General features: G+C 46.6%; 1 protein-coding gene across 1 annotated transcript; it reads right to left on the bottom strand.

Moving 5' to 3' along the window:
• Positions 1-31,910: 31,910 nt before the first annotated feature.
• Positions 31,911-116,066, bottom strand: LOC128843886 (scavenger receptor cysteine-rich type 1 protein M130-like). The gene is made up of 17 exons (XM_054041009.1): positions 115,997-116,066; positions 94,771-95,076; positions 81,386-81,706; positions 72,116-72,430; positions 70,527-70,841; positions 60,008-60,325; positions 54,727-55,041; positions 53,932-54,249; positions 44,661-44,723; positions 44,260-44,574; positions 43,877-43,912; positions 43,402-43,539; positions 42,450-42,530; positions 39,516-39,587; positions 35,702-35,791; positions 33,881-34,033; positions 31,911-32,219 (listed from the first exon to the last, which is right to left on the bottom strand). The coding sequence occupies exons 1-17, from the start codon at positions 116,064-116,066 to the stop codon at positions 32,095-32,097; spliced, it is 3,351 nt and encodes a 1,116-aa protein (XP_053896984.1). The 3' UTR covers positions 31,911-32,094.
• Positions 116,067-144,179: the final 28,113 nt, after the last annotated feature.

Consider the following 144,179-nt stretch of genomic DNA (forward strand, 5'->3'; position numbering starts at 1 on the left):
GGACCTTGAAAGATCATTGAGTCCAGTCCCCTGCTGTCACTAACTGACCCCCTGAAGGATTGAACTCATAACCTTGGGTTTATCAGGCCAATGCTCAAACCACTGAGCTATCCCTCCCCCACTGGAGTAGTGTGTCCAGTTTTGGTCCTCCCACTACTGAAGCGATGTGGACAAATTGGAGAGAGTCCAGCAAAGAGCAACAAAAATGAATAGTGGGCTGGGGTACATGACTTACAAGGAGAGGCTGAGGGACCTGTGGGGAGGGATAGCTCAGTGGTTTGAGCATTAGCCTATGAAACCTCAGGTTGTGAGTTCAGTCCTTGAGGGGGCCACTTAGGGATCTGGGGCAAAAATCAGTACTTAGTCCTGCTAGTGAAGGCAGGGGGCTAGACTCAACTCAATGATCCAAGGTCCCTTCCAGTTCTAGGCAATATGATATTTCCATTAATTTAATAATTTTAATTAAAAAAAAAATTAGTCTGCAGAAGAGACGAGTGAGGGGGGATTTGATAGCAGCCTTCAACTACCTGAAGGGGGGTTCCAAAGAGGATGGACCTAGGCTGTTCTCAGTGGTGGCAGATGACAGAACAAGGAGCAATGATCTCAAGTTGCAGTGCGGGAGGTTTAGGTTGGATATTAGGAAACTCTATTTCACTAGGAGGGTGGTGAAGCACTGGAATGGGTTACCTAGGGAGGTGGTGAGATCTCCCTCCTTCGAGGTTTTTAATGCCCAGCTTGACAAAGCCCTGGCTGCTATAATTTAGTTGGTGTTGGTCCTGCTTTGAGCAGGGGAATGGACTAGATGACCTCCTGAGGTCTCTTCCGACCCTAATATTCTATGATTCTATGATTAGCAAAGCTGATCAAATTACTCCTTACAACTGTGAAAGTCTGATTTCCAAATGGTATGGAAAGCAGATTTCTCTCCATCATACTCTGACTCATCAAGTTTGGCTTCCTGGCCCCTTTCACTGCTGCTCTTTCCCACACAACAGGGAGTGAAGAGGATGGATGCTGCTCCAATGGGACTCCAGGCCAGGGGCTCTCAGAGCTGCTCCTGCCCCCAGAATGTCCAGCAGAAGCTCTTGCTGCCCTTTACATACTGCCCAAGGTATGACAAATGGACTGGGTTTATTTGTAGACCTGTCTATGTATGACAGGGAGGGTGCAGGTCACATAGGAAACAGATCACACATTATGTTCATACTTATCTATAAAGACAGTGGGCCAGATCCTGACCCTCACTTCAGCTCCTTTGCACTGTTGCAAAGCAGCCACTGGCAAGTATGGGAATAGGAGGTTTATGATGTTGAAGTAAGGCTACCTTTGCCCAATTCTGCATTCCATGGGTACTGCATCCAGTGCTGCTTCATTGGACCCAAGGCTCGGGCCCTATATTTTATCTAACAGCCTCAGATGATGGGGTTCTATAGTAGAGTTTTCATTATGCATTAGCTATTTAGCAAATTGTAATGGTTTTATTAGCCATTAAAGCTGGCAGGTACTGTAGTGTGTGGAGTGGCTGGGCTGTGATTTCTTAGCCAGATGTTGAGAATTCATTGTATGAGTGAGTTATGGAAATGGTAAATGAATAATTAGGGTGCTTGCATCATTCCAGAAGAAAAAAAAATTTCTGACAAAAATAAAGATCCATCTCCAAGCAATTCTAGCCTCCAGTTGTAAGATACAGCCTGCCCTGATCTCCCCTTCTTCAGTACAGCATCTGTCAGTTTACATGGGCAACATAATCAGCGTACTCCAGAGAACTATGTGGAGGAGAAGCCAGTAACTAGGGAAGGGCAAATATGCCATCCCTGTTTATCATTTTTCCTAACATATAGGCATTCTCATATAGGTATTTCTCACCTATGAGCATTATCATTTATAGTGACTGTGAATGTCACTGAGCTAAAGGCATCGACCTGTCTGCAAATGATCAAATCTTGGTCTCTCTCTGGGACTGTTTAATATTTGTGTGCAGTGGCCAGCCACAGCAGCTGCCTTCTGCTTTTTCTTCTGAATAGAACCGTTCTCTTTGCGGTTCAACACTCATGTTTTCTACTTTTTCCTGATTTTTGGCGATGTCTGCAGCTTCTGGTTTACCAGTTGCTGAAGCACCTCCTATTATGTGAAGACAATTAATGGCACCCATCGCGTTTTCCTCAGGATGAAGATGAGAAACTCCAGGCAGACATCCTGGATACTCCTGTGTGAAATGGTGAAAGCCTTCAGATTCAGTCTTGCTGCAGCCTGGGATGTCTGTAAAGAAGCCTCTCCAGGCATGATGACCAATTTCAGCCTCAGTTACAACAAGCCATCACTTCTTTTTAACAGCTACATTTCCTTCTGTCTCATCCTCTTTCCCCTGGCCTGTCCTTGGCCCTTAATAGTAGCATCACTTTTTTAATAAAGCTCATCAAGACCATCTGCCAGCACAACAGGTATCTGGAGTAGACCATGGTCTCTGGAAAATCTAACCACAATCATGCCATCCGAACCTTGACTTCTCTCCTCATTCTCTATATTTTCTATTACGTGCCTGAGAGTTTAATCCTTCTGGATATTTTTTCATATGACCGCACCTGGTTCTTAATTTGCATTACCTCATTTCCCATACTCATGTTTGCACAGGCCATCACCCTGATGCCCAGTAACTCCGGTCTGAAACAGGAAGACTTGGATACCCTCTGAGGCATCAAGCAATCTCCCAGCAAAGAGACAGACCATAAGCCAGCCCCGTCTTTAGAGAGTAATATTTCTTATATGACTTTGGTCATGTAAAATGTTTTATAAAAGCAACTGTTCTACCTATCTAACTTCTCTCTCTCTCTCCCTAATCTATACTAATCTGTTTTAATATTTTGTAAATTCCAAGGCCAGAAGGGACCATTAGACCAACTAGTCTGACTTCCTGCATAACACCAACCAGATAATTTCATCCAGTTGCCCCTGCATTTATCCCAATGATTTGTGTCTGACTGAAGCACTTCTTCCAAAAAGACACCCAGTCTTGATTTCAATACTCCAAGATATGGAGAATCCGAAGGCTCCTCATGATATCTCAGCCCTTGTATGTAAAACCATTTTCTATCAACATTTCTGCTTCTGTTGTTTAATATCATGTGTTAGGATATAGATATTCAGGTCTGTCTGCAAAGACCTGTACTTTAAGATTTTAGGTATATGTTTATCATTTGGCTAGTTGTAGAGGTATAAAAGAGAGAATCAAAATCACTGTCTGCCTGTTTATAGGCCTTCTCTCACTATGATAGTCTAAGGCCGTGTCCTTAGGCTGAGGTCTTTGGCAGCAGAGGCAGCCATAAGCTGGGAAGTGAACGGTCACATCCTCACATTCCAAACTAGTCACATGGAAATAAGGCAATCTGGGGCTGTTAGAAAGGTGATCCGATCTATCACCTCCAGAGAAAGGGAAGAGCCTAAAAATTTTAAAGAAAACTTAGTTTAATAGCATCTTGTCTGGCAAGAACTCACTTATCAATAGCTGGGGTGTAAAATTCTCATTTCTGTGTTGTTCTATCATTGTAGTCTCCACTTCCCTATTGTTTGTCTGTATAATCTCTGTCTGGTTCTGTGATTGTTTCTGTCTGCTGTATAATTAATTTTGTTGGGTGTAAACCAATTAAGGTGGAGGGATATAATTGGTTAGATAATCATGTTACAATATGTTAGGATTGGTTGGTTAAATTTCAGTAAAATGATTGGTTAAGGTGTAGCTAAGCAAAACTCAAGTTTTACTATATAGTCTGCAGTCAATCAGGAAGTATGCGGGGTGGGGGAGCAGAATTGGAATCATGTTTTGGTAAGGGGTGGGGGGGAATAGGAACAGGGACACAGGCCAGGCTCTGTAGCATCAGAGCTGGGAAGGGGTACACTGAAGAAGGAAATTGGAATCGTTGCTTGCTGGAAGTTCACCCCAATAAACATTGAATTGTTTACACCTTCGGACTTTGGGTATTGTTGTGCTCTGTTCATGCGAGAAGGACCAGGGAAGTGAGAGGGTGAAGGAATAAGCCCTTTAACAGCATGGGGCTCCCTCTTTTTCTCAAGAAGGAGGGGGTGGGCAGCTATAGGGACTCAACACCTCCTTCGAACCCTTCTCAGGTTGGGTGATGCAGGGGGCAGTGGGCAGTAGTGTAGGAACCAACCTGACCCCATTGAAAATACCAGACTCTGTAACTTTCTATTTCCAACTGGAATATCCTCAGGTCCCTGAAATTTGCCTAGCCATTCAAGTCAAAAAGGGGCAACACTGGTATCAGGAATAGGATTCAGTTTCCAAGAAGAGAAATTGTGAGCTGGTATTCCAGCTGAACCAAAATGATGGCAATACTTGCAGAAATCAAAGATAATAAAAGGGAATTGAAACAAGACTAAAAACAGGAACTGGATGCTTTACAAAAGAATTTAAAACAAGACCTGGAGGTTTCACAAAAGGAACTAAAGCAGCATCTGGAGGATTCCCAGAAAGGGCTGAAGTTTGACTGTAAATGGAGGAAGTTGTTGGAGCAACAACTACAAAGTGTCCAGACAGGTTGGGAAGCTCAGTTGCAAAGCTCCCAGGCTGGAATGGCAAGACAGATTAAAGAGGTGACCAGCAACCTGACTGCCATAAACCAGGAGTTTTCCATGAAATAGTGGAGACCAGGCAGCCTTTAGTCAACTTGGAACTTGTTAACAGAGATGAGCTGCAGCAAGGACATAAGGAGCTGACAGTTCAGCTCCAGAAGGAAATCAAAGGATCACAGATCACAGTGGAAAGCAGCCCTCTGGATGAGGACTTGGGTAAGACTGGACAGTTACAATAGTTTTCTACCCTATTTGTAACACAGAGGCCCAGAGGGGAGAGTTTGGGCTGTCCCAGCTCAAATAATGCAAACTCCCACTATCTTTGAGAGAGAAACTCCCTGGGAGACTTATTTGGTTCAATTCAACTTTATAGCTCCAATGAATGTATGGGAAGATGGACATAAAAGGGCATTTCTAGTGGTCAGCTTGAGAGGCCCAGTTCTACGGTGCTGCAGAATCTATCCCCAGAAAAGACATGGAGTTACCCAGACCAGCCACAAGCCCTACATGCAGTTTGGAGCTAGCCATCAACCTGAGCTGGCCGGGGTACAGCTAAGAGCTAGGAGGAGAGGGAAAGAAGAAACCCCTCCTGAATTGGCTGTGGATACTTGTGTTCCTGGCATTCCGAGATACCACCACAACCTACCAAGATAGACTGGTGATGGACCAATTTATAGATCCTTAGCTACACTTGGACTTGCAGAACAAGATCAGTGAAAGGAGGCCAAAGAAACTGAGAGAGGCAGTGGAAGGTGATGCAAATTTAAACATCTGAAATCCAGAAAATGAAAAGATACACATAATACCTATGTGGGGTATGGGGTGGGATAGCCAATGTGTCAGAGAGGGAGCTGGTTTGGAGGAGGGGTAAACTGGGTGGACCTGGAACATGGCTGGGGAAACCTGGTTGAAGCGGGACAGGAGTCCAAGCTGGGAGTGGGTAGTGGGAGTGAGCGGCCCAGCTCAGTGTGCATCTTGGATAACATAACCAAAGTAGTGTACAGAACTCCAGTAAGCCATTGCCTATGATGTGTGTACACAGCAGCATGGGTCAGGAGACAGCAAAGAGCAACTTCTTGCATATTAATGGTTGCTACAGTGCTAACTAATGGCTTAATGGGATGGGAAAAGGAGGGGGAGCCGGAAATATTGAGGGATCTACATATTTTGGGTAATGGTGGGGCAGGGATGCAGAAGGAGAGAGACACACACCAGTCTTCTCTCAGACACTTAAAGTAACTGTAATAATTAAATAATAAAACTGTGACTCTGGGATCCTCTCAGTGCAAACTTGGAGAGGGCCTACCCTCCTGTAACCCAGATCCGGCCTGACACACTCACTACCTCCACCAAATGTCATAATATTTATCTAAAAGGTGTCATGTAAGGTATCATATGTGAACTGGGGACACCCTGATCCTGAAAATAAAGTATGGGTTGTGTATGAAGAGTTATATATATGTGCTGGAAATAGGTTCTTAAATTGTGTTTGTGAGGCAGCGTATAAACCCAGCCTGCCCTAGACAAAGGAATGTGGATTCGCCTGTCTGACTGTCTTGGTGACAGGCAGAGGACAATGAACGTACATTTACATATAAGGTAAAAAAGCTAACAAGTCAACAAGCGGTACCTTAGTGAGCACACCAGTGGACGGAGTCTGCACCCCATGAATCCTTCCTGGCTCTTGAGGCAGAGAAAATGGTAATATAAAGGGAGCAAAAATTATGTTTTCCATTTAGTTATCCATCACTTACGGGACATAAGGTATAGTTCCCTCTGAGTCTGTGAAGGTTGAATCCCCCAGCCTGGAGGGCCAGGGATACTGGTAACTTGATGTGAGTAAAAAAACTACTTGGGCAAAGATTGTAACTTGCTAAAATTAAGTTTTAGTCACTATAAAGTAGTTTTATTTTGTTTTGTTTGTATCCATCCCTGTCTCTTTTTCTCTTGCTTGTAATCCCTTAAACCTCTGTTCTTGGTTAATAAACTTACTCTTATTTTATTACAAAACCATCTCAGTGCTGTGTATTAAAGTGAAGGGTGAATCCATAGCTAACCTAGCAGACTGATGTGTGCACTGTCTCTTTGGAAGCAGCAAACTCAATCATTTCTGTGAGTGTCACAGTGTGAGGGGGGAGATGCCTTTGGGGAACTTGGGAACTGGGGTCACTGATTTACCTGCAAGACAAGGTTTACATTGGCAGAGTTTTGAAAAGTTTGCTGGCAAGGCAGTCAGGTTGGTGTGGCAGGGAGCTGTCACACAGCTTAGCAGCAACAAAGCTCTCACTTGCTTAAGTAGAGGGATATCACAGTGATTTACAGTTCTGGATGTCCTGAACAGAATGTCACAGGGACATACACCATGGATGAGATTTCTCTCAGTGGCCCTGTTAGCAACTAAACATTGGACACATTTCAAAGCACTACCATCATCCCCATTCCATTATAACAAAATGTACAGGAGGGGAAGAGAACTGAGGAATCACATAGTAACCATACAGCCTGGTGAAAAGACCACTGGACAGGGACTATTCCTAGCTCAGCCACTGGCCTGCTGCGTGAAACTTTACCTTTCTCTGCCTCACTTTCCCATCTGTAAAATGGGAATAATAGAATCATAGAATATCAGGGTTGGAAGGGACCTCAGGAGGTCATCTAGTCCAACCCCCTGCTCAAAGCAGGACCAATTCCCAACTAAATCATCCCAGCCAGGGCTTTGTCAAGCCTGACCTGAAAAACCTCTAACAAAGAAGATTCCACCACCTCCCTAGGCAACCCATTCCAGTGCTTCACCACCCTCCTAGTGAAAAAGTTTTTCCTAATATCCAACCTAGACCTCCCCCACTGCAACTTGAGACCATTACTCCTTGTTCTGTCATCTGGTACCACTGAGAACAGTCTAGATCCATCCTCTTTGGAACCCCCTTTCAGGTAGTTGAAAACAGCTATCAAATCCCCGCTCATTCTTCTCTTCTGCAGACTAAACAATCCCAGTTCTTTGAGATCTACTGATGAAAAGCACTATATAAAAACTAGGTCTTTTGATTATTACCTAGCTATAGTAGCATATCAGCTGGAAACCTAGTTAATGACAACAGCTGTCTAAATGACCATTGACTCCTACCAACAAACATTTCTGAATCAGATTTAAAAATTAGAAAATTAAATGGCAAAAACGTAACACACAGTTAAGGTTGCCCAGTGATCGCTTGTGCCCTTCCAGAACACCAAGTTCAGCAAAACTTCTGAAAACTTCTGATTTAATTTCAATCAGTTTTGAAAGTCAAACATTGCGCAGCGGCTATGTGAGACATACGCTGACAAATACAAAAGATTAAGGGTTTAATGCTGCAAACGATAAACATCTGTTGGTCCTTTAGCGATCATAATTCATTAGGGCTCACCTATGAAAGAGATGGTCTCGGGAAAGAACTGAGACAAGTTTTGACTCCAGTGATTAGAGATGGGAATCTGCTTGTATTTAAACTCTTTGTATTTAAACTCAAAGAGATTAGGCAGATCGGGGGTCACATTCAAGATGTATTTAATGCCAAACTCCTCTAAAACGTCCAGATTGGTGGAGTCCTTAGCATGAAACACAGCATTAAGGTAAATGCCCATGCAACCTTAATTCGCTTCTCTTTGAGCAATACCCCAATACACCCATAAGACACACACTCAAATTCTGCCCTTTCACTGTAATAGATGAGCACTATCTCCACTTACCCTGCACTGCACTGAGCCTACTCCACTGCGAGAATACCACACTGATAAAATTTAACCACCACTTCATACCCTTTTAAACCTCTTCAAATCTGCACACAGGAAACATGTAATTTCCCCTCTCCATCATTAAATCCACAGACTGCTCTCATATCCCACATCACTAATACCTATGGCAAGAAGATGTCAGTGCCCTGCTACCAGAGGTGAAAGTAAGCTGGTTTGCCGTACCGAGGTGGCCTGGCTTCCCCAGGGAGCAATTTAAAGGCCCTGGGGCTCCCAGCAGGGGCTGGAGCCCCAGGCCCTTTAAATTGCCACCAGAGCCCCACTGCTGGAGCCCTGGGGTAGGGCTGCAGGGCTCTGGGGGCTATTTAAAAAGTCCGGGGCTCCCGCTGCTTCTACTGCCCCAGCCCTTTAAAGAGCCATCGGAGCCCCAGCTCCACTACTCCAGGGCTCCAGCGGCTATTTAAAGGGCTGGGCCGGTAGAAGCAGGGGAGTCCCAGGCCCTTTAAATAGCCCCCAGAGCCCAGGGGTAGCAGGGGGATCCAGGGGCTATTTAAAGGACCCGGGGCTCCAGCTGCCTCTGCCACCCCAGTCCTTTAAATAGCCACGGGAGCCCCGCTGCTTCTCCAGGGCTCCCGCGGCTATTTACAGGGCCAGGGTGGTAGAAGCAGGGGAGCTGCGGGCCCTTTAAATAGCCCCCGGAGCCCCAGGCTGCTGCTGCTACCCTGGTGGGGGGGGGGGGCAACTTACCTTACAGGGCGGGCTGGGGCTGGCTCTGACTCCCTCAGCCACGCCCCTTCTTCCCTAGACCCCGCCCCTACCAGGGGCCAGAGCTGGCCCCAGCGTACCGTAAGTCACTGGACTTACTTTCACCCCTGCCTGCTACTGAATTCAGTATAATTCTATACTGAAATAATGTAGATTGGAACCTCACGGTATACATGCACCTCTTTCCTTTGATAACACTGCTCTACAGCCAAAATGCTTCTGAAATAAATGTAGTCAAACTTTACTAATTCTGGGTCACTGAGAACGAAAATGATGCTTAAAATTCTTGATTGGCTCTAGTTTTCAAGATATGCTATTGGGTCAGTATATACGACCCTTGACTTGGGAATGGCAGAGGATAAGTGAGTTATAAAGGGAAGGGATCTCAATTTAAACCAGAAATGACTAAAATACATCTTTGACTGGATCTATGAATAAATCTATGACTGGGTTTGGACAGTACTTGCTTTTTAGGCAAAACAATGAATGATGCAATCTGAAGCTGGTATTGCGTCATACATGATATGAATTGCATCATGGTATTCCTAGAAGTCATGGATGATGCAATCATAACGAAGCTTACATCGCTCTGCTGAACAAATTGCCCTATATCGGCTCTAGAAAGCATACACTGTCGTGCTCTCTTATTTGTCAGTGTTTGATTTTGCAAAGGGACACATTTCTGTTTAGCCAAAGTGAGCAGAGATGCCTTGTACTTGTGTGAACAGTGCAGATAACTTCTGCTATGTTTGTGGTGAAGTGACTTTTGCATCACAAAAGCGCAGTATAACCACTATGGTTAAGAAAGCCTATCACCTTTATTTTGGCTGCAAAATTGGAGATCAGGACAAGAGGTGGGCCCCACACATATGCTGCAACACTTGTGCAACAAATCTTCACCAGTGGTTGAACAGGAAAAGGAAATCTATGCCTTTTGCAGTGCCAATGATTTGGAGAGAGCCAACAGATCATACCAGCAATTGTTACTTCTGCATGGTGCCTCCAGTTGGGAAAGGTGTGTCAAAGAAGAAAAAGTGTACTGTGCATTATCCAAACTTTCCATCAGCTATATGCCCAGTACCCCACGGAGAAGGACTGCCGGTTCCTGATGCACCAGAATCATTCTCACTTGAGTCATATGAGGAAGAGGAAGAGGATGAAACTTCTGGTCCTGAACCATCAATGTCACAGGACCCACATTTTCTCCCATCCTCCTCCTCTGAACCACACCTCATAACACAAGGTGAACTGAATGACCTTGTCAGGGATTTGGAACTACCCAAGAGTAAGGCAGAGCTGTTGGGCTCCAGACTACAGCAGTGGAATCTCCTGGCAGGTGATGTTAGGGTTTCCATGTTCCGTGACCGTCAAAAGGATCTTGTCCCATTCTTCTTCATGGAAGGTGATCTTGTAGCCTGCAACAACATCGATGGTGTGATGGCAGCCCTCAACATCGTTCACGATCCAGATGAGTCTTAAAGCTGTTTTACTGCATAATGGCAATGTTTTGCCATCAATTCCAGTTGGTCATGCAGTCCATATGAAGGAAACCTATAACAACATGAAACAACTTTTGAGGTGCATAAACTATGACCAACATCAGTGGCAGCTTTGTGGCGATTTGAAGGTTGTTGCTCTCTTGCTTGGTCTGCAGACTGGATACACAAAGTACTGCTGTTTTCTCTGCGAATGGGATAGTCGTGCAAGAGATTCCCACTACATCAAGAAAGATTGGCCACTCTGACAGTCATTGGAGCCTGGGAGGAAAAGTGTTCAGGATCCACCACTTGTTGAATCAAGGAAGCTTTTGTTACTGCCCTTACACATCAAGCTGGGTCTGATGAAGAACTTTGTCAAGGCCATTGACAAAACACAAGCAGCTTTCAAGTACCTCCGTGGAAAATTTCCAAGGTTAAGTGAAGCTAAGATAAAGGAAGGTGTCTTTGTTGGTCCTCAGATTCGTGAACTTCTTCGAGATGATGCATTTGACCATGCACTGCGTGGCAAGGAAAAGACGGCATGGAAAGCCTTCCAGTAAGTGGCAATAAATTTTCTCGGAAACAACAAGGCAGACAACTACAGGTTGTTGGTGGAAAACCTCCTCAAGGTATACAAAGCCTTGGTTGCAACATGTCACTAAAGATATATTTTTTGCACTCTCATCTAGATTTTTTTCCACCGAACTGCGGAGCAGTGAGCGACGAGCATGGCGAGCGATTTCACCAGGACATTGCAACAATGGAGAAACGCTATCAGGGCAAATGCTTGCAGACTATTGCTGGACAGTGACAAGAGAAGCTCCATTTAATGAATACAAGAGACAAGAATACAAGAAGCGCCGAGTAGACACTGAATAGGACTAAACGATGTACATAATAGTTTTTTGCCTTTTGTTTCATAATCAATTTGATTTATATAACCCTTTTGCTGATTTTTAAAGTGTTACATAAACAGGACAGGTGAAATATTATCATGTAAAGCAACCATAAACACATGAAAAGACCTAGGTTTACAATTTATGATTAAAACTCTACTATCTACACAATATACATAGACATAAAATGTAAAAACTTAAATATCTTAGAAACAGTAGCCAATCAGTTTGTTTTAATTGTCATATTTGAATTCAGCACATCAAAATACATAATAAATAGCACATTTTATCGCTGAAGCAGACAACTTCTCAAAAATTGTAGACCAGTGTAACAAACATGGGGGGACTCAGACCCAGATCTACTCATATCACAATCACAGCTGCTCTGACTTATTCCTCCACCATTCAATACAGCTACTCCTAACACAGTTAACACAACTAGTATGAATGTGGATAATTCCCAGTGACAATTGTCAGCTCCAGCTTCTTGACTTTCAGACGTTTACATTTTGCTGAACTCAACTTTCTGGAAAAACATGAGCTATCACTGGCCAGCCGTAACTCTGTGTTAATGAACTTTTTGCCATTTAGTGAATTATTTGCTTTGCCTTAAAAGACAATAGGTAGAAGGTTGCACAGTTCATGACTGACGCAGGCCAAGCTGCCATGTGGTGGGAGGGGCTGAAAAACAATCACTATCCCCGACCCTATTGCAATTTTGCAAGATAATGTCACTAAACCTACATTTCCCTGTTAAGGCATCCAAAGTGCTCCTCTTTTTCTCTTTGTTGCTTTATCAGTTTCATTTCTAGACAAATTAGAGGATTGGGCCAAAAGAAACCTGATGAGGTTCAACAAGGACAAGTGCAGAGTCCTGCACTTAGGACGGAAGAATCCCATTCACTGTTACAGACTAGGGACCGAGTGGTTAGGCAGCAGTTCTGCAGAAAAGGACCTATGGGTTACAGTGGACGAGAAGCTGGATATGAGTCAACAGTGTGCCCTGGTTGCCAAGAAGGCTAACAGCATTTTGGGCTGTATAAGTAGGGGCATTGCCAGCAGATCGAGGGACATGATCGTTCCCCTCTATTTGACATTGGTGAGGCCTCACCTGGAGTACTGTGTCCAGTTTTGGGCCCCACACTACAAGAAGGATGTGGAAAAATTGGAAAGAGTCCAGCGGAGGGCAACAAAAATGATTAGGGGGTTGGAGCACATGACTTATGAGGAGAGGCTGAGGGAACTGGGATTGTTTAGTCTACAGAAGAGAAGAATGAGCGGGGATTTGATAGCTGCTTTCAACTACCTGAAAGGGGGTTCCAAAGAGGATGGATCTAGACTGCTCTCAGTGGTACCAGATGACAGAACAAGGAGTAATGGTCTCAAGTTGCAGTTGGGGCGGTTTAGGTTGGATATTAGGAAAAACTTTTTCACTAGGAGGGTGGTGAAGAACTGGAATGGGTTACCTAGGGAGGTCGTGGAATCTCCTTCCTTAGAGGTTTTTCAGGTCAGGCTTGACAAAGCCCTGGCTGGGATGATTTAGTTGGGAATTGGTCCTGCTTTGAGCAGGGGGTTGGACTAGATGACCTCCTGAGGTCCCTTCCAACCCTGATATTCTATGATTCTATGATTCTAAGAATGTCCCCTTGACACGGCCCATTGGCACTGCAGACAAAGGAGCCTGTAGCAGGAGTATTGTGACATCAGAGGGAAATCAGCAAGTCATCAGCCTCTCCCTTCATTAACCCTAGCACTACTGTCTGCCCTGGACACCTCTCCCTTTGATAATCCCCATCTGATGCTGCAGACAGAGTATCTCACTGTTTAAATGCAATAATTAAGGATACGTTTTAGTCACAGGTATATTTAATAAAGGTCATGGACAGGTCACGGGCAGTAAACAAATATTCACGGCCCATGACCTGTCCATGACTTATACTATATACCCCTGACTAAAATTTGTGGGGGTAGGGTGGCTTAGGGAGGCAGCCCTGGGGGTGCTGTGGGTACTTGGGGGACATGGCTGGGGGGGTGCCCCAGGTGCTGGGAGGGCGGGTGCTCAGGGGGGTTGCGGGTGCTCGGGGGGCATGGGTGCTGGGGGGCATGGCTCGGGGGGGGAGGGTACTGAGGGGGGGATTGGTGGGGCTGGGGAAGGTTCCCTACCCAGCTCCTGGGAAGTGACCTCCAGCTCCTAGCTCCACGTGCTGCCTCTGCTCCTCCCCAAGCCCTGCTTCTGCAGTTTGGCTGGGAACAGCACCCAATGGGAGCTGCAGGGATGGTGCCTCTGGATGGAGGCAGCACGTGGAGCTAGGAGCTGAGGGAGGGGAGTTCCTGTCGCCCTTCTGGAGAACCGCCCCAGTAAGCACTGCCCCACACCTCAATTCCCAGCCCCGAGCCCCCCCCACACACACACACGAACTCCTGCTGCTGGGGAGTGGGGGTCCTGAGTCTGTCCCAGCAGCAGCCAGTGTGACTGGCCCAGGGGCTGCCCGAGCTGCTCAGGCGACTCCCAGGCCAGCCGCACAGGCTGCTGCAGAAGTCATGGAGGTCACGGAAAGTCACGGAATCCATGACTTCCGTGACCCTCGTGACAAACATGGAGCCTTAGCAATAACAGTTTTCACTGACCAAAGCCACAGTGCAAATCTCCAGCCTCACTCCTGCTCAGCTAATAGAGCCCCTGATTTGAAGTAGCCCCTGATATATCAGTGCTGATTTTCTGCCCCCACAACACTGTCAAAGCACCTCAGTCCTGACCTGCAATTTCATTTGCTGCCTCATTTCAACCAAGGGGATTGAAGTATGCAAATGAACTGGTGGGAGTGTGTGATGATTGGCTGAATTACCTCTGATGTCACAGTGCTCCTCTCTCTGCAGCACCAACTGGGCACAGTGTGGAAATCAGGCTTTTATTGTGTTCCTGTTTTCCAGTTATCACCAAAATCATTTAGGGCTCTTTCCACTGATGCCTAGAATGTCCCCATAAATATTGGAATTGATTGGACATGGACTTCACAGATTATTGCATTACGACCAGACAAACAGAGAAATGCCATTGAGTTCTGTGTTGGGCCTCACTTTCCTCAACCAACAAGGAGCCAAGTCTCCTCCCTGTTTCTTCAATAATAATCTGCTTATCTATTCAAGGGACACCATCATAGGACCTAACCACATCAGCCACGCCATCAGGGGCTCGTTCACCTGCACATCTACCAATGTGATATATGCCATCATGTGCCAGCAATGCCCCTCTGCCATGTATATTGGCTAAACTGGACAATCTCTACACAAACAAATAAATGGACACAAATCAGACATCAAGAATTGTAACATTCAAAAACCAGTAGGAGAACACTTCAGTCTCCCTGGACACTCAATAACAGACTTAAAAGTGGCAATTCTTCAACAACAAAAATTCAAAAACAGACTTCAATGAGAAACTGCAGAACTGGAATTAATTTGCAAACTTGACACTATCAAATTAGGTCTGAATAAAGACTGGGAGTGGCTGGGTCATTACAAAAAGTAATTTCCTCTCTGTTGATATTCACCCCTTCTTGTCAACTGTTGGAAATGGGCCACATCCACCCTAATTGAATTGGCCTCATTGGCACTGACCCCTCCCCCCAACTCAGTAAGGCAACTCCCATCTTTTCATGTGCTGTGTATTTATATCTGCCTACTGTATTTTCCACTCCATGCATCTGATGAAATGGGTTATAGCTCACGAAAGCTTATGCCCAAATAAATTTGTTAGTCTCTAAGGTGCCACAAGGACTCCTCGTTGTTGTTTTTTAAAAAAATATATTGTAACTTTAGCGCCCTCGTGGCCAAGATGGAGTCTGCTCTGCAGGCGGCTCTGGCCAAGAGAAGGCGTGCGCAGGAATGCAGCAGGAGAAATCCCTTCCACCCCAGGGGCACCTGTTCCAAACCCTCCAGAGTGAACACACACCCCCACAGGAAAAGTACAGTGGATATAACAAGGGAAATATTTATTTACAGAGGGATGAGAGGAGAAAAACAACAAGGGGAAATATAGGAGGAGCAGTAAGACAGGGTTGCATCCAAGCCAAGCCCCCACAGGCCCAATGGTAGCACAGTCTGGAAGGGGAGACACTGAGCAATGTGTCTGCACACAGAGTTGAGGAGTCCTGAGCAAAGTTCCAGTCCAGTGGTGAGTCTTGGGTGCTCCTGGTCGTCTTTGGCGCCAGTGAACTTTCCCCCATCAAACCCCTCCGGTGCCCTCTTCTGCTGCTCTCTGCAAAGCTACACAGAGCGACCACCTCCCCACTTAAGTAGCTACAGCCTCCCTCCTTGTTTCCAATGCAGAGTCCCAAGCTTCAGTACTCACAGCCCCATGCAGCTCTTGGCAGTCGTGATACTGGGTCCAGTTCCGGCCTGTCCTTCTTGGCAATTCCTCCCTGGCACAGTGCTCCTCCTGGCTCCTGTCCTGGGGTGCCCCGATCAGCCCTGTCCTTCACAGGCTTCAGGCAGGTTCTCTGCTGCTTCACTTTTCCAGAGCCTGCAGGCTACCTCTCCCTTTCCTTGGAGCTCCAGCGCTGCCCCCTGGCATTTCCCTCCTTTTTTTTTTCTCCCCCCCTCCCCCTTAGGAAAAAGATTTAAAGGGCCATGTTTTCTAAACCCCAAAGGGGTTACAATATGTTTCCAAAGATTTTAGGCATAACAAAGGATTTTATATCTTACTAAGGTACTGATTTTGCTGGAGCGTTCTCTTAAAACTAGTTCATCAAATGATCAGAAGTAAAGAAAGGGAAATTCATTTGTCCAGCTATCTGGAAGGAAAGGGGTGTTGTCTTTTTAAGGGCTCTCTTCAACACGGGGGGTGAAGGGAGAAAGGGATGGACAGAAAGGACAGGAAGACTTTGGAAGCAAGTTTTTTGTACTATAGTAATTAAAATTAAAATGTGTATTTTAGATAAGGGTGGTCTTTTGAAGGATTTATTTAAAAAACTATATTTCTGAAGATCCAAGCATTTAAGGCTAACGATGAATACTCAGATTGTGCATCTAAAACTTTATGGAAGGATTTTTTAGAGATGTGATTTTATCATCTTCAGCAACACACTAATGAAATATTTTTAAAGCAAATTTTAAACTAAGGTCCTGTAGACTAACATGTTCTGAGTAAATATTACAGTAATACACAACTGTTTTTGTCAGTAAATTCAGAAACTGACAATATATACCGGAGGTTGGCAAATGCCTGTTAAAAGGCTTCATTACCACTTGGATGACGCTTTAACAGTCTAAATCTGCAGGCTGGAAGGCTTTTTCACTTTTAAGTTACTAGATCCCCTTTGGAGAAAGCCTCACCAGGCTGCAGTAGTGGACCTGTTATTCCTTGACTTTAGCAAAGCTTTTGATAGGCTCTCCCACAGCATTCTTGCCAGCAAATTAAAGAAGTATGGGCTGGACGAATGGACTATGAGGTAGATAGAAAGTTGGCTAGATTGTCGGGCTCAGCAGGTAGTGATCAATGGCTCCATGTCTAGTTGGCAGCCAGTATCAAGCAGAGTTCCCCAAGGGTAGGTCCTGGGGTTGGTTTTGTTCAATATCTTCATTAATGATCTGGAGGATGGGGTGGACTGCACCTCAGCAAGTTTGCAGATGACACTAAACTGGGAGGAGTGGTAGATACGCTGGAGGGTAGGGAAAGGATACAGAGGGACCTAGAGAAATGAGAGGATTGGGCCAAAAGAAATCTGATGAGGTTCAACAAGGACAAATGCAGAGTCCTGCACTTAGGATGGAAGAATCCCATTCACTGTTTCAGACTAGGGACCGAATGGCTAGGAAGCAGTTCTGCAGAAAAGGACCTAGGGGTTACAGTGGACGAGAACCTGGATATGAGTCGACAGTGTGCCCTTGTTGCAAAGAAGGCTAATGGCATTTTGGACTGTATAAGTAGGGGCATTGTCAGCAGATCAAGGGATGTGATCATTCCCCTCTATTCGACATTGGTGAGGCCTCATCTGGAGTACTGTGTCCAGTTTTGGGCCCCACACTACAAGAAGGATGTGGAAAAATTGGAAAGAGTCCAGCGGAGGGCAACGAAAATGATTAGGGGGCTGGAGCACATGACTTATGAGGAGAGGCTGAGGGAACTGGGATTGTTTAGTCTGCAGAAGAGAAGAATGAGGCGGGATTTGATAGCTGCTTTCAACTACCTGAAAGGGGGTTCCAAAGAAGATGGATCTAGACTGTTCTCAGTGGTACCTGATGACAGAACAAGGAATAATGGTCTCAAGTTGCAGTTGGGGAGGTTTAGGTTGGATATTAGGAAAAACTTTTTCACTAGGAGGGTGGTGAAGCACTGGAATGGGTTGCCTAGGGAGGTGGTGGAATCTTCTTCCTTAGAGGTTTGTAAGGTCAGGCTTGGCAAAGCCCTGGCTGGGATGATTTAGTTGGGAATTGGTCCTGCTTTGAGCAAGGGGTTGGACTAGATGACCTCCTGAGGTCCCTTCCAACCCTGATATTCTATGATTCTATGAAAGTGAAAACAAAGAGCAGAACTTCTGAGGAGATTAACATAACATTGCTTTTGTTTTGTCAGAGAACAGGTAAATGGAATGAACATCTCTATGCGTATACGTTTATGGTGTTAAGAAATAGGACTGATGTTTTGCTCAAGTGCCATTTGACTCCGACAGGCTTGGTAGTAACGGCTGCTAAACCCCAGAACCCTCCCACTGTTGTAATGCCAGAATCGGTGTCCCCTTCGGTTCCTCCACCCCCACAGGCTTCAGAGAGAACCCCCCAGTGGGATTGTATCCGTTGATTACTGAGAGTGTGGTAGCCCGTCCAGGAACTCAGGAATGGCCAGCTCAGATAGTGTCTGTATATTCGCATGTACCTTTTAATCCAGTCCATCTAGCTGCTTTTAAGGCAGCGGCAGGAAAATTTTCAACAAATCCAAGCAAGTTCATTTCCATCTTTGAAGGGTGTCTAGCTAGCCATAAGCCTGACTGGGATGATTGTAATATACTTATGAGAACCCTGTTGTCTGAAGTGGAGCGGAATCAGGTCATAGCCAAAGCCAGGGAGGAGGCACAGAAAAGGCATGATGAGGAGAGAGAAGGCAAGCCCTTGCCGGATGTCGCTGTCCCCCTAGGGGACCCCCAGTAGAATCCGAATGAGGAGGGGGATTTGAGGCTGCTTAACTCCTATAAGGAACTGCTTATGCATGGTCTCCGACACTCAGCTGTCAGGCATAACAATTGGGCTAAGCCTTATGAACTAATCCAGGACTCGAAAGAAAGTCCAGGGGCTTTCCTGCAGCGTATTCGGGATACCATCAGGCAAACTACTAGTGCAAACCCAGATGATCAGGCAACTGAGGCAATTATAAAGGGTATCTTCACTAGCCATGCAGCCCCTGATATTAAAAGGAAATTGCAGAAGAAGGAGGATTTAATGGGAATGTCTATGGCTCAGATTTTGGAGACTGCAAACAGGGCTTATAGCCTTAGAGAGGGAGAGAAGGAAAAAAGGCAAGTGAAAATGATGGTAGCGGCGGTGCAGGCCGGCGGCAAAGAAAGGCCACAGAAAGGTGGAATGGGCCGGGGAATGAGAGGCCATGGATGTGGACGCCCTGGTCCCCGGGAAAGGCGCCTGGGTCGCAACCAGTGTGCCATATGCCGTAAGGAGGGACACTGGAAAAATGAATGCCCTGAAAGGGAAGGTACCCCTATGATGGCAGCGGAGGATCAAGATTAGGGGTGTCAGGGGAGACGGACCATCCTACCCCCGGAACCCCAAGTAAATGTGCGGGTGGGAGATGCGGATATAGACTTTTTAATAGACTCTGGAGCAGCAAGGACCGCTGTAAACAACCCCCTACAGTTGCCAGTGGCAGGCTCCCTCACTGTGGTGGGTGCCACAGGGAAAGGAACCAAGTGCCCAGTATATGCCCCAGCGGAATGTGCCTTGGGAAACAGAACTGTATCTCACAAGCTGGTTTACCTCCCTGATTGTCCAACACCACTACTAGGACGGGACCTGCTTTGTCACTTAGGTGCCACCCTGCATTTCACTCAAGATGATATAACCCTCACCTTACCCCCCTGAGAATGCTTGGATAATGACCCTTGCAGTCGAACCCTCAGCTATCCAAGCCCCAGAGTGGAGTGAGTGGGAAAAGCAGGTTTTTCCTCTAGTCTGGGCATCAGGGTGTCCCAGGGAAAGCAAACCGTCAAACCCCTGTGCATATTCAGCTCCTCCCAGGAAAAAGCCCAGTGCGGATCAAACAGTATCCGATTAAAAGGGAAGCCAGAGAGGGACTACAAGAGACTATAGATCGGTTCCTAGAGTGCGGTGTATTACGAGAATGCCAGTCAGCTTGGAACACCCCCATTCTGCCCATACAGAAGCCCAATGGCACGTATCGGCTGGTACAGGACCTCAGGGCAGTTAATGAGCGGGTTAAGACTCTGCACCCCCTGGTTCCAAATCTGTATACACTGTTGGCCTCTATAGGGGGGCAATATACCCATTTCTCAGTCCTAGATTTAAAAGATGCTTTCTTCACGATTCCAGTTGACACCCAGTCTCAGGAGATATTCTCCTTCGAATGGGAAGACAAACGAAGGGTTAAAAAGCAGCTTTGCTGGACAGTATTGGCTCAAGGATTTAAAAATTCCCCCACTCTGTTCGGCCAGGCTTTGGCCAGAGACTTGGAGGAGTGGGATAATTCAGTCAGAGCCCTCCTGCTGCAATAAGTAGATGACTTATTAATTGCTGCTGTGGGTCTAATCCCCTGTCTCAGAGCTACTGTGAGTCTCCTAAACTTTATTGGACTGCGAGGATACAGGGTATCTCAAAGCAAAGCCCAAATTGCTCTTTCAGAGGTTCAATATCTGGGATTTCACATCAGGCAGGGAGAGAGACAGCTTTCAAACAAAAGGAAGGAGGCTATCTGCCAAGTTCCCATCCCCAGCAACCGTAAACGGCTTAGGGCATTCCTGGGCATGGCAGGTTTTTGCAGAATATGGATTCCAGAGTTTGGACTGTGGGCTAAACCTCTGTATGAATGTGTCAAGGGAGCGGAACATGACCCCTTTCACTGGTCCCCAGAAGCAGACAGGGCATTTAGAATCTTGAAAAGGAAGCTAATGGAAGCTCCAACCCTGGGTTTGCCCGATATATCTAAGCCGTTCCAACTGTATGTGCATGAACGAAAAGGGGTAGCTTTGGGAATGCTTACCCAGCTATTAGGTGCCTGGAAATGTCCTGTGGTATACTTTTCTAAACAACTGGATCAAGTTTCAAAGGGATGGCCAGCCTGTTTGAGGGCGGTCGCAGCTACTGCTCTAGTGCTTGGGGAAGCTGAAAAACTGACACTGGGAGGAACTGTGCAAGTGTATGTTCCCCATATGGTCCGAGCCTTGCTGGACACTAAGGGTGGTCTTTGGCTCACACAGGCTCGGGTTGCTTGGTACCAGGCGAAGCTATTAGAGAATCCTGAAGTCACCCTGCAGATCTGTCCCTCCCTTAATCCAGCTACCCTGCTACAAGAGACAGAAAAGCAGAAACGTGACTGTCGGGAAATCATAGATGTTCAGTATTCTAGCCGTCCAGATTTAAAAGATCAGCCACTCCCAAATGCTGACTTGGAATGGTATACAGATGGAAGTAGTACTGTTGTGGATGGGCCAAGGAGGGCTGGTTATGCTATTGTGTCTCTTCATGATACCATGGAAGCTGAGAGTTTACCTGCTGGGACATCTGCCCAACTTGCTGAACTAGTGGCCCTGACTCGTGCACTTGAGCTGGCAAAAGACAAATGGGTTAATATCTTTACTGACTCAAAGTATGCTTTTGGGGTATTGCATGCTCACGCTGGTTTGTGGAAGCAAAGGGGAATGCTAACAGCCCAAGGCTCTCCGGTCAAGCATGGGTCTCAAATTCTCCGGCTTTTAGAAGCAGTACAACTCCCCTCAGCAGTAGCAGTGGTGCATTGCAAAGCCCATCAAAGGGAAGATCAAGATGTAACCAAGGGCAATGCCAGAGCAGACAGGGAAGCTAAGCGAGCTGCTACCCTGAAATCACCAACAGAGGAGAATGCCCAAATGCATGCCCTTATCCCATCAGTGGGTGAGCTTGCAGCCCCTCAGTACTCCCAAGAGGACAGAAACCTGGCTGACAGTCTCGGTCTCCAGGAAAAGGAGGGATGGCTTTATACCACAGAGGGAAAAATCCTCCTGCCCAACGGCTTGATTCGACCAGTGTTGCAGAAACTGCATCAAACCACACACGCAGGCAGAGAGGCTCTTACCCAGCTTATGAATAAATATTTTCTAACCTCTGGACTTAAACCCCTAGCATCACAGGTACAAGCTGAATGTTTAATCTGTCAAAAGAATAACCCTCGACCAGGAGTAGCAGTGCCACCAGCCACCCTGGAACCTACCCCAGGCCCAGGATTAGTGTGGCAAATAGACTTTACTGAGTTTCCCAGAACCCAAGGGTACAGGTACCTTCTCGTCTTAGTGGATCGATTCAGCAGATGGCCTGAAGCCTTCCCATGTCGCAACAACACTGCCAAGACAGTGGCTCTTAAGTTTGTCAAGGAAATCATTCCTCGCTTCGGCCTTCCTCAGTGGATGGAATCTGACAATGGAACACACTTCACATCTCAAATTGTTCAAAAGATATCAAGTGCTCTGCAAATCCCCTGGAAACTCCACACACCCTGGCGACCACAAGCCAGTGGAGTAGTGGAACGCACAAATCAGATACTCAAGCGACACCTCTCAAAGGTCTGTCAGGAGGCTTCTCTTAAGTGGCCTGATGCTTTGCCCCTTGTGTTACTTCGCATTTGTGCTCTCCCTAAGGGTAGGATAGGGCTTAGTCCCTTCGAGATTATGTTTGGAAGAGCATGGCCTATGAATGGTACCCCAGTTCTGGCAGGGGAATGGGAAGTGGGGTGTGGTTTCTTGTCTCAGTACATGTGCTCTCTGTCTGCTGTTCTTTCTTCTCTTCACAGGTACACCAAAGATTCACAGCCTCTTCTGCTGGATACTTCGGTCCACTCCCTGCAGCCTGGTGACTCCGTTCTCGTGCGAACCTGGAAGGACGAGCCTCTCCAAGAAAAGTGGAAGGGACCCCACATTGTCCTGCTTGTCACCCATACAGCGGCAAAGGTCGAAGGACACAAGAACTGGATTCATCACTCTCGACTGAAAGCAGTGCCCATTCCTAAACAGTGGACTGTCCAGCCTGCGGAGAAGACTGCTAACGACGATTTGGGACTTAAGCTGTTATTCAAAAGACAGTAAGGGTCACTGGGAATGCGTTTTGATCTTTCTGAACAGTCACAGCATACTCTCCGCGAGATCCCTGAGCATTGGTTTTATTTTCTCACAGAAGGCCAACCTGGCCTATATATTTGGTCTTGTTATTTTTTTACTTGTTTAGTGTCAACAATTCTTCTTATCTTCTGGGCATTTGGGTTGTTGTAATTGTTTGTGCCCTTATAGGAGAAGAGTGTTGTACCTATGTCCCAGAGTTTTCACAGGACATTAACAAGCACATCTTGTCAGCTGAACGGGCCTTTAACCAGTGGAAGGCCCAGGAAAGAGAACCCACTATTTTGGATTCCCTTTGGGGTTGGATACCTGGTTTAGGGGAACTAGGAGGTATAGGGGGAAGCATTGTTCGCATCTTGCTCACAGGTGTGGTGATATGTTTTGTTCTTGTTCTTTTGCTCATTTGCTGTAAAGTGCTCATACGTAAGATTTGTACCTCCCATACCCCAGAAATTCCCTTATACCCTCTCATTGATAATCCTGATTGCATGGAGCTTAATCGCATTTTGTCTTTAGAGTATGAGAAAATTCTAACAAAGGTTTGTTGAGTGTTCTCAAAGGAGGGATTGTTGGGGTCCACTAGGTATAGCTACCAGGTAACTCGGGAGAGTGGAAGGCCAAAAGTGCCGATGAAGCTCTTTTGCTCTGGGTCCATGAACCACAGTGACTCCATCTTGAGAACTCTCACCTACTTCTGTGCTAACTGCTTACATGCTCTGAAGTAGGCTGAAGCAGAAATGTAATGTCAGCTTTTTAGCAGATGGCTGCAGTTTCACTCACACTAGCAGAAATAATAGAGATAAGAAGCGAGGGAAAGGAGGGGTAGTTAGTTTGCAGGCGTCTAATCCAAGGTCGCAAAGACTGGGAAAGTTTTCTCACAAGCTTATGTAGAGTTTATTGTAACAGTTGTCTGGAAGGGAGGGGTAAGGAGGAACAGCCAGACAAAGAAATGTATGTAAACAGTTTGGAGTATAAAAGGTAAAAGTTGTTTGTATTTGTTGCACTGGATTTGAGATATGCTGGTCTCCTAGTGCCATTTCAGAGTTCTGAAATAAGCTTGGCTTGCTTTCTCCCCTCGGTGTCTTTATTGGTGCCAAACACACCGGGCGACGAACCCCCTGTTTGCCATCTCGGGCCCAGTTCTGGGCAGGCAACAAGTACATTAGCTTTTTCCACATCCTCTGTCACTAGGTTGCCTCCCTCATTCAGTAAGGGGCCCACACTTTCCTTGACTTTCTTCTTGTTGCTAACATACCTGAAGAAACCCTTCTTGTTACTCTTAACATCTCTTGCTAGCTGCAACTCCAAGTGTGATTTGGCCTTCCTGATTTCACTCCTGCATGCCTGAGCAAGATTTTTTCTGCTCCTCCTTGGTCATTTGTCCAAGCTTCCACTTCTTGTAAGCTTCTTTTTTGCGTTTAAGATCAGCAAGGATTTCACTGTTAAGCCAAGCTGGTGGCCTGCCATATTTACTGTTCTTTCTACACATCGAGATGTTTTTTTCCTGCAACCTCAATAAGGATTCTTTAAAATACAGCCAGCTCTCCTGGACTCCTTTCCCCGTCATGTTATTCTCCCAGGGGATCCTGCCCATGAGTTACCTGAGGGAGTCAAAGTCTGCTTTTCTGAAGTCCAGGGTCCGTATTCTGCTGCTCTCCTTTCTTCCTTGTGTCAGGATCCTGAACTCGACCATCTCATGGTCACTGCCACTCCTCATAAGTCATGTGCTCCAACCCCCTAATCATTTTTGTTGCCCTCCGCTGGATTCTTTCCAGGTTTCCATCCACTTTTGCTTCCCCTACTAATTCTTCCCAGTTTGTGAGCAGCAGGTCTAGAAGAGCTCTGCCCCTAGTTGGTTCCTCCAGCACTTGCACCAGGAAATTGTCCCCTATACTTTCCAAAAACTTCCTGGATTGTCTGTGCACCGCTGTATTGCTCTCCCAGCAGATATCAGGGTGATTAAAGTCTCCCATGAGAACCAGGGCTTGCGATCTAGTAACTTCTGCTAGTTGCCGGAAGAAAGCCTCGTCCACCTCACCCCCCTGGTCTGGTGGTGTATAGCAGACTCCCACCACGACATCACCCTTGTTGCTCACACTTCTAAACTTAATCCAGAGACACTCAGGTTTTCTGCAGTTTCATACCGGAGCTCTGAGCAGTCATACTCCTCTCTTACATATAATGCAACTCCCCCACCTTTTCTGCCCTGCCTGTCCTTCCTGAACAGTTTATATCCATCCATGACAGTACTCCAGTCATGTGAGTTATCCCACCAAGTCTCTGTTACTCCAATCACATCATAGTTCCTGCCTTTGGAGATTTCCATTACTTGCATCTGAAGAAGTGAGGTTCTTACCCACGAAAGCTTATGCTCCCAATACTTCTGGTAGTCTCAAAGGTGCCACAGAACCTTTTTGCTTTTTATCATAGTTCCTTGACTGTGCCAGGACTTCCAGTTCTCCCTGCTTGTTTTCCAGGCTTCTTGCATTTGTGTATAGGCACTTCAGATACCTCGCTTATTGTCCCGCTTTCTCAGTCTGAGACAAGAGTCCTCCCTTCTTGCACTCTCCTGCTCGTGCTTCCTCCCGGTATCCCATTTCCTCACTTACTTCAGGGCTTTGGTCTCCTTCCCCCGGTGAACCTAGTTTAAAGCCCTCCTCACTAAGTTAGCCAGTCTGCTTGCGAAGATGTTCTTCCCTCTCTTCGTTAGGTGGAGCCTAACCCAGGCCTTTTCCCTGCACAGGGAGGACACCACTTGCGTTTCAAACTCCTTTATCCTTCTTCCCAGAGCCACGTAGTCTGCAGTGATCCGCTCAAGGTCATTCTTGGCAGTATCATTGGTGCCCATGTGGACAAGCAGGAAGGGGTAGCGATCTGAGGGCTTGATGAGTCTCGGCAGTCTCTCCGTCACATCGTGAATCCTAGCTCCTTGCAAGCAGCAGACCTCTCGGTTTTCTCGGTCAGGGCAGCAGATAGATGACTCAGTCCCCCTGAGGAGGGAGTCCCCAACCACCACAACCCTCCTCCTTCTCTTGTGAGCGGTGGTCGTGGAACCCCCATCCCTAGGACAGTGCATCTCATGCCTTCCAATCGGTGGAGTCTCCTTCTGCTCCCTTCCCTCAGATGTGATTCATTATTGATATTAGGACAATTGTCTGAATATCTTAGGCTGTGTATGTGTGTGTGTGTGTGTGTGTGTGTGTGCGCGCGCACATGTGTGCGTGTTGCACCCCATGTTGTTGTGAGTGCTGGCTTTTGTTGTCATATCTCAGAACATAGATTCACATTCTTAGATTTTAGGGCCAGAAAGGACTATTGTGATCATTTAGTCTGACCTTCTGCATAATATAGACCACAGAATTTCACCAAGTGATTCCTGCATTAAATCCATGTCGTTTGGTTGAGCTACAGTGTGTCTTTTAGAAAGATGGCAAGAGAGATAGTCAAAAATTTTCCTGCTGAACCTTTTCTGTCAGAAAATGTTGATTGACAAAACAAATATTTCACAGGAAGTATTGATTTCAGCAAAATTTTGGACAGGAAATTACTGAGGCCTTGGCTACACTTGAGAGTTAAAGTGCAATAAAGCCGCCCACAGCGCTTTACCTCACTCCCCATCCACACTGGCAAGGCACGTACAGCGCTGTGTCTCAGTGGCTACAGCGCTGCAGGTACTCCACCTCCCCGAGAGGATTAACAGCTGCTGCGGAGTGGTCGAGACGATGCTGCTCCAGTGTAAACGGGGAGTAACCTTATTACGCAGTGATTGACCTGCGGGAACTTCCCATAATCCTTTTAGCTGAAGCTTCCTCTCTTTGTTTTGTTGTGATTCCTCTCTTTGTTTTGTTGTGAACTCCGGATGTTCCGCTTCGGAGCTGCTTATCAAAAAAACAAACACAGCTACTGTTAGAGTAGAGGCAGGCAGGGGGACTCCCTTTGGAACACCCACAGCTAATGTTTGCTTGAAGAGAGAGGCGGCACGGGGGGAGGGGGATTGGAGTCCGTTTCGGCGAGCGGCTGCTTATCTGGTCTATGAGAAAAAAACAAACAGCCACTGTTTGCTTTCAGTGAGTGAGAGAGGGGTGGAGGAGGGAGGGGGGTCAGAATTTACAAGGCAGCATGCTGACACAATCTCAGCATTCCAAAAACCCACTCTCTCTCCCCCCGCGCTCCTTGTCACACTCCCACCCCCCCCTTTTGAAAAGCATATTGCAGCCACTTGAACGCTGGGATAGCTGCCCATAATGCACCGCTCCCAATGCCGCTGCAAATGCTGCAAATGTGGCCATGACAGTGCGCTGGCAGCTGGCAGTGTAGACAGACTGCAGCAGTTTCCCTACTCAGCTGTACGAAGGCAGGTTTAACTCACAGCGCTGTAGAGCTGCAAGTGTAGCCATACCCTGAATTGTATTATTTCAACTTATATATTGTATTATAACACCACACAATATCCACACACACACACTCCCACCACAACACATTGCACCAACGTCCCACCCTATCACACACAAAACCAACACATGCTCAATACCCTCCACACATATCACACTCAATTCACACCCCTCAGACATCACCCAAGCTACACCCAACACATAGACAAGATACACTATACCACCATCACACACTTCATAAAACACCCCACACCCAACACTCATCTAGTACCCACACACCCACTGTCAGACACACACAACACATATACACCGTCACACGCACCGGGGCAACACACATGTAACTTTAGCACCCTCATGGCCAAGATGGAGTTCGCTCTGCAGGCAGCTCTGACCAAGAAAAAGCATGTGCAGGAACACAGCAGGGAAATCCCCTTCCTTCCCAGGGCCATCTGTTCCACACCCCGTGGAGTGAACACACAGACACGCTGGAATAATACAATGAATATAGGAAAGGGAAATATTTATTCACAGAGGGATGAATGGCGAAAACAACAGTTGAGAAGATGGGGGAGTAGTAAGACAGGGTTACATCCAACTAGGGTTGCCAACTTTCTAATTGCACAAAACCGAACACCCTAGCCCCGCCCCTTCCTCGAGGCCCACCCTTGCCATGCCCCTTCCCTGAGACTCTGCCCCCCCCACTACATTCCCCCTCCCTTGGTGGCTTGCTGTCCCTCACCCTCACTCACTTTCACTGGGCTAGGGCAGGGAGTTGGGGTGCGGGAGGGGGTGAGGGCTCTAACTGGGGATACGGGCTCAGGGGTGGGGCCAGAAATGAGGGGTTTAGAGTGCGGGAGGGGGCTCTGGGCTGGGGCAGGGGGTTGGGGTGCGGGAGGGCTCCCACTGGGGGTGCGGACTCTGAGGTAGGGCCCGGGGATGAGGGGTTTGGGATGCAGGAGGGGGCTCCAGGCTGGGGGGTAGGGCAGAGGGGTTCAGAGTGTGGGAGGGAGCTCCCATTGGCCGCAGTTCCAATTGGAGTGCGGAGCCAGTGCTCAGGGCAGAAGCAGCGCGCAGAGCCCCATGGCCCCCCTGCCTAGGAGCCAGACCTGATGATGGCCGCTTCCGAGGTGCAGTGCAGAGCCAGGATAGGTAGGGACTAGCCTGCCTTAGAGCTGCAGCACCGGCGACCAGACTTTTAACGGCCCGGGCAGCGGTGTTGACCAGAGCTGCTAGGGTCCCTTTTCGACTGAGTGTTCTGGTCAAAAACTGGACACCTGGTCACCCTACATCCCACGCAAGGCCTCACAGACCCAGTGGTACCACAACATGACAGGGCAGACACCTAGCACTGCATCTACACTCAGAGTTCAGGAATACTGGGCAGAGTTCCAGTCTGGCAATGAGTCTTGAGTGCTCCTGGTCATCTTTGGTGCCAGTGACCTTTCCCCAACAAACTCCTCTGGTGCCCTCTTCTGCTGCTCTCTGCAAAGTCACACACAGCAACAACTTTCCCACTTAGCTAAATACAGCCTCTTTCCTTATTCCCAATGCAAGGTCACACAGCCCCGTATAGCTCTGGGCAACAGTGATAGTGGGTCCAGCTCTGGTTTGTCCTTCTCAGATGATTGCTCCCTGGCAGGGTGCTCCTCCTGGCTCCTGTTCTGGGGTTTCCCCAGTCAGTCACTCTGTCCCTCCCAGGCTTAAGGCAGGTTCTTGGCCGCTTCACTATGTGATGGCCTGCTCACTGTAGTCCTCTTGTCTGGAGCTACAGACACACACACCCTGGTTTTAAAAGGGCCACACACAAGGTTTTAAAGGGACCACACTCTCTAAACCCCAAGGCAGTTACACATACAACACAGCCATATCCCATATACAGAGGCATTTTAACCTTCTCTTAGATATTCCCATAGAATATCATCTCTAATTCAAGGTCTCAGTTCATATATTCAACCAAGAGCCTAAGAGGTATTTAGGCCCCATTGAAATCAATGAAAATTAGGAGCCTAAATACATCTGAAAATCTGGGCCTTAACGATTTGGGCCTTGGACATCTCAGGGATTCCCTCATATTCCATGACTGCACTCATCAGCTTTGTCCCTCAGACACAATGGAGCTGTCTCAGGCAAGGGGAAAGCTCATATGTGCAACAGACAGTTTTCAGGGGTGGGTGGGCTGATCAAAGACTCTAGAACAAACTTCCACAGGATCTAAAAAAAATCACCTGAAAACTCTTTCCGTTCCACTTGCCAGGGGGCTACTTCAATCTGTCTTCACTAACAGAAGCTTGTAGCACATCATGAAACAAAACCACCAATAACTGCCTGTAACCCTCCATAAAAATCCATATGTGCTTTTGCCCCTAGGGGAAGAGGGAGAATGAATCACACATGATGACAGAAAATAATGTCACTTGACTAACACTTTTCACTTGTCACTTTTCTGACATTTTGGGGTTTCACTCAGACCAGTAAGGGGTCTGTCCTGTAACCCTGGGTGTCTCTGTCCTGTGCAGTTTTGGCTCAGGGCCCTGACACCAGCAGCCTGATTACAGCACAGTGGCCTCACCCTGGCTTCCACCACCCTGTTTACTCCTTGGAGGGTGACACCAACGTCACCCTTCCAGTCCCAAGACTCCCCAAATCGTCTCCTCTGCAGTGCCCAGTCCCTCTCACTGTACCCTCACATAAATTATTGCATTCCCTGCCTCCAAAGAGACAGAGTACACACAGCAGCCCGATAGTTTGGCTGAAAACCCGCGCTTCAACTTAAGGCACAACTCTGAGATGTTTCTGTAATCAAACAAAAAAAATGTTTATTAATAAGGGCATAGGTTGGAGTGATTACAAGTAACAGATAGGAAAGGTTACAAATAAAACAAACAAAACATACTTTCAAGTAACTGAAATTTAATTCTAGCAAGTTACAATCTTTGCCTGATCAGTTTCCTAACTTATATCAAGTCATCAGCATCCCTGGTCCCCCACACCACAGGACGCAACTGTCATAGGCTTGAAGGTGCTGTGACCTGTTGCCTGGGATGGATGACAAAACAACTTTTTGCCTCTGTTTATATCTTCTCAAAGTCCACTGACCCTGTTTCAAGAGGTAGGGAGGTTTTCTGGGAGTGTATCCCTCCATCCCCCATCAAGATGGTTAATTGGTCAATTCCCCCCATGATGGCTTTGTCTACCTTGCTTGTAAATGTCCTTTTCATTGTCTTAAGTCACACCTTGCTTAATTTACACTGGAGACACAGTCAAGCTGCAAAAACACATTCCTTTATTTGAGAAAGGCAGCGCTTAGGCACGGTCTGCCAAACACATTTTAGAAATATACTTCCAGCACACATCTCTAGTTCTTTATACAGCACCCGTACATACATCAATGCATTATATTAATGAGCAGCATGTTAGCAGTTTGCATAGAACATCTTACACAACACCTTTTAGATACAGATTAGATGAGTGAATTGGGGCAATGAGAGTGTCAGGCCTCGAGAGTTCTGGTATGGTGTTCCCTCTGCCCATTGGCTCCCTGGATCACAGGATGGAGGCAGAATGAACACACATGATGAAAGACAATAATGTCACTTAATTAAGGACCTTGTTTTTAGGTTTTTATTTTGTTTGAAGTTTCTGGGGAATATCTCAGTGTTTATTTCAAAAATTAAAAAATGGTGGAAAATCAGTAGAAAAAATTAACTTGGCAGTTTTCTGGGGAAATATCAGGGAAATATGACTCTCTTCTCCTAGGATTTTTTTTTTGTCTATTTGTTTTTTAACTTTCAAGCCTCCTTCACCCTCTGTTCTGAAATGTAAGCAGATACAGTTTTTTGTTATCAACCCATTTTATCATAAAAAGTAGTTAAATACCTTTATTTTGCTTTCACTGCTGATGACAATCTGCACTATCTGTAAAGTTGGTATTATATATGTGGTGTGTGGTGGTTGTGGGATTGACACCAGTACATACACTACCACTCAAGTTGTTCCAGTGCTTTTGGCTTCCCACTCTGGAAGGAGAGATGGTGGCTTGGTAACCTGGGTCACCCATTTCTCCTGGAGCAGGGAGATGGAGTTGCAGCACATCTAAATTTGGGTAAAAATTGTTAAAAATGGAATAACGATTTTTGTAAAACTCAGCAAATGTTCATTAAAAAATCAGTATAAACCAAAGATGAAGGTCCTTACACTTAATGCACCACTGAAAGATGCTCCAATGCTACAGTAATGGGCATAGTATATGAATTTGTATAGAGGAGACGAGGAGAGGATGGGACGGGGGGTATCTTTTAACTGCTATCTAATTGTGTGTGTGCATTAAGGTTCCTATAAATAATGTCCATTTATCCTCCTGGATTTTAAAGGAAAGTCTGGAGTTTGGATGGCGGTTAGGGCCATCTCTGGAGTTAGAATTATTCTGTTGCTGGGTTTTTAACCATTACCACACAACGGACAGAACGTTCATTCTCCATCCAGTACCCTATTGAACAACCTGCAATACCGAGAGGTGATATTTTGCAATTATTATTTTTTGGTGGTTCAGACTCCATCTCACTCTCTTATGATCTCTTATGCACCTTGTGAAAGAAGCATCGTTCCTGGAATAAACTTTTAAAAAGGATTCAATATGAAAAAGGAAAAATTCACGATGAAGAAAATATTAGGAATAAAAAAGCAGGACAAGTTCCAGGCAATCTGATCAATGAGAAATTACAGGGAAAATCACAGACCCTGTCTCAGTCACACTTATATTTCTTGCAACTACATAAAACCCCAATATAAAAGGTATCTGAACTAGATCCATGGCAGGGACTATCTCTGATGCCTCCATGCCCAGTTAGTATTTAGGAGAGAAAGAGTTTAATCATACAGCATTTACATCCTCACAGGATATTTGATCGGAACTCAGTCATTCTTATATTGATGTCTCAGGGACGCCAGCTTCAACGTCATCATAACCCGGGTCTCCAGGAGGCGGGAATGGGCCGTCTCTCTCAGTCCCTGAGGCCCCTTCACTTCTTAGGGAGTGCAGATTCCAATCTGAAAATATCAAAAGAGGCACATTACAGCCAATATATCTATTCTACACCTGTGTGCACTCACCTAACATGGGTGAGCAGCCTATAGTACGGGCTGTGAATTATTCCCTCTGTTCCTCTGATTGGGATTCTGACAAGTTTAATCCATTATGTCATTCTGTTCCATAAAGAAAACATCTGGGAGTAGATTCTCTCCATGCTGAGATCTGCCGGGTGCAGAAGTGTGGGAATGTCAGTGGCTTGGTGACACCTCCCTAATGCTTCAGTCGGGGCTGCTTAACTCCCGATGGCTGGCATAGTCCCTAAGGGGACATCTGCCAGGTGAGACCTGGTGGGGAGGAGCAGGGCAGGGCCCCTACCCCAGGGGACATGCAATGGCAAAGAACCCAAAAGGGGAGGATGTCATACAGTTCATCCTGCCCACACAATACACATTTGCATGTTATTCTCATCAAGTACAATGAAATGCACATTTCATCCCAACCCACTTTCCTCTGAGGTGCAAAGTGGGAGCTCAGCCCTCAGCATCAGACTGTGAGGTGCTCTGGTACAATTGGGTCCATTTGCATATTGAAGAGAGTGATTTCAAACCTGAAGCCAGGCCACTAACTAACCCCATCGCAGGGCCCTGCTCTTCCCATTACCATCCAGGGCACTGCCACCTTTTTTGGACCCTGATCCTGCAAATCCACTCATATAACTTTGCTGATCTGGACAGTCCCACTGAAGTTGGCACTAGGGTGGAGCTTGCAGGGGCTATAGCCACTCCAAAATTTGTCTTAGCATCCCCATAGCCACCCAGTAGCAGCTGCCACTCTCCAGTTGACTAGGCAGAGCGGAGAGAGTGGCGGCTGCTGGCTGGGTGCCCAGCTCCAGCATCAGCAGAGAAGTAAGCCTGGGCCGGGTGCCGGGGTGCCCAACAGCAGCCCCCAGCCCATGTCCCTGCCTGCCGAGATGCGTCATCCAGGGCAGGTGGATGGTCCAGGGCTCCTCATAGTGGCCTAGACTGACCTGCTCTGGCTCAGGCTCCTGGGCCCCACCCTCCAAGGCCTCTGTTAGCCCAGAGCCAGGTCCCCCTGCCTGGACAGCTTTTAACGGCTGCAATCAGCCAGTGCCTGTCACTGCCTGGCTCTGGCTTCCAGCCTGCAACCTGGCCAGGGGGCAGGGCCACAGAGGGGGCAGGGCCACAGAGAGGGGTGATACCTCATGGTGAGGAGGAGCACAGCCCCCCCAGGTTTCTGTCTGGCCCACCTCAGTCCTCCCACCAGGAAGAGGCTGGTGTCACCCTTGAGTCAGTGAGAATATTCATGTGATGAGAGTGACAAGTGGGCTCCACTGTTTGTAGGATTAGGGCCTTATCTAGGAATCATCATGTATTTCAGTCCATTTAACCAGGGCCGGTGCAGGAGGCAGCAAACAGGGCTGCTAACAGGGGAGTTTGAGTGGGAGTAGCAGAAGTCAGGGTGGGAATACAGCTGAGAAGGTTAGTTTAACAATACAGGCAAGTCTCATCTTACGTGGGGGTTCCATTCCGCGGTTAGCGCATAAAGCGAAAACCGCGTATAACTGCCTTACATTGACCTAAGTCTGTAGTGTAGACCAAGCCATAATGAGACTAGCAATCAAACTGCAAGAATTACAACAGGGCTTTTCCCCACTTACCTCTCTGTGAATCCCTGTTCCTGTCATTCACCCGAGGGGCCCAAGTAACTTCCCGGGCACACTGCCCTGAACCAGGATCATGTTCAGGGTCAGAAACTTCTCTGACATCGTCATAACCATCCCCTGGGACATCTCCAGGCAAGGCATCGCCCTCTGAAAAAGAGACAGGAATTAATGGTAATCAGGGCCAGTGCAAGGAAGTTTCGCGCCCTAGGCGAAACTTCCACCTTGCGCCACCACCCCACCCAGCTAACCCCGCCCCCCTCCTCCTCGTGGCAGCTAACCACGCCCACTCCCCCCACCAGAGGAGCCCCCCCCCATGGCAGCTAACCCCACCCATCATCGGCCCCACCCGGGGAGCCCGCCGCCACCCCTGCCCAGGGAGCCCCTCCGACCCACAGCAGCTACCCCCCTCAGCAGCTAACCCCGCCCAGGGAGCCTCACCTCCGCTCTGCCTCCTCCACTGAGCATGCCAGCGCCGCTCTAATTCTCCTCCCTGCCCAGGCTTGTGGTGCCGATTGGAGGAGAATTAGAGCGGGGGCTGTGTGCTCAGCGGAGGAGGCAGAGTGGAGGTGATCTGGGGCAGGGAGCGGTTCCCCTGTGCACCCCCCCCCGTTACTGCGGGTGGCCCTCCCCGCGCCACCCCGCCCCAGCTCACCTCCACTCGACCTCGCCTGAGCGGGCTTTTAGGCACCCTCAACCACTAGGCGCTCTAGGCAGCCGCCTAGTTCGCCTAGTGGTTGCACCGGCCCTGATGGTGATGGTAATGAGAAGAGACCTTCCACTGAATAGAGAAATAAATTATACACCAGGTAGGAAGGGCCCTGAGGTACTAACACTCCCACAATGATAAGAGATCAAAAGTCCCCTTCTCCCCCCACAACTTCAGTGTCAGAGGAATTTTATACAGGTCACATTTATCTGACACATTTTAAGACTTGATGTGTCTGTAAATTGCTGGACGGAACCTAAAGCAGACCCAGGTGGGGATGTGGGAGATCTGGAAAGAGATGGCTGGGGGTAGGGTCTATGTCACAGGAAGATTTCTTCACTGTAATTTGTTGTTATACTAATTATATATCAATTAGTAATTAGTAACAGATAAATGACACTTTAATTTGTTCTGTTTATCACCCACTTCCTAAATTTTCAATTATGGTTAAAAGCTTGTTTTGTTCCATTTCCCTGAACTAGTCTGGCCCATAAACCATCCTCAATCTGCAGTCTCTGGAAGCTGCACCACCAGTTCAGGACAAGATATGGGTCTGTGTGTGAAATCTGTACATCCCTTCACCTATCACAGTGCATGTGAAACTCACGTCTAGATCAGTGAACTCAGCACAGGCAGGAATGGTGGAAAGGGACCGTTACTGCAGATCAGAGGGCTGTGCTCAGAGAGATTGTCCCCTAATATTGTGAGTAATGCTAGTGCATATGAAAGTGAGGGCCAGGGATCAGTGACTAGAATCAAGCAGCATGGGCAGGGGGAGAACAAGCTTCTTCTAGAGTCACACTGGTTGGCTAATGTGCCTCTATTCCACATGCTTTGCTATTTCTTGGTCCTCTCAGTGCATCTCTGGACTAAACCAGTGCACACAGCCATGTTTTATGGGAGAAGAGTTTGTCAAACAGTTGCTTGCAGAAGGCTTGATCCTGTGAAGTGCTGAGCACTCTGAGCTCCCATTGATCGCAGCAGGACGGAAGATGCTCAGCACCTTACAAGAGCAAACCCATAAGACGCAATTTTTGTCTCCACAAAGACAATATTATTAGCTTTTTCCTGGGCTAACACTGGTCCCAGAAGGCAGATTCACTCCTCACCTTGGTCGTCCGGAGTCTGGGGATCATCATTCAATGCAGGCTCCTCCACGTTATCGTAATCCAACTGAGACGCCCCAGGGGAAGCTCCCTCTGGAACAGCGAACACAACACTCAGCTCCCTCTGAACACACCCAGTTCCTGAGCAGGTTTCTAGTTCCCCATTAAGTGCCTGTTGCATTGGAGTCCAGGCTATTTATCCTGGCGTTTGTAGGAGAAGTCACAGGGTGATCAAGGAGAAAAGGGAAAGTCAGGGACATTCTGTAAATTAGGAGTGGTGTCACTGTGACAGGTTCCCCCCAGGGTGCTACCTGGAACTGGGGTACCACTGAGCCCTCTGACTCACCTGCCTGGGCTCCATCTCACACTGTTGCTGTAACAAGCTACAGACCCACTCCCAGTCCTACACTTCCACCAGCATTCACACAGGTAGGGACACACCCAGCTGCAGTTACATGCAGGCTCTCTGACCAGCCACTGTATGAACCAACTGTGACGGTACCTCCCATAAGGCTTTATGGAAATAAGCTTAGAATGTGTTTTATGCTACATATGCCATAAAGGTTATGATCTACTGAATGTATTAATCCTATTTGTATTCATGTATCATTTTTGTATTCGATGTTATGAATGTTGGCTGTGAACTGGCTTCATTTCTAAATAACCTTAGTAGAGCATTTGGTCAGTTCCTGGAGAAAGGAATGTTGAAATGAATTACCTAATCCAGAAACACTTAAAGGACAATGGATCTTGGAATGCTCCAATCCAATAAGAAGTCTACTTGAGGACAATAGATGCTACCTGTAAAAACTATGAATCATGCATGGACATGTGACTTGCACATGTGACTTGCCCAGGTGACTCCTAAACTCCATCTTGGAGCTGGACTTTGCATAGGATTGAGGAGGGGGTCTCCACCCACAAGAGAAAGTCTATTTAAACCCTGGGGAGACCCCTCCATTTTGTCTTCAGCTGGCTAAAGAGAGGAGCCATCATGAAGAAGCCCCTAGCTCCCACCTGAGCTGGAACAAGAGCTGTACCAGGGGAAAGAATTGTGCCCAGGCCTGGAAGGGGTCCAGTCTGAGAAAAAACTTACTGAAGCATCTCTGAGGGTGAGATTATCTATATTCAGTTTGATTAGACATAGATTTGCACATTTTATTTTATTTTGCTTGGTGATTTACTTAGTTCTGTCTGTTACTACTTGGAACCACTTAAATCCTACTTTCTGTATTTAATAAAATCACTTTTTACTTATTAATTAACTCAGAGTATGTAATAATACCTGGGGGAGCAAACAACTCTGCATATCTCTCTAGCAGTGTTATAGAGGGTGAACAATTTATGAGTTTACCCTGCATAAGCTTTATACAGGGTAAAATGGATTTATTTGGGTTTAGACCCCATTGGGAGTTGGGCATCTGGGTGTTAAAGACAAGAACACTTCTGTGAGCTGCTTTCAGGTAAACCTGCAGCTTTTGGGGCAAGTAATTCAGACCTTGGGTCTTTGTTGGAGCAAACAGGAGTGTGTGGTTCAGCAAGACAGGGTGCTGGAGTCCCGAGCTGGCAGGGAAGGCAGGCGTAGAAGTAGTCTTGGCACATCGGGTGGCAGCTCCCAAGGGGGATTCTGTGATCCAACCCGTCACACCAACAATAGAGAGGCTACAGCCAAAACAACTGACAACATTCCAGTCTATGACCCCAGAGCTGTATCGTCCTGCCCTGGTCAAAATCCCGACCAGTATGAATTTATTATCCAGTTTGCCTCCCCCTCAATATGCAGAGGAAATGCAACAGCCTTTTCTCCTTGAGCTAAGATTTCCAAGCACTTCATTCCAACTCACTCATTTAGATAAAGAAAAAACAAGTTTACTAACTAGAAAAGATAGATTTTAAGTGATTATACGTGATAACAAACAGATCAAATCAGATTACCTAGCAAATAAACAAAAATGCAAACTAAGCTTAACATACTAGAACAGGGGTAGGCAATCTATGGCATGCGTGCCAAAGGCGGCATGCGAGCTGATTTTCAGTCGCACTCACACTGCCGGGTCCTGGCCACCGGTCTGGGGGGCTCTGCATTTTAATTTAATTTTAAATGAAGCTTCTTAAACATTTTAAAAACCTTACATACAATAGTTTAGTTATATATTATAGACTTATAGAAAGAGACCTTCTAAAAATGTTAAAATGTATTACTGGCACGCGAAACCTTAAATTAGAGTGAATAAATGAAGACTCGCCACACTGCTTCTGAAAGGGTTGCCGACCCCTGTACTAGAAGGATAGGATTTGACTTAACAATCTCTCATCCTGACTGATGATAAAGGCAGGCTTACAGACTCTCAAGGTACAAGCTGCACTTGCTTTACAGCTAGGAATCCTCAGATTTTCATACACAGGCTAGAAATCCCTTTAGTCTGGGTCCAGTTCTTCCTCCAGTTCAGTCTTTTGTTCCTTTAGGAGTCTTCTTGTGTTGGGAGTGAAGAACCATGGATGATGTCACTTCTTGCCTTCTATAGATTTAGCATATGGCAGGAGCTATATGTTTTAATCTTGGTTCCCAGGCCAGTTTTTGGAAAAATACTGACATCCCAAAATGGAGTCCAGTGTCATATGGCTTAGTCACATGCCTTTGCATATCTTTCTGAGTCACAGCAGCCATTACTAACAGGCTGTCTGGAGCATTCTCAGGAAGTTTAAGCCATTCCACAGCCTATTGTCTTTGTTGATGAGCCATTGGCACTGTCTGTCTTCTTCACTGTAATACCTGAAAGGCTGGCTGTAGGTGTGTTCCAGAGTAAGCCCAATACAGATCCATAGTCAATATTTATAACTTCAGATACAAAAATGATACATGTATACAAATAGGATAATCATATCCTTACAATGACACCTTACATGACCTGTCTTGTACAAAATTCATCATAATTATGCCATTATCATATTATAATAATATCACTATGAAGAATATGGGGTGCAATGTCACAGCAACCTTTAATTTCTCACAAATATTTTGGGGCCCATCCCCACTGAATCCAATAGCAATATTGTCAAGTCCTTCCATGAGATCTGGATCTGTGTTGGTGCTGAGCTAACACTGGACATACTGACAGTAGCTGCTGCACCAGAACTGACCTTTGTGAATCCAACTGAACTATAATAATAATAATAATTAATGGAGATATCCCATCTCCTAGAACTGGAAGGGACCTTGAAAGGTTATCGAGTCCAGCCCCCTGCCTTCACTAGCAGGACCAAGTACTGATTTTGCCCTAGATCCCCAAGTGGCCCCTTCAAGGATTGAACTCACAACCCTGGGTTTAGCGGGCCAATGCTCAAACCACTGAGCTATCCCTCTCCCAAATAAACTCTATAAACATGGTGTAAAGTCTCTTAGTTTATATAGGCTAGACTGTGATTTGGGCTTGTGTTCATGCCATGGCAGCAGGTGGGTAAGACCATGGGCACAGATTAGGGTTTTGTCTAATGCTCAGTGTCAGATATGAAATTCAGATTCTTCTATTGCAAGCAAATATTCCTGGGCCCCATTTCTTGCAGGTCCTCCCGCGGGGGAGGGTACCATGAACTGCACACAGGAAGGGCCAGAATTTGATTACATATTTCCATCACAGGATTCATCAGAAATATTTGAAAGTCTGGTTAAATCCGATCCCATCAGAAGGGATACAATCAGTGCTGGGCCATGAAATCGAGTAAAGGGAAATGATGGCCTTTACAGAAAGTGACGTGGAAATTAAATTCTCCACCCAGATTTGAGTATTTTTCTTTGTATGCCACCTTACCCCATTACCTCGTTCTGATCCAGAATCGCTTCCCCCCTCACTGTCCCCGGTGTAATACTGCAGCTTCGTCACTGAATCCTCTGCATAAGAGACTGGAGAGACAACAAATGAGATGTTATCACAGTGAGAGCAGCTAAACTGACTGCTGGCTGACGCACCCGGGTCCTAGAGCAGGATTTACAGCATCCATATATTCCAGGCATAGCCAAACCATGGCTCTTCTACAGTTAAAGTGCAGCTCGTGGAGAAACTACGGTCTAACACAAGTTGTGGCTAAAATTAATATTAACACCAATTTTTTAAAAAGGCTATACAAATTGGTGAAAGAATTTCAAAATTGGTTTTCACTCCTACTGAGTAAACCCGATAGTGAGAGTGAGATTGATAGAAAGAGAAGCTCTCACTCATATGTGCATTATATCAGGAAATTGCATCATTCTGTATTCAAAAGTTGTGCTGTGTGGACCTCGAGTGCTCGTGATCTCCCTGCATTCCACAGAATACAGGCAGTGTTTACTGTTCATATGTCACATTTGAATAGTTTTAGATTTAAGTTTTAACCCTACATTAATTTCGTGGATAACAATGATATCTTCAGATTGTAAGAAACACAAGTATGAAGAAGAAAACCAAAGTTTTAAGTCAGAATGGGAGGAAGATTCTGATTCACTGTTAAAGGTGGGAAACCCCTGGGCCTTATCTGCAATGCATCGAAGCGAGCAACTTGAAAAGTCATTCTGAAACGAATCACAATAAATTTTCATCTAAATACCCTTCTGAATCAGAATTAAGGAAAAACAAGATAGCCACATTAAAAATACACCTAAACAGTCAACAGACACTACTTTCAGCGTTCAGTAAAGAAACTGACACAACGACCAAAGCTAGTTTTGTTATAGCATGGAATAGCACACATGCTCACTTCTGTGAACCCCGTATAGTGCAAATGATTGGTTAGTGTTTTTGCGTAGCTATGTTTTAAGTAAAATAATTAGTTAAGGCATAGATAAGAGAAATCCTTATTTTAACTACATAATGAGGGTCAAAAGACAAGCTTGTTGGAACTTAACTCTAGAATACAATAAGGATTTGTCTGTTGTTCTGTATGTTGTTCCCTCTCCAGATGGAGGGAGAAGACAAGCAGGTACAATACCTCCTGAAATATATACCTGGAATAATCCATCTAAAACCACAGAAACTGTGAGTAGGGCAAGGAGATGTGTTAGGTTATTTCTTGTTTCGGCTTGTGAATTTCACTGTGCTACAGAGGTAGTTTCATTCCTGTTTTTGTAACTGTGAAGTTGAGCCCAGAGGGGAATCCTCTGTGTTTTCAATTTTTTTATTACCCTGTAAAGTTACCTTCCATCCTGATTTTACAGGTGCGATTCTTTTTCTTTTTTCTTTATAATAAAGTTCTTTTTTTAAGAACCTGATTGATTTCAAGGTCCTAAAATAAAGAGTCTGGTTGAGCTCATGTTGCTAAGGCAACTGGTTGGTATTTTAGTCTCAAGCCTCCCCAGGAAAGGGGGTGAAGGGGCTTGGGGGGATATATGGCGGCGGGATAGGGACTCCAAGTGACCCTTCCCTGAATTTTTGTGTAAATCACTTGGTGGTGGCAGCAATATACCGTCCAAGGACAAGGAAAGAAATGTGTGCCTTGGAGAAGTTTTAACCTAAGCTGGTAGAATATAAGCTTAGGGAGTCTTTCATGCAGGTCCCCACATCTGTACCCCAGAGTTCAGAGTGAGGGGGGAACCCTGACACTCCCACATTGTTGAAAGATTAGGCCCCTCCCCGCCCAGAATCACAGCCTGTGACCAACTGGATGCACTTACCATGCTCAAGAGAGCCTCACAATGTCCTAAACTGAAAGTAGCATGTTCCCAACTGATTGATATTGAGTCAAAATGGCACAAAGGTTGAAAGGGCCATGACTCAAAGTTACCCACATCTCCTGGGCTGATCTCTCTGATCCCAGGGCAGGAGGGAGCCAATCCAGCAGACCAGAGGCTGTGGTGGGAGGGGGGCACAGAACATCCCCTGCTCCAGCAGTTTTCAAATGATGCTATAGCCTGGGCCCAGAGACAGTCACGTTGCTGACTCACAATTAGTTACACTGCAAGGCTACAAGATGGGCAGATGGGACTAGCTGGGGAGGGGGCTCACCTGACCAGATGCGGATTACTGTTTTGTGGGGCCCTGGGACAGAGCTACTTCTATCAGTAGTCCCCTGCCCCTGGCGCTCCTGCCGAGAAGCAGGGTCAGTTTGTGGGGGCTTCCCCCTCTCCCTGGCAGGAGTGCCAGGCAGGCATACGGGGTGAGGCACGCCCTGCACCCTGATCCCGCTCCCTGGCAGGAGAGGCAGGCGGAGCAGGTGTGGGACCAATTGTCCGGGGACCCTGGGCACAGGCCCCGTTGGTAAGGGCCGGCTTTAAGCCGATTCGGCCGATTCCCCGGAATGGGGCCCCGCGTCTAAGAGGGCCCCGCAACGTTCGGGGCTGCCAGCGGAGCAGGGAAAAAAAAAAAAAGCCGCGTCCTGCTTCTCCCCCCTCCCTCCAGCGCTTGCGCCGCCATACAGCTCATCAGCACAAGCCTGGGAGGGAGGGGTGAGGAGGAGGAATGCAGGTGTGCTTGAGGAAGACACGGGGCCAGGGCGGATATTTGGGGAGGGATCCAATGGGACAGGAAGGGGGCGGAGTCAGAGCGGGGCTGGGTCGGAGTTGGGGTGGGGGGGCGCGAGACAATTCGCGTCCCGGCATGGGACCCCGCATCTGCTAAAGCCAGCCCTGCCGTTGGTCCAGTGGCTAATCCATCGCTGTATCTACGTGAGTTCAGTAACTGGCCCACAGCAGTCCAGGGTTCACAGAGCTGGTGGCTGAGGATATCTAGCTGTGGGTCATGGCCTCAAGATGGAAAGTTCAGTAGGAATGAGACACACATACCTGAGTGACCCAATATCTGCTTCTCTCCCATCAGGTTATAATCAATCTCCTCATACACGGGATCTGAGGGTCTTGTGGCACCTGAAAAAAAAGGACAATGTTTGCAGAAGGTCATAGAAACTATAGATAGGAAACCCTATTAGATCATCCAGCCCTGCGCCCTGGGGCCAGTCCAGGACCGATCTGTACAGCACATTCCCAATGCTCTGTCCAGTCTACATTTGAATGTGCCAGGTAACAGAGACCATGTCCCTTTCCACAACAACCCTTTGATGATGGTTCCCATGGGCTAGTTTCCTGTCACAAGTCTCTCCTCATATTTAGCCTAAAATTTCCCATTGTACATTAATCTCATTAATCTTTGTTATTCTCCCTGGTATCAACTGAAATAATTCCTCTCCCAATCTGATATTTACAGCTATGAGCAAAATAGCACTTACATACATATATACTTAGTACTACACATGCTGCCTAGGGACTGTGTGGGCATTAACTAGTGAATGTTTTTGCGCTTTTTAAAAATGAAAAGTGCCAAATATTGGAATTGTCTTTGATTTTTTGGCAATTATCACCCAAGCTCTTTTCCAGCATTTCTTCTTCCTCGAACTCTCCCTCCTACTGATTCTCTCTGTTCAGTGTCCTCCCTCACATGCACTTTCTTGTACTTTCCCAAATGTGATCTCTATTTTTTGCCAATATTTACCGTCTCTCTAATCCCCTATTTATTATTTCTTTGTCACCACTGCTCTCAAATGCACCCAGGTTAGTGTTATCTGAAAGTGTTTTTGCTCTCCTGGTTATTTCTACAGCCAGATCATCAATGACCATATTAAATAAGACAAGACTTAGCATAGACCTGAGGTCCCCTCACAGCTCTGCCAATGCCCACAGCTCTTTACAGTTGCAGCTCTCCCTGCTATTGCAGAGAACAGTGACACTAATCAGGACCTACCTCTGTGCTGTGCCCTGGCCCTTTGCACCTGCACACCCAGAATGATTAACAGCAGGCAGAGAAGGACCCCCAGGATAATGCAGATGACAACAGGCACCGTGACTCTCCCACTGTCGGTCAGAGGGCGGCGTGGGGGAGCTGGATGGAAATGAACATGCAACAGGGAGAGATTATTTTGTGAGAGTCAGGGGCTCACCAGTGTCTGATTGCACCACCTAGGAAGCAGGGTAATGGGCTGGGACACCATGGGGGCAGCTCACAGGCTGCTGTTTAAATCATGGCCCTGGTGGCTAGAACCAATAGACAGGAATTGTCCTCCTCAGCACGGCCTGCAGCTCCCACCCGGGTGTCATTCACCCTTAGATTTCACACTCTGTGTAAAGAAGCTCATTTTCTCAGGCTGGAGGTTCCAGCTCACCCCCTGTGAGCCTGGCACTAGATAAATTTAACCCTTGATTGGAAGAGAATGTGTTACCTGTTGTAGCAGGTGAAGCTGTTGTTTCTGTCACACCTGCAAGGGGAAAAGGAAGGAGAGTAGGAGTGTGGAGTGAGGGGGTAGTGACATGCTGTTACATGATTGTTCCTCTGAGTCCCCATGTGCCTCTGCACATCACCTACATTTCACCCATGATATCTTCCTCAGAGCAGCCCAGGCTTAGTGGCTTAGCCTGTGCTGGATAAAGGAAGTGACATGGTCTGATGCCTTAGCACATTAGAATAAAAAAAAGTCCCAACACATCCCATCCATTAAGGAAAAAGGAGGCCTGGTCTGTGGGCAGGAATGGGGACCCAGCTGCTATGATGCTTGCTCTCTCTTAAAAATTATATAACAAAGCAGAAACATCTCCTGTCACTCACCCGAGCAATTCACAGCAGTATCTTCCTTATGATCACAGTTACTCTCACCCCATGGCATGGCAGGACAGTCCCAGAGAGATGACTCTGTCCCTCTGCAGTTCACCTTCTCCACCCAGATGGGACCAGTCCCCTCGCCAAATGCAGCCTCGCCCGGGGCAGATACAGCAGATCCACAGCCCAGTTGTTTACACACAACGTTAGCATCCGCCATGTCCCAGGAGTCATCACAAACTGTTCCCCAGGCGCCACGGTACCAAACCTCCACTCTCCCCGAGCATCTGTCCTCTCCTCCCACGACACGTAACTTCTCCTGGCCTGAAAATGCAGAAACGTCACATGTTACTGGGACAGCTGGGAATGTCATTAGAGACTGAGAAGGAGACACAGAGAGGCAGAGATACCTGTGCAACTCGCAGAGTTCAGGCATTCAGCAAATGGATTCTGAGATGGTTTCCCTTTCCTACCTGTGGAGATAAAACACTGAGGTGAATGGACTGGGTGCATGTGTGCTGCAGCACTTTATAAATTGGTCAAAAGCTAAAATCTGGTAATTTAGATAATTAGCTCTTATGGTGTTTCTCTGGATTTTGAAGTCTTTGATCAGTTCCCAGCTGGCATGCATGTGTCTTTATGTAACTGGCAGGACAGTATATCTAAGCGTTTGTTTACACTTGAAATGCTACAATGGCACAGCTGCACCACTTCAGGTAATAACAAAATGTTTTTTAAGTACATCAGAAGCAGGAAGCCTGCTAAACAACCACTGGGGCCCCTTGATGATCGAGATACAAAAGGAGCACTTAAAGACGATAAAGTCATTGTGGAGAAACTAAATGAATTCTTTGCTTCAGTCTTCACGGCTGAGGATGTTAGGGAGATTTCCCAACCTGAGCCGTCCTTTGTGGGTGACAAATCTGAGGAATTGTCACAGATTGAAATTTCACTAGAGGAGGTTTTGGAATTAATTGATAAACTTAACAGTAACAAGTCACCGGGACCAGATGGCATTCACCCAAGAGTTCTGAAAGAACTCAAATGTGAAATTGAGAAACTATTAACTAACTATGGTTTGTAACCTGTCCTTTAAATCAGCTTCTGTACCCAATGACTGGAAGATAGCTAATGTAACGCCAATATTTAAAAAGGGCTATAGAGGTGATCCCGGGAATTCCAGACCAGTAAGTCTAACATCAGTACCGGGCAAATTAGTTGAAACAATAGTAAAGAATAAAATTGTCAGACACATAAAAGAACATAAATTGTTGGGAAAAGTCAACATGGTTTCTGTAAAGGGAAATCATGTTTTACTAATCTATTAGAGTTCTTTGAAGGGGTCAACAAACATGTGGAAAAGGGGGATCCAGTGGACACAGTGTACTAAGATGTCCAGAAAGCCTTTGACAACGTCCCTCACCAAAGGCTCTTACGTAAATTAAGTTGTCATGGGATAAGTGGGAAGATCCTTTCATGGATTGAGAACTGATTAAAAGACAGGGAACAAAGGGTAGGAATAAATGGTAAATTTTCAGAATGGAGAGGGGTAACTACTGGTGTTCCCCAAAGGTCAGTCCTAGTGTAAGCGGGGGAATGGTCCCGCTATTGTGGGGAACTTTTCTGGCTTCTGCACTACCCCGGTGAAGTGGGCTAGCGAAAGGATCCGCGTCCTCGCTCCCACTTCCTTTACCCAGAGGCCTCCCTGCCCTTGAGGACTCCCCTTCCGCTCTCCTTTCTGGCAGAGTCCTCGTAACCCCGACAAGGCTGGGCCCAGGATTCCTGGAGGGCTCGACCCCCAACCCTGCTGTGGTCACCCAGGACAGGGGCTAGGGTATCCCCACTCCGGGGTACTCTCTCTGCACTGGGCACCTCCCTGACCCACTGATCATTTCATACAATTTAAAGCAAATACAAGTTGTTTAATTAACAATTAATTTTAAAAAAGAATAAGGAAAAATGGGAAAGGTTAAAGGAAAACACATCACCCCGCTCTGTGGCAGGGAACATTACAATCAGTGTCTCTGGAACGTCAGGGCAATTCACAGTCTGTTCCTCGTAGGTCCCAGGCCTCCTTCTCAGGCCCAGGCTGTGCTGCAGAGACACTGTGGGTCGGACACTTGCTCTTGCGGTGGCCACATGCTCTCAGGCTCTAGGTGGCAGTGTTGACGTCACTAGGCCTCACCCTAGGTAACTCGGGAGGGTGGAAGGCCACAAAGTGTCAATGAAGCCTTCCTGCACTAGGCCTAAGTGAACCAAACTCTATCCTTCCATGTTTAAACTCTAATCAACCTCAAAAGCCAGGTGCAATTGGAATATGTAAGCAACCAGGTATCTGTGTGCAACCCCCTGCTCAAGCGGTAATAATGAGGCCTGCATGTTTCTGGCTGAAGGGAAAAAGGACAAGTTAACAGTTTAAAGAAGTTACTAACAAGCTAGGCTTATAGCTGCCAAGAATGACTTAACTATTACCAGGGACGGGAGGGGTAGAGAGAGGAATAGGGGGGAGAAAGGGAGGGCTGGGGGGGGGGGAGGCTTAACTGCAAAATGTATAAAAGAAGAAAAACTGTTCCTGTTAATGTGCTTGATTTGAGACTTGCCAGTCTCCTAGCACCGCTTTGGGATCCCAAATAAACTTTGTTTGCTTCTCCCCCTGGTGTCTTTATTGGCACGAAGCACACCGGGCAACGAGCCCACTGTTGCTGTCCTCGAGCACACCTGTGCTGGCAACAGTTTTGGCGCCCAACGTGGGGCTCGAGGCTAAAATTTAGCCTTGCCCGGACCCCTCTCGGAGGTCGACAGATTGCAGCGACGACCGACGCCCAGCGCGCACCGGTGACTTTACCGGGGGCCTCGGTGGAGACGTGGTTTGGTCGACCCCGGAGGGCACAACGGTGCAACGCGCTCGAGTAGTGGAGAAGCAGCTGCGGGCGACGGTGGGGAACCGGACCCATGGATAGGGCGACGGTGCAGAACCGGACCCTTGGATAAGGTAGGAACAGTCCAGTGGGGACTTTATCTGTCTTGACCTGGGGACGCCCAGTGTCTACCTGTCTTGACCTGGGGACGCCCAGTGTCTACCTGTTATGACCTGGGGACGCCCAGTGTCTCCCTACGGGGCAGGGACAGAGTACTGCAGGCAGGGCAAGGTGTACACCCTTGGAATGCATTCTGGTGAATTGGAAAGTGTTTGGATCGAATCCGTTGATTAAAAGTAAACCGAAAAGATTCTGTACAGTAGACTGGCCTCAATATCAGCTAGAGGTCCAGGAAAGGTGGCCACCGGAAGGATCACTTAATTATAACACGATCCTTCAATTACTTCTGTTTTGTCAGCAAACGGGTAAATGGAATGAACATATGTATGTACAGTTGTTTATGTTGTTAAGAGATAGGTTAGATATTTTGCAAAAGTGTAATTTGACTCCGACAGGTTCGGTAGTAGCTACTGTTAGTCCCCAGAACCCCCCCACAGCTGTAATGGCAGGTCCGGTGTCCCCTTCGGCTATCACACCCCCACCATATAAAGACAAGGTGTCTCAGCTCCCAGAGATTGCCCCCTCGGTGGAATTTTATCCGTTGATCACTGAGACCATGGTGTCCAGACATGGCTCAGATAGGAATCAGGCCACTACTATGCAGGTTTACACCCATGTGCCTTTTAACCCGGTGGACCTAGCAGCCTTTAAGGCACAGGCAGGGGAATTCTCTACGAACCCAAGCAAGTTTATCTCGGTCTTTGAAGGGTGCCTGGCTAGCTGTAAGCCTGACTGGGATGATTGTAATGTCCTTATGCAGACCCTGCTGTCTGAGGCAGAGAGTAATCACGTTGTGTCTAAAGAAAAGGAAAAGAGGCAAGCGAAAATGATGGTCGCAGCAGTACAGGCCGGTGGCAGGGGAAAATTCCAGAAAGGTGGAAGGGGCCGGGGAATAAGAGGACGTGGGCGCCCTGGCTCACAGGAAAGGCGTCTGGGTCGCAACCAGTGTGCCAGATGCCGAAAGGAGGGACATTGGAAAAATGAGTGCCCCGAAAGAGAAGGTACCCCTATGATGGCAGCGGAGGATCAAGAATAGGGGCGTCAGGGGAGACGGACTATCCTGCCCCCGGAACCCTGAGTAAAAATGCGGGTGGGAAATTCGGACATAGACTTTTTAATAGACTCTGGAGCTGCACGAGCCGCCGTAAACCAACCCCTGCAGCTGCCTGTGTCAGAGTCCCTCACTGTGGTGGGTGCCACAGGGAAAGGAACCAAATGCCCAGTATATGCCCCAGCGGAATGTGCTTTGGGAAACAGAACTCTATCTCACAAACTGGTTTACCTCCCCGATTGTCCAACACTTCTACTAGGATGGGACCTACTTTGTCGCTTAGGAGCCACCCTGCATTTCACCCAAGATGAAATAACCCTCACCTTACCCCCAGAGAATGCCTGGATAATGACCCTTGCAACTGAGCCCTCAGCTTTGCAAGCCCCAGAGTGGAGCCAGTGGAAAGAAAAAAGGAGCGTTAAAAAGCAGCTTTGCTGGACAGTGCTGGCCCAGGGATTTAAAAATTGCCCCACTCTGTTCGGCCAGGCCCTGGCCAGAGACTTGGAGGAGTGGGACAATGAGGACAGAGTCCTCCTACTTCAATATGTGGATGACTTGTTGATTGCTGCTGTGGGTTTCACCCCTTGCCTTAAAGCCACTGTGAGCCTCCTGAACTTTGTTGGACTCCTCAAAAGTGGGTGTGCTCGTCCTGGTTTGTTGCTCCAAAGCTCTGTATAGAAGTTATTTTGCTGGAAGGGTGTATAATGGCAATGTGTATGTGTTCATTGTTGGGAAAAGGTGTATGAGTGAAGAGTGGAAGTTTCCTTTGTAAGTTAAAAGAAGCCAAGAAGGAGAGAAGGAAAAAGAACAGAACGAGTTAACTGAGGGAAAAAATATAGCTAGCAAGCTCAGTCCAAAGATAAGATGCTGGCCCATCCAAGGACACTGCCCAGAGCTAAGACTTGGCCGACAGCCAAGAAAAGGGGGGGCCTGAATGTGCCCAAGCAACTCTGAGATCTGCAAAACACTGTCAGGCATTAATGAAATGTGTTAGGTTTCTGTTCTCACAGATAAAAGAAGTGCTACCCAAAGACCCTAGCAGCCCTGCCATTCATTGAAACAAGGAGACTGAGTCTACGTAAAGTCCATCAACGAAAAACTGCTTTGGCTCCACACTGGAAAGGCCCTTTCCAAGTCCTGTTAACCACTAACACCGCTGTGAAGTACCAAGGACTGCCCACCTGGACCCAGGCTTCTCACTGTAAAAAGACCCCTCCACCTCGAGAGGACTCTCCGACGGATTATAAGCCTATTTAAAGACAGGGTGACGTGCTAGTAACCTCTCCCCTGTATGATGCTGAACCACACTGTTTCAGGAAAAGAGAAGAAGGAACACTTGCTTCATTGAAACCACAAAGTCCAGGAATTCCTGACTACAAAAGAAATTAAGAACTGACCCTGGTGAAGAAACAAAGAATTATACGCTGGCAGGGAGGCTCTTACACCCCTGGCCTCCCAGGTACAGGCTGAATGTCTAGTCTGCCAAAAGAACAACCCTTGACCAGGAGTGTCAGTACCACCAGCCACTCTGGAACCTACCCCAGGCCTGGGGCTGGTTTGGCAAATAGACTTTACTGAGTTCTCCCTGACCCAAGGATTCAAATACCTTTTCGTTTTGGTGGATCGATTCAGCGGATGGCCTGATGCCTTACCCCTTGTTTTGCTCCACATTCGCGCTCTCCCAAAGGGCAGGTTAGGGCTCAGTCCCTTTGAGATTATGTTTGGAAGGGCATGGCCTATGAATGGTACACCGGTTCTGGCAGGGGAGTGGGAGGTAGGCTGTGGTTTCTTATCTCAGTATATGTGCTCTCTGTCTGCTGTTCTCTGTTCTCTCCACAGGTATACCAGAGATTTGCAGTCTCTCCTGCTGGATGCCCCTGTCCACTCCTTGCAGCCAGGCGATTCCGTTCTCGTTTGGACCTGGAAGGACAAGCCTCTCCAAGAGAAGTGGAAGGGATCCCACACCGTCCTGCTGGTCTCCCACACAGCAGCAAAGGTCAAGGGACACAAAAACTGGATTCATCACTCCTGTCTGAAGGCAGTGCCCGCTCCTGAACGGTGGACCGTCCAGCCTACGGAAAAGGACTACCAGCGATGACCTGGGACTTAAACTGTTATTCAAAAAAACAATAAGATCTGCTCGGAATGTCCTGTGGTCTCTTTGGACAGTCGCAGCGCACTCCCCGCGAGAACTCTGAGCGTTGGTTGTGTTTATTTTCACAGGGCCGGCCTAACCTGGTGGCCTGGTCCTTTTTGTTTTTAATCTGCCTACTATTGGTAATTGATATTTTGTGGGTATTTGGGGAATTGTAATTGTTAGGCCCTAGGGTCACCTGCCCAGCATGAGTTCAGGGCCAGGGTCTGCCACTGTGGTACTCTTTGCCATAGGGACACTCCTTTCGTTACCTCCCGTTTCCCCCCAGGCACATGTGGGATGGAAAGGGATCCCTACTAACTTGGAAACAAACACATATGAGTCCTTGAAGGTTTGCTTTGCCCAAGAATTTAACCTCTCTAACTGCTAAGTATGCCACCTCCCAAATCCCACACCACGCAGCAGGGTTACCCTGGAGGGTGGTCCCCCAAAATTGGTCAGATATCTGTTGGGGATGGTTCAGTAGGGGAAGAAATACCTCGGGTACCCCCTTGTCACAAAACTGTACCATTGAATCCCAGTATGCATTAAGGGACAACCCCTGGCCGTCCCAGGCAGCGTAAATCTTTGTATGCCACCTCAGAGCCCATTAAGGAAGAAGACAGGTTGGGTATAATCCTCCTCCCATCCTATGGGGTGGAACGGCTAACCCAATTTTATCATAGGCTCTCTGTGTTTCTCACCAAGTTCACCAATGAAACCTTGGCCATAGAGAAAAGCCTTAACTCAGAGCTATACCAGCTCCGGTTGCTGTCCCTGCAAAACAGACAGGCCTTAGATTATGTTTTAGCCTCCCAGGGCGGGGTGTGTGCCCTTATTGGGAATGAATGTTGTACTTATGTCCCGGAAAACTCACAGGACATTAACAAGCACGTCCTGTCAGCCAAACAGGCTTTCAAGCAGTGGAAGGCCCAGGAAAGGAAACCCACAGTTTTCAATTCCCTTTGAAGTTGGTTGCCCGACCTAGGAGGACTAGGGGGTGGCCTTGTGCGTCTCCTCCTCACCGGTGTGGTATTGTGCCTGGTCACCCTCCTCCTAATTGCTTGTTTTAAAATGCTCCTCTGTAAGCTTTGTGCCCCCCGTTCCTCAAAAATCCCGGCATACCCTCTCATTGAAAACCCCAGCTTCATAGCACTTAATCATAGCTTGTCCACAGAATATGAGAAAACTCAGCCAAAAGCTTGTTGAGTATTCTCAAAGGAGGGAGTTGTTGACGTCACTAGGCCTCACCCTAGGTAACTCGGGAGGGTGGAAGGCCACAAAGTGTCAATGAAGCCTTCCTGCACTAGGCCTAAGTGAACCAAACTCTATCCTTCCATGTTTAAACTCTAATCAACCTCAAAAGCCAGGTGCAATTGGAATATGTAAGCAACCAGTTATCTGTGTGCAACCCCCTGCTCAAGCGGTAATAATGAGGCCTGCATGTTTCTGGCTGAAGGGAAAAAGGACAAGTTAACAGTTTAAAGAAGTTACTAACAAGCTAGGCTTATAGCTGCCAAGAATGACTTAACTATTACCAGGGACAGGAGGGGTAGAGAGAGGAATAGGGGGGAGAAAGGGAGGGCTGGGGGGGGGGGAGGCTTAACTGCAAAATGTATAAAAGAAGAAAAACTGTTCCTGTTAATGTGCTTGATTTGAGACTTGCCAGTCTCCTAGCACCGCTTTGGGATCCCAAATAAACTTTGTTTGCTTCTCCCCCTGGTGTGTTTACTGGCGCGAAGCACACCGGGCAACGAACCCACTGTTGCTGTCCTCGAGCACGCCTGTGCTGGCAACAGCAGGACCCTTTTTCCCAGTGTCGCCCCCGCCCGGTCAGGGTTATGATCCCCCTCCAAGTCTGGCCTGCAAGGCCTCTTGGCTGAGGCGTCTCCCTGTGCAGGGCCCACTGCCCAGGGTCCCCCTCACTCTCCCCAGCTGCTCACCGCACCCAGCTCCGGACTGCTCCAGTCCCGGCTCCAGCTCCACTCTGCCTCACCACGGCTGCTGCTGCTGCTCTGCCTCCAGCTCCCTGGGCTGCGTCTCTGGCCTCTCTGGCTCTGGTTGCTGCAGCTCTGCCCCCAGGACAGGTCTGCTCTGCAGGCTGCTTCTGTGACTCTGCTCCCAGCTCTGACCTGCTTCCTGGCTGCTTGTCTGGCCCCTCTGGCTCTGGTGGCTGCAGCTCTCCTCCCAGGGCAGCTCTGCTCTCTCTGGGCTGTGCTCTGGCTTTGGGGCTGCAGCTCTGCTTCCAGCAGCTTAGCTCGGGCCCCTGTTCTCTCCTTAGCTCGGCCCCACTCTGTCTGACCCAGGCAGTTCCAGCTCACAGGGAGGACGGGACCCACCCTGGCCTCCTGTCATGCTGATTAGCCTGCCCGCCCTGTCAATCAGGCTTACCTGGAGCATTGGCCTCTCGCCATTGTTCCTGGGGACTGTCAGTCTCAGGGTCCTGATTTCCCATCGACCCCTCCCCTTTTAGTGCTGGGAGCTAGCCAACCAAAACACCCCCACTGAATGTTAGTAAGGGGGCAACAGTCCCCTTACACTAGGACCAATCCTATTCAACTTATTCATAAATGATCTGGAGAAAGGGATAAACAGTGATGTGGCAAAGTCTGCAGATGATACTAAACTGCTCAAGATAGTTAAGACCAAAACAAACTGTGAAGTACTTCAAAAAGATCTCACAAAACTAAGTGATTGGGCAACAAAATGGCAAATGAAATTTAATGTGGATAAATGTAAAGTAATGCACATTGGAAAAAAATAACCCCAACTATACATACGGTATGAGGGGGCTAATTTAGCTACAACTAATCAGGAAAGAGATCTTGGAGTCATCGTGGATAGTTCTCTGAAGATGTCCACAAAATGTGCAGCGGCAGTCAAAAACGTAAACAGGATGTTAGGAATCATTTTAAAAGGGATAGAGAATAAGACAGAGAATATCCTATTGCCCTTATATATATCCATGGTACGCCCACATCTTGAATACTGTGTACAGATGTGGTCTCCTTATCTCAGAAAAGATATACTGGCATTAGAAAAGATTCAGGTTTTTCTAAAAGACATGCTGTAGCTAAACCAAAATGTATAAACTAGATGCAGAAATTACTGGTTAATATGCTATGGCCTGCCAGATTCGATTATTTTAACAGGCTCTTCAGACCTTAAAATCTACAATTTGATTACTTCACTGGATTAGGTCATAACTGATCATGCTGTGTAATATGTATTTTTTAATAATTGATTTCCATGTTTGTTATTAACGGACTACATTCCTATCTCTATAACCTCAGAAATTGAAAATAAGTTTATGCCATTGCTGAGTATGTTAAAAGAATATAGCTATGTATTTCATAAAATATAGTGAAAATATAAAATACCATAATTATATCAAAACCTGTCAGCAAGTTAGACTTGTGGTTTGAGTGTTTATATAGTACAAATAGTTTACTATTTACCTTCACAAGAGATGTGGGTTTCTTCTCCTCTGTTATTACTACATGACTGCTGATTCCATGGGTCTGACGGGCATTCCCACAGAGAACCGTGCTGCTTATTGCACCGAATACCATCCACCCAGGTGGGGCCAGAGCCTATTCCGTATGTAAATTCTTTTAAAAGAATCCCACTGTCTCCGCAGTCCAAATGTTTGCATATAAGTGCCCTGGTGACTGCATCCATAGGACTGTTGCAAACACTGCCCCATGTCCCATTGTAGAAAACTTCCAGCCGCCCAGCACAGGCACTGCCACTCACCAGTCTCAGATCCATGAGCCCTAGAAAAAAATGCAGAAGTTGGCTGTGACATTTTCTGATTCTGAAACACAATGTGGTTTGAAGGCTGAATCCCTGAGATTGCTAACAAACCTGCACATTCTTCTACAGAAGCAACATTCATTTAACAAGTCAGAGAGACTTTTCTGGAGACCAGTGACAGACATATTAACAATGGAACTGTTATTTAAAATACACCGTTCACCAACAGTTACACACAGTGTTACCCAAGATTCAGAATTTAATACATGTTCTAAAGCTAAGATAATAATACAATATTTCCAGTACCCATTAATATTAACTGTTGTCAGTGTAGACTTTTTAATGGTGACATTGCAGGTGGGTAGGTTAGGAAGAAAGACAGACAGAGAAAGGGAAAGGGAGATAAGCTTTCTATTATCCTCATCTCTCTTCAAACACCCATATACTTCACTAAATCCCCTGGTAACCAAACTCATGAGATCATTCACAGAACATACCTGAGCAGAGAACTCCTGCGTCCTCTTTGTGTCTGCAGTTGTGCTGGCCCCAGCCCCCGGAAGGACACTCCCAGAGATCAGATTCGTTCCCAGAGCAGTTCACATCATCCAGCCAGATCTGCCCGGATCCTTGCCCATAATGAGCAGAGAGAGTTGCATTGATGGCGTGTCCACATCCCAGTTGATTGCAAACAACATTGGAGTCTGGAAGGTCCCAAGAATCATCACAGACTGTTCCCCAAGTGCCATTGTAATAAATCTCCACTCTCCCGGCACAGCGACCAGGCCCATCCACCAGCCTGATCCGCCTGCTCTCTACAAGGATGAAACCCAGTGGGTAATATGTAATATAATGATAACTGAACAGCTTCCACACAAATCAATGACACTGCTCCAATGGCTGAAATATTGAAATGCTTTTAAAAGTCTGTCTTTAACAAGAAACATAAAGAGAAGTCTGCAGAGTTAGAAAGTGATTAATGCATGGTAAAGAGATCTTAAAAGTGCGTAAGGAAATAAGGCCTAATCCCGAATGCTTGACTTACCTCGGAGAAAGAACTAGCTGAGAGTTTGTGGATTTGCAGAACCAGTTGTGCCTTCAAAACTCAAATCTTTTCAGACGTATTTGAAAATAAGTTTAGAGGGCATTCAAGGAATTATTAGCTCACACGTTTGCTTAAGTACTAATAATTATGTTTGTAAGTGCTGAAGAATTGGGAGGTACTAGAAGATTAGAGGAAAGCAAATATGGCACCAATTTATTTTAACAATTATGTAAGAAAGACAAGTGATCCTGATTACTACTGTCCTGTAATTTATATTCCTATCCTGAATCCAATGTAACCATAAGCCATTAGCAGCTGAAATTTACAAAGAAACTGGTCATGCTAAGTACTTTATACTGCTTTTTAATAGCTATCACATCAATGGATGATAAGAATACAATAAATGCAATAACTCTTCATTTTAGTAAAGCATTTGATAAAGTTTCTCACAAAATCAAGCTTTCAGCATTCAGCATTCTGACTTAGATATGATTTTGGCTAGGATGTGATCAGCTGCAGGGCTGAATACACAATGTAATGATAAAATGGCAATGGGTTATGTATAGTGAAAGTCTCAGATTACACAAAACTGGGAGAGACTGTGAACACTGAAAAGTGGGAAATCATAAGCAAAAATATAAAGCCCCATTATATACTATTAACTTTTAAGTATAAATCCACACTAAAGTCAAAGGGGAATTGTGCTTACATCCTGATGACACTATATGACACCAAACTGTGGCTCGCAAGCCACATGCAGTGCCTTTACCATTAAATTATGGCTCGCAAGCCCCCTCCACCCTCCCTTCTCTGCCTACCAGGCCCGGGGAAGGCGGGGAGGGGAGCTCGGGACCTCTGCCTTGCAGTGCGGTGGTGGGGTAGGAGCTTCTGTCCAGCAGGGTGGCGGGTCTCGGGACTTCAGCCCTGTGGGGTGCACTTGCCGAGGCTCGGGGCTTCTGCAGGAGTGGGACTGAAGCCCCAAGCCCTGGCTCCCGGCAGGTGTGCTCTGGCTCTCGAACTTCTGAAGACCATCATACATGTGGCTCAGCGGGCCAGTACTTTTAGCCACCCCTGCTATATGGCCCTTGGATAAGGAAATCAAAATGAGATTCAGTTCAGAAAAATGGAAGTGAATATGTCTGGGGAAAAATAATATGAAGCACATATAATCATTGGGATCAGCTGAGAAGGAGCAAAAGTGAAAGAGACCTAGTGGCAAGAAAGGAAAATAGAATAGATATGAGTCTGCAATCATGGGCAGCAAGTATCAAAGGCAGGGGGAGGCTGTTCCTCCCCAAACAGTCTAGCGTGGTTCTGCCCATGCTCCGCCTCCAGGCCAGGCCCCCTCCTGCTGTTCACAATGATCTGCCCTGGCTGTCCCAGGCTGGAACTCAGAGTAGCTGGCACTGGGGCCACGCTGCCCAGTGCACTGGGGCTGGGGGCGCTGCAGCCACACAGCCTGGCACTCTGGGGCTGGCTGCCCGGCGCACAGGGGCTGGAGGTGCTGCGGCCACACCACCCGACTACCTGGAGCACTGGGGCTGGGGCCTTGCCCTTCGGCTCCCTGGCGCTAGGGCCAGGAGCCACGGTGGGGTGCTGTGAGCTCCTGGGAGGGGGGGCAGAACAGGAGGGAGGCACAGAACAGGAGGGAGGTCCTTAGGCACAAGGGGAGGGAGAAAGGGGGGTCACAAGGGGAGGGGCAGGGCCTTGGGCACAAGGGGAGAGGCTGGGGGCTAACCTCCCCAAAGGCCAGATCACCGGCCACCCATGTCTGCAATGTGATACAACTGCAAGAAACTAAGCTGTCTACTCTAGGCTGCCTGCATAGAGGCATCATATCGGAGAGCCGGGAGAGGAGAGTGGTTCCCAGTATGGTTCTGAGAAGAACTAGTTGAATTTTTCAGACAGAAACATTTTCCATTGGAAAATGATGATTTGACAAAATTGCAACAATTGTATTAATTTTTTCAGTTTTAGATCAAAATTATCAAAATGTATTGTTTCGGTAATGCTGAAATGATTAATTTCTGCTTTATCATTTCTACTTTTATGTTACATTATGTCATATTACAATTATAATAAACATAAAAGTCAAGGCAATGGGGTCAAAACAAAATGTTGTTTCAATTTTTCTGAAACAAAATTTTTGAATTTTTGCTTGTGTGAAATTTCAAATTTTAATTTTAATTTGGAGGGAAAAAAATCAAAATTTCCCAGTTTCCTGTGGAATGGGAATTCTGGTTTCTGACCCTTTCGAATTCTGAGGAGCACACCCGTGAACACCCCTGCCTGATCCTACTCCCTTGACATCATGAGGGGAAAATATGAAACAATCTAATGTGTCTTTAGAAATCTATTTATTGTACATTGGGACAGCAAATACCATTATGCATTAACCATAAATGTAAGTTATTGTGTGGTGTCATTACAGGGCAGAGTTAAGGTTGTCTATTTCCAGGAATCTACTACCACTCAGGACAGGGCTCTCATCACTGGGCTATGAGATGACATCCTGATGTGGGTCTCTCTCCCATTGACATTGTTCCACTTTAATTAAATAAATATAATTGGGCAGAGAAAGAATCATGCTATTGCCTAGAGTGCTCATCCTAGAGGCAGGAGATCTCTGTTCAAATCCCTCTCCTCATCAGGGAAAGAGGGGACTTGAACTGGGGATTTCCCACATCCTAGGTAAGTGTGTTAACCACTGGGATAAAAGCGGCACTCCTCCTTTCTGTTTCCTCCCTCCCCACACGCCTTTTTGCTGTTCATGGAGTTTGGTGTCCTCTGAGCATGTCTACCAGATAGGACTCCTCTTCGGCTCTGTGTAACTGACACAGTGTAAGTTACGCAGAGCCGCCGCGGCTGGAGGCTCTGCTCCTCTTCGGCCCTGTTTAAGAGCCGGGCTGCCCGAGCGCTACCGGCTTCGGGCAGCCCCCGTGCCTCCGGACCCTGCACTGCCGGAGGCCGGGAGGGGAAGTGCCCGGCTGGGGGCGCAGGGTCCGGAGGCATAGGGGCTGCCCAAAGCCCAAGCACTACCGGCTTCAGGGTTTGCCGGGCAGCCTCCAGACCCTGCGCCCCCGGCTGGGCGCTTCCCCTCCCGGGCTCCAGCTGCACTGAGGAAGCGCCGGCTGGGGGCGCAGGGTCTGGGGGCTGCCCGGCAAACCCTGAAGCCGGTAGCACTGGGGCAGCCCTTTCCCCCTGGCTGGGAGTGGAAGGGAGGAGGGGGCAGAGTTAGGGTGGGAAAGGGGCAGAGGTGGGGCGGGGCTAGGGGTGGGGAAATGGGCGGGGCCAGGTCCCGTGGAGGGTCCTCTTTTTTTATTTATGAGATATGGTAACCCTATCCTATCTCATTCCCACTCATTGTATAGGGTGCCTAACTCAGGTGTTGTAAATCACATCATTCTTGTGATTTTCTAAGCTCTTAAAAGATAAGTTTTGCAATGCCTACTTCCCTTTGTGGGTCCAGGCTTTAGTGATCTTTCTTTGAGCTCTCACATCTCTATTGTTTGCAACAGGTCTTTGCTATTCAGCAGAATCTCCTGTGGCTACAGCACTGCCTTTTCCTTGTCCCATGAAATTCTATTTAGATTTGGCTAAGATATACAGTGTTCAAATTGCCATTTCCCTTCTCTCATTTGAGTTCCTCAGGAAAATGTTGGCAGCCTGTCAAAATCACTGACCCTTCTTCCCATGCCAGGCTAACACTATCATCAAAGCAACAGCAGCAGCATTTGCTGTTCTGTGACCAGCATGGAGTTACCAGAGCAGCTGTAGAGGGGGAAGAGAGCAGGGCTGGATTCCTGCCCACTCCTCTGTAAATCCCCAAACCCAGCACTTGGCCTCAGTGGCCCATTTACCACTACACCCCACACTCTTGGGGCAGAGCATGGGACTAGAACCCCAAGAACCTGGCTATGGAGTAAAAGAGACACAGAGTGGATTTCCCCCAGCCATCCTGCTGGTGCAGCACACGGTCCAACAGAAAATCACACAATCTGGGGTAATACATGGAGTGGGAGTTCCCCCAATTTTGAAGGTGAGGGAGAGAGAGCCAGACCCGGCTGGATTTCCCCACAACCACCATGCAGATCCAGCAACCCATCCCCATTCTTGGATAACAGCCTTCTCCTGCTGCTAGCTAATATTGTTAGTTCTGCAGGTTAATAGTAGCAGCAATCTGGGCTCTAGTGCCAAAGATATGAAGTAGGGGTCAAATCCCACTGAGGAGTCACAGGGGGAGGTGAGTGGTAGGGGTGCATATAATAGAATTTGGTTTTACCTTTCTCTTTTTCATAGGAAATTTCACATAAAACTACATTTAAAAAATATTATTTGGGTTGCAGATTCAAGCTGTCAAAAGTTATGAAATAGATTTATGTTTGCTAGTGCAACCTTAATATGGGCTCTTTGTGCATGTGCATTATGATACAGACTTGGAGTATGTGATCACATACTATTTTTTTCACAGACCCCCTGCCTCATTCAGTGCACAGGCTGGATTGTGCAGAATTGCTGAATTGCTGCTTTGCATCGGCACTTAATTGCTAATTAAGTTATGCTGTTGTTTCTGCATATAACACACATACTTTTACTGGAGACAGTCCATAATGTGAAACTCAAATCCATATCTGTTTGAGATCTTAGCACAAGGTGGGGTGGAGGCAGGCCCCAGGGTGGGTCATGTACCTATTGGACAAGGACAGACTGTTTGTAAAATGTTTACAGTAAGTCACCTGAGCAAACGACACCGGCATCCTCAGTAATTCCTGCCTGGGCTGTCTCAAACGCGGAGATGTTGCAGAGAGTCAGACGAGTCTCATTTCCTGCACACTGGACACTTCTCAGCCCCACAGGGCCCGTTCCGCGCCCAGACTTAGGGGGGTTATAAGCTTTCTCAGTAACTCCGCACTGGAGCTGCCTGCACACCACGCTGGCATCGTTCGTGTCCCACTGGTCATCCAACACTCTGCTCCACACACCATGGAGGGAAATCTCGACTCTCCCATCACAGCGGCTCTCTCCATTCAACAGTCTGAGTGATTCTGAATGACCTGGGCCCAGGAGAGATGGGAAATCGACTGTGCACATTAGGAACAATACAAGCTATAGTAGTTCAGTGAATTAAATGACCCATATTCAAATCATTGCATTGATACAGGCATCTGCATGTGTCATAGTGATCATGTATGGCAGTGGCATGTGTGACACAGAGATCCCTTAGCAAAGGCTCCCCAGTCCTTTGAAATTCTGTTCTCAGACCTGACAAACTCACTACACCAAACACACATCTTGTAGGGAATTTATCCATAAGGGGTAACAGGTAAGTATCTACAGAAAGCTCGTAACTTTATCACGACTCAGAACCATTATGAGATGTATGTGCAGGTAACATTTAAGGAATCATGGAAGTATATTGAATGTAGACTTTACAGACTGGCAGTAAAAGTTAGTCACCAGGGATAACAGGTCTCAGTGACGGCCCATTCAAGCAGGCAGGAGCTGTCGCCCCTCCCTGGTTAGCTGGTGAGGTAATGCAAGGCTCAATTGCTCCATTCCCAGACTATCAACGGAAAACCATCAGAGACAACTGCAAACAATCAAAACCAATACAGAGGTAAAAAAGGTAAAAAAAGGAACAATACAACAACAGGGAATCATCCTGCCTATGAATATAGACAAAAGACTGGTTCAGTATAACACAGAGTGGGAGAGGCATTCTGGATCCTGTCACTGAGGAGACAATTGTTTGTACAAGTTTGGATCCTGATTCCTGTGAAGCCAGACAGCACTGTAACAGACTTAACTTTTCCAGGAAACCTATTTTTTAGATAGGAAAGATAACTGTTGATAAGTGTAGGCCTTAGGTTGTGTTTTATGATTTTGTTTTATATTGTAACCATTTGTTTTCACCACTCTCTCTTGTTTCTAGTGAACTTTCTTTCTTAATTAAATTTTCTCCTGTTTTATTATAAGTGCTTACAAATGCTGTGTGTTATACAGGAGTTTACATTAAAACCAGTAAACTGGGGCACATTGCACTTTTGGAGAATCTGGGACTTCTGTGAGTAGCCAGTGTCAGGGGCTGGATATCACAGGGGAATGATTCAAAGGGACTTGGAGACTAGGATGCATCTCTTGTTAACCTGCAAGGCAAAGACATGGCTGACATAGCCCAGAGGAGAGTGTTTGAGTGACTAACAGGCTGGTGGTGTTAGGGATCTAACACCCATCCACTATGGACAAGGCAACCTCTTGCTAGAGGCAAGAGGCCACTAGGTGCCCTGGGTTCCTCAAGAACCCTCACAGTTTGATCAGAGTGTGCCCACAGTGCACAACAATACAGCTATTCTCTGCTGTAGACTATGGGGAGAAAAGTACAACTTAGAACAGCCCTGAATCTGCTCTTAGTTACACCAGGGTCTGGGCAAGGCCCTACATGGCACCAGAATAAAGAATGTAAATGCGGCTTAAAGCTGCCTTCCTTGCCACCCAAGTGCAGGAATGGAGTGACTGAGAATCAGGTCTATGGTCTCAGTGAGACTTAAATACCTTGAAGACAGAGAATGGTACTGTAGTGAGTCGGTGTGGCTCCCCTCCTGCCCAGAAGAGGGAGCCCACGTGCCGGCTCCAGAGTGGGTGGGACCACCACCGCCTGTCCCCGCCCCCCGGAAGTCAAGGGGCGGGACAGGAAGTATAAAGGCCGGCCGCCAGAGCTCAGTGGGCGGCCAGCCACCACAGGGAGCAGATGTGCGACCGGGAGCTCCCGGCCAGGAGACCGTCGAAGACCCTAGCTGGCCTGAGCTACCCCGGGCCCGCTACGAGGAGGAGCCGCCGGAGCCCGTTCACGCCCGCCACTGGGAGAACCCCTGGGAACCGAACCCCGCTAACCCTGAGGGTGAGACTGGACCCGAACCCCTCAGCCCCTGCTGCTATCCAGAGGAGCCGCCTGAGGACCATTGGCCGGACTTCCCGGCAGAGCTACCAGACTTGCCGCCGAGCCCGGGCAGAGAGGAGCCCATGCAGGTGGACTGGCCCGATCCCGGCGCAACGACCGAGGTAGGCTGTGAGGGGGATCACGGAAGTAGCCCGGGGGTAGCCGACCCCGGTCCGGCTGCAACTGAGTGTGAGCCTATGTCAGTGTGTTGCGGCCTGGATACCCCACTGACCAGCAGCGGCAGCAACCGCTGTTAGGGCCCCGGGCTGGAACGCAGTGGAGTGGGTGGGCCTGCGTTCCCCCCTGCCACCCTCCGTACGGGTGGCAGGCTTCCCCCTCACCCAACGCTCGGCTACAGAAGCCTGGGCTTTGAACTATTTGCCTGCTCAGCCCCTGCAACAAGGGCCTGAGCTTAACTGTGTTTGCCCCGCCCTGATCCAGGGCCTGGGCTTTGAACTGCTTGCTCGCTCAGCCCCTGCAACAAGGGCCTGAGTTAACTGTGTTTGCCCCGCCCTGATCCAGGGCCTGGGCTCTGAACTATTTGCTCGCTCAGCCCCTGCAACAAGGGCCTGAGCTTAACTGTGTTTGCCCCGCCCTGATCCAGGGCCTGGGCTCTGAACTATTTGCTCGCTCAGCCCCTGCAACAAGGGCCTGAGCTAACTGTGTTTGCCCCGCCCTGATCCAGGGCCTGGGCTCTGAACTATTTGCTCGCTCAGCCCCTGCAACAAGGGCCTGAGCTTAACTGTGTTTGCCCCGCCCTGATCCAGGGCCTGGCCTCTGAACTATTTGCTCGCTCAGCCCCTGCAAACAAGGGCCTGAGCTTAACTGTGTTTGCCCCGCCCTGATCCAGGGCCTGGGCTTTGAACTATTTGCTCGCTCAGCCCCTGCAACAAGGGCCTGAGCCTAACTGTGTTTGCCCCGCCCTGATCCAGGGCCTGGGCTTTGAACTATTTACCCGCTCAGCCCCTGCCATAAGGACCTGAGCTTAACTGTGTTTGCCCCGCCCTGATCCAGGGCCTGGGCTCCTGAGCTTTAACTGTGGTTGCTCCGACTCTGCACCAAAGAGCCGGAGTTTCAGGACTAACTGACTGCTTATTCCCAGAGTAGTGAGTCGGTGTGGCTCCCCTCCTGCCCGGAAGGGTCGAGCCCCGGCTAGGACCTACTACATTTGGCGCCCAACGTGGGGCACGAGCCCCTGCCCCTGTGAGAAGGGGCTAGAGGGGGAGTGGCAGTTGCCCCCCCCCCGTTCTAAGGAATGGATATGGAGCGGCTGTTTCAGCTGCTCACGGAGAGCCAGGAGCGGCAGCAGACGGCCCAGCTGCAGCAGCAACAGCAACAGCAGGCCGCTCAGCTCGCACAGCAACAGCAGCAAGATGCCGCCCAACTCCAGTTGCAGCAGGAGCAGCACACAGCCCAGCTCGAGCAACAGCAACAGCTGGTGCGGCAGTTGGGAGTCCAGCTGCAGCAGCTGCTGGTCACGCTCCCTCGCCCCGCACCGGGGCCGGCAGGGGAGGCTGCGGAGATGCCGCGGTTAGCTGCCCCCCTTCGCTTGACTAAGATGAGCCCAGACGACGACCCGGAGGCATTCCTGGTCACGTTCGAGCGGGTAGCCCTCGTCGCCGGGTGGCCCAGGGACCAGTGGGCTACCCTCTTAGCCCCCTACCTGACGGGGGCGGCCCAGGTGGCCTATCGGGGATTGGCGGCTGAGGAAGCACGGGACTACGACCTGGTGAAGGCCGCGATATTGGACGCCCTCGACGTCAGTCCCGAGACTTTCCGACAAAGGTTTCGGGGCCAGACTTACCCCACCGGGGCCCGACCGCGGGTAGTGGCCCAAACCTTAAAAGAGGCTTGCCGACGGTGGCTACAGCCCGGCACCCGGACGGCGGAGGAGGTAACCGAGCAGGTGGTGTTGGAACAGTTCGTGCACACCCTACCCTCCCGAGGGCGCGCCTGGGTGCTTCGCCACCGGCCGACGACACTGGCCCAGGCCGTGTCGCTAATGGAGGACTTCCTAGCCGCCGAAGATGCGGTAGGACCCACCTTCCGCCGCCCCGGGCCCGAACCAGTCCGCGGCGAAAAGAAAGGGGAACCCCTGAGCGGACCACGACCCCCCGCACCGAGGCCCGAACCCCGCCGCGAGACCCGGACCCGGCACGCGGACCCGGCTCCTCGGACCGGACCAGTGGCCCCGGGCCAGGGGCCCCCAAGGGCTCGACGAAGCCCCCCCCGGAGCCCAAGCCGGGAAGGCCCCCGGAGCAGACGACCTGAACTTGGACCCTGCTTCAGTTGTGGGAAGATGGGACACCTCCGGCGAGACTGTCCGGAGATGGATTGCAGCTATGGGCAAGTGTGGGCGGGCCACACTCGAGCCAGGCCAGCCATGAACCCCAAGCTGACCGTCCCGGCAGCCGTCGGAGGACGGACTACGCGGGCCTTGATCGATTCGGGTTGTGGCCAGACGTTGGTCCGTAAGGACCTGGTACCGCCGGGTGATAACCGCCTCGGATGTATTCATCTACAATGCATCCATGGGGATGTCCGACCATACCCCAGCGCCCGGGTCCCCCTAACCATCGCGGGGATCACCCGACACCTGGTGGTTGGGGTAGCTCCCCATCTTGCATACCCTGTGATCCTCGGTCGGGACTGGCCGGCCTTTGAGGAAGTCCTACGGTCCACGCCGGCCCTGGAGGCTGATCGGTTGGGCTCCTCCTCCGAGACCCCCGAGCAGGGTCCAGCGACCGAGATAGACAACACGGACGCAGCGGGACCGCCGCCGGAGCCGGCCCCTCAGCCCCGCTTCGATACCGATTTCTGTCGGGACCAGCGAGAGGATCCCACCCTTAGCCGCTTCTACGAGCAGCTCGCGGCAGTAGACGGGAAGGTTGTGGACCCCCAGCGGGCCACCCTGTGGCCCCATTTTGAGCTACGCCGGGACCGGCTCTACCGCCTGGACCGTGACCCCCGCACCCAGGAACCACAAACCCAACTGTTAGTGCCCCTGTGTCACCGGCGGGCGGTAATGAAGTTGGCCCACGATGTGCCAGCCGCCGGGCACCTGGGGCGAGAGAAGACCCTCGCTCGAATCCTGGCGCGCTTCTTTTGGCCAGGAATCTCTCAGGAGGTGAAAGAATATTGCGCCTCCTGCCCAGAGTGTCAGAGGGTCGCCCCGCCCGGGATCCCCAAGGCACCCCTGGTCCCCATGCCAGTGATGGAGACGCCCTTTGAACGGGTCGCCATGGACCTCGTGGGCCCCCTCCCGAAAAGTGCCGCGGGGTTTCAATACATCCTGGTCTTGGTGGACTATGCCTCTCGGTTCCCCGAAGCCATCCCCCTGCGAAGTATTACCGCCCGGTCTATCGCGGGGGAATTGCTGAAAATCTTCGCCCGAGTAGGACTGCCTAGAGAGATACTGACCGACCAAGGAACGAACTTCACGTCCCAATTGTTGCGACAGGTCTGTGCCCTCTTAGGCATCAAACAACTCCGGACGTCCGTGTACCACCCGCAGACGGACGGGTTGGTGGAGCGGTTTAACCGCACTTTGAAAAGCATGTTGCGGAAATTCCCCGCAGAGGACCTCCGCCACTGGGACCAATTCCTTCCACCCTTGCTGCTAGCCATCCGAGAAGTCCCGCAGACCTCAACAAAATTTTCCCCTTTCGAGCTGCTGTACGGACGCAGACCGCGGGGCCTCTTAGACCTGATGAGAGAGACCTGGGAACAGTCAGCGTCCCCAGCCCAGGGCCTCCTGAAATATGTCATCCAGTTACAGGAGTACCTTGCCCAGGCCGGAGCCCTGGCCCGCGAAAATTTAAAGACGGCGCAGGAACGGCAGAAACGGACCTACGATCAGGGAGCCCAAGTCCGGGAGTTCCAACCAGGAGACCGTGTCCTACTCCTCCTCCCGTCTAGTGAGTCAAAATTGTTAGCCCGGTGGCAGGGACCTTACGAAGTCGTGCGTAAGGTCGGTCCCGTCACCTACGAGGTGCGGCAACCGGGCAAGCGGAAGGAAACCCAGCGGTATCACGTCAACCTGCTGAAACGGTGGCAGGACCGGGAGGGCCTCTTAATCAACCCATGCCCGCCCGAGCCGGAATTGGGACCCCAGGTACCCTCGACGGATGACCCCCCGGCACCCCAATTAGGACAATCGCTCACGGAAGAGCAATGTAAACAGACTAACTGCCTGCTGCAAACCTTCAAGCGAACCTTCACGGCCGTACCGGGCCACACGTCCCTGGTCAAACACTCCATTCAGACCGAGCCGGGAAAGGTGGTTCGAGAGACGACCCGGCCCCTGCCCTATCGGATGCGGGGTGCGGTCGAGGAGGAAGTAAGAGCCATGCTGGCTCTGGGCGTCATCGAACCGTCCCAGAGCGAGTGGCGTAGTCCGGTGGTCCTGGTGCCCAAGCCGGACGGTACCCGCCGCTTCTGCATCGACTTTCGGAGGGTAAACGCCATCTCGCGCTTCGATGCCTACCCGATGCCCCGTGTAGACGAGTTACTGGGCCGCCTGGGGGAGGCCCAGTATATTACCACCTTAGATCTTAGCAAAGGCTACTGGCAGATCCCCCTCGAGGAGACCTCAAAAGAGAAGACCGCCTTTGCCACTCCAACGGGGCTGTACCAATTCACACGGATGCCATTCGGTCTCCATGGAGCCCCAGCCACCTTCCAGCGGCTGATGGACCAACTTCTGCAGCCCCATCAGGACTATGCGGCGGCGTACATAGACGACGTGGTCATCTATAGCCGCAGCTGGGAGGATCATCTGCCCCGGGTTGCGGCGGTCCTAAGGTCCCTACGACAGGCGGGCCTGACCGCCAACCCCAAAAAGTGCCGGATTGCCTGGCAAGAGACCAACTATCTCGGCTATACCGTCGGGGGCGGGCAGGTCAAGCCCCTCGTCGGGAAAGTCCAGGCCCTCCTGGACTGTCCCACCCCATCAACCAAACGGCACGTTCGGCAGTTCCTGGGCCTCGTTGGGTATTACAGACGGTTCATCCCCCAGTTCGCGACCATCGCAGCACCCTTAACTGGGCTTCTGACGAAGGACAGCCCCCGGCAGGTACGATGGTCCCCCGAATGTGAAGCGGCCTTCCGGACACTGCAGAAGTGCCTCTGCCAGGAGCCGGTTCTCTATAGCCCAGACTTTAAACGCCCATTCATCCTGCAGACCGACGCCTCCGGCGTAGGATTAGGGGCAGTCCTGTCCCAAGAAGTGGAGGGAAAGGACCACCCCGTAGTATATCTCAGCCGGAAGCTGTTCCCCCGGGAGAGGAATTACGCCGTGGTGGAAAAAGAGGCCCTCGCGGTGAAGTGGGCCTGCGATGCCCTGCGCTTCTACCTCCTCGGGGCCCCGTTCACCCTCGTCACAGACCACGCCCCCCTCCGGTGGCTAATGCGGATGAAAGTTAATAATGCCCGCATTATGCGGTGGTACCTCGCCTTACAACCCTACGCATTTACGGTCCAGCATCGAGCAGGTAAGGACCATACGAATGCGGACTTCCTATCCCGCATGGGGGAGATGGCAGGACCTGGCCCCGACAGGCGGGAGCCAGTCTTAAGGGGGGGGGTGTGTAGTGAGTCGGTGTGGCTCCCCTCCTGCCCAGAAGAGGGAGCCCACGTGCCGGCTCCAGAGTGGGTGGGACCACCACCGCCTGTCCCCGCCCCCTGGAAGTCAAGGGGCGGGACAGGAAGTATAAAGGCCGGCCGCCAGAGCTCAGTGGGCGGCCAGCCACCACAGGGAGCAGACGTGCGACCGGGAGCTCCCGGCCAGGAGACCGTCGAAGACCCTAGCTGGCCTGAGCTACCCCGGGCCCGCTACGAGGAGGAGCCGCCGGAGCCCGTTCACGCCCGCCACTGGGAGAACCCCTGGGAACCGAACCCCGCTAACCCTGAGGGTGAGACTGGACCCGAACCCCTCAGCCCCTGCTGCTATCCAGAGGAGCCGCCTGAGGACCATTGGCCGGACTTCCCGGCAGAGCTACCAGACTTGCCGCCGAGCCCGGGCAGAGAGGAGCCCATGCAGGTGGACTGGCCCGATCCCGGCGCAACGACCGAGGTAGGCTGTGAGGGGGATCACGGAAGTAGCCCGGGGGTAGCCGACCCCGGTCCGGCTGCAACTGAGTGTGAGCCTATGTCAGTGTGTTGCGGCCTGGATACCCCACTGACCAGCAGCGGCAGCAACCGCTGTTAGGGCCCCGGGCTGGAACGCAGTGGAGTGGGTGGGCCTGCGTTCCCCCCTGCCACCCTCCGTACGGGTGGCAGGCTTCCCCCTCACCCAACGCTCGGCTACAGAAGCCTGGGCTTTGAACTATTTGCCTGCTCAGCCCCTGCAACAAGGGCCTGAGCTTAACTGTGTTTGCCCCGCCCTGATCCAGGGCCTGGGCTTTGAACTGCTTGCTCGCTCAGCCCCTGCAACAAGGGCCTGAGTTAACTGTGTATGCCCCGCCCTGATCCAGGGCCTGGGCTCTGAACTATTTGCTCGCTCAGCCCCTGCAACAAGGGCCTGAGCTTAACTGTGTTTGCCCCGCCCTGATCCAGGGCCTGGGCTCTGAACTATTTGCTCGCTCAGCCCCTGCAACAAGGGCCTGAGCTAACTGTGGTTGCCCCGCCCTGATCCAGGGCCTGGGCTCTGAACTATTTGCTCGCTCAGCCCCTGCAACAAGGGCCTGAGCTTAACTGTGTTTGCCCCGCCCTGATCCAGGGCCTGGCCTCTGAACTATTTGCTCGCTCAGCCCCTGCAAACAAGGGCCTGAGCTTAACTGTGTTTGCCCCGCCCTGATCCAGGGCCTGGGCTTTGAACTATTTGCTCGCTCAGCCCCTGCAACAAGGGCCTGAGCCTAACTGTGTTTGCCCCGCCCTGATCCAGGGCCTGGGCTTTGAACTATTTACCCGCTCAGCCCCTGCCATAAGGACCTGAGCTTAACTGTGTTTGCCCCGCCCTGATCCAGGGCCTGGGCTCCTGAGCTTTAACTGTGGTTGCTCCGACTCTGCACCAAAGAGCCGGAGTTTCAGGACTAACTGACTGCTTATTCCCAGAGTAGTGAGTCGGTGTGGCTCCCCTCCTGCCCGGAAGGGTCGAGCCCCGGCTAGGACCTACTACAGGTACCCTGAGTAGGCAAATGGGTGTTGTGACTTATCTAAGGGAGTTTGACCAAGGGATATTAATGGCTTGTGGTGATTAAGGAAACAATCCAAGGTGCTCTGGAGAACAGTGACCAGTGAGTCTTTATGCCAAAATCTCTAGAAAGAACAGAAGAGAGAGAGAGAGAGAGAGAGAGAGACCCTCTTTACAATGGGGAAACTCTAGTACATGGTCCCACATAGTTTGTTTTGTTTGTTAGTCTTGATTTTAACACAAAGAAATGAACTAATAGATCCAAAATATGGTGCGGTGGCAGCCACTGCATACTTATGGTTGGGACTGAGTTTCTTTTATAATTTTGGCCACCCTCCTAACTTATCCTAATAAAGGAGTATTGGCATCTATATTTCCCATTCAAATCTGTGGTAAAGGACCATTTTCACTGTCTAATTTAAAGTAAACCAGTTGAGGGTGTACCTTAAAGTACAAAGGGGTTCACCAGTCTAAAAATCATTTAATGTTTCATAGCTTTGTTTCTTGACAGAACAAGAAGCAATGGTCTCAATTTGCAGTGGGGGTAGTCTAGGTTGGATATTAGGAAACACTATTTTACTAGGAGGTTGGTGAAGCACTGGAATGGGTTACCTAGGGAGGTGGTGGAATCTCCATCCTTAGAGGTTTTTAAGGCCCGGCTTGACAAAGCCCTAGCTGGGATTATTTAGTTGGTGTTGGTCCTGCTTTTAGGACTAGATGATTCACTCTGCATCATGAAGAGGAGCAGAGTTGAGGCTCGGGGGCTGACCTGAGGGGTGGCACCTGGGAGGGAACAGAACTGATGGGTGGCTGGGTAGGGACAGAACTATTTGCTGGGCAAGGAACAGGCAGATGTCAGGGTGAGAGCTCCTGCAGCCGGGGCCAAAATCATCTTACCCAGTGCAGTGGGGCAGCCACTGGGGCACTCTCTGTACCAGTCTGATGAATTGTATCTCTGTCCTAGCTGCTCCTTTCTGTTGGAGGCTAATGTTCCTATTCTTCAGTCTTAGTACCTTCCATGATAAATGGTCTGGTAGGCAACGTTGCTGAAGTTGGGAATACAGGGATTTCTATTTTATTGCATAATCCTTGATCCTAGATCATTCTTCTTCTCCCTGTGCTCTGGAGAGCAGTGTTGGACACTGAGAGGCAGGTGTCATTAATCCAGCATTTCTGCTGCACTTACCTGAGCAAATCACACTGGCATCATTGTCATGTGGGCACGAAGATGCACCCAGGGCAGTCACAGGGCAATGGCCCAAATGGGGTTCAGTCCCTTTACAGTGAAATGTGTCTGTCCAGACAGAGCCTGTTCCTTTCCCAAAATGCCCTCCTCCTGGAGTTGATACAGCAAACCCACAGTTGAGCTGATGACAGAGAACGTTGGCATCTGATAGATCCCAGTGTGAGTCACAGACAGTTCCCCAGTCACCACGAACCTGGATCTCTACCCTCCCTGAGCACGCTGTGCTGCCGTTCACCAGCTGGAACCCTGAGTGCCCTGGGGAGAAGGGAGAAGGGGTTTAGAGAGGGAGCCTTGGAGCAATTTTATACTAAATCACTAAGTATCATAGAACCATAGAATATCAGGGTTGGAAGGGACCTCAGGAGGTCATCTAGTGCAACCCCCTGCTCAAAGCAAGACCAATCCCCAACTAAATCATCCTACCCAAGGCTTTGTCAACCTGACCTTAAAAACCTCTAAGGAAGGAGATTCCACCACCTCCCTAGGTAACCCATTCCAATGCTTCACCACCGTCATAGTGAAAAAGTTTTTCCTAATATCCAACCTAAACCTCCCCCATTGCAACTTGTTCTGTCATCTGCTACCACTGAGAACAGTCTAGATCCATTCTCTTTGGAACCCCCTTTCAGGTAGTTGAAAGCAGCTATCAAATCCCCCCCGCCCCCTCTTCTCTTCTGCAGACTAAACAATCCCAGTTCCCTTAGCCTCTCCTCATAACTCATGTGCTCCAGCCCCCTAATCATTTTTGTTGCCCTCCGCTGGACTCTCTCCAATTTTTCCACATCCTTCTTGTAGTGTGGAGCCCAAAACTGGACACAGTACTCCAGATGAGGCCTCACCAATGTCGAATAGAGGGGAACGATCATGTCCCTCGATTTGCTGGCAATGCCCCTACTTATACAGCCCAAAACGCTGTTAGCCTTCTTGACAAGGGCACACTGTTGACTCATATCCAGCTTCTCATCCACTGTAACCCCTAGGTCCTTTTCTGCAGAACTGCTGCCTAGCCGCTCGGTCCCTAGTCTGTAGAAGTGCATGGGATTCTTCTGTCCTAAGTGCAGGACTCTGCACTTGTCCTTGTTGAACCTCATCACATTTCTTTTGACCCAATCCTCTAATTTGTCTAGGTCCCTCTGTATCCTATCCCTACCCTCCAGCATATCTACCACTCCTCCCAGTTTAGTGTTATCTGCAAACTTGCTGAGGGTGCAGTCCACACCATCCTCTAGATCATTAATGAAGAAATTGAAGAAAACTGGCCCCAGAACTGACCCTGGGGCACTCCGCTTGATACCGGCTGCCAACTAGACATGGAGCCATTGATCACTACCCGTTGAGCCCGACGATCTAGCCAGCTTTCTGTACGGGAAGTCAGGGGTGATTGATCCCTTTTTTATTGTTTGAGTTTTACCAGAAGCTAATGGCACCCTATTTTCCCAGCTCCCTACAGAGTGAGATTGTTTTATTGTTGCACCGTACTCTAGAATACACAACACTGGGATTTTAAAAAAATCATGCTGAATTCTTACGTGAGCATACGGCACTCGCATCATTTGCATGTGAGCATGTCTGATTCATATGTGATCTCCTGGGACAGTACGCAAGGTGTGACTCATTCCCAAAACACTGCAACTGTTCAGTCCAGATCAGCCCGTGTCCTTCTCCAAAGTGAGCTCCTCCTGGGGTAGATAAAGCTCTTCCACACTCTAATTCATTACAGATAACACTGGCAGCTTTGATATCAAAGTATGCATCACAGAGTGTAGCCCATGTTTCACCATGTCTTATTTCCACACGTCCTGAGCAGGGATTGTCTCCTCCCACCAGCCGAGGCTGTGAGTGGCCTAGAGGGTCAATCAATCCATCAAGGAATGTTACACTTACACTCCATACTCTCCACTACACCTTTCAATAGATAGACATGTTTTTCAAACTTTTCATAACAATGTTTAGAAATTATGGATTATAGCTATGAATACATTAAAAAAATACAGTACCTGTACTTAAATATCTGTTCTTGAAATATGGACCTTTGTGTCACTATTTAGAAACGAACGCTACTGTCAGTGGTTTTTAACTAATTGTGAAGGATGTGAGATGTATTATTTTATGAAGCTTTGCTTGTTTGCCTGCCCAAAATGAAATCAGGTCCAGGGTCTGCCACTGTGTTACTCTTTGCCATAGGGGCACTCCTCTCATTGACTCCCATTTCCCCCCAGGCACATGCGGGATGGAGAGGAATCCCTAAAATCTTAGAAACAAATACATATGAGGCCTTGAAGGTTTGCTTTGCCCAAGAGTTTAACCTCTCTAACTGCTGGGTATGCTCTCAAATCCCGCACCACGCGGCAGGGTTACCTTGGAGGGTAGTCCCCCAAAATTGGTCAGATATCTGTTGGGGATGGTTCAGTAGGGGAAGAAATACCTCGGGTACCCCCTTGTCGCAAAACTGCACCATAGAAGCCCCCTTTAGCCTACTAGGAAATGACACCTGGAGGCCATTTAGTAATGCTACCACCATTCCCCAAGCACATCCTGTCCTCTGAACAGGCCTTCAATCAGTGGAAGGCCCGGGAACAGGAACCCACTCTATTTGATACCCTCTAGAGCTGGCTCCCTAGCCTAGGGGGCTTGGGAGGTGGTATTGTCCGCCTCCTGCTTACTGGTCTCGTACTTTGTTTCCTCACCCTAGTTCTCTTCTCATGCCTAAAATGTTTAATGGTTAAAGTATGTACCACCTCTAGAAGTCAAGACACCTCCTTTTTCCCTTTAATCAATGATCCTAAGACCATGGCCTTAAATCATATCTTGTCCACAGAATGTGAGAAAACTCAGCCAAAAGCTTGTTGAGTATTCTCAAAGGAGGGAGTTGTTGGTGTCACTAGGCATCACCCTAGGTAACTCGGGGGGTTGGAAGACCTGAGAGTCGATGAAGCCCCCCCTGCTCTAGGCCACTAGGTAACCCGGGGGGTTGGAAGACCCGAGAGTTGATGAAGCCCCCCCCCGCTCTAGGCCAAAGTGAATCAAAGCCCCTGCATGTTGAACTTTACTAACCTCACAGGCCAGCAGCTGGGAAGCAGTAGTGATAAGGGAAACCTACATGCTTCTAGCTGAAGGACAAGATTACTTGCAGAAAGAAACAGTGAGAACAAGCTGCACAGCCAAGGTCGTGTAATGTAGCCAGAGGGAGAAAGGGGGAGAGGTGAGAATGGAGGAGGTGGGGGGTGAGAAAGGACGGGGGAAGAAGGGAAAGGCTTAGTTACAAACTGTATAAAAGACAAAGGCCACTTATGTTGGTGTGCTTGATTTGAGACATGCCTGTCTCCTTGCACCACTTTGAGATCTCAAATAAACTTTGTTTGCTTCTCCACCCTGGTGTGTTTATTGGCATGACGCACACCGGGCAATGGACCCCGCTGTTGCTGTCCTTGGGCACTCTCTGCCGGCAACACTACCAACACCTTCATAGTATCAGAGGGGTAGCCGTGTTAGTCTGGATCTGTAAAAAGCAACAGAGTCCTGTGGCTCCTTTAAGACTAACAGATGTATTGGAGCATAAGCTTTTGTGGGTGAATACCTACTTTGGACGCGTCTGACGAAGTGGGTATTCACCCACGAAAGCTTATGCTCCAATACATCTGTTAGTCTTAAAGGTGCCACAGGACTCCCCAACACCTTCATAATTATGCTTTGGCTGTCAATTTGCCGTCTTTCACCATGAGCTACAACCTAAACTCCTGACTTTGTTCTTACTCAGTCCTTACTGAAAACAAAGGCAAATTTGTATTAAAGCCAAAAGAAATTTTACCAGAGTAAAGACTGAGAAGAAAAAATGTGTAAGGGCCTCAGGATTTACCAATATGAATGGGTCTGAGCCTAACATCAGGGGAGGCAAACTTTAATTGCAAGAATGGGCATGATTTTAGGAGACAGAGAAGAACATTCTTCTTCCCAAATGTGAATTGAGGGTGCAAATGTATTTATTTATTATTATTAATTAATTATTATCATTATTATTAGGTTATGGTAGCATGTACGGTGTGCTAGATGCTTTCCAGACATTCTAGAAGGGAAGGTTCCTGCTATAGGGAGTACATCTTCCAAGGACAGAGAGACAGGTACAGAAAGTTTAGGGGAAGGGGGAAGAAATAGGGCAATGTTATACAAATTAAACAGATTCACTGTAGACAGCATGGTATGTGAGATAATTAATGTTGCCCACTCTCCCCACTGTACTGGTTAAGATGATTTCGGCCCCGACTGCAGGAGCTCTCACCCCCGCATCTGCCTATTCCCTGCCCAGCAAATACTTCTGTCCCTACCCAGCCACCCATCAGTTCTGTTGCCTCCCAGGTGCCACCCCTCAGTTCAGCTCCCTAGCCTCAACTCTGCTCCTCCAGGGAGCTCTGCCCCTTCCCAGGCCAGTGCTGCCAGGGGGGAGCCTGTTGCTCACAGGAATGGAGGGAAACAGGAGGAAAGAGCTGCCCTGAGCTGATGGCTCTTTGCTCCCCCCCCCCCTCCAATGAAAATGGCTTCAGATTGGTGAAGGGAAAGGGGGAGGAAGAGAGCTCTGATGGAAACAGTTATGATTGGTTGTTTTACCCCAGGAGGCGGGCAAGTGGGGGCAGCCAGCCAATCAGAGGACTCAAGATGGAGCTTCTTGCCTCATTGTAGGACTGGGCCCCAGTCCTACAATGAGTTGTGTCACTTGTGGAAAAAATAGCAAGAGTGGGCAACTCTGGGCTCTAAGAGGGACTAAATGTGGAGGGGGCAGGACCCTTGCAGATGAGAACCCAGCGGCCATAGCATGTGCAGAGGGACATGTAGTGAAAGGCACAGAGATTTTAGAAAATGGAACATGGGGGGGGGGTTCTGCTTTGCCTTCTTGTTTCTGAGCCTTTAGGGGTCACTTGTTTAAACTTTTCAACCCACCCACAAAGGCTAGAAACTTCCTTTTAAAACTATGACACAAAACAAAATGGAAAGAGTTGGTACCACTGCAGCTGCGAGGAGAGAATGATATTTTTGGTCCCACCCCTCGCCTACAGCTCTAGCAGGCACAGAGGTTATGTTTTAGAATCCGAGCCTGTCCTACCAGAGCTGCTGGAGCCTGAATCGCCTCTTGCATCCATCTCACCTGTTTCCCTTTCTGGGATCTGTACCAGCTCATACTTTGCCCATGTCTGGCTTTAGAGCATGAGCTGTGCAAAGGGTCCAGCCAGGCCAGGAGAGCACTCAGCTGCCAGCCTCCTGCTCACCTAGCAGCAGCACTAGCAGCTCACATGTTCCACAGAGTCCTGCAGGCTTTTATTTGTGTGTAACCCCCACTTACCGTTGCCAGCTCCTGGAGTTCAGGATTCAGCCTCTGGAGGGCCTTATCCTAAAGGACTACAGCTATAATGGCTACTAGAGCCCCCTGACTCCATTCCCAGCCTGCTTGGAGTTAGGGGTGGGGACAGAAGGAACTAAAAACCTTCGCCAAGGCCAACAGGGAGACTTCTGCATGGGGGATTTGGATGAGCAGTCCACTGAACCTATGACAAGCCACAGCTGCACAGCTCCCAGTGACGGGGCAGACTGATTTTACACAGAGAGTTTTAATTTGGAAGCTGAAAGAGAGGCAGCACCAGCATCTGGAGAGAGAGATCCAGTCTGGGACTGGCTACTGATAGCCAACTGAGACTTTAGGAGGATTCCAGACCAGGGAATAGCAAGCCTGGTTGGATCCAGGACACGATCCTGCCCCATTTAGGGATGAAGAAAAGTTAAGGGGACCTTTGTGTAAGCTGGCCAGTGTTGCAGTGGTGAACACACTATACCAGGATACACAAACTCAGCCATACTGTCTGCCTTGGGAAGGTGCCAGGCAGACAGCTGGGGTTTGGAGGAACTTATGAGTTTTAAATTCTGGAGAATAGGCTTACTTATTACTAGAGATGACCAGCAATTTTGCCACTCAAGTTACTGGTTTTATGAATGAGGGTGGGTGAGTATGAATGTTGTGCTGGGAGATTTGTACTGATTTGTGCGGGTGGTGAATGAGGGGTGTGTGCTAAGGTGAGGAGTTGTGTGTGTTTGATGTTATTGTGTGTTCTGTGGGTGGTTGTGTTGATTTGTGCGTGGGTTGTGTTGTGCTGGGAAATTTGTGTTTATTTGTTTGGGTGTGTCAGTTTCCTTGGGTAGTTTGTGGTGAGTTGTCTGGGTGGCAAATCAACCTTTGAAGAACAGTGGCATTTGGGCCAATGAACCCACCATCTGTGCTGTCCCTCTTGTATCACTGACTCATTACAACCAATTAAATTGTTGCATGAAAATTAGCTGCAGGGTAGGGGTGGCAATTGGTTGAGTTAATGTTATAATCACAATGGTGTAGGACTCTTGGCATGGCATAGATGGGTACGTTACTGTTATATTATATATAGATTAGTTAACTTAACCTATATATTAACTTCCCTTGATCCTAGTTTCCTGTTCACAATAAAGTTACCATCACCGCTATGCTGTTATTATTTATGTGTCCTTCCTTTGCTGGGATTTGTTTTATTTACTTGATTGTCTCCTGTGCATTGTGCTTTATACTCCTTTCCAGATAGTGGTATTAGTGCTGATTTTCTCAAAGGACAGCACGCCTGTGTACCTGGTACAGTGAGCAGTCATCTGAGTGGTGCCACCAGGCACCAAGAAAAAGAACCCAGGACCCAACCTATGCGAGGAGAGGGGGAAAGCCACTCAAAATATTGGTGATAGTAAGTGCCAGGGAGAGAAAAGGCCATACCTCAGGAGAGAGGCCACATGTGTTAGTACAACATCAGGTGCCAATGTCTTTGTCTGTCACATTGTGTACTCAAAGAATATTTCTATGTCCAGCGGAGGGTGTATTGCACAGGAGACCCTTCCCATACTAGATGTAATTATGCAATTTTACTCAGCCCTTGCACAACCACAACAGGAATTTGACGAATTCTGATCACTCCATTTTATGATAGATACTGATAAATCAGAAAATGTTATAAGGAGTGAGACTATGCAGACACACTGTGAACTTGGGGAAAGGGAAACTGTGGCCAAATGCACCCCTGTAATCACACCCTACACTCTATTGTAATAATCTTTGTATAAAATATACCTTCTGAGGTATCATTTGGAAACTAATAACTCACTGGGCAATAATATCATGGTGAAATGTGTGTAGCATGATTATGTGTGAAGTTATGAAATCCCCCCTGTATGATGTTAAAGGGACATGTTCAAATTCCCGTGGTCCGATTACGCACAACTGGTCAAGTAAGGCTTAAACAAAGGGATGTGCAGTTACCTCAATTTACATATAAGGGTAAACAGAGTCCTCAGACAGCAGGGGAGAAAATAAAGGAGACAGAATCTGCATCTCAGAACACATAGGCGAAAAAAACAACATGAAGCCTCTTTCCTCACTAGACTCCATGTTTCCTTCTGCTCATCTGGACAGAATTTTATGAGGGGGGCTGAACTAAATAAGTGAAGGGCAAACACCCCTGGGTATCTCTCTTCCTGTCCATCTCCCTCTTTGTACCTAAGAAGAAAAACAAATAGCCGTTGGACTTTGGGGAAGGGGTCCTGACCTGAAAGTTTGGTCTGTAATGCTATCAGAAGCATGTGGTGAGGACTTGACTTTGAATCAAGTGTAGTTTGTTACATTAGGCACTACAAAGAGTTTTTTTCTTTATTTTCTTGTAACCATTTCTAGCCTTTATGCCTCATTACCTGTACTCACTTAAAATCCATCTCTTTGTAATTAATGAACTTGTTTATTCTTTAATTGAATCTACTCCAGTGTGGTTAAGTTAAATTGTCTGGGTAACTCCATTTAAGGTGGCAAGTTGTTGTGTATTGATTCCTAAAAGAGACAATGGACCTAATATCTCTGGACTGTCCAAGAGAGGGCTTGACAGTACAGAACATACATTTTTGGGGAAAATCTGGGACCAGGAGTGTGTTGGGGTCACCTTGCAGAAATACCAAGGCTGGTAAAAGCCAGAGTGTAACCCAAATGTGCAAGTTACACACACACAGTCAGTTTGTGACCTGCATGCTAGCAGGTTGTTCGTGAGCAGCCCAGGTGGGAGCTACTGCAGCAAGGCATTGTAAGGCCCCTCACTGGTCTGGATTGCACCCCGAATGTCACAGAAACTAATGAAAATATGAGAGTAAAAAGATCAGGGAGGAAGACAGGAGACAAGAAAAGACAAGGAGGAAAACAAGGAGCAATGGCCAAGAACTAAAAATTAAGGGCCTGATTCCCCACTTCCATGCAGCTTGTGTCATCTCTACCTGTACTCCATGGCTACAATATGAATGTATAATGCCAGGACCAGTCTGACAGAGTGATTTCCGGTCTGGTAAATTCATGCACAACATGCCCCAAAGTGAAAAATCAGGTTCTAAATTTCACTCTGGTGGTTGGGAATAAACACTGTGGGAAATAACAGATACACCATTAGATGAGTGACATGAGGTTAGACAAGACTCTAGTGGGAAATGCCTTGCATGACGCTGTAGTTGGATCTGGCTACTCTCTGCCACTAAAAATTCTTATTGCCTTATACTTTCTAAGCTCTCAAATGGCTGTATAGAGAAAACTATGAGTCTGTTTCCTTTGAAAACATTATTACTCAACAGGATTTTATGGGGTTTCCAGCATAGAAACTCCAATGCCATGGTGATAGGGGCAGTTTAAATATGTAGATAGAATAGCTTATTAAATATCAATAATTTCCCTAGTTTGGATATTCAAAATAAATTTGAAACCCATAAAAGGAAAATGGAAAATGTGGCATTGAGACAACTGCGGTGAGGTTAATAAAGGGGACTCTAAAGATATGAACACATGATTGGAATGTTGGTGTGGATGGGTACAGCTTGCTCAGGAAGGATAGACAGAGGAAAAAGGGAGGAGGTGTTGCCTTATATATTAAAAATGTACACACTTGGACTGAGGTAGAGATGGACATAGGAGACGGAAGTGTTGAGAGTCTCTAGGTTAGGCTAAAAGGAGTAAAAAACAAGGGTGATGTCATGCTAGGAGTCTATTACAGGCCACCTAACCAAGTGGAAGAGGTGGATGAGGCTTTTTTTAAACAACTAAAAAAATCATCCAAAGCCCAAAATTTGGTGGTGATGGGGGACTTCAACTATCCAAATATATGTTGGGAAAATAACACAGCGGGGCACAGACTATCCAACAAATTCTTGGACTGCATTGCAGACAACTTTTTATTTCAGAAAGTTGAAAAAGCTACTGGGGGGAAGCTTTTCTAGACTTGATTTTAACAAATAGGGAGGAACTCATTGAGAATTTGAAAGTAGAAGGCAGCTTGGGTGAAAGTGATCATGAAATCATAGAGTTTGCAATTCTAAGGAAGGGTAGAAGGGAGTACAGCAAAATAGAGACAATGGATTTCAGGAAGGCGGATTTTGGTAAGCTCAAAGAGCTGATAGTAAGATCCCATGGGAATCAAGACTGAGGGGAAAAACAACTGAGGAGAGTTGGCAGTTTTTCAAAGGGACACTATTAAGGGCTACTATAAGGTGGGTGAATAACTGGTTGGTTAACCGTACTCAGAGAGTTGTTATTAATGGTTCCCAATCCTGCTGGAAAGGCATAACAAGTGGGGTTCCGCAAGGGTCTGTTTTTGGACCGGCTCTGTTCAATATCTTCATTAACGACTTAGATATTGACATAGAAAGTACGCTTATTAAGTTTGCAAATGATACCAAACTGGGAGGGATTGCAACTGCTTTGGAGGACAGGGTCATAATTCAAAATGATTTGGACAAATTGAAGAAATGGTCTGAGGTAAATAGGCTGACGTTTAACAAAGACAAATGCAAAGTGCTCCACTTAGGAAGGAAAAATCAGTTTCACACATACAGAATGGGAAGAGACTGTCTAGGAAGGAGTACAGCAGAAAGGGATCTAGGGGTTATAGTGGACCACAAGCTAAATATGAGTCAACAGTGTGATGCTGTTGCAAAAAAAGCAAACATGATTCTGGGATGTATTAACAGGTGTGTTGTGAGCAAGACATGAGAAGTCATTCTTCCGCTCTACTCTGCGTTGGTTAGGCCTCAACTGGAGTATTGTGTCCAGTTCTGGGCACTGCATTTCAAGAATGATGTGGAGAAATTGGAGGGGGTCCAGAGAAGAGCAACAAGAATGATTAAAGGTCTTGAGAACATGACCTATGAAGGAAGGCTGAAAGAATTGGGTTTGTTTAGTTTGGAAAAGAGAAGACTGAGAGGGGACATGATAGCAGTTTTCAGGAATCTAAAAGGGTGTCATAAGGAGGCGGGAGAAAACTTGTTCACCTTAGCCTCTAAGGATAGAACAAGAAGCAATGGGCTTAAACTGCCACAAGGGAGGTTTAGGTTGGACATTAGGAAAAAGATCCTAACTGTCAGGGTGGTTAAACACTGGAATAAATTGCCTAGGTAGGTTGTGGAATCTCCATCTCTTGAGATATTTAAGAGTAGGTTAGATAAATGTCTATCAGGGATGATCTAGACAGTATTTGGTCCTGCCATGAGGGCAGGGGACTGGACTCAATGACCTCTCGAGGTCCCTTCCAGTCCTAGAATCTATGAATCTATGATATCTGGGTTGGGCATTACATAGGGATTTGCTCACTATAACATGAGAGTAATAATTTCAGGATTTGATCATATTTACCCACTTCTACATTAGTTTGTGGGAATGGAACAAACTCTGGATTCAATCCCTTTTTTCACATGGCAAGTAGAAGGATGGGCTGATTTCTTACCTGAGCAGGTCACTCCAACAATGGAAGGATGAGCGCATGTTGACTTTATAGTCCGGGTTTCAAATCTGCAGTCCCAGATTGCTGACTCACTCCCATGACAAACATCTCCTATCACCAAGTATGGTGTGGAATCTTCTCCAAAGTGGGCAGCACTATGGATACTAACTGCAGAACCACATCCCAAGTGTTTGCAAGCTACTGCAGCATGTTTCATAGGTGAGACAGTAGAACACAGAATGAGGCTCAGTTCACCAGTCTTAATCATTGCTCTCCCAGCACATGGGTTGCTTCCGTTGACCAGCTTCAGATCAGTAGCTCCACCTTCAAGTAGAATCAGGACAGAGTTATTGGAGAGAGCCACATCCCCATTATTATTACTAATGGACTGGTCAAATAGTATTTGAAGAATATAATACTGTAACTCCTCGCTTAACGTTGTAGTTATGTTCCTGAAAAATGCTAATTTAAGTGAAATGATGTTAAGTGAATCAAATTTCCCCTTAAGAATTAATGTAAATCGGGGGTGGGTGGAAGTGGGGTTAGCGGTTAGGTTAAGTTCCAGGGAATTTTTTTTTTTCACCAGACAAAAGACTATATATATATATATATATATATATATATACACACAGTCAGGACCGGCTTTTTTCCAGGGTTTTTGCCGCCCCAAGCGGCGGGAAAAAAAAAAAGCCGTGATCGCAATTGCGATTGGCTGCACTCTGGCGGCAGCTCCACCACGCCACTTTCTTCTTCAGCGGGAATTCAGTGGCAGGTGCTTCCCTCCAAGAGGGACCCGCCGCTGAATTGCCGCCGAACAGCCCGACATACCGCCCCTTCCCCTTGGCTTGCTGGGCTGGTGCCTGGAGCCAGCCCTGTACACAGTATAAGTTTTAAACACACAATTTAATACTGTATACAGCAATGATGAATGTGAAGCTTGGTTGAGGTGTTTAAGTGGTGGAGTCAGAGGGTGGGATATGTCTCAGGGAATGCCTTACTGCTAAATGATGAACTAGCAATCGGCTGAGCCCTCAAGGGTTAACATATTGTTGTTAATGTAGCCTCACACTCTACAAGGCAGCAGGGATGGAGGGAGGAGACACAGCATGGCAGAGAGAGACAGAGACACACACCATGTGTGTGTGTGAGAGAGAGCGAGACAGAGACACATGGTATGTGTGTGGGGGGGGGAGAGACAGAGACACACATCACTTGTGTGAGAGAGAGAGATAAGCATTGCCCCTTTAAGTACATTGACCCCACTCTAAGTACACTGCCTTTTTAAGTAGATCAGCAAGTTGAGACAGCAGCTGCTGCCAGCAAGCTCCCTCTGTCCTGAGCCCTGTCATGTCCCCCCTGCTCTGTGGAGATGGGGGGCAGGAGCAGGGGGAAGGAGACACCCTGACATTAGCACCCCTCTTCCTCCCCCCTCCTCCAGCAAGCAGGAGGCTCCTGGGAGCAGCTCCAAGGCAGAGGGCAGGAGCAGCACACAACAGTGGAGGGAGGGACAGCTGAACTGTCTGGAAATTGATAGCCTGCTGGGCAGCTGCTGCACAGGGAGCTTAGGAAAGCTGATGGGGGGCTGCCAGTCCACCCTCGTTCCAAGCCCCCATTAGCTAGCTCCAACGGGCTGCTCTTTCTGCAAGCAATGGACAAAGTTGGTGGCTGCCAAACAATGTTATAAGGGAGCATTGCACAACTTTAAACGAGCATGTTCTCTAATTGATCATCAACATGACAACGCTAAATACGGAGTTACTGTACTAAGCAGTCTTGCATCTGAAGAAGTGAGGTTCTTACCCACGAAAGCTTATGCTCCCAATACTTCTGTTAGTCTCAAAGGTGCCACAGGACCCTCTGTTGCTTTGTACTAAGCAAGGGTCAATAGTTTATTGCTTTATGAATCAATCAGAAACCAATGCTGTGAATTTTGACCATATTCAATGTTCTAAAATAGTCTCTAATAACAACAGGTGAACAAAGGCTGACTAGGAATCATACAGAAATCCTCCAATGTTATTTGGATTTGCTAGTCAGACTCCCAAATAATTCACCAAAGTCACATCATTGTGTTTCTGGTCCCTTATTGTTTCTGGTCCCTAAACACAATCCACTGCAGCTTGGTTGTGTCAGAATGAGGTGGACAAGAGGGAAGAAGCACCTATAAAGAGTGTTGCTGCTCCAGGAACTGTTAGATAAGTAGTTGCCATATTGTATTATTAACTAGGTTAGGGGATTTTAAAAAATCTTTTAGGAATAGATTGTATCACTTTGATGCATGTTGAGTAGCAGCTTACTGCATTGATTTCAGTGGGACTACTCACAGAGTAAGGTACTGCTCACTGTGAGTAAGATCATCAGAATCTGGTTCACTATGCCCGAATGTGCACAAACCGGAGCTTTCTGTGCCTTTGCATTTGAACTTCAGATTTCAAAATAGCTGCAATCATTCCTTAGTGTGACACTCTGCGGTGTCTGTGATTTGTCCCAATTGTGATTGTAAGTTTTTGTTTTTGTTTTGAAAATTTATTTAATAAATGCAAACAGAGAGAGGAGGAAGTCCCATTCTAAATGTAGTGGAATCCCTCTCATCATGTATTCTTGCTACAAACCTGAAGAGGGCTTTCACTCATATCCAAATTCATGTTGGCCTTTTGGGGATCCTAACTGTCTAGTCTCTTCCATCTAGGTATGTCTGCCTCACTCATATCGCACATATCTACCAGGTGTAGGTTTTGGAATCAGCACCCTCTGCTTCTTAGCACAGTTCCATGCTAAAGCTGACTGTCACATCTTCCCAGAGTTTAGTTGGTAGCTGCAGATTCCAGCTACAAGAAGGGATTCGCTCTGTGACATTCTATACCTTGGGGGAGCATGCTGTAACCCCCATATTCCTCATTTTCATATAATCATGATCTTACATATAAAACATGCCATATAAGGTATCAGGGGAAAGGTTATGATCTGCTGAAAGTCATTTCTCTATCCATATATGTATTATCATTAATGCATATGAAGTTATGAGAGTTGTGTAGTATGGTTGTCACTCAAACATGCTGTAAGTTGGAGGAATCAGCCAAATATTAGTTCCCAAGGGGCAACAGCAAGGAAAGTAACCAATGCCAGGGTTGAGTGTCAAACAACCCATCAACAGCGATTGTCCAGCAAAGGAGCTACAATGCAACGACTCACCTGCATGAGGCCACACCAGGGGAATTGCTTGACCTTGCTTGGAGAGACTCAGTAATGCTCACCTGACTCTGAAGTGTGAGGGGCAAAGCCAAGAGGGAAGAAAGGGCATGATAAAAGGGAGAGACATTTGCCATGCTCGCTCTCTCTTCCACCTACATCTGCAGACACCACCACCACCAAGCAACTGAAGCGCTGACTAAAGGGGAGAGCCTGGCTGAAGAGCAGTCAGCCTGTAGTGAGAAGCATCTAAGTTTGTAAGGACATTGAAAGTGTTAAGATCAGCTTAGAATGCATTTTGCTTTTATTTCATTTGACCAAATCTGACTTGTTATGCTTTGACTTATAATCACTTAGAATCTATCTTTATAGTTAATAAATCTGTTTGTTTATTATACCTGAAGCAGTGCGTTTTGTTTGAAGCATGTCAGAGACTCCCCTTGGGAGAACAAGCCTGGTACATATCAATTTCTTGGTTAAATTGATGAACTCATATAAGCTTGCAGCGTCCAGCAGACATAACTGTACACTGCAAGATGGAGGTTCCTAGGATTGTGTCTGGGACCGGAGATATTGGCTAGTGTCATTCGCTTGCAATGGGAAGCAGCTTTCATGCCAGAGGCTGTGCATGAACAGCTCAGGAGTGGGGGTTCTCACAACAGAGCAGGGTAAGGCTGGCTCCTAGAGTCAAGGATTGGAGTGACCTAGCAGATCACCGGTCCGGATAACACCAGAGGGGAACATCACAGGCTTCCTCTCCTGTTTGTCTCTGTTGGTCATTCATACTTTAACTGTGTATTCAAGGCCAGATGGGTGTCTGACTTCTGTTGTTAACATAAGCCTTGTCCCATGTGCATGAATGAATACTGCCATTATTGCTGGCTGCATCAGTAGCACACACAAAGTGTCAGATTTTCATTGGCCTTTGCACAGCTACACAAGGGGGCAGTAAGGGGACGAAAGTACAAGTACAAATACAAGAAGGTACTCAATGCTTTTTTTGCCTCGGTCTTCACAGACAAGGTCAGCTCCCAGACTGCTGCACTGGGCAACACACTATGGGGAGGAGGTGAGCAGTCCTCAGTGGTGAAAGAATAGGTTAAGGACTATTTAGAAAAGCTGGATGTGCACAAGTCCATGGGTCCAGATCTAAGGCATCCGAGGGTGCTGAGGGAGCTGACTGATGTGATTGCAGAGCCATTGGCCATTATTTTTGAAAATTCATGGCAATCAGGGGAGATCCCGGACGATTGGAAAAAGGCAAATATAGTGCTCATATTTTAAAATGGGAAGAAAGAGAATCCGGGGAACTACAGACCGGTCAGTCTCACTTCAGTCCCTTGCAAAATCATGGAGCAGGTCCTCAAGGAATCCATTTTGAAGGACTTGGAGGACAGGAAGGTGATCAGGAACAGTCAACATGGACTCACCAAGGGCAAGTCATGCCTGACCAACCTGATTGCCTTCTATGATGAGATAACTGGCTCTATGGATATGGGGAAAGTGGTGGATGTGATATATCTTGATTTTAGCAAAGCTTTTGATATGGTCTCCCACAGTATTCTTGCCAGCAAGTTACAAAAGTATGGATTGGATGAATGGACTATAAGGTGTATGGAAAGCTGGCTAGATTGGCAGGCTCAACAGGTAGTGATCAACGTCTCGATATCTAGTTGGCAGCCAGTATCAAGCAGAGTGCCCCAGGGGTCAGTCCTGGGGCCAGTTTTGTTCAACATCTTTATCAATGATCTGGATGATGGGATGAATTGCACTCTCAGCAAGTTTGCAGATGACACTAAGCTGGGGGAAGAGGTAGATACGCTGGAGGGTAGGGGGTGGGTCCAGAGAGACCTAGACAAATTGGAGGATTGGGCCAAAAGAAATCTGATGAGATTCAACAAGGACAAGTGCAGAGCCCTGCACTTAGGCCAGAAGAATCCCATGCACTGCTACCGGCTGGGGACCAACTAGCTAAGCAGAAGTTTTGCAGAAAAGGACCTGGGGATTGCAGTGAATGAGAAGCTGGATATGAGTCAGCAGTGTGCCCTCGTTGCCAAGAAGGCCAACAGCATATTGGGCTGTATGAGTAGGAGCATTGCCAGCAGATTGAGGGAAGTGATTATTCCCCTCTATTCAGCACTGGTGAGGCCACACCTGGAGTATTGCTTCCAGTTTTGGTCCCCATACTACAGAAGGGGTGTGGACAAATTGGAGAGAGTCCAGCAGAGGGCAACAAAAATGATTAGGGGGCTGAGGCACATAACTTACGAGGAAAGGCTGAGGGAACTGGGGTTATTTAGTCTGCAGAAGAGAAGAGTGAGGGGGAATTTGATAGCAGCCTTCAACTAGCTGAAAGGGGGTTCCAAAAAGGATGGAGCTAGGCTGTTCTCAGTGGTGGCAGATGACAGAACAAGAAGCAATGGTCTCAAGTTGCAGTGGGGGAGGTCTAGGTTGGACATTAGGAAACACTATTTCACTAGGAGGTTGATGAAGCACTGGAATGGGTTACCTAGGGAGGTGGTGGAATCTCCATCCTTAGAAGTTTTTAAGGCCCGGCTTGACAAAGCCCTGGCTGGGATTATTTAGTTGGTGTTGGTCCTGCTTTGAGCAGGGGATTGGACTAGATGACCACCTGAGGTCTCTTTCAACCCTAATATTTTATGATTCTATGATTTGCAGCAAATATTGTACAAAGGTTGTTGTGTGAGGTGTATGAAAAGGTTATGATTTGCTCGTTATGATTATGCTATCTGTATGTGTGTATCATTTTTTTATTTGAAGTTATGAATATTGGCTATGTACTTTTATCTCAATGTGTAGCATTAGTGAAGCATTTGGTCAATTTCTTGAGAAAGGAATTTGCAGATTAAGTGACCAATCAAGAAACACTTAACTGACAATGGACCTTGGGAGACTGCAATCCACATGAAAAGTCTTCCTGGGATGTTCAAGGTAGCATGGGAGCAATGGCTGATCTCCCTGTAAAAGAACTGATTCATGCATGGGCATGTGATTTGCCCATGTGGCTACAAACTCCATCTGTTATTTTGCACAAGAGAAAAAACTGATTTCCGCCCACAAGAGAAAGAATATAAAAGGCTCTGGAAACCCCTCCATTTGTCTTCAATCCTGCTTCTTACTTCTAGAGGAACCTTGCTACAAACTGAAGCTCTGAACAAAGTACTGAATGACCCATTCCAGCTGTGGATGTACTCCAGAGACTTGATTTGAACCTGCAGTTTATTCCATCACTGCTACAAGCCTGAACCAAGAACTTTGCCATTACTGTATGTAATTGATTTCATTTAACCAATTTTAACTCTCATCTATATTTCTTTCTATTATGAATAAACCTTTAGATTTTAGTTTCTAAAGGATTGGCAACAGCGTGATCTGTGGCTAAGATCTGACTTGTATATTGACCTGGGTCTGGATCTTGGTCCTTTGGGATCGAGAAAACATTTTCAGGTATTGGTTTTCATAACAATTCATCCCTATAACAAGTGGCCCTGGTGGTGATACTGGGAAACTGGAGTGTTTAAGAGAATTGCTTGTATAATTTAAGGTTAGCCAGTTGGGTGAGACCGAAGTCTTCTCTGTTTGGCTTGTTTGATGTGCCTTAATAATAAAGGAAACCCAGCCTTGGTCTGTAACTGCCCTGCTCTAAGCAATTTGTCCTTAATTGATACTCTCAGTTGTGTCCCGCCAGAGGCAGCATCGTTACAGCTTGTTCCCTGTCCCCACATTGACTCAAACCCTCCCAGGCAGTCCATAGTTAATTCTGTGTCCTTCTTTTAGAATGGCATGCCCTGCACCCAGCCAATCAGGTTTGCACAGAATAGCAGGGTGGGGGAAAGGGAGAAGAGAGAAAGGGGGAAGGGGATCTACCCAGTTCCACACTCTTTTTCACTTCTTACAGGAAATAGATAAGGGAATAGATTCAAAAGTTTTATGACTACTGAAACTGAAGATACCACCTCAAGGGAGGAGAATTCACCAAGATAGGATTACTTAGGCCTGGTCTACACTTAAAATTTAGATCAATATAGCTACATCACTCAGGGATGTGAAAAATTCACACCCCTGTTCACCGTAGCTATGCCAACCTAATTCCTGTTGCAGATGTGGCTAAATTGATGTAAGAATGAAAGTTAGATTACCTAAATCGATGGAAAAGCCTCCATCACTGTAGGAAGCATCCAGGGGCGGCTCCAGGCACCAGCTCAGCAAGCGCGTGCCTGGGGCGGCAAGTTGCGGGGGGGCGGCCTGCTGGTCGCTCTGAGGGCGGCATTCAGGTGGCCTTTCGCGGCATGCCTGTGGGAGGTCCGCTGGTCCCACGGTTTCAGCAGCAATTCGGTGGCGGGTACGGCGAAGCCGCGGGACCAGCAGATCACCCGCAGAAACGCCACCAAATCCGCGTGACCGCAGACCGACCGCAGGCGTGCCGCTGAAAGCTGCCTGACTGCCGTGCTTGGGGCAGCAAAAAACATAGAGCCACCCCTGGAAGCATCTATACCATGGTGCTCCAACAGCACACCTGCAGCACCACAGCTGTGCTGGTGTAGTGCTTGGAGTGTAGGTACACCCTTTGACTGTAAGCTCTTTGAGGCAGGGACCATCTCTTTTTCTGTATCTGTACAGATGAAGCACAGTAGAGTCCTGGTGCATGACTAGGGCTCCTAGGCACTATGGTAATACTACTGATAAGAAAGAAATACATTTTCAAAGAGAAAGAGGAGATGATGATGACAAAACTAGCCCAGGGCCACGGGTCTTGTCTTTGCTTTCCACCAGCTACACAGGGGCAGCCCTAGACTAACTGCCAGTAACTGATGCCCTAGGCGAACCATGCAATTGGCACCCTCCACCCCCAAACCCCAAGGGCAGATCTAAGCTGAGGTTTTTGGTAAACTGGGAAACATTTTGCCCTTTTTTTCTTTTAGTGTATTTTAAGCATTTTTTTTAAACAAAGGCTTAATTATTTGGTTTGTCTGTCCTTCCATCTGTCCAACCAATGTTTCTGAGATCAGATAAAATAGAGACACGAAATTTTCAGAATAGATTTGTACACGACAGCTAGATGATATTTCAGTCCGATTTCAAATAAAACTGCATTAAAAATGTTAATTATAATTTTTATTATTACAAATCCAAAATCATCCATTATGCTATCCTGCTTTAACTGCCATTACCACCACATCCGATATAGAAAGAAATAAGAAAATGAACTTTAATTAAATGAACTTTAATCTATATTTACAAAACACTCCGACTAAAGAACTCTCTGTGCTCTTAAAACATGACTTTTTTTGCTTTAAGTTTTGAAAATTCAGTCACTAGTTCTTTTAGATCCAGTTTTCCAGCTATTTCATGCTCTGTTGACATTGTGGCAAGTCCAACAAGTCTCTCTTGCACCATTGTTGAACGCAGATATGTTTTTATCCTTTTTAACTTTGAGAAGCTATTTTCCCCACTAGCTACAGAAACTGGCAAAGTTAAAAGAATGCGTAGAACTATAAAAATGTTTGGAAAACTGTCTGTGAGTTTATTTTCACAAACAAACTTCAGTACTTCTTCAGGAGTGGAATGTTTCTTAAGTCGTCTTGAAAAAGCCTGAAGCTCATTACACAAATCTGTAGCATCAATGTTTTTTGAATTTTCATGAGTCAATGCCAACTTCAGTTTTATACAAAATTCTCTTATCTGTTTTTCTGTTTTCTTTTGCAAGCTGTGGATATCATATAGAAAGCCAAATACTGACTCTAGCTGCTGCATCTGTTGAAATCTTTCGTCAACCGAGTGAATAGCAGTATCAAGGACTGCGAAGTAGAAATTCACTTTGAACCTTTGTTTTGGGTTCTGAATGGGTGTGTCTCATCCTTCATATGAAAACTGCTGTTTCTTTTGCCAAATGCAAACTGGCTCTGGTTCAAATTCTGTCAGAAAGTCTATTTCTTCAGCAAGCTTGAGAGAATCTACCAGTGTTCTTTCAAACCCTTCATCACTTCTGAATTCCTCCAGAATATTTTTAGTTTGCTGCAGTTTTTCAATAGCAGAATGTACATTCAAGTTCTTTTCCTGAAGCTTCTTACTAGTGAGGTTAATCTCGAAAAGGATATTATACCACAAAATGAGTGAAGTCACAAATTTGAACTTGGAAAGGCCATTTGCAAGAGCTTCTGCATCTGAACTTGCCATATTGCCAGATGATCCAGTAAAGGTAGTATTATCAGAAATTTTAATTAGGGCATCATAAATGTTTCCAAGTTTATAGCAAAGAGGCTTCAAAGCATCAATGCGACTTTCCCATCTTGTCTAAGTGGTTTCACAGTTAGAGAATTCACATGGTGAGTCAGAATCTCCCAACGGCGGGTTGAGCCTGAGAAAAACACATAAACACGTTGCACCAGGTCAAAGAAACTGCTTGCCTCCGAACAGCATCTAGCAGTATCATTGACAACCAAATTCAGAGAACACTGCAAGGAACGAAAAAGGCCCTAGGATTGATTTCCATCATTCTCCATTGCACATCATTGTCTTTATCCTTCATATTACTCCCATTATCATAGCCTTGGCCATGTACGTTTTCAACAGATAATGACATTGTTTCAAGCTCTTGTAGAATAGTTTCAGTCATAAATGCTCCAGTCGTCTCCTTCAGTGGTATGAAACTCAAAAAATGTTCCTTTATAAGCACTTAAACATTATCTTCATCTGCAGACTTTTCCATATCCATAAAACAAATGATCATCATAATTTGTTCCACATGACTCACATCTGGTGTACAGTCCAGTATTATTGAAAAATATTTTGCAGAATGGGCAGCTTCTACAATTTTCTTTTTAATTACATTTGCTAGGATTTGAATTAGTTCATTCTGCATATTTTTTCCTTAGTAATGAACCTGGGTTTCATGATCAGTTATTTTACGTAGATGCTCCTTCATGACTGGATCAAACAAAGCTAGGTATTCAACAAATTTTAAAATGTTCCCATTACCTGGAGTGTATAATTTTTCATTTCTACCGCGGCCGTGGAATGCTAAATTATGCCCACTGAGAACTCTCACTAAAGCAGACGCTCTAATATTTGTTTCCAATATTCTTCTTTTTCCTTGATCACACGTAAATTTTCTTCATGGATCACACGTAAATTTTCTTCATGGATGGCTTTTCCTTTTTTCAATCATAATTCAAGTTCTTTCCAATTTTGAAAACATTCTAAATGTTCTGTACTTCTTTCATGTGAAGAGAAAATTGAAGCTATGTTTTTCCAGTCCTTTGAACCATTTTCAGTAAGTGATGTACCAATTGCTTGATTTCTAAACAACTTGCAGCAAAAGCAAGTCCTTCAATACTGAATATTGTAACCAGTTTCGATGAATTTCTTCCCCATTAATGAGTTTCCTCTTGTAATGCTGAGCAGAGAATTTTCTTTTATTTCCATCCTCAGGGAAGGGAAATTCATGAACTTGTTCGGGTCCATGTTCCATGAGAATTTGCTGCACACTGTCATAACATCTAGGCCATGAAGCTGGGTCCCCTTACTGTAACTTGTTTATAACTTCCTCATCCTTTCTTCCTTCTACTTCATTTACTTCAATTTCTGCCAGTGTCTCTAAATTTTCTTCACTTCCATATCTGTCTGATGCTGTGAGCTGCCTTCATCTAGAAGTAAGTTTCTATCATCTTGAGTTTTCACACTGCTTTTTTGTGGATGTGAGCTACCCTCATCTCAAAGTAATATACCTTCATCTTGATGTTCCAAACTGCTTCCATGCAAATGTGAGCTAACCTCCTCTCCAAGTAAAATTCCTTCATCTGGATGCTGTGAACTGCTTCCATCTTTATTTCGATTAAAGAAAAGATATTTCAGGAAGGATCCCTGCTGTTTTGCTTGGTCCTTTTCCTTCTCAGCCTTTTGTTTATGATACTCAGCTCCTGAGGGTTTTCTTTTTCCTCTTTCTGCCATGGGGCATTTGAATATTGTTATGTACTAACTGTGCTCCCAACTGCAAGCATTATAGTATTAAGGATGGCTGACACACCACATGGTTGGCGATTTAAACCACACTGCAGCCATCCCAACATGTCACTGCTTAAAGGTTCAGTGATTAGTAACATACACTCACTTACCTATTAAAACAGTTAGTTACAGAGTTTACACGGAAACAAAATGACCTTTTTTGACATTATAACCCGATACCGGTTGTTTGGAAAGTAATTCCCTTTCTCATGGTTACCCGCTTGGAGTGTGACATCATCACTTTTGTAGTCTATTAAGCATTAACACTGTTACTTTTCTTTTATGGACCTTATTTATTACATGTGAACCAGTTATAACAAAGAAAATTTCATAATTATACAGCCCGATAATAACGCTAAGGTTTAATAACGCTTAAAGATACTCACATTTTGGATTTATAATGCTGAAAGACATTATTCTTTATTCTTTGGCACCAAGAAACACAATTCTCCACAGTATTCGCTCGATTCTTAACCATCTACCTGCGACTTGTGTTAAAATGACCGTTTGACATCTCCACTCTACATGAATTTCTGGCTATGCAATCTTGATGTATATTTGAGTTAGGTGTCACTAGCATTGCAGCTCTTGCCACTGGCAAATGTGTTTCATTGTGGCTGAGTCATTGCTTATCAAAATTGTGGCGTGGGTCATCTTGACCCTAGGTCGCAAATTAAAAAAAAAATCGCTAAAATATTATTTATTTTTGCAGTAAATAAAAGATTTGACATATTAATAAATTCTCAGAAATGTAGAGAAATGAATTATAATTCATATTCCCTCCGTATCACATGGGAATTGAAATAATGCCATCTTTATTTTATTTGTACTTTTTTCATTTTTTTTTTCATTTTTTTTATTTGATTTTTTCCCTCAAATTTGGTGCCCCATTTAACTTGGCACCCTAGGCAACCCCTGGTTCACCTATACGGATGGGCCACCCCTGCAGCTACATGAGCATTCTGTTGAAGCCATTCCTTCTGAATGTTGGAGGAATATCTGCAGGACAGTAACAAAGCAGTATCTACAGCTGATCAAATACTAAAAAATGAAGTTGGTGGATTATTCGCATACTGATTCAATCATATCTCAGCTCCTTAGTAATGCCAACTTCAGGAACATTTAGAAATCTAAGCAGACACTCTGGTAACCTTCCCCAGACCTGGTGAAGACCTTGGTGAAGCACAAAAGCTTGTATCTTCCACCAACAGAAGTTGGTCCAATAAAAGATGTTAGGATCCTGGGATTGGGGAGGGGGTAGAGTATGTGATCCATTGTGGAGGGAAGAGAGTTATTAGAAAATTGGTGTAAATTTGTGAATTTGACTGCCTACCTAACTCTGTCTATTCTAGCCTAGTGTAGGCTTTTCTATAGTACCTATAATTGCAGCAGCTATATACTACCTCTCCGACTCCTACACAGCTAGGTCACCAAGGCCCAGGATAGATTGTCTGGAGACTAGAGATTTGGTCATACTAGAGATTTGGTCATACACATGAATTCAAAGTTGAACACTCATATTTGAACAAATCTTCTAATGTCTTTCTGACACAAGGTAGGTGAGGTAGGGTTTAATCCCTTACTGCTTCAGTCAGTCCTGTACCTTCCAGCACCCATACTCCCTTCTTGTTTTTGCATTTGTTGTCCCACATACTCAGTTGTGTTCTGGGCCTTGTGGTCGCTCCCCTCAAGCGAGGGGTCCAACATTTAGTTTTGGGTGGGCCTAGGCTCACCCTTTCCCAGAATCCAAATAAACCTGTCATTTCCAGGAAGAAATTATTGTGGGCTGGAAATATACAAGTGGCAGGATGGCTGGTTTCTTACCTCCACAAGTCACTCCAGCATAGTTTCAGGATTTGATCATATTTACCCACTTCTACATTAGTTTAATAAATAAATAATAAATTAACGGAGATATCCCATCTCCTAGAACTGGAAGGGACCTTGAAAGGTCAGTGAGTCCAGCCCCCTGCCTTCACTAGCAGGACCAAGTACTGATTTTGCCCCAGATCACCAAGTGGCCCCCTCAAGGATTGAACTCACAACCCTGGGTTTAGCAGGCCAATGCTCAAACCACTGAGCTATCCCTCCCCCTTCCATTTGCAGGAATGGAACAAGCTCTGGATTCAATCCCTTTTCTCTCATGCCAAGTAGCAGGATGGCTGATTTCTTACCTGAGCAGGTCACTCCAGAATAGGAAGGATGAGAGCACGTTGACTCTGTATTCGGATTTTCCAGTATGCAATCCCAGATTGTTGATTGATAACATACATCTTCTACCATCAAGTACGGTCTGGAATCTTCTCCAAAATGGGCAGCATTATGGACACCAAATGCATCTCCACATCTCAAATGTTGGCAAATTTCTGCAGCATGTGAAGCAGTAAAACAGAGTTTCATCCACTGACCGTTACGTTCGATCTCCACTCTCCCAACACATGGGTTGCTTCCGTTGAACAGCCTGAGATCAGCAGCTCCACCTTCAAACACAATCAGGACTGAATTACCAGAGAAAGCACTGAGCCACGTCCCCATCATTATTATGAATGGAGCTGGTCAAATAGTATTCAACAAATATAATATTTGGCAAATAGCAGTGGTTTGTGTTTTGTGAACCTTTTGCAAACCAAGTCCCAATGTTTTTTTCTAAAATATTCTATATTCTCTATTTCAAAATATTTCATTGGCACTAGATGGAGATGGTAAAATTGTTAATAATGATATAAAAAAGGCAGGAGTGTTCAATAAATATTTTTGTTGTATATTGAAAAAAATCAAGATATTGTAGTCATATCACATGAGGATGATGAAATACCTTCTAGTCCATTAGTAACTAAAGAGGATGTCAAACTATCTACTGAGGATAAACATTTTAAAATCAGCAGGGCTAGATAACTTTCACCCAAGAGCAGGCTGAGAAGATTTCTAGCCTGCTGATGTTCATTTTTAATAAATCTTGGAATAATGGGGAAATTCCCAGAATATTGTTGAGATTACTAGAATAGCTGTGTGACCAGGATTCCAGAGGGGGCACAGTGAGATTGCTTAATCAGGGAAAACTGCAAAGAATGGGGCAGACAATTCCCAAAATTGGTGGTTATTTCTAATAATTAGATTCACCAAGCCAGCAACAAAACAGCTTTTACAATACCTACTGGTTACCCAGAAACCAAAAATACAGTTGCCTTAAAGCAACCCAGACTTGGGCTTCCACCCAGACAGCCAAGTCAAATATGATGAGGGGATTACTGAAAATTTTGTTCATCATATAAAAAGTTGTACCATCCCAACGGATCAGACACATTACTCTCCAGGTCAATGAATATTTCATATCTTATCCAAATACATGCTTACAGCCAATTCTTATTAACTAAACTAAAATTTATTTAAAAAGAAGAAAGAGTATTGGTTAAAATATCATTATACATACAGATATTAATATGAATTAGGTCAGTTTCATAATAGAGATTGTGAGCTTTAGAGTTGAAAGTAATTAGATTAGTTGAAAGAGAATTAGTTTAGTTGAACCAGAATTAGTTTAATAGGTTATAGTCCACTGTCCAATATCAGGGTGATCCAAGACTGGAGACCTCAGTCTTGCGACTAAAACTTCCCAACAAAGCTTAAGGAGATCTGAGATAACAGTATCAGGGCCCTAGAGTTCTTTTTATAGTTCTCTGGCAGCATCTTAACAGCGTACAGTCGTTGGGTGAACAATAGATGATGATAGAATCATAGAATCATAGAATATCAGGGTTGGAAGGGACCTCAGGAGGACATCTAGTCCAACCCCCTGCTCAAAGCAGGACCAGTCCCCAACTAAATCATCCCAGCCAGGGCTTTATCAAGCTGGGCCTTAAAAACCTCTAAGGAAGGAGATTCCACCACCTCCCTAGGTAACCCATTCCAGTGCTTCACCACCCCTTAGTGAAAAAGTTTTTCCTAATATCCAACCTAAACTTCCCCCACTGCAACTTGAGACCATTACTCCTTGTTCTGTCATCTGCTACCACTGAGAACAGTCTAGATCCATCCTCTTTGGAACCCTCTTTCACGTAGTTGAAAGCAGGTATCAAATCCCCCCTCATTCTTCTCTTCTGCAGACTAAATAATCCCAGTTCCCTCAGCCTCTCCTCATAAGTCATGTGCTCCAGCCCCCTAATCATTTTTGTTGCCCTCCGCTGGACTCTTTCCAATTTTTCCACATCCTTCTTGTAGTGTGGGGCCCAAAACTGGACACAGTACTCCAGATGAGGCCTCACCAATGTCGAATAGAGGGGAATGATCACATCCCTCAATCTGCTGGCAATGCCCCTACTTATACAGCCCAAAACGCTGTTAGCCTTCTTGACAACAAGGGCACACTGTTGACTCATATCCAGCTTCTCATCCACTGTAACCCCTAGGTCCTTTTCTGCAGAACTGCTGCCTACCCGCTCGGTCCCTAGTCTGTAGAAGTGCATGGGATTCTTCTGTCCTAAGTGCAGGACTCTGCACTTGTCCTTGTTGAACCTCATCAGATTTTTTTTGACCCAACCCCCTAATTTGTCTAGGTCCCTCTGTATCCTATCCCTACCCTCCAGTGTATCCACCACTCCTCCCTGTTTATCTGCAAATTTGTTGAGGGTGCAGTCCATGCCATCTTCCAGATCATTAATGAAGATATTGAACAAAACTGGCCCCAGGACTGGCCCTTGGGGCACTCCCCTTGATACTGGCTGCCAACTAGACATGGACCCATTGATCACTACCCGTTGAGCTCGACGATCTAGCCAGCTTCCTATCCACCTTATAGTCCATTCATCCAGCCCATACTTCTTTAACTTGCTGGCATGAATACTGTGGGAGACCGTATCAAAAACTTTGCTAAAGTTACGCAATAATATGTCCAATGCTTTTCCCTCATCCACAGAGCCAGTTATCTCCTCATAGAAGGCAATTAGGTTAGTCAGGCATAACTTGTCCTTGGTGAATCCATGCTGACTGTTCCTGATCACTTTCCTCTCCTCTAAGTGCTTCAGAATTGATTCCTTGAGGACCTATTCCATGATTTTTCCAGGGACTGAGGTGAAGCTGACTGGCCTGTAGTTCCCTGGATCCTCCTTCTTCCCTTTTTTAAAGATGGACTCTACATTAGCCTTTTTCCAGTCATCCAGGACGTCCCCCAGTCACCATGAGTTTTCAAAGATAATGGCCAATGGCTCTGCAATCACATCCGCCAACTCCTTTAGCACCCTCGGATGCAGTGAATCCGGCCCCATGGACTTGTGCTCGGCCAGTTTTTCTAAGTAGACCTGAACCATTTCTTTCTCCACAGAGTGCTGGAGACCTCCTTCCCATACTGTGTTGCCCAATGCAGTAGTCTGGGAACTGACCTTGTTCTTGAAGACAGAGGCAAAAAAAGCATTGAGTACATTAGCTTTTTCCACATCCTCTGTCACTAGGTTGCCTCCCCCATTCAATAAGGGTCCCACACTTTCCTTGAACTTCTTCTCGTTGCTAACATACCTGTAGAAACCCTTCTTGTTACTCTTAACATCCCTTGCTAGCTGCAACTCCAAGTGTGATTTGGCCTTCCTGATTTCACTCCTGCAGACCTGAGCAATATTTTTATACTCTTCCCTGGTCATTTGTCCAAGCTTCCACTTCTTGTAAGCTTCTTTTTTGTGTTTAAGATCAGCAAGGATTTCACTGTTAAGCCAAATTGGTCACCTGCCATATTTACTATTTTTTCTACACATCGGGATGGTTTGTTCCTGCAACCTCAATAAGGATTCTTTAAAATACAGCCAGCTCTCCTGGACGCCTTTCCCCTTCATGTTATTCTCCCAGGGGATCCTGCCCATCAGTTCCCTGAGGGAGTCAAAATCTGCTATTCTGAAGTCCAGGATCCATATTCTGCTGCTCTCCTTTCTTCCTTGTGTCAGGATCCTGAACTCGACCATCTCACAATCACTGCCTCCAAGGTTCCCATCCACTTTCACGTCCCCTACTAATTCTTCCCTGTTTGTGAGCAGCAGATCAAGAAGAGCTCTGCCCCTAGTTGGTTTCTCCAGCATTTCCACCAGGAAATTGTCCCCTACACTTTCCAGAAACTTCCTGGATTGTCTGTGCACTGCTGTATTGCTTTCCCAGCAGATATCAGGATGATTGAAGTCCCCAATGAGAACCAGGGTCTGTGATCTAGTAACTTCTGTTAGTTGCTGGAAGAAAGCCTTGTCAACCTCATCCCCCTGGTCTCCTACCTGAGACTCCCACCATGACATCACCCTTGTTGCCAGGGCTGGCTCCAGGCACCAGCCAACCAAGCACGTGCTTGGGGCGGCACCTGGTAAGGGGCGGCCAATGTTGCGGTGGTGGGGGGCAGCGCAGCGCGACGCTCGGCAGGGGGGTTCGGCAGCGCAGCGCTCGGCGGGGAGTGGTTTGGCAGCATGGCGCTCCATGGGGTGTGTTTGGCGGTGCTCCGCGTGGGGGGTTGGGTTTCGACAGCGCGGCGCTCCGCGGGGGGCGGGAGGTGTTCAGCAGTGTGGCACTTGGGGGTGTTCGGCGGCGTGGCACTCGGCAGGGGTTTCGGCAGCGCTCCGCGCGGGGGGGGAAGCTTCAGCAGTGCGGCGCTCCGCGATGGGCGGAGGTGTTCGGGAGCGCAGCACTCAGGGATGTTCAGCGGGGCGGCGCTCGGCGGGGGGTGTTCGGCGGCGCTCCGCGCAGGGGGGTTCAGCAGCACGGCGCTCGACGGGGGATGGGGGGTGTTTGGCAGCACGGCAGGGGATGGGGGGTGTTCGGCGGTGCGGCACTCGGCAGGGGTTTTCGGCGGCGCGGCACTCTGTGGGGGAGTGTTTCGGTGGGGCGGTGCTGGGGTGGGTTATGGCGGGGCGGCGCTTTTTTTTGCTGCTTGGGGCGGCAAAAAAGTTAGAGCCGGCCCTGCTTGTTGCTCACACTTCTAAACTTTTCTGCAGTTTCATACTGGAGCTCTGCGTAGTCATACTGCTCTCTTACATACAATGCACTTTAATTTAATTTTAAATGAAGCTTCTTAAACATTTTAAAAACCTTATTTACTTTACATACAACAATAGTTTAGTTTAGTTTAGTTTAGTTTAGTTATATATTTTAGATTTAAAGAAGGAGACCTTCTAAAAACATTAAAATGTATTACTGGCACACGAAACCTTAAATTAGAGTGAATAAATGAAGACTCAGCACACCACTTCTGAAAGGTTGCCGACCCCTGTTATAGGTAAACATTTTCTAATTCTCTATCAATACAAGTCTACATTTCAAAGCTCAAGTTTATCTAATATGTAATGGCCCTAATTACCATTTACATACTTTTAATATGTCTCTAAAGATTGAATTTGGGTTATGTAGCCTGCTAGTTGCTTAACCATTTTTGACTCAGTGTCACAGGTTGATACAAGTAACTGTAAGATACTTTAGATGTTTGATTTAGTATTGTACATCATTCTGATTAAAAATGAACACTATACAATAATAATAAAGTACATTAAATGGACTAAGATCTCCAAAAGTGGTTGTTAATGAGGAATCATGATTGAATGGTGTGTTTGTAATGGGCTTCTGCACTCGTACTGCGCTGATCAGCAATGATCTGGAAGCAGTTATTTAAGTCACTGCTGATCATATTTGGAGATGACAACGATTGGCAGAGTGGTAAATAACGGGTAGTAAGTAGGGAGTTGATTTTACCTTTGTATATGGCAGTTCTGGTGTCCACATATTTTAAAGGATGTTGAAAAACTGGAGAGGGTGCAGAGAAGAGGTGGTGCAGTTTTGGGGGCTGGAGAAAATTAATTATAATGAGACACTTAAAGAGATCCATCTGTTTATCTTATCAGAAAGAAGTTTGAGCATTGGCCTGCTAAACCCAGGGTTGTGAGCTCAATCCTTGAGAGGGGCCATTTAGGGAACTGGGGTAAAAATCTATCTGGGGATTGGTCCTGCTTTGAGCAGGGGGTTGGACTAGATGACCTCCTGAGGTCCCTTCCAACCCTGATATTCTATGATATTCTATGACAAATATTAGTCTTGTCACAGAGATGCCTCTATACTGGGCTGCAATACTTTCATCTCACTTTGGTTGTTGGGTTTAGTGTGTTGGTGCTGGCAGCCTGTGATATCCGGGAGCTCAGACTAGATCAGGATTTCCCAAACTTGGTTCGTGGCTTGTTCAGAGTAAGCCCCTGGCGGGCCATGAGACACTTCTTTTTCCTTAGGGTCCACAGGTACGGCCATTCTCAGCTCCCAGTGGCTGCAGTTTGCCATTCCCCGCCAATGGGAGCTTCTGTAGTGGGATGTGGACAAATTGGAGAGAGTCCAGTGGAGGGCAACGAAAATGACTTTCTGGTACATGCCTCCTCTGATACATTATTATCTAATTCTGAAGGCATGGTCAATGCTAAATTCCTTGTTTTCCTTTCAATCCAGGGTCTTAATATATTTATATGAAAGTTCTTTCCCTTTTCTTCAGATAATTCGATTTCACAATATGTCACTCCTACCTGCCTTGATACTACAAACAGACCATGTCATTTAGCTAGCAGCTTATCTTTGGTAGTGGTGGATAACAATAACAGAACTTTACTTCCCACCCTAAGCTGCCATTCCTGAACTTGTTTACTATATCATCTTGTTTTTGTCTCCTCTTCTAGATTTTCTTCAGCTATGTGGGAGACCTCTGCAAGTTGTCCTTCAAATTTACAATATAATCAATAATATTTGGGGAGTCAGTGGTTCATCCCTGCAAACTTTCTTTGATCACGTCTATGGACCACTAGGCTGTCAGCCATACAACTCGAATGGAGAGAATTACATTGAAGCCTGTGTGGCTTTTCAATAAGCAAATGAAAGATAAAATCCCACTGTCTGGGTACGGACTGTGCATATATATTTTAATGTTCATTTCAGGGATTGATCCATCCTTTCCACTAGCCCATCCACCAGTGGATTAGGGATCATTTGGATAAGGGCTAGTTCAGATGTCTTTAATGCCTAAGAGTTGGTAAAACTCTTTTAATAGGGATGCTTGGAAATTAGTTCCTTGATCCGTCAGGAATATTCTATGGATGTCCACCCTACTAAAGAGTATCATCACTTTCTCTGCAATTCTCATGGCAGTAGCAACTGTAAAGGGACTGCCTCTGGATATTGAGTCATGTAGTCACAAATAATTAAAATGTATTGATTCATTTGGTAATTCTGTTCTAGTGAACCATGATACTCATTGCAATCCTTTCAAATTGTGTATCTATGATAAGAATTGAAATCAACTGATGTCTATTTTTTATTGTTTCTGGTCTACTATCTGACATTTTGGGCAGGATTGACACCATTCAGCTCCTTCTTAATAAATATTCAGCCAGAAAAATCTTTGCAAAAGTTTGGCCAAGATCCTCCTCACACAGCCTTTTATAGAAAGTCTGATGATACTGTCTTCTTTTGATATTTAGCAATATCCATAGTTTCTTTCACATTGTCTATATGGATGCCAGTGGCCCTTAGCCACTTAGCATATGTACACTGTAATGTAAGCCCAGGGTTAGTGGAATTGGAGTCAGCAAACCTTGGGTATGAGAACCCAGGTCTTGAGCATCTACACTGATTACTGACCCCTGGCTGAGAATATTTTAACCTGGGCCCCAAACTGGGGCTCCAGCATCTGTATTGCAGCACACAGTCCTGAATCAAACTAACAATATTCCAGATTTCCTAGTGCCCTTCTGAAATGTGGCCACTCTAGCCCTTTATTTTTGATACATGTGACATTCTGCACCCCAAAACACCATATATTTACCATGGTGATGTACTTATGATATGTTTTGTACAAAGTATGCCTGGTGAGGTATTATTCTAAAAGTCTTGATCTGCTAAACATTAATATCTCAGTGGATTGTATTTGCTATCATCATATGTGAAGTTATGAAATCTTGCTATGTGTGAGTTACTAAAGTGTGATGTGTGTGTGACTGGAAACACCCAAAACCAGCCTTTCAGGTACAACAATAGAGTAGCCAGACAGTGTTAATTGCTGTCATCAACAACCATCAAGGGAAGAAACTACTAGTTCAGGAACTCTGTATAAGGAAGCCTCCTCAGAAGGAGCACGGAGACCATGGAGAATGTTTGGCTAATGGGGGTGGACCCCCACGTCACATACATAGACTTCCAGCAAGCTGGAAGAAACTATAAAAGATGGGTAGTGACATCATCACTTGTCTTCACTTCCCCACAGCTCAACACCTGGAAGAACCTTTGGAAGAAAAAGGACTTTGAACAGGGGAAGGGAACCCAGACTGCAAAGCAGATGCAGCCTGTGCCTCAAGAATCTGTAATCCTGCTTGTATCATCAGTGAGGATGAGATATTGCTGATTCAAATCCTATCTAATTTGTATACGTCTTAGATTGCATTTTGTTCGATTTCCTAGGAAACCTGCTTTGATCTGTTTGTTATCACTTATAATCACTTAAAATCTATCTTTCCGTAGTTAATAAACCTGTTTTATGTTTTATCTTAACCAGTGTGTTTTTGAGTGAAGTGTTAGGGAACCTTAGCTCTGTTAACAAAGGCTTGTGCATATCTTCCCCACATCGAGGGGGGAGCAGACTAATTAATGGGCTTGCACCATACAGATCCCTGTGCAGTGCAAGACGATATAATTTTGGGTTTATACTCCAGTAGGGGTGTAAGGCTGGGGAGCTGTGAAATTGGCTGGTGCCTCCATTGTTGGTCCATGAGTGGCTTAGGTAAAGCACTCGGGTGACTCAGTTGGGTGTGTGGTGCCACCTGCTGTCATGTTGGGTGATAACAGGGCCAGGAGTATCTGGCTGTGGGTCACCAGCAGAGCAATGTGGGAGGCCAACCCAGCTGAATGATTTGGGGGCACAGTGATTTCAACAGCTTCCAGGCTTCACTCCGGGGGTACACTTCGTCACAGTGCACCGTGAGATAACTTGACTGTCCATCCCTGTGCATCACAGGTAGTTTGAGTAGTTCACCAACACATCCTGCTGAACCAGTACTCTCAACCAGAAAGTGCAGCTACTGCAGCTGGAGCTGGATGAACCTAGGCAAGAGAAATTAGGGATGCTCTTTGCCCTCACATAATGGATTTGCATGGGCCAATGGAAGAGGAAGAACAGTAGCTTTACGCATGTGCTTGTGCAATGCTTCCTGTACATTAGGTAAGGGAGAGGAGGATTGATTCCCATGAATTGTACCTTATGAATGAGATGACCACTTAGGAAACTGGAATTGTCGGTGAGGGGAGATGAACTGTGAATTTAGATGTCTGTATTGAGAAATAAATGGTGTTTCTATACAATTTCACAGTTGTCCGTTATGTGTTTATTTTTATTATTTGAAATACACATTATATGATGTGATGAGGTCTGGTAGTACGATTTCTTTATAAAATAAAAATCTTTGTTTTTGAACATTTATTAGAAAAGCACAGTATTAAACTATTGCCAGGCAGGCCAGCTGCCATTAGCACACCAAACCAGGAACAGCGAAACCAGACCAGGAACAAGGTGCATGAACCAGGGCAAAAAAATGAAACAATTTCCAGGACAAAAAATTCCTTACTGTGGTGAGTCCCCTGGTCCCTGTTTTCTTCTCCCTTCCTTACATGTTTCCTGCACACCAGTTGCTTGGGCAGGGCGGAGAAGGCATCCACATGGAGGGGTTCAGTTTGGGGGACTGCATGGGGAACATTTGGCCTGTACATCTATTGTTAGGGCCTGATTGCATGGCCCGCCCAGACATGGAATTGTCCAAACTGTTCCTGGTCTGCAGCACATTGTACTGAGCAGGGGACTCACACCATGGGATGGGCTCATCAGGAGCCTACAGGGTGGCAGCCATTAGCAAAAACAGCCACTCAAAGAGTTCTTTCTGCTGTCTTCCTCCCTCAGACGCGGTTCCTCTTCCAGGAACTGCAAAGCTAGTGTCTGCTTCCATGCTGAAATCTTGTCCTCAAGCTGTGCAGCCAACCTGAGCCTTTCCATTTGCCTCTCATCTTGCCTTTCCACTTGCTGCAAGTCCCTCTCTCTTTAGTACTGGACCTGCTTGTTGGCCCTGTCCAGGATGTCAACCATAAGTTCAGCATGGACACACTTCCTCTTGGACCGGTCTGGTGACACAGGCTTCTACTGGAGTGTGGATGAGCTGTCGAGGCACATGGGCATGGAAGTAGACAAGGCACAGGTGTTCATTGCTGAAATGTCTTGGCACATGAGCAGAGAAACATTCCTTTTGGAATTTCAAGGATATAAAATGTTACTTTCTAGTACTGGATTTCAGTATATTGTTAGAGAGACACTTCCAACCACAGAAGCTCTCTAGACACAGACAGGTTAATTACATGCAAAGAATATGGCAGGTGAAAAATCACAACCACTTTTTTCTAAAAATTGCAGACCAGTTTGGCCTTTGGGGGAAGGTGGTTGCTGTGGCTTTCTACATAAGACTCTGTCATTTCAGGCATTCCACATTTTGGAAGACATGACATTTCTTGTGTTTCCAGAGTGGAAAAAAGAGGTTTTATTCCAAGCTGTTGGTGGGAAGACAGCAATGTATGACACTGAAGTAATCAAATATATGGTGAGTGAACAGTACATCTAGGAGTGGCGTCGGCAGGTCAGCTTCCCGGGTGCCCTGAAAAATATGTCCTTCACCAAAATGTGACTGCCTATCTGGAGTTCCTGCTGTAGGAAAAGTTTGTAACTATCAGCACCTGGGATTGGGTCAAAATTCATTAGGGAATCAACAGGATGCTGCATTGGCATCCACACGGTTGGTGCCTCCCCATGGCTTTCGATACAACCTATTATGACTGTATACAAACACACAGAACCCCACCAGCATCCCCATTCCTCCCCCTGCCTCCTCTGGCACAATTCTGGACTGCATTCAAACCCCCAGATGTACTTCAGACAAATGGATCAGATGGACTACACTTAACTGAAATGGACTACAGTTGTAAATGAACTACATTTCAACCCCCCCCCCCCCACACACACACACACTGCAGTTCACTGTTTGCTGACGGCTCATTACAACGTCGAGTTGCTACAGAGTGGGAAGACAATATAAGGATTTTATTTTTAACAGGCTGGCATATCTTAGCAAAAATGTGTGCTTTTCCAGTTAAACTTCACTTTAGGAGGCTTGTTTCACTGTTTGCACTTCCCAGTCTCCATTTTGAATTCCACATATAGGGGGGAGGTGGGGAGATACTGATGGATTGCTGAGTATTTGCATGCAGTCATAACAAGTTGTATCGGAAGCTGTGGGAAGACACCAACCATGTTGATGCTGATGAAGCATCCTGTTGACTTGTAATAACTTTTGCATTAGTTCATTAATCAGAAATCCCTCTCATAGCTATATTAATAAACACAAAAATGGAACCAGAAACGTACCCTGCTCTGGAGTGACTTCTGCCTGTTTAGTTTCTTCTGCTGGTTCTGTAGTAGACCAGTCCGCCAGAAGGCTTTGAAAAAGCTCCTGAAAGTATAGCCACAGGATGTGCTGCAGCTGCTCCTGCAGCAAAGCCACCTTGGGGACCTGCTTCATCACCAGAGTCAATTTGGTGGCTTCATCCAGCACCAGCTGCTGGCTCCTATGCTGGATTGTGGGACCAGCAGTTCACCATCCCAGATCTCCAGGTCATTGTGCATAGCTGTTGGCTCTGTGCTAGGCACAATGCCCAGCACCTGGTCAAAGTCATCCTAAAATGGGCATGATGGGCAAGTTCCCAGAGGTCTGGTTCTGGTCCCTGGCTTTGCAGTAGTCATCTGAAGTCTTGCATCTGAAGAAGTGAGGTTCTTACCCACGAAAGCTTATGCTCCCAGTACTTCTGTTAGTCTCAAAGGTGCCACAGGACCCTCTGTTGCTTTTTACAGATTCAGACTAACACGGCTACCCCTCTGATACCTGATATTTTATACAATTGTTTTATATACTGTTTTATATATATATATATACTGAGTGACAATTTGGGCTTGTGATTGTAATTTAATAAACTTTTTTTTTGTTTGTTTAACAGCATATATAACACATTTTTAGCAAGCAAACACAGGACAATATTAATACAACTAGTAATGGGTGAAACATAATAGACAATATGCTTTTAGAGGTCGGGGACCAGCTTGTAAAAATGTACCAGTGATAGGCTGTTAGGTTTTTTTTAGATTTAACAATTTTTAGCATGTTTTTATTTGCATGTAATATTTGAATGACACGCTTCTTTATATTTTTTTTATGTTTGTTGTAAAAACTGAGTCACCTTTGTTTTTGACAACAAGTGATTAGTTAGATTGTGCCAATTTAGGCCAAGGGTAACAGAGAAATTAACCGGGGTGGCGGTTATAGTGCATTGTGCTTTTTTTATTTTTGGTAAATAGTACGTGTGATTGCTAGTCTATAATACACGGGCATTATATATACATTTATTTACTGGGGGTTGGCTAGTATTTGCATTTTTTTTTAATATTATTTTTTAGGATGTAACACATACACATTGTTGTACAAAACACGTGTTGCATTTCTTAGTTTGTTTTATACACGTTCTTAATTATGTGTTTTTGCTGCATGATTTTGTGGTGATAGGTAGGGATAAGCACATGCATTTTTGAAGGTTTTATTTTGTATACTCTTGGGTGTTGGGTGTTTAATAATGTATTTTTATTTTTATTTTTTAGCTTATTGACCCAAAACCCGGGGTAGCTAAAGGGATTTTATGGTCAATTTTGGGAGTGGGCTTATTTTTTATATTTTTGTTTTTATAGATTGTTGTTGAGCAATTTTAATAATAATTTTATTTAATAACAAATTAGGCTTAACTATGCTGGAAACATATTGCATTTATTTATATTTATAGGTGTTAAATAAGGACCTCTTTTGTTGTTTTAAAAGACGCGTTAATACCCGAACATTTTTAGATATTATTTAATTTGTGTTTTAGTGATGCTAAATTAAGAATTTGCATTTTAGTACATTTTATAGCTAAGGAAGCTTTATTTTTTAATTTTATTTGTTGTTTATATAGCAGCTAGGAGGTGGTGTTTAGCCACTGTAACATATTTTATGTTGCTTTTATGTTTTTTAGATTTATTTGTATTAAATTCACAGTATTATTTGCTTGCTTGTGAATGAGACTATTTTGCTGTTGTGACAAGAAACTTAATTTATTTTTAATTACTTTTAGGTTTATAGTATTCATAATTTTTTATTTAAATTTAACTTTTTAAAATATGGTGTTTATTACATTTTGTTTTGTTTTGTTATTGTAGCGTTGATGTGTTTTTATTTAGGCTGTTAAAATAGGAAGGGAGTAGGGGGAACATTTGCGTTTTAATTTAGACACGGTTAACTTAGTTTAATTTATACCAATTTTTATTTTTAATTAATAGTAGATTTAACAAGACTTTACTGGATTACTTTGAGTTACAAACAATTTTGTTTTGTTTTTTATTTTAATTGGGGTACTTTTTTGAATGCATAGTTTTTGGTTTAGATTTTGGTGCATGTGTTTGGGGATCATAGTTTTAATTTATTATGGGGTATTGGACAGTATCCCACAATAACTGTTAGTATTGTTTTTGTTTTAACAGGCTTATTTTATTGATATGATAAATGTGAGTAGCTGGAACTTTAGGTGGTATTTTTATAGAGACCCTTTATTTTAACACCTACTTTTTAGTGGTTTGGTATTTTTGTGGTGTTTATAAGGTGAACCTTAAGTTTTACTCTTTTTTTTAGGCATACATTTGGGTATTTTTTAAGGATTTTAAGAGTTGGCTAGTATTTTTATTATATCATTTTATGAGGATTACTGGATTATGGGTAGGAATTTATGATTGGTTGGTAGGGAGTGAATTATTTTTTAAATATTGGCTTATAAGGAGGGCTGCATTTTTTTTATGATTGCTTTAATTATTTGGGCAGTAAAAGTTTTTAGAAGCAGATAAAGCCAGACCTTACACTGGAGTTTTATTTTTTGTGGACTAATATTGTGGTGGTCAAGCAGTGCTTTGTGCTTAGGTTTTGGGATATATATATATATATATAGTGCAAAGAATTTAAACATTATTATTTATGTAAGCAATTTAATTTGTGAAACATGTACCCATTTCAGTTTTTTTTTTTTTTTTTAATGCGGTATATCAATGGGCTAAGGTGTTTTACTATGGACTAAGGGCCTATTTATTTTTATTTTAATGAGTGACCCCTTTTTTTTATTTTAAGGTACATGACTTGGGGTTTTTGTTTTTTATAAGGCTGCTTTTTGGGGCCTTTGTTTTTGAATTTTGTTGTTTATGTGTTTGATGGCTTGATTAACCCTATACTGGAGAGTGGTTTTATTTTTTTGTAGCTGTTTGAGCTAATGAAAATGATTATGCTGGGTTATATTACAGTTTGTTTTTTTTATTTTGTACCAGGTAACTAGGATTAATTATCAGGCTCAATGGATGTCCAAACAGAATTTGGAAGGGTTGAATTTTTGTTTTTAGTTTATTACTGCTGCAGATGGCAGTCAAAATTAGAGGCAGTTTATTTGACCAGTCTTTTTTTGTGTTATTTACTATTTTTGGAGAGCTTTATTAATAGTGCGATTCATGTGCTTTACTTGGCCTGAGGACTGAGGCCGGTATGGTATATGGAGCTTTTGTTTAATTCCCAAGGCTTGTATTATTGTTGTAAAGATTTTTTTTTTATAAAGGCTCACCCATTGTTAGAATCTATTATTTTGGGGGTGCTATATTTATATATACTGCTTTATTAAAAAACTTTTTGGCCATTACTCTGGTGCTATTATTTTTAGTAGGAAATGCTTTTACCCATCCTGAAAAGGAATCAGTTATTACTAATAAATACTGGATTTTTTTTTTTACTTTTTGGCAATTTATTAATACAATTAATTTGAACCCTGTGCTATGGCCCAAGCCTTTGTTGGTGCATTATGGGTTGCCAGCGTGGAGGACGAGTCTTGTCCCAAGCACACCGCACATAATTTCGCACGTTTTAACATTATTTTTTATACACTTTCATTTTGCTATTTGCTTTAGCCTTTTAAAAGTTTTTGTTTACTTTTTTATGCATAAACTGATGTGCTACATTAAGTAACTTTTGTTTTTCTTTTCTTTTGGAACTTGGTTTGGGTGGTCTGTAGTGCCATTTGATGGATTAGATGTGTTAGCAAAGACATTTTTTTATTTTTATTTTTTTATTTTTGGTTACAACTGCTATGTTATGCTGTTGGGCTTTTGTATTTACCCGATTATTCTAGGTGGCTTTTATACCCATTTTTTTTACTGTGTGCCTTTACATGTTGCACCATTAACTGTTTAGGGTTTTTTGTTACCCATTGGTAAATGTATTTTTATTTTTTTGTATATGCAATATTTTTTTATTTGCTGCTTTTTATCCGTTTTTATACCACTCATGTGTTTAAAACTGTATTCCCTTCACACAGAAATTACTGATAGCATAAATATACATGGGCTCTGGGGAAATTTTATATTGCTTTAAAAACTGATAAATTGCGTGGAGCTCGGCATGCTGAGAAGACTCATGGTTTAAATGTTTTTGAATAACTTTTTTTTTAAGTTAATGGCAGCGTATTTTACACATATTTTTTTTTTACTACCATTGCACTTTTATTAGTAAATCAAATGTGCTTTTTTTGGCCCATAGTATTTAATTCTTTTAGTGGGGGTGCCTTTACCAAGGCAATTTTTTGCTCCAGAGTGACCTCCAGACATTTATGTTTTTTTTTTTTTTTTTTTTAATTAGGGCATGTGTTAGCATGTCCGGCTTGGACACTGTTTTTGTGGTCACCCCTTTGTTAACTAAAGTAAGCGTCCATTGAGCCATTCGGGTGTTAGACACTTACGTTCACAGGGATTAAAATTTATTTTTGCTTCTTGTAATTTTTTGGATTTATATGCTACTGGCCCTAGCTTTTTATTATTATTATTATTTTGTAATAGTGCAGCAGCCAAGGCCATGTTATTAGCCACCAAACGAATAACAAAAGGCTGTGATTCATTAGGGAAACGCAGGGCTGGAGCTGTGAGAGCACTTTGTTTTAGCAGGGTTAAAGCACAGTTTTGCTTTTTTAATTTTTATTCTATTTTGTTTTTGAGCAGTTTTATAATGGATGAGTTACTTTAGCATATGTATAAATGTGTGGTTTAAGAAAATTGAATTCTTTTAGTAGTACTTTTAAAGAGTGGGCATCGGTAGAGGCCAGCATTTTTACTAGTGCCCTTACCTTCCTTTGATTTACCTGCCTTTTTTTCGTTTGTTTAATGACTATGCCCAGGTATATAACCTGAGGTAACACCAACTGAGCCTTGTCTGAGTCTACTTTGAACCCCGTTTTTTGAATTAATGCCAAAACTTTTTCCGTTAGTGTTTGAGTTTGTGCTTTAGTTTCCCCAAATATTAAAATGTCATTTACATATGAAAACACAAAAGGCCTTCCTTGTGGACTCAACTGGTCTAGCATATTCACAACATGCCGATGGGCAATAGCCGGGATGTTGTGATAGCCCTGGGGCAACTGACAAAAGGTCCCATTGTTGCTTTTTTATTGTAAAGGCGAACTGATCTTGTGAGTCCAGATGTAGGAGTATGGCAAAGAAACAGTTGGCCAAATTAATAACTGAGAAATATTCAGATGTGGCTTGCACTTTTTGTATTACCTGTGTTATATTAGTCACAATAATAGTAGTCACATGTTAGTCACAATAGGAGCCATAGGGATGTTGCCCTTATTGAGTCTTTTATAATTAAGTGTTAAATGCCAGGATTGGCCGTTTGCTTTTAGCACTGGCCACACAGGGGAGTTAAAGGGTGAATTCATTTTTCGAATGACCCCCTGTTGTTTTAATTTTTGGATGGTTTGCACCAATTGGGCCTTTGCCTCTCTCAGGTATGAGTATTGTTTTTGGGAAGGCACAAATTTCCCAAAAATTTTAACACAAGCATTAATTTTACCACAATCTGTTTTTTTTTTTTTTTAGTTTATACTGAGGGGAATTTCAAGCGCCACTTTTCATCTTGTTGAGCTGTAAGTCTTTTCCCCCCTAACTTTTTCTAACTTTTAAAGAGTACCTTTAGGCATATTGATTACCACATTGTTTTTGAACAACCCAGAATAATTTCATTAACCATATCGGGAGTTTGGATCAAATCCCCTAATGTCTCAAACCCTTGCACCGAAAAGGAGACTTGGGTCCATTCCCACCTGAGACTAGGTTTTCCTTGAAAGGATTTTAAAGCTACCTGTTTTAATTTTTTTATTTTTATTTTTGCTTTTGGGGTTGTTTTGATTAAGGATACAGTGGCTTCGGTATCTATTGAAGCTAGTGTAGAGGTATATTTACCCTGCTGAACATACACACATGGTCATCCCCCAGGATCCCAGGAGACCTTGCCTGTGATCCTCCACCTTTGTGCCCCTACTGGTGGTGGGGGTTCCCCATTTAGTGGGCTCCTCTATTCTTGCCCCGAAAAAGGAAGTGGGGTCCTGAAGCAGTGCATCAAGGAAAAAGAGGGTGGTGCACTAGGAGTTATGCTAGCCATTTCTTTTGGTGGGGTTTGCAACCTCATGGCTTCCCTGACTAGTTCTAATGTAGGGGCTCCATTCCACTGTTCTTGGTTTGCCCCGTGCTGCATTAGTGTTCACCAGGCTATCCGGCGAACTTTATTTTCCGTGTGCCCACCTCCGTCCTTTGATTCCTGGGAGGAGGCTGTCTCATATTGCCAGAGGTCTGGGTATAACCGATCTCCTTGGGTTTCCCCATCCATGGGAGTGGCCTCTAGTATATCAAGTTGCAATGCAAAAGACAAAAATCATGGCATTCTTTTACTTATTTTAAAATGCTAAACCTACAACAAAGTGGTGACCTTAAAGGTCTGTTACTGCCTTGAATGCAGTCCAGACACAAAGAATTTCTGGCTGATGGATCTCTACCAATGGCTGTTAAGCCATTCCTTTCTGCTATTCAAAAAAAAAAAAAGAAAAGCTAACAAAACATAATCAAATCATACATCAATACATGCTACATTATTATCTTATTATTCTTTATTTTTTATTTTAAATTATACAAAATACAAACAATAAATTCTACTACTATACCCGAACTGACATCATCCTCCATAGGGCATTGGCAGTGCAAGTTCCTGGGGCTGGGACCATCCATTTACTTCTCTAAGACACTGTGCACCAATACTTTGTGCTGTGCTGGTAATTTTGTTGTAGTGAAACTATATGAATTGTTATTAAAATATAGAAAATATAGCAAATAATGACAACAAATGTTTATGAAATGGACTGAGTTTTACGTTTTGTACTTCAAAAAAATCCAAGAGCTTCCAGGGGCCTGTGGCCCCTGGCCCAACCTGCTGAAAACTCTCCCTCCTCCCCCCAAAAAATCGGTGGTACCAATTTTTTCCCAATACTACTGAGGAATTGTTTCAACCATCCCCCCATCCTAAGAATCTCTTGTCCATTAACTGCCACCACATGACATATCTTGGTGTCTCCATGGACACACATAATGGATGTTGAACTTATGGGTTGTTATGTTTCAACAAGTGTCCTTGAAACAGAGTTTGGTGACTTCCCTGAATCCACCAAGGCTTTTACCACCTTTCCCTCCGGTGCTACTAGTTTAGAAGTGAAGATCCCACACTTGACAAGGAAGAATTGCCAGCTTTTCCCCCTGTGCATCTCTACAATTGGAAACAATGGCTGCAAACAGCATTGGTGTTACAAGAGATTAAGGTGACCAGATAGCAAGTGTGAAAAATCTGGATGGAGTGGGGGGTAATAGGTGTCTCTGTAAGACAAAGCCCTGAATATTGGGACTGTTCCTATAAAATCAGGACAATTTGTCACCCTACAAGAGATAGCCCCATGGTCATATGAGGCTGTCACCCCAGACAAACACAAATTGAAGAGGAATAGGCAACATCTTCTCAAAATCCCAGAAGGGTGGGAGATAAGTGGCACTGTGTCTGCCATTTTGCCCAAGAGGGTCCCAGACAGACAACAACCGCATCCCTTAGATATGTCACAACCATAACTAATAGACTTACCATTGCCTGGCAACAGTGGCACTGCTGATATATCAGGGGAGACCCGCAGGTGGAAGCGACAGATCCGGGCACTTCCGAGATTAATTGAACACTGATAGTTTGCCAGAAGCTGGGATTGGGTGACAGGGTATGGATCACTTGATGATAACCTGTCTGTTCATTCCCTTTGGCGCACCTGCCATTGGCCACTGTTAGAGAACAGGATACTGGGTTGATGGACCTTTGGTCTGACCCAGAATGGCTGTTCTTATGTTCTTATAGTTTTATGCAGTGCTGATCTGTTAGAGTTCAGACAGTGGCTTGGAGTTATCACTAGATACTACACTTTGCTCTTTATATGCACATCACTTAATCACAGGGGACGACTTGATGTGCTTAAAGTTACACCTGTGTTAAAGAGCTTTGTTGGAAGGGAGCTTACATTAATTCCCATAGTCTGATGGGTTGATTATTAAGATGGCCATGTTGTTTTTACATCCCTTCATGAGTAGGCCCTGATGCATTTGTGTCCACTCCCTCCTTGAATCCCATATTTATTTAAGGCCAGACTGTGCAACACTGGTGAGCCCTTGCTCATAGGAGTCGTCCCACTGACTACACAGCCCCACTGGGACTGCTCCAGTCACAAAGGGCTCAGTAGTGTCAGGAAGAGAGATGGGCAACAATTTTCAAATAAGAATGTTTTTTGTCCTAATGAAAATGGCCATGAAATTATTTTAGGTTTGCTGAAGTTTTTTATTTTTGTAAATTTTCCGTAGATTTTGTGGATGGAAATTGAGGCCTATGGCTTTAGCTACAGCAAATAATCATTTTCCGTTTTTCTGTTTCCAGTTTTCCTTAGCTGCTGTTTTATTCAAGCTCATACACACGCTCATGGTTTGTTGGATTATGAACTTTTAACTAGACACACGTGTGAAGACGATATTCCTGTTCCACAGAGCCAAATTAAAGCCAACAAAAGCAGAGTTGTAACCAGACTTGATTAATGCTCTGACCATGTATTAATACACTGTTCATGAGTGGAATCCGTGGCCACCTTCTCTTTCTGTAGGGTACGAATTATGCCCATTGAAGCTACTGGGAGTCGCTCCACTCTGCAGGGAGAATAGGGTCCTGTGGTTTCACATGAAGCATTCCCCATAGCATGTCAGTCTGATTACCCAGGAATCCCAGGGGAATTCTTTGCTGTTTCTCTTTTGTAAAATTTCACTTTTATCATGAGATCAAACTCCAGCTAATTCTGTTTAATTTCTTGGGAAGTTCACATACAAACCTCAAATAAGCTGCTCCAGAAAATTCCTTGCTCTAGAATCCCCGGCTCCTACTTTCCCAGGCACAGAGACGTTACAGAGCTATCTGTGATCTGTACATACCAGGTGTGATACCACGGTTTGCTCTAGTAATGCATTTGAGGTTTCTAAAATCTGATTCTCATCTTCAACTTCACTGGTTTATACTTCAGCTCCAGAACAGCAGTGTTTCACACTGCAGCAACTCACAGACATATGCTGCTACTGGACAGTTTAATGGCCCAACACATGGATCATTCAAACCCTACTGAAATTGACCCAACACATTTAACACACACAGCACAGTAGCACTATTTTAAATTATATGGCCTGTGCACATGGAATTATTCACATGTTCCATGCAGAGGCACGGAGCTGGACCAGGGGGATAAGGCTAGAGTTCACAATACAGAGACCTTCCCCCCCCTCTTTTTTTTTTCTTCCTTTAGCTTGTTTGTTTATCAGGAATTTTTAAGCATTGAAGCCATTAGTGTCACTAAAACCAACTCTGGGCTCACAGTGCTACAACAATGAGATAATTTATAAAAAGAACAGGAGTACTTGTGGCACCTTAGAGACTAACAAATTTATTAGAGCATAAGCTTTCGTGGACTACAGCCCACTTCTTCGGATGCATATGAAGTGGGCTGAAGTCCACGAAAGCTTATGCTCTAATAAATTTGTTAGTCTCTAAGGTGCCACAAGTACTCCTGTTCTTTTTGCGGATACAGACTAACACGGCTGCTACTCTGAAACCTATAATTTATAAAGTACTCACAATCAAATAATCTTTGATTATTGCACATGTATAACCTCTCTCTCTAAGAATCATGCAAAGGAGATAATCAGAGACAAATTTAGTTTAACTTTTGCCCTTTGTCTCATTGACTTCTGGAATAAAACCCTGTTTCTAGTGGAACTGAAACTGACTTCCTAGTTCCAGTCTGCCCAGCTCAGTAAGTGAAATAGCAGGCACTTACCCATGGTGACCTGAAGAAAGAGGAGAAGCAGCCAAAGCAGCTGAGTGGCGAGATGTCCCTTCATTGCCATCCTGACCCGTCTCCTACTGACAGTGCCCTGGTTGCACCTACACACCTTGCCAGGGCTCCTCTGTGTCTGACAAGTGACAACAAAGCAGTCGCAGGGAAATATATAGATTCAGAGGCTGGCATCAGCTGCCAGAAGGAACCAATAGAAACAATATTCACCTTTTTAGACATTATCAGAGGACTTATCTAAAACTTTATGTACCCAAAACATCCAATACAATTCTAAAACTCCGGCTGTAACCATATATGAGCGACGAGTCCGCTTCTGATGTCATGTTCACTTCAGTCTTGGATCATCATGCAACCACCCTCCTTAGCACAGGGCAGATCAGTGTGAAAAATGATTCTGCCTTATTAGGCAAATAAATGCAGAGCCTCAAATGCTGTTCATTTTATAAACCTATTAGAAAATTTGAGGGGAAAAAAACCTCTAAAATTCAACTCCACAGAGCTGTGCGGGTCCAATTGCAGCCATGCCACTAGAGCTGGAATGTTACCACTGGGATCAACAGTATCAGAAATGCAGAGAACAAGCCCTGCTCCTGTTGTGGAACCCAAACTGCTCAGGGCTTCCTGAGTGGAGCAGGAGAATTGGTGCATTGGTAGTAAGAGTGTGTCATAGAGCTTCCTTCTTCAGATATGACCATCAGTGGCTGTAGTCTTGTAGGCTTGTGCTGAGTGCACACTGATTGAGTTAAGAGTAGAGCTGGTCTGGGATTTTCCAGTGAAGCAGGGGGTTTTTTGGTCAGAAAATGCTGATTAATCAGCAACTAAATGTTTTATGGAAATATATCAGTTTTGATGAACTTCTGACCAAACACAAGCAGTTTCCAATGGAACCCTGTCTGGTTTGCTATCAGCTTGTCAGACAGGCTGCTTCCAGAGTCTGTGGCTCCAGGGCTGCCCCACCACCAGGAAGTCAGGAACCCCAGGATCCAAGGCTCAGGGGGGCCCTATCATGCAGACTGCCCTGGGGCCAGAAACCCCCAGGCCTTCCAGGTTCCCCTGAGCCGTAGCTAAACTGGGAGTCTGGGAGCTTTGGTTCAAATTAGGGCTTTCAGGTCTTCCAGACTGCTACCTGGGAGCCAGGCATCTAGAAGCCCTAAAAGCCATGGATGAGCCAGAAGCCTCAGACACTGGGCTCCCAGGCTCAACTTCCATTAGACATTTCCAAATCAGCTTCTTTTTTAGATTTTTTCTTTAGTGGGAAATTTCAACTTTTTGTTCAGAAATAGAACGATTTTTTTTCAGGCCTGATGGAAAGGGGATTTGTCTCCACTTCCCCTGAATGCCCCCTCCCCCAGTGACTAATGGGTAAGCAACAAGACAGAAGCACCAGTAAATGAGGCAGCCTGGCAGTCCCAGTTGCCTGAATCCTCTGATCTTCCCCACAGCAGGTCCAGCCTGTGCAGCAACAGGGTAAGCTACCCCCAACCCATGTGCCTCATCCCTTCCTAGTCTGTCTCCATGGCACAGTCACTCCTTAGCCTCTCTGAGGCTTCCAGGGATAGGGTCAGATATGGGTGGAGGCTCTGATGACAATGTTGCAAGTCCAAGTTTAGCTGGGATGAGAGATCCTATGGGCAGCATAGGACAGCCCTCTGCAGTCACTAGGTAAGTGTCTTGCCCTTAGCCTGAGCTAATGAGAGCTTGTCCTCATGATGTAATATTTTTAATTGACAACCCCTGCCAGAGAGTAGGGTCTGAATTGGCCACTCACCTGGTCCCCGATCCTTGAGTTCAACCAGACCTCTTGCCTCATCCTCCATCATCTGGTCAGCTGCACCCACGATGGAGTAACGAAGACTAATCCAGCCTGGCTGGGGCCCTGCAAGGAGGCATAGTGGCCAGCAGCACCATCTTCAGGAAAGATCTTCTCTGTCCCTTGCAGAAGAACTGGACAAAGACCTAAGCCCAACAGGACAGGAGATGGTGTTATGCACTGGCTGAAAGTCAGCACCTTCCCAGCTCCGGCTGTGTTCATGTAGCTGAGGGCCCAGCTGTCCAGGGACCAGTCCTGAGAGACAGAAACGTCAATCAAGTGTATCATTCTGTTTTTGGTGCATGTTTCCGTCTGTTCCCATTGGTAGCACAGCGGGCAGAGCCCATTTTGAATCCATGGCCCAAAGGAAGAGCAGGGCTCCCTCCAGTGGCTGGAGGGTTCCATCTATCATGGAAATCATGTGACCCTTCTGGGCTCTGGGATTGGCTTCCTGTTAACTAAAGGGACTCATCCTGAGATACTCCCACTCCCCCTGGGGCTGTGCTTTGGTCCTGGGAACCAAACTGGCAACACCCTAGCCTGAAGCCCCTCCCATGTGTAGGGTGACCAGATGTCCCAATTTTATAGGGACAGTCCCAATATTTGGGGCTTTTTCTTATATAGGCACCTATTACCTCCCACACTCTGTCCTGATTTTTCAAACTTGCTCTCTGGTCACCCTACCCATGTGGACCATGGTACTGCCACGCCCCACACTGTCAGCTCATTGTTTAGAAGTCCCATTGTCCAGCTGGGTCAGCCTCAGAAGAGCAGGTTCATTTCTGAGGACGTCCTATTACCTGGTTGAGTTCCTTATTCCTCTGGTGCAGCAGCAGCTCTCTTCTGGGCCACTGATGTACAGAGAGCAGCTGCTCCATGAGGTGCCCCATTGTGGGGAACTCAGATGAGTTTTAAAGGAAGGAGAGGGAAATCTGTCAGCATGTTGCTTTTAGCCCCAATATCTCTGGGCAGGGAGTCTCTCCCCTCCCAGTATCTGTGCAGAGGGTCTGGGAGAGGATTGAATGCAAGAGCCCTAATTCTCTCTGCCCTCAAGGTAACCCAGAGCAGAGGGACTGTGGCAGGTCTCTCCATGAAGACTTGCTCCCCGCAGCTGCCCCCAAGAGTGAGGACAAGAAGGGACCATGGGCTGAGTAAGAACCTGCCTGGAGCAGGGTATGGGGCATGGATCCCTAAATGCCCTTGCCCCCTCCCTAGCTCTAGAGACCTTGATGAAGTAGAAGTAGTGACTATGAGGACAATCCCCCCCCCCCCAGCACCTCAGAGTCTGTTGCAGAGAAGGGTTTATTCCCCCCAGGAACCTCCCGTATCTCAGGGTCTTCCTAAGAAGAAGCCAGTGACTCTCACTTGAACCATTGCCAATGCAAGCTGTGGGGGTTGCACCTGCGGGCATGGACAGTGCACAGAGACTGGCCGCTTCTGGGAGCCACCTGAAGTAAGCACCACCCAGCCAGAGCCCGCACCCTGAACCCCCTCCTGCACCACCACCCCATGCCCCAGCCTTGAACCCCCTCCCGCACCCAAACTCCCTCCAGGAGGCTGGACCCCACACCTCCTCCTGCACCCAAACCCCTCATCCCTGGCCCGACCCCAGAGCCCACACCCCCAGCCAGAGCCCTTACACCCCCACCCCAATCCCCTGCCCCATCCCAGTGAAAGTGAGTGTGGGTGGGGAAGAGTGAGCGACAGAGGGAGGGGGGATGGACTGAATGGGGGGGCTTGGAGAAGGGATGGGGCAGGAGGCGGGGCAAGGGTGTTTGGTTTTGTGCGATTAGAAAGTTAGCAACCCTAACAGAGAGACTGAAGTCTACTCACTGGCAGGAGGTCCTAGGACAAGCTGCTCCCAAAGTCCCCCCTCACCATCCTCAGTGCTGTGTTCCCGGGGGGCCCATCGTTGCAGAGGTGTGGGGTCAGTAACAAGGCCCTTCAGTTGATTTGCACAAGCAGCTCCCTCCTCTAGCCCAGGCAACACCCCCTCCCAGGCTAGAGACTGAACTGAACCCAGGAGTCCAGGCTGCCATTATTGGAGCAAGGGCCTGGGAGTCAGGACTCCTGGGTTCTATTACTGGGTTTCTTATTGTCTTGTGGGACGTTGGACAAGTCACTCCCCCTCTCTGTGGCTCAGTTCCCAGCAGTAAAATAGGGACCTAATACATACCCACTATTGCAAAGTGCTGTGAGATTTACCCAGTAAGATCTGCTCTGTCAGTGCTAGGCAGTATTTGATCAGTAAAGGTTAGATCCAAATTCCCAGAGCGAGGAGTGTTTGGAGCTGGGGGTTTCAGTTCAGCCTGGTATAAAGAGAGGGGCCCAACCATGGCATTTGGATCAAGAAGGATCAGCCCTTCCTGGGTAGGAAGATGAGCTAACAGGGCTTTCTATCTCTAGTATCTATGATTCCAGGTCTACGAGGCCGGACTGAGATTCACATCACGAAGGCACTCAATGACCAGAAACCCCACAACAATTTCCAGTCCAGTTAGTAACAGAGCATCTAAATCCAAGAGAAAATGAAAGGCAGCTGTGGCGTCCCATGCGGAGCAGATAAAACGCACGACCAATGTGGTTGCAGGCTGAATCCAATTCTGTTTATTACAAGCTTTCTTTTATAGTTTTTCTTAACATTACATAACACAATTAGGCTATAATCACACATCTACCGATTGGACTAGAAGGAGAATCATGTGTTTATCACATGTATAGCCCCACACCGATTGGTTCAAGCGTTCCTTACATAAGGCCATGATTTGTTTACCTCATCTTATATAATCCCAGACCACCAGGGGGTCTTACATAAGGCCATGATCATTTTATATAATCCTAGACCACCAGGGGGCCTTACATAAGGCCATGATTTGTTTACCTGGCAAGTGTCCCATCGTGACCCTTACCTCCTCATAGAACTTTTCATTAGGTTGGTGTAGGGATGATACATCCCCACACCTCCCCCCTTTTCCTTAAATAAGGAACTTATTAAGAAACGTAATATTACGTAAATGCCCACGAAAACCATTGGGGTGTAAACAAGGATAGCCAATAAGACATGTTTTAAAGGGATCCGATGGGGTGGCCATGGACAAACAAAAAGGGCTTCTTGGCCAGTCTGGTTTGCCCAGGTGACCCAAACATTTTGTTGTGGGTTAACAAAAAGTACAGAGTTTGGACATACAAAGACCCCTGCTCCTATAATAAGGAGTCCGAACAAATAGAAATACAGCATTATTAGGTGTTTAGGCTGTGACTAACAACAAGTGCAGGTTCGGTGTCGCGGGGTCGTCGTTCAGCTTCTGCGTGGCGGCGTCCAGTGGCCGGTGCGTGGACACGTTATCCCGTCCAGTGCACCCAATCGCGCAGCCCCACAAACCACAATGAGGACAGGGGGTAGCTACATCATCCGCCAGAGGGATTTTATCCGGCGGTTTTTTCCTATATGTCCTTTCAAAGTTAGATAAGCCTGGCTCCGCCATTCTTTTCAACCTATTCCAACTCACCCTGCCCCGGGAACTCCGCCTGGAACTCTGGGGTACAAACATCATTGGTGACAGGAAAGCCGGGCTGGTTCAGGGCTCGCAATGTGTGGGACTGCGGGGGATGGCTCTTACCGGCCAAATGGGACAACTGATTCAGCATGTCCTGTAGCTGAAGGCCCTGTTTGTACATTTCCGCCCGAAATTCTTTTAACTTATCCCCTTCTGGGCTTGAGACCTCCATTTTATTCGCGGGGTCGTCCGGTAACGGGACGATACTAGGATCAGCTTTGGGTACACCGGGGATGAGTGGTATGATAGTGTCCTTACCCCCAAAGAACTTACGGGCTCCCACCGGCAACACATAAGGCGGCTCCTCTTTTGGCCGAAAGAGGTCATTAATGGCCGACTGGACCTCAGCTTCTGCCGCAAGCGTCTCTATCAGTTTCTTAGATTTGCACCATATTTGGCTTAATGACACGGCCTCCTTGTTGCCGTGAGACACCGACTCCCAGAGGTCAGAGCCTAGACTTTCCCAGACTGCCTTATTAAAGACAGTATCAGGAGTAACAAAAAACCCGCGTCTCTGCCCCCATTTCAACAAACGGGACAACGCGTTAGAGGGAAGCTTCTCTCCCCGCTTTTTAGCGATGCGTAATAAAAAATCATGCACCGTCTCCTCCTCTGCAGACAAAGCAGAGCCCATTTTATTAAATGCAGCCGCTCACCTGTGAGCTCACGAACGTCTCTCTCGGACGACCAGGAGCCGGTATCCTCCGGTACCTCCTGCCGCGGCTGCCACCTCCGCCTTTTCTCACCGAACGCTTCAGTCGGCTGTGAGCTCACGAACGTCTCTCTTGGACGACCAGGAGCCGGTATCCTCCGGTACCTCCTGCCGCGGCTGCCACCTCCGCCTTTTCTTACCGAACGCTTCAGTCGGCTGTGAGCTCACGAACGTCTCTCTCGGACGACCAGGAGCCGGTATCCTCCGGTACCTCCTGCCGCGGCTGCCACCTCCGCCTTTTCTCACCGAACGCTTTAGTCGGCTGTGAGCTCACGAACGTCTCTCTCGGACGACCAGGAGCCGGTATCCTCCGGTACCTCCTGCCGCGGCTACCATCTCCGCCTTTCCTCACCGAACGCTTACGTTGGCTGTGAGCTCACGAACGTCTCTCTCGGACGACCAGGAGCCGGTATCCTCCGGTACCTCCTGCCGCGGCTGCCACCTCCGCCTTTTCACAAACCATGTTCAGTTTTTGGTCGTGCTCCAGTTGACACTGAGCTTGGCAAACCATTTAAATTTTGGTAGCCTGCCCTCTTATTCCCACAGATTCCCTTGCTCTGATGATCTTTGTGAAGAAGGCCTGTCTCCACCTTAACAGGGCATGGCTGTTTGCGCTTTTTGGTAGAAGGAGTGCTGGAAGGAGAAGAGCCAGCACTGAGAGCCTCTTCAATATCTAAATTCAATTGTTCCAGTTTCTTCATGAGAGATGACATAGAGTCTGACCACTCAGATCCTTTTTTTTGGTTGGATCTGCTTTCTCTTTGCTCAGCTTTTGAGACAACACCTGTTGGGTCTACTGTCTGAGAACATTGATCCCTGCTCCACTGGCGGCTGTGTCTAGTATGATCTCTGCTAGCTCACTCTGGGCAAAGTCCTGGCTGCCTTGATGTCCAAGCCGAATCACGTCGGGGTCACCATTTGTGGCGTCCCATGCGGAGCAGATAAAACGCACGACCAATGTGGTTGCAGGCTGAATCCAATTCTGTTTATTACAAGCTTTCTTTTATAGTTTTTCTTAACATTACATAACACAATTAGGCTATAATCACACATCTACCGATTGGACTAGAAGGAGAATCATGTGTTTATCACATGTATAGCCCCACACCGATTGGTTCAAGCGTTCCTTACATAAGGCCATGATTTGTTTACCTCATCTTATATAATCCCAGACCACCAGGGGGTCTTACATAAGGCCATGATCATTTTATATAATCCTAGACCACCAGGGGGCCTTACATAAGGCCATGATTTGTTTACCTGGCAAGTGTCCCATCGTGACCCTTACCTCCTCATAGAACTTTTCATTAGGTTGGTGTAGGGATGATACATCCCCACAGGCAGCAGGAGACAGAGAATCCCTGGGAAATTCCAATCCTTGATTCCAAACCCAAGATGTTTTATTGTCTTTGGATGGTGACAGCAGGAAATGAATCTGGATTTGTGCCCCAAACAGCAATCCTCCATTGTCCTTCTGAACTCCAAGGACTTTAACATTTATTACCTCAGTAAGTTGCACTACTGCCAGGAGGTAGAGAAGTGTCTCTATCCCCATTAGACAGATAGGGAAACTGAGGTATGAGAAGGTATCCAAGGTGATGGCAGAGCCAGAAAAAGAAGCCAATAGCCCTGATTCCTGCTCTAACCAAGAGACCACAATCCCCCCCAGAGCCAAAACTCAGGAGTCCTGACTCCCAGCTCCCAGCTGTAATCATTACACCTGACCTCCTTCACAAGCTGTGAAAAAGCCTGTGTTCCCAACAGTCCATCCTCTGTAGCTCTTTCCATTTCTTATAAGCAGAGCATGTTGAAATGGCTGCACAGGCACTCTGGAATGAACCCTCACAGCCCCCCAGGGATTTACAGAAGAAGAAACTAAGCCAGAGATAAGTGAAGATATGAGTCTAAGGTCAAATGGCCACTCAGTGACAGAGTTCAGAGCAGAACTCAGTAGTCCTACCTTCCCTGTGGACACTGTGCCCAACCTCGCAGAGGACTAATCCTACATTTCAAACTAACCAACACAGCTCAAATATATATTGAATGCTCCCAATATAGTGCTCACAAACCAAGAACTGTTCATAGGAATTATTCAGCAAGTATTTTGGAAAAAAACTAATAAATTCAACCCACAATTGCCAGTTAAAATTCTAAATAGCCACTTCACTCTTTCTCTCCATGCCTTGGCGTATATCAGCATTTTCGATTCTTGGGCATATTTCACAGACTCTTTTCCCCTTTGTTTCTTCTGCCCATATTTCCCGCCATTCTTCTCTTAACTCATTTTTAAACTCCAGTTTACTAATTTGCCTATACACCTCCAATATATTGGTATCTTTGTAATTTTTCCACAGTATTTTCTCCAGCTTTCACTTTTTGCCTTTTTATAGTCCTTTGTGTAACTACCTTACTTCTTTTATACTTCATTAAGTCCTCATTATTCATTGTACTTTTTGCTATCTAATATACCTTATTCCTTTCCATAATTTCTATTTTACTCTCCTTATTCCATCACAGTAAACATTTTCTAACCTTAGGATAAGTGTGTACCCTAGGTATAGCTAGGCTTGCTGCCTTTATAATTCCCTTTGTGATATCTCTATTGAACTCCTCAATATTCTTACTTATACACTGCTCATTTACATATTCAACACTTAAAGAGTTCCCAATTAGCTTTTCTTAGATTTCAAGTAGGGACACAATCATCGCCTTCAATATTATCCTTTCCTTGGCATATAATGAGTGTTGGGAAATGGTCCCTTCCCATTCCCTACTCTATAGATTTCCCAGCTACATCTTCTTCCCAGGTCTAGACAGGAGAAACTTCCATCGGCTACATTTAACCAGGAAGTTGTCCAGCATTCAGAATTACTAAATTATTTTCATCGGCAAATTGCTCTAAACAGTTTCTGTTTTTTTTCCTGCTTTCCCACAATCTGTTATGATTGTTTAGATCTCCACATACAATATATCAGAGGGGTAGCCATGTTAGTCTGAATCTGTAAAAAGCAACAGAGGGTCCTGTGGCACCTTTAAGACTAACAGAAATATTGGGAGCATAAGTTTTCGTCGGTAAGAACCTCACTTCTTCAGATGCAAGACTTCAGATGTCTTGCATCTGAAGAAGTGAGGTTCTTACCCACGAAAGCTTATGCTCTCAATACTTCTGTTAGTCTTAAACATACAATATACAGGCTCCTAAGTAATCATCATGAGGTCCTTTACTTGACTAGGTCTGTATTTCTGGCATGTTTCACCAGTTTTAATGTTTTTTTCTATGTTTGCATTCATTTGAGGCTGATATAAAACATCTCTAACCCTCCTTTTACATTTTCCTGTTCTGAACTGTCCTTTGTGTATCCTATTTAACATGTCTTTCTGTAATGCTTTTGGACAGAGGTGAAAGTAAGCCGGTACAGTCCGGTACGGCATACCAGTAAGAGCTGGTACACAGCCAACCATACCGGCAGGTCCGCTGATGAGGGGGGCCAAAAGGGGCAGCTTTCCTGGGGCTGGGCAAAAGGGCCTGGGCCTCTTTTAAATCACTGTCAGAGCCCCGGGGTAGCACCAGCAGCGGTGGTGGCCGGGAGCCCAGGGTCCTTTAAATCGCTGCTGGGATGGGCAGCGCTGAAGGGCTGGCCAGAGGAGTCTGGCCCCAGCCACACCCCTTCTGCCCGAGGCCCCGCCCCTTCCAGTTGAGCCCCCCCCCCCCCCCCCCAGCTTGCTGAGGACCCCGGCCGCCCTACTTACCAGTAAGTCCCTTAAGTTACTTTCACCCCTGCTTTTGGAACAATTAGTCTGGTGCCCTTGAACAGATTTCCATCTAGTAAAGAAAGTTCTCCTTCAAATGGATAGTATGGACTGGGTATATAGTGCCCAGACCATTCTGTGCGTATAATATGGATGACTCTTTGCAAAGTCTCATCCTCACCTGTGGCTTTGGCAATTTCATTCCACATTCTGTCTGTGACTGGGAATATTTTCTTATGAGGTTCACATGCACATCATGTCCAATTCCTCTTTAAATTCCTGCCTAAGGACTGCATTCCTGTATAGTGGGTCTACTAGGCTCAATCAACTATATCTTATAGTTTGCTGACAACTTTTCAATCCCATTAAAGACTTCTTAAAACTGGTCCTCAAGTGTGTGATCCCCTGCCCCTCTAAAGAGTACACTGACTTTATAAGGCCCAGGGTCTGACAGATTTTCAAGCCTAGCATTGGTACCCTTTTCTCTTGGACAATTACAAACGTTATTCTTTCTACATTGCCTTTTACCTTTACTTCAAGCTCACATACACCAACAGGGGGAATCAGCTCCCCACTGTAAGCTCTGAGCTTTACCTGTTTTTATTCAACGAGCTATGCTTTTTTTCTTTAAGTCCTGCTGTCCTATGCCCAGCGACAAGGTTACACACTGGCCAGTGAGTCCCCAAATACTCCTAAATCCCCAGGCAGCATCCATAATAAGAAGCATCTTTATCCATTCATGTGTGTTTAGCTACATCACTGCAACAATATGTCTGTGAAATGGACTCATCGCAGTTGTCCACGGCTCTATGATCTTCTCACGAGTTACCTTTCTGTGCTGTACATGGGCACACTGCAGACCTACATTTATCTTCCCTCTCACAAGTGCTGTCTGTCATAAGACCATAGCAGTTCTTTGATGTCTGCATTGGCTTCTTATCCATGGCAGGGTGCGATTCAAGGTGTTTCTCTATAAACCCTTCTGTAGTTTGAGTCCTGGATAAATCAAGGATTCCCTCTCTCCCTTTGTGACATCTGAGATCCTCCCGCTTACTTTTCCTGGATTTGGATGTCTGGGGGCAAGGTGCTTATTCCTCACACTGGTGGGATAAATCCTGATTTGCTGACCCACAGGACAGAATCAGGCCCCTTGTTTACTCACACGTTTACCTGACATGCTGCTAGTGGGGCCTGTGAAGGTCTGTCTGCTGTGACAAGAGTCTCAATGCATTATTATTTGTTAAATAATTTATATTCTCCTAATTCCTGGGTCTTCCCCCAAGACCAGGCATTTGGTGCATTTTATTTGAAATGAAATAAATAAATGCAAAGGCTAGTCCTTGGCTATCTGTGGGGATGTTTGTCCAGTGATCTTGATTCACACACACGGGAAGCTATGAAACAACACATGTGGAATAAAACACACAGAGCCAGAGATATTGCCTCAGGCATTTAAAAATAAAGCCCTAAATATTCCCCCTCAAGTTGTGATCACGCTTCTGAACGTGTAGATTTTAGGTGCAGAAACCACAGCGTATGGCAACTTGCCAACATGAGACATTAACTCCCTCCAGCAGAGCCCAATCCAGGAAGAACGTGGTTTCTCTCCCTCCGCTCATTTCCCCCATTCAATGTCACTTCTAGTAAAACACTGTATAAGCTACAAATCTTCAATACACTGGTTTAATGAGTTTGTGGGCATCCTGGGGGTATGGCCACCCCGACTCCCTATCCCAGCACTTTAGTAGCTAATGAGATCCGTAGAGATCTCTCTAATTGTGGGGACTGAGGGCCAGGTGGTTCAGGTAGGTTTAGTCCATTTAGGAGCAGACAGGGGAGGGAAAGTGGGACATTGAGGAACAGAGGCCCCTAGGGTTCTGACAGGCATGTTGGTGGAGATCTGTCAGGAGGCACGAGCCCCAAGCTTGAAAGGAAATTTTATAGCAGCTGAAGTGGAGCTATAGGGCGTGTTCTCCCAAGGGCCAGGTGAACTGCGTCAAACTGACCTGGTTAAGTATCAGAGCAAAACGGGTAATTAGAAGAATAGCCAGAATTTTCCTGAGGGGCCGGGGTGGCTCATTTGGAGGTATCCTTGGGGCTGAGCACATTATAGGGGGACAGAAAGTGTGAGAGTCTCCCTGGGGTTGTCACATTCATCTAAGACACTCATTCAGAAATGGATTTTGTGCCCAGTGTCTCTGGGTCAACAGCCAGGTTCCCTCTGTGCGGGGCAAAGGGGGGCTCAATGGCATATCGCAGATCCCCCCTTCCTCAGGGGCACAGATGGAAGCTCCCCCATTGCACAAAGTTATAGGGGGATTTCCCTTCTTGGGATTATCATCTGCCTGAGCGCCCATCAGCCCCGGCCTCCTCTCACCACTCTTAGTCCCCACCGCAGGGCCAGGGGTCTCCCTGCTGGATCAGTGGCATGTGTCACTCCAGCAGCTCTCCATTGTGAACTCGGCCTCCCTCACAATCGCAGAAACTCAGCAGCCCAGCCTCGTTCAGCAGCTCCATGCGGGGTTGGGGCAGCCCTGGTGGGGTCCAAAGTAGATGATCCCACACATAATGCCTGCACCATGGAGCTGCCCAGCCAAGGGAGGAACTGGGGGCTGCCAGGGCTCTGGAGGGGGTTTCCATGCAGTTCCCTGTGGGATGCCACTCTAGGGGGTTCGAGCCCTGGACAGACTAGGCAGACTTGTTCAGCCTCTGCCCTGAATCCTGATTGTATTGATGGGCAGCTCCAGCAAGGGGCCCTGAGTCCTATTAGCCTGAAATGGCCATTTTTTTCCCAGGGAGAAGGCAGCCTGGACCAGGTCAGTGTATTATTATTACATCCCTGGACCTCTCTACTGCCCCCACCAGAGAGATCAAGACAGTGAATTTATAGCAGTGTCTATGGCAGTGGTTCTCAAACTTTTGTACTGGTGATCACATAGCAAACCTATGAGTGCGACCCCCCCCCCTTATAAATTAAAAACACTTTTTTCATATTTAACACTATCATAAATGCTGGCGGCGAAGCAGGATTTGGGGGTGGAGGCTGACGGCTCGTGACCCCCCCTTGTAATATCCTTGCAGCCCCCTGAGGGGTCATGACCCCCAGTTTCAGAACCCCTGGTCTATGCAAAACAGGAGGCAGGGGTTAGCTGACAAGTCCCACATCACCTACCACTGGCAAACAGAGAGGAAGCTGAATGGAAGATTCATAAGATGGCACCAGCTACATTTGAGCAGTTAATCATAGAATATCAAGGTTGGAAGGGACCTCAGGAGGTCATCTAGTTCAGCCCCCTGCTCAAAACAGGACCAATCCCCAACTAAATCATCCCAGCCAGGGCTTTGTCAATCCGGGCCTTAAAAACCTCTAAGGAAGGAGATTCCACCACCTCCCTAGGTAACCCATTCCAGTTCTTCACCTCCCTCCTAGTGAAAAAGTTTTTCCTAATATCCAACCTAAACCTCCCCCACTGCAACTTTGAGACCATTACTCGTTGTTCTGTCATCTGCTACCACTGAGAACAGAATCTCCATCCTCTTTGGAACCCCCTTTCAGGTAGTTGAAAGCAGCTATCAAATCCCCCCTCATTCTTCTCTTCTGCAGACTAAACAATCCCAGTTCTCTCAGCCTCTCCTCATAATTCATGTGCTCCAGCCCCCTAATCATTTTTGTTGCCCTTGGCTGGACTCTTTCCAATTTTTCCACATCCTTCTTGTAGTGTGGGGCCCAAAACTGGACACAGTACTCCAGATGAGGCCTCGCCAATGTTGAATAGAGGGGAATGATTACATCCCTCAATCTGCTGGCAATGCCCCTACTTATACAGCCCAAAATGCTGTTAGCCTTCTTGGCAACAAAGGCACACTGTTGACTTATATCCAGCTTCTTGTCCACTGTAACCCCTAGGTCCTTTTCTGCAGAACTGCTGCTTAGCCATTCGGTACCTAGTCTGTAGCAGTGCATGGGATCCTTCCATCCTAAGTGCAGGACTCTGCACTTGTCCTTCTTGAACCTCATCAGATTTCTTTTGACCCAATCCTCTAATTTGTCTAGATCCCTCTGTATCCTATCCCTACCCTCCAGTGTATCTATCACTCTTCCCAGTTTAGTGTCTTCTGCACACTTGCTGAGGGTGCAGTCCACACCATCCTCTAGATCATTAATGAAGATATTATTATCATTAATGGAGCAGCCTTGGGGAATCCGCCACCTGCTGACCGTCAAGTGCACTTGGACAACATCCTGGTCAAGGCAGGAACCATAGAGCTAGCTCTGGAAAGGCTGAGGAATGTGTAGAGCAGCTCTGCTGAACAAACCTACAGCTCCCTCTGCAAAGTGCAAACTGTTCCAAAGGGAACCTTTCCCTGGGGGTAAGTGGCCATCCCATGGACCCAGGGAACATGGCTGCAGGGGCAGAGTGGCCATACCCCATAATGCCCATCAGGTCATTAAAACAGAGTGATAGTGGCCCAAACACAGCCTGAGGAGATGGGGTATTTGTCCCCTGCTGACATGGCACTGCTCCCCATGGATTCAGCAAACTAGTCTGGAGTCCATCAATCATGTTTCTGAAGTAGCAGATTGTTTCTCATTATGAGAACCCTCCAAGTATGTTTATGATGGTAGCCAGCCTGGGTTCACCAGGATTCTTGCCAGCAAGTTAAAAAAGTATGGATTGGATGAATGGACTATAAGGTGGATATAAAGCTGTCTAGATCGTTGGGCTCAACGGGTAGTGAGCAACGGCTCAATGTCTAGTTGGCAGCCGGTATCAAGCGGAGTACCCCAGGGAACTGTCCTGGGGCCAGTTTTGTTCAACATCTTCATTAATGATCTGAGTGATGGGATAGATTTCACCCTCAGCAAGTTTGCAGATGACACTGAGCTGGGGGGAGAGGAAGCTACGCTGGACGGTAGGCATAGGGTCCAGAGTGACCTAGACAAATTGGAGGATTGGGCCAAAAGAAATCTGATGAGGTTCAACAAGGACAAGTGCAGTGTCCCGCCCTTAGGATGGAAGAATTCCATGCACTGCTAGAGGCTGGGGACTGACTGGTTAAGCGGCAATTCTGCAGAAAAGGACCTGGGGATTACAGTGGCTGAAAAGCTGGATATGAGTCAACAGTGTGCCCTTGTTGCCAAGAAGACTAATGGCTTATTGAGCTGCATTAGTAGGAGCATTGCAGCGATCGAGGGAAGTGATTATTCCCCTCTATTCAGCACTGCTGAGGACATATCTGGATAGTGTGTCCAGTTTTGGGACCCCCACTACAGAGAGGATGTGGACAAATTGGAGAGAGTACAGTGGAGGGCAATGAAAATGATTAGGGGACTGGGGTACATGACTGACGAGGAGAGGCTGAGGGAACTGGGCTTATTGAGTCTGCAGAAGAGAAGAGTGAGGGGGGATTTGACAGCAACCTTTAACTGCGGGGCGGGGGAGAGTTCCAAAGAGGATGGAGCTAGGCAGTTCTCAGTGGTAGTAGATGACAGAACTAGGAGCAGTGGTCTCAAGTTGCAATGTGGGAGGTCTAGGTTGGATATTAGGAAAAACTATTTCACTAAGAGCACGGTGAAGCACTGGAATGAGTTACCTAGGGAGGTGGTGGAATCTCCATCCTTAGAGGTTTTTAAGGCCCGGATTGACAAAGCCCTGGCTGGGAAGATTTATTTGGGGTTGGTCCTGCTTTGAGCAGTGGGTTGGACTAGATGACCTCCTGAGGTCTCTTCCAACCCTAATGTTCTATGATCAGTTCCTCTGGCAGAGACTTCACAGAAACAATGGTGAAAGGACTCTCAGGCCTGGTCTACACTACGGGGCTAGGTCAAATTTAACCGCGTTAGGTCGATTTAAAAATGATCACGTCCACACAACGAACCCTGTTCCGTCGACCTAAAGGGCTCTTAAAATCGACTTCTGTACTCCTCCACATTGAGGGGAGTAGTGCTAAAATCGACCTTGCTCGGTCGAATTTTGGGTAGTGCAGATGCAAATCGACAGTATTGACCTCCGGGAGCTATCCCAGAGTGCTCCATTGTGACCACTCTGGACAGCACTTTGAACTATGATGCACTAGCCAGGTACACATGAAAAGCCCCAGGAAATTTTGAATTTCATTTCCTGTTTGGTCAGCATGGCGAGATCAGCAGCACTCAGCAGCACAGGTGACCATGCAGTTCCAGAATCGCAAACGAGCTCCAGCATGGACTGAAAGGGAGACACTGGATCTGATTGTTGTATGGGGAGAAGAATCTGTGCAAGCAGAACTCTGATCCAAAAGAAGAAATGCAAATATATTTGCCAAAATCTCACAGGGCATGTTGGACAGAGGCTACACCAGGGATACCCTGCAGTCCCGCGTGAAAGTTAAGGAGCTCAGGCAAGCCTACCAAAAGACAAAGGAGGCAAATGGTCGCTCTGGGTCAGAGCCTCATACATGCCGCTTCTATGAACAGCTGCATGCCATTCTGGGGGGGACGCTACTACTATCCAACCACCGTCCGTGGACACCTGCAAGGGGGCGGGGGGAGTCTCATGGAACATGGAGAAGGATTTTGCAGATGAGGAAGAGGAGGAGGAGAATGCAGCAGGCAAGTGGTGAATCTGTTCTCCCCGGCAGCCAGGAACTTTTCATCACCATGGAGCCAATACCCTCCCAAGGCGGGATCCCCAACCCTGAAGCCGGAGAAGGCACCTCTGGTGAGTGCGCATTTGTAACTACAGTACAGGGTTTAAAAGCAATAGTGTTCATGGTCACCTGGTTGAAATAGGGGAATTTTTGTAAGGGAACAATAAAAGGATCCCATTCATGCTGGGCTGTTTGCGTTTGGCTAAAAGGGATCATCCTGGAGAATAGCCACGTGGCTGGGGGGAGAAGGGATCATCCCAGAGAATAGCCATGGGGTGGGGTGGGGGTAGGTGTGTGCTGCACATCTACCCAAATACTGCAGCCCCTCCTTTTAAATGTGAAACCGAACCCACTGTTTGCTCTGGGAAAGGGGGGTGCTGCAGTTTGAAAACATCCCACATGTTATGAAGGCGTAAGAAGCCAACCCAATTTTACTCACCCTTTTTATCTCCCCCGAGGTGCAAATGTTTCTATGCTCCTCCTATCATCTCCATCTCTGTGGTTATCGCAGATTAGAAGGCGAAAAAAACACACTCGCGGTGACATGTTTTACGAGCTGATGCAGTCCTCCTGCACTGATAGGGCACAGCTCAATGCATGGAGGCATTCAATGGCAGAGGCCAGGAAAGAATTGAGTGAGCGCGAAGAGCGGAGGCAGGACGCGATGCTAAGGCTAATGGGGGAGCAAACAGACATGCTGAAGCATCTGTTGGGGGAACAAACTGACATGATGAAGCGTGTGTTGGAGCTGCAGGAAAGCCAACAAGAGCACAGACCCCCCCCCCCGCATCCACTGTATAACCGCCTATCCTCCACCCCATGTTCCATAGCCTCCTCACCCAGACGCCCAAGAACACGGGGGCAAAAGGGGAGTCTCCAGGCACCCAGCCACTCCACTCCAGAGGATAGCCCAAGCAGTTTGATTTGTAGTGTGGCTACAATAAACAATGTGGCCTTGTCTTTCCCTCCTCCACCACCCCACCCAGACTACCTTGTCTGTTATCTAATTTTTTTTTAATTATTAAAGAAAGAACGCATGGTTTCAAAACAATAGCTATTTTATTTCGAAGGGGGAAGAGTGGTTGGCTTACAGGGAATCAAAATCAACAAAGGGGACAGGTTTGCATCAAGGAGAAACACACACAACTGTCACACCAAAGCCTGGCCAGTCATTAAACTGGTTTTCAAAGCCTCTCTGATGCGCAGCGCGCCTAGCTGTGCTCTTCTAATCACCCTGGTTTCTGGCTGCTTATAACCGGATGCCAGGCGATTTGCCTCAACCCCCCACCCCACCATAAACGTCTTCCCTCTTACTCTCACAGATACTATGGAGCACACAGCAAGCAGCAATAACAATGGGAATGTTGGTTGGGCTGAGGTCTGACCTAGCCAGCAAACAGCGCCAGCGAGCTTTTGAACATCCAAATGCACATTCTACCACCATTCTGCACTTGCTCAGCTTATAGTTGAACTGCTCCTTACTACTGTCCAGGCTGCCTGTGTAAGGCTTCATGAGCCATGGGAGCAAGGGGTAGGCTGAGTCCCCCAAGGATAACTATTGGCATTTCAACATCTCCAATGGTAATTTTCTGGTCTGAGATGTAAGTCCCTTCTTGCAGCTGCTCGAACAGCCCGGAGTTCCTAAAGATGCGAGCATCATACACCTTTCCCGGCCATCCCACGTTGATGTTGGTGAAACATCCCTTGTGAACCACCAGTGCTTGCAGCACCATTGAGAAGTACCCCTTGCGGTTTATGTACTGGTTGGCAAGATGGTCCGGTGCCAACATGGGGATATGCGTTCCATCTATCGCCCCACCACAGTTAGTGGATGGCTTTGCTGCAATGGGGTTCCCTATGACCTGCACATTTCCCAGAGTTACTACCCTTGATAATAGAACGTCAACGATTGCATTGGCTACTTGGATCACAGCAGCCCCCACAGTAGACTTGCCCACTCCAAATTGATTCCCGACTGACCAGTAGCAGTCAGGCATTGCAAGCTTCCACAGGGCTATCACCACTCGCTTCTCAGCTGTCAGGGCAGCTCTCATCTTTGTATTCCTGTGCTTCAGGGTGTGGGAAAGCAACTCACAGGGTTTCATGAAAGTGGTCTTACACATGCGAAAGTTTCGCAGCCACTGTGAATCATCCCATACTTGCAACACTATGCGGTCCCACCAGTCTGTGCTTGTTTGCCTGGCCCAGAATCAGCATTCCACTGTATCAAACAGCCCCAGTGCTGCCATGATGTCCCAGTTGCCACAGCCCGTGCTTTCAGGAATGTCTGTGTCCATGTCCTCATCAAAATCCTCCTCGTGCTGGCATCTCTTAGCCCGGTTCTGCATATACTCAAGGATAATGCGTGAGGTGTTTACAATGTTCGCAACAGCAGTGGTGACGGTGAGCTGAGTGGGCTCCATGCTTGCCGTGGTATGGCATCTGCAGGTGAGCAGGAGAACAGAGTTGCAGCAGAAGTGGTGGATGACGATGGTTAGCACCGCGAAGATTTCTGACAACTTGGAGAAATTTGCTATGGAGACTGAGCTCATTTACAAGAGCAGGAGAGCAGAGTTGCAGCGGAAGCTGTAGATGACGACGGCTAGCAGTCCTACTGTACGGTCTGCTGACAGCAGCACCCAGGACACAACAGCAGCGGTGACGGTAAGCTGAACTGAGCAGGCTCCATGCTTGCCGTGGTATGGCATCTGCATGGGAAAAAGGCACGAAATGATTGTCTGACGTTGCTTTCACGGAGGGAGGTGCGACTGATGACATGTACACAAAACCACCCATGACCTTGTTTTTGCCCCCATCAGGCATTGGGAGCTTAACCCAGAATTCCAATGGGCGGCGGAGACTGCGGGAACTGTGGGATAGCCACCCGACTCTGTAAGTCGATGCTAGCCACTGTAGTGAGGACACACTCCGCTGACTTAATGCACTTAGTGTGGACATACGCAATTGACTGTATAAAATTGATTTCTAAAAATCCATTTCTATAAAATCGACCTAATTTCATCGTATAAACATACCCTCAGTTTTTTTCTCCTTAATCCCAGCCTTGGCACAACAAGGTTTCAAATGCCCCGCATCTCCCTACACCCCAGAAATCTGCACAACTCATAGCTGGGAATGATCAGAGGTTTTGTACCCACTGCCATTGGAAATGCAGATCAGGGCCTAATTTGTACAGCACAGTCTCTGATTAGGCTTGTGAGTGCCACACTTGTCTTTGTCTTGCTAGGGACAATCAACGTCTGCTCCAAGCTATCAGACACTCAATGTTCCATCTCTTTCATCCAAGAGTGAAATCCATCCACCCTTGTAGTAAGCAGTTTAACAGAGGTTCTAAAATCTTTAAAGGACTGATCCGGATAGCATTTATATTTTGAAAGGGTTTTTAAATTCATTGTCACTAGATCCTCTTCCATCCTGCTAAACAACATGATTTTGCCATCCTGGGGCTTATCTGATACAGAGCAGCCTCCCTAGGACACCGAGTTTAATGTGAGGTTTTGCATCTGGGTTCCACCTAGCAGCAGAGATGGCTGCTAATGATGTGTTCCTCATTTTTGGGTGCCTGATTTTCAGAAATATCAAGTGCTCCCAACTGCAACTAGCTGAGGGGTGTCTGTAGATGAGGACTCTACTAAGGCTCGCCCATCCATGTGTAGGTGCTACATGGTGGGAGGCCCCCTTCCCACAAGCCTTTAGAAATTCTATGGCAACTCTCCAACCCCTGTGCGTTTTAAAATAAAATACAGACGCCTCAGTAGGGTTCTCATGAGCTACAAAGAAGCCTCAGTATGTTTCTCAGTCCCCAATAAGCTTAAGTCTGTTCACAGAGGGCAGAGGTACTGTGAAAACAGAATTCCTGTCCTATGGAAAATTCACATATTTCAACAAAGCAGGATGACGACAAAATGTTTAGATTTTTGTGGAACAAAACATTCAGAAAAATTTCATTTTCAAATGTCAAAATGAAAAAAAAAATGACAATTTCAAATGAGATAAACTGTATTGATTTGTGAAAACGAACCAAAACAAATATGGTGTGTTTTCTTGCAACTTTTGGAAAGCTAAAAATCTTGGTTTTCCAATTTGATTTTTGGGTTTTAAGGGCTTCCCCTTCACCCCTTTGCTTGTTTGTTTGACTTTCCCCATTTTTTCCACTGGAAAAAGGAGTGAAAGGTATGAAAAAAGGTAAAATTAGAAAAACTCACTCTTCACATCGCTTTACTGTTTTCCAGCTGGCAAAAACTGGAAAACAGTAACAAAGCAGTAGGTTTCCTCCCCCACTTTCTCATACAATGTTGATGTTTTCTGAATTTGGCCAATTGGGAAACAAAGTGGGAAATATACACACCTTTCACAAGTTTTCACTGTTTAATTTAACATTCACACACACACTTTCTCACACTCTGACTGTTTTCCAGCATCCAGTACATCTGCCCTACAAAGGGAGAGGCAAATGTTCCTATTCTTCTTGGTAAATCTTAGTTTCTTCCCTGGTAAAATGGTCTCTGCAGAGCAGGCAAAGTTGCTGAAGTTCCTATTGGGGAACTGTAACAGGGTGCAGCTGGGCCACTCTGGCTTCTTCTCCTTCTGCACCCACAAACCAGCCAGAGACCTCCACATTGGTGCAATCACCCATGCTCTTTATTTACAGTATGCTTTACCACCACCTTCTATCTACAAACAGCTTCGGTACCTGTACCCCAGGAACTGCTAACTCCTGCAGCCAGCAGAAAGGCTCTAACTCCTCCCTTTCCTTCTCCCCTGACATCCTTCCTGCCAGCCTTTATGTATCCCCTGGCTAACGAGGCTGGCAGCTGTTCCCCATTTGCCAATCAGACCTAGGCTTACTCAGCCAGCTCCAATCTCCCTTTCTTGATTGGAGCTGGCGTGACAGAAGTCTGGCTCAAAGTTTCTTAGCCAGCACCCTGTCACACATCTCCCGCCTTATGAACCACCAGGTTCGTCCTTTCTTGTCCTCTATGTCCCCTGCCAGACGGGTTCGTCAGGGGAGTCTCTCTCCTTCTTTCGGGTGATCCCCAGTGCCATTTCATCCCCCACCCGCAGAAAGTACACTGTGTAGGGGGTGGATGCCTCCCATAGCTCTGCCGCAACCCACTGGTCCTGGTCCTCACACCAGTTGCACCCCTGTGGGCGTCCCTTCTCCTTTATCCCCTTTTAGTTCGGCAAGGCATCAGGGTCAATCCTGACCTTTTACAGGACACCCTGGGCCTCTGCTTCTCCCAAGCCGCCAAGCGGGGTCCTCTCCAGGGAGCTGCGTTGTGGGGAGCTCCAGTTGCCCCTTTTCTTCCGCTAAGGGGCTCGGGCTGGCCATCTCCCCCGCACTTCCTCCCCTCTTTCTATCCTATCTGGGCTCTGTTGTCTGGGGTTTCTGTGTTTGCTTCCCCTAGGACCCTGCTCCTCTTCCTCCCCGGGCTTTTCAGTCTAGGGGTCCCTGCCCCCTTCTGCAGGGAACCTTTCCTTTTCCCTACGGGGAGAGGGTCCCAGTCCGTACCCAACACAATTAGGTACAGTAACCCCTCTACAACTCTGACCCACTTCCATTTAAATCTGACCCGCACTTCTAGGGGCACCTGGGCCACTGGGCAGTATCTCCTGTCCCCGTGGATACACTCTAGGGCCATCCGTGCACCTGGAATTATCCAGTGTGGTTTTATCAGCCCTCTCTGGATGAGTGAGCAGGCTGAAGCTGGTGGACAGCCTCTGCTCCCTTTCCTGTGCTCCAACATTAGTCCAGCCACAAAATTCGGGCCAACCACATTCCATATCCAGGCAGTCCCCCTTTTTATGTCCTGGCCACCTGCACTGCCAGCAAACGATCACACTGGCTCTACTGGGAACTCCTCAGGGTTCCTCCTTCTTCCTCTCCCGGCCTTTCCCGGGAGGGGTTCCCTTGGCTTCTTCCCCAACTCTAGCTCTTTATAGGGTCGGCCCTTCATTCAGGGGACATCTGCCTCCATGTATTCCTCAGTCAGCTTGACCACTGCATCAACCGTACTTGGCTGATGTCACCTGACCCTGACTCTGATATTCTCGGGAAGGCCCTGAAGCAATTATTCTAGGACTCATCTGCTTCGAGCCAGCAGCCTTATAAAAAAGCAGCCAGTTGCGAACCAAGTGAGTGGCGAACAGAGGAGAGGCAAACAACCGAGGAGAAAAAAACAGAGGAAGTTTGCCTGGGAACTGTCCAATGAGAGCTACAGTGAGTGCTGCATTAGGGGGGCTGTGTTTTGAGGTTGTGGGGTGCATATCTGAGTGTATGTCTGCTGTGACCAGTGGTTTGACTAGAGCTAGTTGCAGGGACTGTTTGACCATGTGGTTGTTTGTTTGAAAAGAGTGAATTGGAAGTGCTTTGTTCCAGGTAGGCCTTGAGTGGTTGATTGGAGGAAAGGCTTTGAGCCGGGCCAACTGCTTCGAGCCAGCAGTCTTATAAAAAAGCAGCCAGTTGTGAATGGACGACAGGAAAACAGAGAGAGTTCCCACAGAGGCTTTTTGCCTTTCAGGCTTCTGTGAGCAGTAAATACAACATCTGAAGAGGCTTTTAGAAGCAAGACATTTTTGATAGGGAGCGATCAGCTGTTGTGACCTGCACAGGATGTGCCATGTTTGTCTTTCTCCCAGAGGATAGAAGCGACTTCCTCTGTATGAAGTGCAAGCTGTACTCCATATTGGAAGAGAAGGTTAAAAGACTAGAGACCCAAATATCAACCCTGCATTGCGTCAGAGAAAATGAACACTTTCTGGATAGAAGTCAGAGTTTGGTACTGCAGACACAGCATGCTAAAGAATCAGTGTAGAACCGGGAAGAAAATTGGCATCATGTGATGTCCAGAAGAAGAAAGAGAACTCATTATCCCCAATGCAGACAGAGATAAGAAACTGTTTTCAGGCTCTCTGCGCAGGTACTATGGCAGAGAATGGTTTGGAAGAGTTATCTGAGGGAAGGGATCAGGAGACCCCATTGACTGGAAGGCATGAGATGCATTGTCCTAGGGATGGGGGTTCCATGTCCACCACTCCCAAAAGGAGGAGACGAGTGGTGGTGGTTAGGGATACCCTCCTAAGGGGAATGGAGTCATCCATCTGCCATCTAGACCGGGAGACTCAAGAAGTGTGCTGCTTGCCTGGAGCTAGAATTCAGGATGTGATGGAGTGTCTGCCGAGACAGATCAAGTTCTCGGACCACTACCCCTTCCTACTTCTCCACGTGGGCACTAATGATACTGCTGAGAATGACCTTGAGTGGGTCACTGCAGACTACGTGGCTCTAGGAAAAAGGATAAAGGAGTTTGAGGCACAAGTCATGTTCTCGTCCATCCTCCCTGTGGAAGGAAAAGGGTCAGGTAGGGACCATCGAATTGTGGAAGTAAATGTGGTTGTGCAGGTTATGTCAGAGAGAGGGCTTTGGATTCTTTGACCAAAATCCTGGATGTTGTTTCAGGAAGAAGGATTTCTAGGAAGAGATGGGATCCACCTAATGAAGAGAGGGAAGAGCATCTTCTCAGGCAGGCTTGCTAACCTAGTGAGGAGGGCTTTAAACTAGGTTCGGCAGGGGATGGTGACCTAAGCCCAGAGGTAAGTGGGGAAGTGGGATACCAGGAGGAAACACAAGGAGGAGGGTGCAACAGGGGAGGCCTCCTGATTCATACTGAGAAAGTAGGGCAATCAGGAAGAATTGGAAGTCCTGGCACAGTCAAGGAACTATGATGTGATTGGAATAACAGAGACTTGGTGGGGTAACTCACATGTCTGGAGTACTGTCATGGATGGGTATAAACTGTTCAGGAAGGACAGGCATGGGAGAAAAGCTGGAGGAGTTGCACTGTATGTAAGATAGCATTATGATTGCTCAGAGATCCAGTATGAAACTAGAGAAAAGCCTGTTGAGAGTCTTTGGGTTAAGTTTAGAGGTGACGGCAACAAGGCTGATGTCGTGGTGGCATCAGCTATAGACCACCAGATCAGGAGAAGGAGGTAGACGAGGCTTCCTTCGGACAACTAACAAGTTTCCAGATCACAGGCCTGGTTCTCATGAGGGACTTCAATCACCCTGACATCTGCTGGAAGAACAATATAGCAGTGCAAAGATAACCCAGGAAGTTTTTGGAGAGTGTTGGGGACAACTTCCTGGTGCAAGTGCGGGAGGAACCAACTAGGGGCGGTGATCCTCTTGACCTGCTGCTCACAAACAGGGAAGAATTGGTAGGGAAAGTAGAAGTGGGCAACCTGGGCAGCAGTGATCATGAAATGGTCGAGTTCAGGATCCTGACAAAAGGAAGAAAGGAGAGCAGCAGAATATGGACTCTAGACTTCAGAAAAGCAGACTTTGACTCCCTCAGGGAACTGATGAGCAGGATCCCCTGGGAGGCTAATATGAAGGGGAAATCAGTCCAGGAGAGCTGGCTGAATTTTAAAGAAGCCTTATTGAGGGCGCAGAACAAACCATCCCGATGTGCAGAAAGAATAGCAATATGGCAGGCGACCAGCTTGGCTTAACAGAGAAATCTTCGGTGAGTTTAAACACAAAAAGGAAGCTTACAAGAAGTGAAACTTGGATAGATGACTTGGGGGGTATAAAAATATTGCTCAAGCATACAGGGGTGTAATCAGGAATGCCAAAGCACAATTGGAGTTGCAGCTAGCAAGGTAGGTGAAGGGTAACAAGAAGGGTTTCTACAGGTATGTTAGCAACAAGAAGGTGGTCAGGGAAAGTGTGGGACCCTTACTGAACGGGGGAGGCAAGCTAGTGACAGATGAGGTGAAAAAGGCTGAAGTACTCATGCTTTTTTGCCTTGGTCTTCACAAACAAGGTCAGCTCCCAGACTGCTGCACTGGGCAGCACAATATGGAGAGGAGGTTAGCAGCCCTCAGTGGTGAAAGAACAGGTTAAGGACTATTTAGAAAAGCTGGACATACACAATTCCATGGGGATATAATGCATCCAAGGGTGCTGAGGATGTTGGCTGATGTGATTGCAGAGCCATTGGCCATTATCTTTGAAAAGTCATAGTGATTGGGGGAGGTCCTGGACGATTGGAAAAAGGCAAATATAGTACCCATCTTGAAAAAAGGGAAGAAGGAGAATCTGGGGAACTACCGACCGGTCAGTTTCCCCTCAGTCCCTGGAAAAATCATGGAGCAGGTCCTCAAGAAATCCATTTTGAAGCACTTGGAGGAGAGGAAGGTGATCAGGAACAGACAACATGGATTCACCAAGGGCAAGTCATGCATGACCAACCTGATTTAGTTGGTGTTGGTCCTGCTTTGAGCAGGGGATTGGACTAGATGACTTCCTGAGGTCTCTTCCAACCCTAATCTTCTATGATTCTATGATTGCCTTCTATGATGAGATATGGGGAAAGTGGTGGACATGATATGTCTTGACTTTAGCAAAGCTTTTGATACGGTCTCCCACAGTATTCTTGACAGCAAGTTAAAACAGTATGGATTGGATGAATGGACTATAAGGTGGATAGAAAGCTGGCTGGATCGTCGGGGTCAACGGGTAGTGATCAATAGTTCGATGTCTAGTTGGCAGCCGGTATCAAGCTGAGTGCCCCAGGGGTTGGTCCTGGAGCCGGTGTTGTTTAACATCTTCATTAATGATCGGCAAGTTTGCAGAAGACACTAAGCTGGGGGGAGAGGTAGATATGCTGGATGGTAGGGATAGGGTCCGGAGTGACCTAGACAAACTGGAGAAGTGGGCCAAAAGAAATCTGATGAGGTTCAACAAGGACAAGTGCAGAGTCCTGCACTTAGGATGCAAGAATCCCATGCACTGCTACAGGCTGGGGACTGACTGGCTAAGCAGCAGCTCTGGAGAAAAGGACCTGGGGATTACAGTGGATGCAAAGCTGGATATAAGTCAACAGTGTGCCCTTGTTGCCAACAAGACTAACGGCATATTGGTCTGCATTAGTAGGAGCATTGCCAGCAGATCGAGGAAAATGATTATTCCCCTCTATTCAGCACTGATGAGGCCACATCTGGATATTGCGTCCAGTTTTGGGGCCCCCACTACAGAAGGGCTATGGACAAATTGGAGAGAATCCAGTGGAGGGTAACGAAAATGATTTTGGGGCTGGGGCACAAGGCTTATGAGGAGAGGATGAGGGAACTGGGGTTATTTAATCTGCAAAAGAGAAGAGTGAGGGGGGATTTAACAGTAGCCTTCAACTACCTGAAGCGGGGTTTCAAAGAGGATGGAGCTAGGCTGTTTACAGTGGTGGCAGATGACAGAACAAGGAGCAAGGGTTTCAAGTTGCAGGGGGAGGTCTAGGTTGGATATTAGGAAATACTATTTCACTAAGAGGGTGGTGAAGCACTGGAATGGGTTACCTAGGGAGGTGGTGGAATCTCCATCCTTAGAGGTTTTTAAGGCCCGGATTGACAAAGCCCTGGTTGGGATGATTTAGTTGGAGTTGGTCCTGCTTTGAGCAGGTGGTTGGACTAGATGACCTCTTGAGATCTCTTCCTACCCTAATATTCAATGATTCAATTAAGCGAGTTTAGTGTTCTGTGCTCCGCCTGTTTTGTTTCTTGTCTCCACTTCTCTGGGCTGGGGCTTTTCCTGACCCCTTCCCAGAGCTTTTTCTGCTCTCCCCTTTCAGCCCCACCCTACTCAGCGCTTGGGGTGAGGGACTGAAACTCTCCCTTCCCACAGCTGAAGTGCTTCATTTATTCCTTGCTTTTCTCTCCATCCCTTTGTTTTCTCCTCTCTGTGGAGTGGCTTTGTGTCACTTTTGACACAAGAGTTATGTGATTTTAATGTAACTCCACAGTGACTGACATGCAAAGTTGTCCTCAGGCAGTAAGGAGAGCTGGCCTTGGTTACAATGAATGAGGAACTACCTCATGTCCTTGGAGGAACTCTTAGACACTAATGATAATAAGCAGGTCACCAGTGTGGATTGAAGTTCAGCCCTAGAAGTGACTGCAGGGCTATGTGCACAGAAGGCTCATTTCCCACAGCACTATGTGTGGGCAGCTGACCCGTTGTAAGGAGAGTGTAAAGGAAAGGAAATTCTGAATAAAATTTGTTTAAGAAAAATCAAAATGTTTCTATTTAATTTATCCAAAATGAAATGGAGCAGTTGGCTTTTCTGACTCCTTGGGCCACCTTGCACTTCCCCAGACTGCTCCTAGGGCATCAGTTTCAAACTGATTTGAAGCAAAAATATTTCTTTTGAGTCAACATTTGAAACAAAATGAAAATTGCCATTTTGTTTTAATTTTTAAAGCCAAAATGATGAAATGAAATTTTAAGTTGAAGTGAAATTGAAACGAAAATTGTCATTTTAATCTTTTCTGTGGGATTTTTCATCAGAATTTTTCATCAGAATTGATATTTTATGATAAAAAAAAATTCGTTTGATAAAACCATACATTTTGGAGGGAAACCTTTCCCCACAAACAGTTTCAACCAGCTCTAATTAGGCCCTGTGGAGAAAGGTGACATGCCTTGGCATAATAGCTCTGGATGTTCTAGATTTACAGCACTATCATACACATGTTGAAAGGAATCTTCTGTCACTTCGGCATTCTGGAGGAAATAATCACTGACAATGAGCCACCGTTTGCCAGCTTTGAATAAAACTGTTTGGGGTATAGTTTTCAGAGTAGCAGCCGTGTTAGTCTGTATCCGCAAAAAGAACAGGAGTACTT

This window comes from Malaclemys terrapin, chromosome 1 (genome assembly GCF_027887155.1).
Source record: "Malaclemys terrapin pileata isolate rMalTer1 chromosome 1, rMalTer1.hap1, whole genome shotgun sequence".
Classification (NCBI taxonomy): Eukaryota; Metazoa; Chordata; order Testudines; family Emydidae; genus Malaclemys; species Malaclemys terrapin.

Bases quoted from the DNA above. Each gene is read 5' to 3' on its own strand.
- LOC128843886 (XM_054041009.1), bottom strand. From the start codon at position 116,066: ATGGCAATGAAGGGACATCTCGCCACTCAGCTGCTTTGGCTGCTTCTC. The intron at 60,326-70,526 runs GTAAGTGCAGCA...TCCTGGGCCCAG, and splicing joins TGCCAGTGTGATTTGCTCAG to GTCATTCAGAATCACTCAGA. The intron at 44,575-44,660 runs GTATCTCTGCCT...CTGCATTTTCAG, and splicing joins GAACTCTGCGAGTTGCACAG to GCCAGGAGAAGTTACGTGTC.